We start from the raw sequence: 144,179 nt of genomic DNA on the forward strand, positions 1-144,179 counted from the left end.
CATCTCAACCTTGTCATGGTAAGATCATTTCATACTATGGCTTGATTTCATGGCTCCAATCCTCCACCACAAGGTGACATTTTTCATTTAAAATATCCATACAATGTGAAGAAATGCTAGGAATCCAGCTGGTTCTTTTGAGCAATCTGTGTATGATAGAGAACCATGAAAATTCTACCTATTCAAAAGTCTTGAAAGGGCAGTGATTCATAATTCCAGTGAGATAAATTAGGTCATATTTTACCCAAAGGTGGCTATGTGGTGAAAGATGCTAGAAGTACTAATGCATGAGGGCCAATACGATCTAATTGGTATTACAGAAACATGGTGGGACGAATCACATGACTGGAACACACAGATAAAGGGCTACAATCTCTTCAAGAAAAACAGGTCAAACAAGAAAGGAGATGGAGTTGCACTATACATAAAAGACCACTACACCGCCACTGAGCTATATCAATCCAAAGAAGATAACCCCCTTGAAACAATATGGGTTAACATAAAAGAAAAAAAGGAAAACATTACAATTGGAGTTTACTACAGGCCCCCAAACCAAACAGATACAACGAACAACCTCTTTACAACCCAACTATCAGCAATATGCAACAAGCACAGCACAATAACAATGGGGGACTTTAACTACCCTGACATTAACTGGAAAACAAACTCAGCACCAGATTTCTCACCAGCCTCGCTGATAACTTTCTAAGTCAAAAAGTGGAAACAGCAACCAGAGGGACTGCAATACTAGACCTAATTTTAACAAACAGGGAAGAAATGATTGAGGGAATAGAAGGAGAAGGGACGCTAGGTGAGAGTGATCATACCATCCTAAAATTCAACATTGCGCAATCACTAACTACAACACCCAATTCAAGTACAGTCCCAGACTTCAGAAAAGCGGACTTTAACAAGCTCAGAGTGAACCTGAAGAATAAACCCTGGAAGGAACTTCTAAAGAGTAAATCCACACAGAATGCCTGGGAAGCCCTAAAAAACACTATCAAAACAATTCAATCCCCACAAAAAAGAAAAGCAGAAAAACTAAAATGAAACCAGCATGGCTAAACAAGGACCTCACAGACAACATAAAAGAAAAAAAAAAGCCAAATACAAAAAATGGAAAGAAGGACTCCTAACCAAGATGGAATATCAGCAAACAGCCAGAACCTGCAAGCAAAACATAAGAACAGCAAAAGCTCAACACGAACAGCTTGCAATGAAAATTAACGACAACAAAAAAAGCTTCTTCCACCACATAAACAAAAAAAATCAAAGAAACAGTCACCATACTAAAAAACAAAGATGGTAACGAAATCACCGACAACAGAGACAAAGCACAACTGCTCAATACCTACTTTACATCAGTCTTCACACATAAAGGAACCACCAACCAACCAACCTACAACCTAACTGCAAATAACAGCCCCGGAACCAAACTCAACACAGACAAAGCTACCATTAGAGACTACTTGAGGGAGCTTAACAAGTACAAATCACTGGGACCTGGCAGACTCCACCCCAGAGTCCTAAAAGAACTGGCAGACACCATAGCGGAACCTATTCTCCTCATCTACCAAAAATCTTGGGCCATTGGAGACCTACCAGAAGACTGGAAATGAGCAGACGTAGTTCCCATCCACAAAAAAGGGAAAAAGACAAATCCAAGCAACTACAGACCTATTAGCCTGACATCAATACCTGGAAAAATACTGGAGAAAATAATAAAAAAACAGCTTTGCCACTACCTGGAAACAAAGAAGATAATATCCAACAGCCAACATGGGTTTATCAGAAACAGATCATGTCAAACCAATCTCATTTCCTTTTTCAACACCATTACCAAATCAGTAGACCAGCGCAACCTGGTGGACCTCATATACTTAGACTCCAGCAAAGCTTTCGACAAAGTCGACCAATATCTCCTAATCAACAAATTAGAAAAAAGCGAAGTAGACTACACATGCAGATGGATCAATAGCTGGCTGACCAACCGCACCCAACGAGTTGTCCTCAGTGCGTAAGCAGTGGGGTACCACAGGGTTCAGTCCTGGGCCATGTGCTCTTCAACATTTTCATCAATGACTTGGACGAGGGAATAGAAAGGCAACTGATCAAATTCGCAGACGACATCAAGCTTGTAGGGGTAGCCAATACCCTAGAAGACAGGCTCAAATTACAGAAAGACCTCAACAGACTAACACAGTGGGCCCACACCAACAAAATGATGTTTAACATCGACAAGAGCAAAGTCCTTCACCTAGGCAGAAAAAACCCTGGACACACATACAACCTGGGAGAAACCCCTCTTAGCAGTGGCGACTGCGAAAGAGACCTCGGAGTCTTGGTGGACAATCAACTAAACATGAGCCAACAATGTGCAGCAGCAGCTAAAAAAGCCAACACAATCCTAAGCTGCATCAACAGGGGAATACACTCCAAGACCAGGGAAGTCTTAATACCACTCTTCTACGCCCTGGTCCGACCACACTTGGAGTACTGTATTCAGTTCTGGTCACCACACTTCAAAAGAGACATTGAAATTCTGGAGAAGGTGCAAAAAAGAGCAACCAAGATGATTACAGGATTGGAAACCAAGACTTACGAAGAGAGACTGAGGGAACTGGGCATGGATAGCCTAGAGAAAAGGAGGGCCAGAGTGGCCATGATAGCAGTCTACAAGTATATGAGGGGATGTCACAGAGAGGAGGGGATCACTTTATTCTTCAGGGCACCAGAGGGCCGGACAAGGAACAACGGCTGGAAGCTGACCAAGCAGAGATTCAACATGGAGATAAGGAGGAACTTCCTGACGGTCAGAGCGATCAACCAATCGAACAACCTACCAGCGGACGTTGTGAACTCCAACACTCTGGACATTTTAAAGAGAAGATTGAACTGCCACTTGACTGGTGTACTATAGGGTTCCTGCTTGGGTAGGGGGTTGAACTTGATGGCCTTCATGGTCCCTTTCAACTCACTCAATAAATAAGTAAGTAAGTAAGTAAGTAAGTAAGTAAGTAAGTAAGTAAGTAAGTAAGTAAGAATGAATGAATGAATGAATGAATGAATGAATAAGAACTTGTCCAAACCAGATGAATACTATCTCTGATCTGTGGGTAGGGATATTGGCTTTATTCTTGTACTTTAAGCAGCCTGAATAAATATATTTGGGAAGGCATGCTGACATCTCTACTCCTTCATTATAACAGATTCAACTTATTTTTATCCACAATAATTTTTTCTTTGCAAAATTTAAGTTTTTTTCTGCTTTTAAATAACAATAATTAGGAACAAAGCATAAAATCATTTTTAGTATTGAATTAAAATGATAAAATTGTATTATTGAATAATGAAAAGTTACATACATTATCAATAAAAAAAGCATAACAAGTGCTTTAAAACTGTCAAAAATACAACAGAAAAAAATAAAAGGAAAGAATAATATAACAGTAGACAGTTTCAATTCAATATATACCTAATGCAAATATTATGAAAGCAAGTCTCTGTGTGTTTGTGTGTATATCTATCATGGTTTTCCCTCTTCCATTGTTTTTTGCATAATAAACGAGTCCCATATTTTAAAATAGTTGTCCATACAAAGCCTTCATACAGTATTTGGCCAATCTGATCATCAATGGCATACAAGTGTACAAGTCTTTGAGCCATTGATTAAATGGGGCCATACATTTATTATGAATTTATCATTATAATATAAACAGCATATAAAATTACAGCTTTGTTTGGTGTTGGTCTTCATTAACATTGGGGTTTTCCCAGGAATCAAAGATGTCTGCGCTGGTATAGTATATATGCAGATCAGTATTATGTTGCTACCGGTATGGATAAGGATGGTGCACCGGTAGCAAAAGTTACACTGCATGTGAAGCTTCTGTTCTTCTGCATGCACGTCCCAGCATGTTTTTGCTTCTATGCACAGGAAGCAAAATTTCATGAGGGGATCAGCGCGTGAGAGAGATTCTGGCAATTTTTTGCTTCTGCGCATGCATGGAAGCAAAAATATTGCTGAAATCCGTCTCTCATGTACATCCCCTCTCAAGATTTTGCTTCCTGCGCATGCACAGAAGCAAAAACATGATGTGAAGCATGCACACGCACACAGGAGAAGTGAATCTGCGGGTGCAGCACACTGGTAGCAACAAAAATGTGAATCCGCCCTGATGCTGATCCAAGCAGTGTGACTTATGCAAACAATTTTAATTTTAATTTTGTAATTGATAATCATTTGTGATCATTTTACATGGGGTTTTTTTAGGACAAGAAACCTTTAACATAATTAAAACAATTTAAAAGTTCAGTGTCCAACAAAAAATTAATAAAGTTTCTGGCAACGATTTGATTCAACCCCAATGTTTAAAGACACATTAGAAGTATTTTCAATCCATTAATTCAATTAACAGAAATAAAGATTTTCCAAATAGAATCAACATACTGAAAAGAAAATGTAATTGATAGCTCTTTATATAGAATTTTGATAAAAAATATGTTGATAAATAATAAAAATAGGAAATGTGAATGCTATTTCTTTCTAATGAGCAGATCCTTGCTGTTCAATATAGGCTGAAACAGAATTATATAGCATTTAGGGAAAAAAATACAGCCCAATAATCCAGCACTAGATGCCAAGATGGAAAAGACTTCCACAGCCACCATGTATTTTCCCTTGGTGCTCAAGTACGAGGGAATAAAAGAAAACCACACACTGCAAAATACCAACATGCTGAAGGTGATAAATTTGGCTTCATTGAAAATGTCAGGCAATTTCTTAGCAAAATATGCAACAGTAAAGCTAACAAGGGCTAGAAAACTCAAGTAACCCAGAACACAATAAAACATAACATCTAATCCTTGCTTGCATTCCACCACAATTTCTTCAGCCAGAGCATGAAAGTCAAAATTTAGAATAGGAGGAAATATCCATAACCATACAATACAAATCCCAACTTGAATCAAGGAGCATCCAAGAAGAATGAAGTTGGCCAGTTTTTTTCCTATCCATTTTTTCAATTTGGATCCTGGCTTTGTGGCCATAAAAGCAAGTACCACAGTAACAGTTTTGGCCAATATGCAAGAAATAGCTATTGAAAAAATGATGGAAAAAGTGGCTTGTTGCAAATAGCAGGTGAGGGTCTGTGGTTTGCCAATGAACAAGAATGAGGACTGGAAACACAGCAGAAGGGATATAAGCAGATAGTAGGTTAGATCCCGATTGTTGGCTTTTACAATGGGAGTGTTCCGATGTATTGTGAATATCCAAAGAACCCAAACTGTGATTACAGATAACATCACAGCCAAAAAGACTAGTGTGATCCCCAAAGGTTCAGTGAAAGAGAGGAAGTTAATTCTTTTAGGAAGGCATTTATCTCTGTTTTTGTTTGAATAGTGATCTTCTGGGCATTGGAAACAATCATTCGTGTCTGAAAGATAGGATATGTATTGTGTTAATATCTAGAGAAAAACATATATTGCCCTAATATTGCCACAAAACATGTGCTTGAGAAGACAAGTTTAATCATTTTTTATCTTAAAAATTTTCCTAAACTTAATATAAAATACATGTGTGGGAATATCTCTGAATTTGATCTGAGCCTGAATTTCAGGAAAAAGATGTGAAACTAATTTTTGACTCAGGCTTAAGTGAGACTGAGTTAAGACTGAGTGGCTGGGGATATCCTATTTTTGTACTTAGGTGGAATGACACTTTTCTCTTTGCATCTCCCTCTTCAAAGTTGGTAAATAATCTGGTAATCTTCTTGGATGGATAGTTTTGAACTGTAACCAGGAATGTCTTCGTATAACTTCATCCAGTATGCCCATTGGCCTCTTTCCTAGACTGGGTGCTCTTGGAATGCTCACTTATGCCCTAGTGACCTTATGGCTGAAGTCTGCAAGGTGCTGTACATGAGAGTACTCTTGAAGACCACCTGAAAGCTTCCATTGGTCCAGAATGAAATAGTGCAAATGGTAGTAGTGATGCACATATACACTTCTGTTTCATGGGCTGCAGTAGCTATCATGCAATTCAAAGGGGTTTTTTTAATTGATAAACCCCTATATAGCATATGGAGTTGATTATTTGAGGTCACTTTCTCCCACAACATCTGGCCAACCAATTCAATCTTGCAGATACTTTAGTTTTTTTAATTAAAAAAATCCAGGGTCTATTAAGGATCTTAGAAGCAGTATATACCTCCAGAATGGAATCCTGCCTGAGGTTGAAAGACCCCACTCTGCTATTGCTTAGAAGAGCCAGAGCAGTGTTGGAATTCACTTTTTTTTACTACCGGTTCTGTCAGGGTGGCTTGGTGGGCATGGCTTGGTGGGCATGGCATTGCAAGGATGCTGTAAAATGTCCATTCCCTCCCCACTCCAGAAGAAGGTTACTGCAAAATCCCCATTTCCTCCCGATCAGCTGAGACTTGGAAAGCAGAGAATAGATAGGGATGGGGCAGTCAGAGATGGTATTTACCAGTTCTCCAAACTGCTCAAAATTGCTACTACAGTGGTACCTCGAGATACGAATTTAATTCGTTCTGGACCTGGGCTCTTAAGTCGAGCAGCTCTTATCTCGAACGACTTTTCCCCATAGGAATTAATGTAAATAATTTTAATTGGTTCCAGCCCTCAAAAAACTCATAAAGTTAGTCTAAATTATGCAGAAAGACATGTTTTTAATGAAGAAATGTACATGTACATATAAATGAATAATGAAGTTTCTTTCACTTAACTTGTAAACTTTCTTAAACTTTTAAATTTACATATGTTCAACTTCTCTGCCACCCAATCCTGTAGGACAGAGGTCCCCAACCCTTTTTGCACCAGGGACCGGCTTTAAGCGATCAAGAGAGGAATGGGTGAATGAATGGACGGAGGGTGGGAAGGAAGGAAGGAAAGAGGGAAGGGACAGGAACAGAGGAAGGAAGGAAGGAAACTTATGAAAGGGGAGAGTAAGAGAGGAATGAGTGAAGGGAGGGAGGGAAGAAGGTGGGAAGGAGAAAGAAAAGAAGAAATAGAGGAAGGGAAGGTAAAAGAGAGAAAGAAAAAGAGCAAGAAAGAAAGCAAGAAAGCAAGAAAGAAAGAAAGAAAGAAAGAAAGAAAGGGGGAAGGGACAGGAACAGAGGAAGGAAGCAAGGAAACTTATGAAAGGGGAGAGTAAGAGAGGAATGAGTGAAGGGAGGGAGGGAGGGAAGAAGGTGGGAAGGAGAAAGAAAAGAAGAAATAGAGGAAGGGAAGGTAAAAGAGAGAAAGAAAAAGAGCAAGAAAGAAAGCTGCAAGCACCCCCCCGAGCCCCCCAGGCCGGCTGCAACCTTTTAAAACACGCGCGCCGCTTCGCAGCTGTCTCCTGAAGCCGAACGCGGAAGTTAGCGTTTGGCTTCAGGAGACAGCTCCTTGGCGCTTGTATCTCGAATTTGGGCTTGTAAGTAGAACAAAAATATCTCTCCCCTCCAAGCTCTTATCTCGAGTTGCTCTTAAGTAGAGCAGCTCTTATGTCGGGGTTCCACTGTACTGGTTTTCCAGAACTGTTCAGAATCTGCTGAATCCCATTTCTGGCCATAAGATCCTGACATTTCACCCAGGTCTTAAGTAAAGATTATCACTTTATTATATTTGGCATTTTTATCCTTCATGTTTTATTGATTTCATTGTAATTATTTTGATTGTTTTGAGTGACCTGGAGACAATGAGATTTATGTAAATGATTACCTAGTAATCTTGTTACTAACAGAAAGAATAGTAAGCTATTCTTAATTACATATAATTTAGGTTGTATTAATTTAACTGAATGAGCTTCTGTGAGATTGAAAATATAATTCATCTTAGGCAGAAAAAAGGAGGGAGAGAGGGAGGGAAAAAAGTGAAAAAGGAATAGTTCTCTGAGTGCAATGCTGATTTATAACTCATATATGATTTTTTTAAAACTGGTGATCATCTCAAATCATAATTAGTTAATTATCCACATCCAGTTTCACATAATGAAACACATACTATATACTGAATTTTTTGATAAATTGGGTAGATATTCCAAGGGGCATATTTTCTGGCTTAATTTAATTGTAAACCTCCCCCCTCCCAAGCTATTCATGTAGAGATACACATTTCTATCTTATTCAGTTTCTCTAAATATTCTGGATTCATATTAATAAATATACAATGCCACAAAAGAGAGGAGGGTATCTCTTTAAGGATGATTAAATTGTAAGCTGTTAGCATTATATCTTATCCTACCCATCTGATCTGAAATTTTTCCATCTGCACATGGGACACAATCATAGCAGCAAAATGGCTTCCCCTCTTTTTTTCTTCTGTAATAACCCTGATAGCAGTTCTTATTGCAGAGAGAAAGTGGTTGTACCTGCCCATAAAGCAAAAGAATATAGATCATGCTCCTATTTTGATAAGCACTATGTCATTAACATTGTAATTTTATCTAATGTCATCTGAGGTCATGCCTGAACATTAGATATGTGTGCTTCCTTGAAATACAAGAATAATTAAAATAAAGATAATAAATAATATTATATAAATAAAACAACAGTTAAAATAACCTCAAGATTGGCTCCCACCTTCTAAAGAACCTGAAGACCTGGCTCTACCAATTGGCTTTGGGCCTGATGGGGGAATTTCATATTGAAGAGAGACAATTGACTAGCAGTACTTCCCAAACACCCCTGTATATTCTTCTTTCTTCTCCCCATTTTCACTTATAATTGATGCTTTATTACAATTTTATTGTGCTTTTTCTTATTTATTCATATATTTATGGTTACATTTTAACATTTAAGCTGTCCAAAGTCACCTTGTGGTTAGACTGATTAACTCACTAGCTCACTAACTCAGTCATTAACTAACCAACTAACTAACTAACTAAATATTTTAAAATGAAGAAATTGGACACAAACAGATGAAATATAAATTGGCAGATAAAAAGGGAACATAAAGTCTGGAACATTTTCAAAACAGGTAGACAACTTTTCAAATGATCATCTGGGAATAAAATTATTTTCGTGTGATGTGTTTTAGAGGTGGTAAAGTAAACAGATTGAGATCTGTTAATGTCAGTGATAAATAAATATCAGTGAGAAGATATTGGATGAAATTATTCAAATTAAACATGGAAAATTGTCAAAGACCATTGTAAGAGAATTTCTCAACTAACTTGGCATTTCTGAAGTCAAACTGCATCTTACCTGATTAAATGAACTATGCCATGTGATAGTATCTGTTTTCATGATTAGCTCTTTGTCTTGTGTATCCATCTTTCCTACTCTCACTTTTACAAAGGATTGGTTTGGAAAAACAACCCAGTTTAGAATATCATATCCAGCTTTTAATTCACCATTTTCATTGAAAGATACAATATCCCCAGCACTATTATTAAAAGTGATGCTCCTCAAGAAGGGGTGAATCTATAAAGATAAAGGCACATTTGTTAAATAACTATTATTACATTATTCTTGTTTTTATCTCAGTTTAGGGATTTATTCATGCAAGTTTAATATCTTTAGCTTTGAAGTCCTTGCCTGGGAAAGCAGAGGTAACTGCACACACAGTCAATACTGTCATCTCTACTACCCCATATACAATAGATAATCAATCAAGAAATAGAATATTAATTTTATACAGGTCTTTACTATTCTCTCTCTCTCTCTCTTCCTCCCCTTCACTCTATTTCTTTCTCCCTCCCCCTTTCTCTCCCTTCCTCTTTCTCTCTCTCTTTCTCCATCCCTTTCTTTCTCTTCCTTCCTTCCTCTTTTTTGCTCTCTTTCTCTCTCCCTCCCTACCTCCCTCTCTGTCTTTCTCTCTCTCCTTCCCTCCTTCTCTTTCTCTCGCTCTCTTACTTTCTTTCTCTCTCTTGCTCTCTTTCTTTCTCTTTTTCTCTCTCTCTCTTGTTCTCTTTCTCTCTCTCTCTCTCGCTCTTTCTCTTTCTTTCTTTCTTTCTCTCTCTCTCTTGCTTTCTTTCTCTCTGAGCTTCGCGGCACAGCTGACCATGTCTCGCAGCACACTAGTGTGCCATGGCACACTGGTTGAAAAACACTGGGCTAAACTGAACATCAAAAATATTTCCCATCAAAATTATTTCAACATGCATTCTGAATATAAATTACTTGAAGCTGTTAGATAAAATTACTCTTTATCTAACAGTAGGAATAGTTCAAAGATATCAGATCAGGAATCCATTCTTTTTAAAGGAAAGGGATATTCTATTATGTTATGTTTTTTTTCAAATGTTAAATTAAGGGATGGATACAGAAGGGATATATTCAAGAAACTATTCAATAGCAATAAATAGAGGCTGCAAATAGAAATTGATATGTCTTGGTACAAAAATATATTAACATGTGCTTTTGGTAACGAATATACTAAAATGTGTCATGCAACTCTGAAACAAATACTGGAGATTTTTTAAAAATTCAGCCAAAATGCTCCATCTATAAAGCCATTAGTGCTTTTTGTCCATTATATCAAAACTAAAATAACAAAAATACCCTACCTGCCAAGATTTATGTTCCAGATTATGTCTATTAAATATAGCTCTTTTTTGTGGCCTGGGTTTGTAGATGTCATGCAAAGCATATGCTAAGACAAAAATAGCATTGTAAATTCTGTAGCTCTGGGAAGTCATGCTCATTTCAAAAAGAACTCCTGGCAAATGGTCCAGTTTCTCTTGGCCAGTACATTCTTTTCCATTATGACCAGAAAATGAACAATTAAATGCCTGTTGCCAGAAAACCTGGATAAATCGATCATTGTTATCTGAATGAGGATCTAATCCCTGCAGAAAATGGGTGAATCCCAGAAGCTCATTGGTATGAATTGCAAAAGATAAGGCACCATGGAAGAACATCATATCAAATGTTTTCTGCAATATGTCTGATGAGAAATCCCAATGGGCTGTCATAATCCAGATTTTATGTACTGATTTAGTGTCATTGTCTTCCAGGAGCTTATATATGTACATCAACCATTTAATACATGTTATAGTTCTATGATTTGCATGTAGCACAAACACATTAACTTCAGATGAGGTTAATAACATAGATTCAGGTGATATTTGCATCAATAAGTCATAGTAGTTTAAATAATGAGATAATGTTGGTATATTTACAATGATGGCTGGGCAGATGCCATGCTGAGAGAGCAGTGGTGTTAAGGTCTGTACAAACTTTTCTCCATCATCATCATCTGTTGCAATGATCCCAACCCAAGTCCACTGAAAATGCAAAAGAAGTTGTACGATTCCTGAATATTGGACCATATCACTTGGCATCATTCTATACAAAAAAGGAAGAAATTTGCGAGCATTCACCACTGGAGCAAATACAGAGTAAGCAATCTGTCAAGAAAAAAAAAAAGGCAAATATGATTATTTTCAAATACTTGTCATGCTTTTATGTTTTTGGGGAGATAATTATTGTAACATGATTAGGCACTCCACATAATAAATCATTTGGAATAAACTCTGAAAATCCTTCATCTACTTATAGTGGAGATAGTCATGATATTTCAAAGATACAGCATGTCTATTTCTCAAAGGTTTTTTTTTCAATATTCTCATGAGTTAGCCAATCTTTGCTCTGTGGCAAAAATATAGAATATGGTAAAATGATCAAATATCTTAAATACATTCATATTTAATGACATTGCAAAGAATACTGTTTTTGAGACCACACACACCTTTTTTCATTCAAAAATCGAGGCAGTAACATTTGAGACGAAAATAGAAAAGTAACAATTAAAGGATACACGGATGCATGTGATCCTTAAGACCAGCTAGGAAAATGTTATGTTTATTGTGACTGATTTGAACATTTTTTAAATGTATAAGTATATCATCACAATCATTGTATTTAACATATTTGATTTAAATGTAAAATATATAAATGAAAATTTTAGCTTTATCCTAGCTTTACTAAGAAGTAGAGTGCATCAACCAATGGTCAAATACAGCCATTGATCTGAAAACCCTCTTCCACAAATAAAAAGACATAATATGGAAAAACTTTATAAAGCAGTCGTTGTGTCTACCTGAGGAATTTTATAGATGCCTGTAAGGGTAGCCATGTAGAAGGAGGTGGAAGAGTCTAAACCTCCGATCAGGGATATCATTTTTTTTGCATTATCACAGCTATAATTAGGAATGGTTCTTTTCCAAGTAGAAAGAAGCTTCAAAGTATTGTAATAAGTCATCCTTGGACTGGAATAACTGTCATAGATGTGGAACCCCAGGGTAAGATTTGGTAAGGTTTGGGAATTCTCGTTGATCTCCTTCACTGCAAATGCCATGGTCAGGACATGTTGGTAGTTCTTCAACTTCAAACTAAAAGCAGAATTACATTATGAAAAAATACAATCATTGTTTATAGAACAATTTGTTTGGCTTGATGTCAGTTTATATAGAGAAAACCATAGTCCATATGGATAAGGAAAGATTGACATTTGAACTTTAGCAAGATCTAGAACACCACTTATATGGATAAGTTATTCATACGTTCTTCCTTATTTATTAAAAGGTCAATTTATATGTCTCCCCTCTCCTCTCCTCTTCTCAAAGCCTAATTTTGTTTTAATAACACTGAATATAAAGAAACAACTGCAAATCTCTTTCTTTTCTAAAATATGATTATTTTGTATAATAACTAATTCACATTATCCATGGCCTATAACTCAATTTCTCCAAAGTGTAAATCTGTAAAGATTGCAATTACATTTACTTTTTATATTGTTAATGAATTTCCTTTACATAACATAAACGAGTGTGTTCACGAAGATTCATATACATTTTGAAATTGGAAATGAGTTAAATTTTCAGGTGTCAAAAAATCTCTTTTCACTTCAATAAAATCACATGGGAATTCCAGTTAAGGTGTGCATATAAATCCACAGTGTAAACAAGATAAAGAATAAAATAGATTAAAAGGACTGCTGGGTATGTGAAAGATAAAAAAGAATAAAGTATAAAGCTATGAGAAATTGAACAATAAAAAGTGCAGATTAGTTGCTAGAAAGAGCCAGGACAATACCAGGTGAAATTTGAAACACATGGTAAAAAATGAGTCTAATTAACAGGACAAAATAGAAAGAAATAAATGGGTATAAAGAGAAAATATATTGTACTAAAAGAAACTCTGAGTAGATTTTGTAGCAGATCTCAACTTACAGACCAAACTTAAAATTCATTGACTCAAATCATAACATAGAACAAGACTGAATGCCAAATATTCCATTGCAAGTTGAAAAAATATTTCATTTTTTTCTATTTGTGTTTTGAATTTTTTTTAAAAGAAAAAAATATCCGTACACAAGATCACATAAAGGCTTCATTTTGAAACTTTCATTGAAAGATGGTATGTCAAATACGCAATTATACTGAGTTGTAATTGCTCCTATGATTAAATCCTCTGTCTGACAATATTCATTCAGTATCTGGATGGGCTCAATAATCATACATAAAGCACTCAGAGTTTTGTATTCAGCTGAATGCTGCTGCAACCACAGAATGAGCAGAAGCAACAGAAATATTTTTGCCATCCCAATCAAAAAGTAGTTCAGATTTCATACATCAATAGTGCCATCCATCGTTATTTTGGTTATACCACATTGTCTTGACTGGCTTCAGATACTTTTCATAAAAGTAAATTTTTAGAGGTGGTTTGAAAAGCTTCAAGAGTATCTCAGACCAAATTGGGACCACACAGAGATACAGTAGTCAATATAAGCTTCCACAAAGTGGTAATGTTGTATGTATGACTTGAGAAAAGTATCATGTGGTTTGCCAAGATGGAGATAATTGTTAGGTTATAGTATATGGCACTCTGTGTTACACAAGGGAAAAATAAACAATTGTTCAAACTCTGTCTAATTTAAGATATATGTGGGATGATAAACAATAGGATCTAGGTACAAATAAGAACATTACTATGCTTATGTCAGGATGAATTGGATTCTTGCAGAAAAGGGTCTGAATAACTGGTATTACAGATCACTAAAATTGTCCCTTTCTTATCATACCTGAAGATATCTTAAATAATTTAATAATCAAGTATGATAAACATAGGATTTGGAGTAATGTTTTACAGTCATGTTTGGATTCCTAATCCTATTTCAGAACCTTAAAGATATTGTGTTTTCTTCCTGGTACATAGTATATTAAAGGTAGGCAGGGATTGCTACTACTGCCGCTACCAGTGCACTGCGCGCACAGCTTCGGGTTTCTGGCATGCATGCACATCCCTGCAAGATTTTGCTTCTGCACATGTGCAGGAAACAAAATTTCGCAAGGGAACATGTGCGTGAGAGAGATTTTGGTGGGTTTTTTTGCTTCTGCACATGCACGGAAGCAAAACATCACTGAAATCTTTTGTGTGCATGCATTCCCTCATGAGATTTTGCTTCCTGCATAAGCGCAAAAGCAAAATCTGGCTGGGAAATGTGCATCTGTGGCACAATTAGGACCCACAGAGTTGGCTTTCTCCAGGTCCCATTGACTAAGCAATGCCATCTGGCGAGACCCAGGGGAAGAGCCTTCTCTGTGGCAGCCCTGGCCCTCTGGAATCAACTCCGCCCAGAGATTAGAACTGCCCCCATCCTTCTCACCTTTCGCAAGTAGTTGAAAACCCACCTATGTCACCAGGCATGGGGAAATTGATATATCCCCTAGCTATTACGGTTTATGTATGGTTTCATTGGGTTTTGTGACTATTTTAATGACAAGAGTCTTAAATTGTTTTCTAAGTATTGGATCTGTATACTGTTTATTACTGTTGTGAGCTGCTCCGAGTCTCCGGAGAGGGGCGGTATACAAATCTAATAAATTTATTATTGTTGTTGTTTTTGTTTTTATTGTTATTGTTATTGTTATTGTTGTTATATCATTACAACTCAGCAAATGAGATCACTATGTTGGATTTCATATTTCATCACCAGTCAGACGCTTCCCAAGCACCTAGGACTGCATGATGTAGCGGCGAATTATGTTTGCCGATCCCAGTAAAGTGGCCTTTTGCAATTGACAGATGGAGATTTTTTCAATTCTGATGGTTTTCAAATGTCTGCTGAGATCTTTTGGCACTGCCCCAGCGTGCCAAGTACCACTGGGATAACTTTCACTGGCTTATGCCAGAGTCGTTGCAGCCCGATTTTTAGATCTTCGTATTTCACTAATTTCTCTAGCTGCTTCTCCTCAATTCTGCTGTCCCCTGGGATTGCAATGCCGATGATCCATACTTTCTTTTTCTCCACAATCAGGGTGTCTGGTGTGTTATGCTTCAGAATTCGGTCAGTCTGAAGTCGGAAGTCCCACAGTAGTTTTGCTTGCTCATTTTTGACCACTTTTTCGGGCTTATGATCCCACCAGTTCTTTGCCACTGGTAAATGGTAGTTCTGGCACAAGTTCCAGTGGATCATCTGTGCCACAGCATCATGTCTATGCTTGTAGTAAGTCTGTGTGACCTTTTTGCAACAGCTGAGTATGTGATCGATTGTTTCATCTGTTTCTTTACATTTCATTTCATTTCATTTCATTTATTGGATTTATATGCCGCCCCTCTCCGAAAACTCGGGGCGGCTAACAACAGTCATAAACAATATACAGTAAAAATCCAATACTAAAAACTAACTTAAAACCCCCTAATGTATAAAACCAACATACGTACAAACATACCATACATACAGTTGTATCAGCCTAGGGGGAGAAGAGGTCTTAATTCCCCCATGCCTGGCGGCAGAGGTGGGTTTTGAGTAGCTTACGAAAGGCAAGGAGGGTAGGGGCAATTCTAATCTCTGGGGGGAGTTGGTTCCAGAGGGCCGGGGCCGCCACAGAGAAGGCTCTTCTCCTGGGTCCCGCCAAGTGGCATTGTTTCGTTGACGGGACCCGGAGAAGACCCACTCTGTGGGACCTAACTGGCCGCTGGGATTCGTGCGGCAGAAGGCGGTTCCTGAGATAATCTGGTCCGGTGCCATGAAGGACTTTATAGGTCATAACCAACACTTTGAATTCTGACCGGAAACTGATCGGCAACCAATGCAGACTGCGGAGTGTTGGTGTAACATGGGCATATTTAGGAAAGCCCATGATTGCTCTCGCAGCTGCATTCTGCACGATCTGAAGTTTCCGAACACTTTTCAAAGGTAGCCCCATGTAGAGAGCGTTACAGTAGTCGAGCCTCGAGGTGATAAGGGCATGAGTGACTGTGAGCAGTGACTCCCGGTCCAAATAGGGTCGCAACTGATGCACCAGGCGAACCTGGGCAAACGCCCCCCTCGCCACAGCTGAAAGATGTTTCTCTAATGTGAGCTGTGGATCGAGGAGGACGCCCAAGTTGCGAACCCTCTCTGAGGGGGTCAATGTTTCTCCCCCCAGGGTGATGGACGGACAGATGGAATTGTCCTTGGGAGGCAAGACCCACAGCCACTCCGTCTTGTCTGGATTGAGTTTGAGTTTGTTGACACCCATCCAGGCCCCAACAGCCTCCAGGCACCGGCACATCACTTCCGCTGCTTCGTTGACTGGACATGGGGTGGAGATGTATAACTGGGTATCATCGGCATATTGATGATACCTCACCCCATGCCCTTGGATGATCTCACCCAGCGGTTTCATGTAGATGTTAAATAGCAGGGGGGAGAGGACCGACCCCTGAGGCACCCCACAAGGGAGAAACCTAGAGGTCGACCTCTGACCCCCCACTAACACCGACTGCGACCGACCGGAGAGGTAGGAGGAGAACCACTGGAGAACAGTGCCTCCCACTCCCAACCCCTCCAGCCGGCGCAGAAGGATACCATGGTCGATGGTATCGAAAGCCGCTGAGAGGTCAAGAAGCACTAGGACAGAGGACAAGCCCCTGTCCCGGGCCCACCAGAGATCATCCATCAACGCGACCAAAGCAGTTTCCGTGCTGTATCCGGGCCTGAAACCCGACTGCTGGGGACCTAGATAATCGGCTTCTTCCAAGGACCGCTGGAGCTGGAGTGCCACCACCTTCTCGACAACCTTCCCCATGAAGGGAAGGTTGGAGACTGGACGGTAGTTATTGAGTACGGCTGGGTCCAGGGAGGGCTTCTTGAGGAGGGGGCGCACGAGCGCTTCTTTATAGAGTGTTGGAAAGACTCCCCTCCCCAAGGAAGCGTTGGTAATCTCCTGGGCCCAGCTCCGTGTCACCTCTCGGCTGGCCGAAACCAACCAAGAGGGACACGGATCCAGTGAACAGGTGGCAGAACTCACAGCTCCAATGGCCTTGTCCACTTCATCAGGTGTCTCCAAGTCAAACTCCTCCCAGACAGATGGACAAAGACGTTTAGCCCCAGTCACCTCGACTGACTCGTTGTCAGTCGACTCTGTTTTACAATTGGAGTCGAGATCGGCCCGGATCCGAGCGATTTTATCAGCGAAAAACGTGTTAAAGTCCTCGGCACTACTCTGTAAGGGCTCCCCAACTCCCCCCTGATTAAGAAGGGAGCGGGTCACCCTAAACAGAGCGGCCGGGCGGGATTCCGCTGATGCAATCAAGGCGGAATGATACGCGCATCTTGCCGCCTTGAGCGCCACTTTGTAAGTCTTAATAAAGGCTCTTACAAGTGTTCGATCGGATTCGGACTTACTCTTCCTCCATCGCTTCTCTAGACGTCTCTTCTGGCGCTTCAACTCCCGGAGCTCCTCGTTGAACCATGGAGCTCTACGGGGTCTAGCGCCACGGAGAGGTCGCAACGGCGCAATACGGTCAAGGGCCTCTGCTGCCGCCTTGTTCCAGGCCTCAGCCAGAGACTCTGCCGGACTGCGGACGAGTGTATCTGGAAGAACCCCAAGCGCCTTCTGAAAGCCTTCTGGATCCATCAGGCGTCTGGGGCGGAACATCTTAATTGGTTCCGCCTCCCTGCGGGGGAGGATTGGAGCCAGGAAGTCAAGCCGCAGTAGAAAATGGTCTGACCATGACAAAGGCAACACTTCTAAGCCCCTTAGTCTCAGACCATTACTCAGTTGCTCAGAGAGGAATACCATGTCGGGTGAGTGCCCCCCCTCATGAGTCGGACCCTGAACTACTTGGGTCAGGTCCATGGCTGTCATGGTGGCCATGAACTCCTGTGCCAATCCAGAGGATTCGCCGAGCGACGGCAGGTTGAGGTCTCCCAAGACAATAAGTCTAGGGAACCCCACCGCCAGCCCGGCTACCTCCTCGAGCAGCACAGGCAGGGCTTGTGCCACGCAGCTGGGAGGCAGGTACGTGAGAAACAAGCCCACCTGAACCCCTAAGTCCAACTTCACCAGGAGGGACTCACAACCCGCAATCTCCGGAGCAACGAGTCTACGCAGGCAGAGGCTCTCCCTGGCTATAATAGCCACTCCTCCCCCCCTTCCTTGGGGTCGAGGTTGATGCCATATCTGAAACCCGGCTGGGCAAATTTCAGAGAGAGGAACTCCTCCCTCTGGGCCCAGCCAGGTTTCAGTTACACATGCCAGGTCGGCCTCCTCATCCAGGATCAAATCCCGGATGAGGAGAGCTTTATTTACCACCGACCTGGCATTGAGTAGCAGCAACCTGAGCCCAGGGCCAGATATACACTCATCACCAGTATTCTGGGTTGAGCTCACGGAGCCGGAACAAGGGATCGTTATTAAGCAACGATCTCTCCTTCCCCTGTAACGGCTAGCTCCGTGACTCCCGCCATATCTGCCTCTCCCCAGCAGCACTGAGATATCCTGACCCTCTGTCACCCCAGAGATAGCCGCCCCTCCCCCTCCCGCCTCTCCAGCGCCAGGTTGGCCTAGTGTATTATTTACATCACTCCCATTCATTTCACCCATACTATGATCCCACCCGTCCCATCCGCCCCATCCATACCAATCATTTGCTCCATACACCCTATGCCCATCCCAGTTATCCATCAATAAAACACCCCCCCAATAATTTAGTTAAAATATAAATCAATTAATTAAAATACTACAGTTAAAATACTAATAAAAGAAGTAAATACAAATAGAAATAGAAAATATAGAATATATAAAATATAGGTAATAGTATAACAATTCAGTTGATTAAAATGAACCCAGTCAGCAGCAAATAACAACAGCACCAAGGTCTCAGGTAGTAAAGTCACAAATTGCTCAGAGTCCAGAGTCATTCTATATCTCCCCCACTCCTCAGAGAAGGGGCGGTAGAACGTCCTTATCCCAAGTATGCTGGTTATTAAATTAATTTCCCTGTCTCTCAGAGTCCTTAGTGTCAATGATGATTTCAGATCTTCCTTCTCTCTTGTCCCATCCACTCTTACAGTGCCTCCAAACCGCACTGGTCGGCCCTCCGTTGATTCCCAGTAGTTTTGCAGCAGAGTCTCATTACTATAGATCTCATAAATTGACATGCCCAGTCTGTTGTGTTCCCAGCAGTAGCCAAATTGGCAATCCAGACCTCTATGCAGCCACAGTATGCTCCTTTGGTGGTCATAGTGGTACTCTCCTCCTTGGCCTCTTTGTTTTCCCATAGCCCTCTGTCTCCTCTCTCTCCTCCTCCTGCAGTTCCCCACTTGGCTGGTCTTTTGACACCGAACACCCCCACCATTCGGTGTTCCCGCGTCTCAGGACCGCTTAGTGTATCTGGTGGGTCTGGCTGTTTCAATTTGGCTGGCTCGATAACTCAGCTCAGCCTCTCAGTCTCTGAAGCTCTCAGTCTCTGAGGGTCGTAACTCGGTGAGGAAAAGAGAGAAAAGGGCTGCAGGTAGTTTCGATCTGATTTGCGGCCGCCATTTTCCGCGCCCCAGCTGATTCCTCAGCGAATTCCGCGGCGGTGACAGTCCAAAGCAGGCGGCGCGAAGCCGGGGGCAGCGGGATCCTCCCAGACAAGGCACAGGCTGGGCACAGGGTTCCTTCTACAGCTCTAGCCCCCCTATCCTCGACAACGTTGCTGCAGCCAAGATGTTGCAAAAATAAACGCCGCGGAGCAGGGGGGGGGGTGATGGAAGCGCCACGGAGCAGGGGGGCAGCAAGGACCCCCTGAGCTGGGACGAGCCGACTCCTGAGCCCAAATCCCAAATGCTCACCCTCCGAGCCACCGGGCTGCAAATGAGCTGCAAACGGGCCGTCCGGCGCCTCCGGCTCCCTCCCGACAGCACAACACAGCTCAGCTGCAAACAGCAGCCGCCATTCTGCCACGTCTCTGTCAGTCCGGCTCCAGGCGGGTTCGCGGCCAAGCAGCTCACCAATGCCGCGAACACCGCCGAACCCAAGGTCTCCAGAAGCAGGGACACCTCACCTCCAAAACAGGTTGTTGCCTTGACGTGGGAAGTTTCTATATTTTCTATATTTTCTGATGTTTAACCGTAGTCCGGTGGAGCTGTAATTCCACCCTCCTCCCCCCACCGGAACCGGAAGCACCACGAGTTTACAGAGTCTGCATTTGGATCATCAGTTGATTTTTCAATTCTGGCTTTGACAGCATTTGTTCTACTGGCCTGTTCTTGTGCCACCAGTACTAGTTCTTCTGTCTCCTTTTTGAGTGTTCCATTTGTAATCCATGATCAGGTCTTTTCTTTGTCCACTTTGCCTTCAATCTTCTTCAAGGACTGGCCATGCAATGCTTTGTTCCACCAACTGTCCATACGACATTGAGTTACAGTTTTTCTGTACTGGTCCTTAGTTTGCTTCACCTTGAGAAGCTTCCTATTGTTGACCTCCATCAACGCTGACTCTTTGCTCTCCTTCACATAGTCAGCTAATGCATGCTTCTCTTCTTCCACTGTCTGCTTCACTTGCAAAAGTCCTCTGCCGCCTATTTTCCTTGGTAAATTCAGCCTGTCAACATCACTGAAGGGGTGTAGTGCATGATGGATTATCGGTCGCTGGGATTTGTGCGGTAGCAGGCAGTTCCGGAGGTACTCTGGTCCAATGCCATGTAGGGCTTTGAAGGTCATGACCAACACTTTGAATTGTGACCAGAAACTGATCAGTAGCCAATGCAAGCCACGGAGTGTTGAAGAAATATGGGCCTTCTCTGTGGTGGCCCCGGCCCTCTGGAACCAACTCCCCCCCGGAGATTAGAACTGCCCCCACCCTCCTTGTCTTTCATAAACTACTCAAAACTCACTTATACCGCCAGGCATGGGGGAGTTGAGACACCTTTCCCCCAGGCTTTTTTATACTTTGTTTTATGTTTGGATTGAATGTGCTGTTTGGTTTTTTAAATAATGATAGGGTTTTATATGTTTTTTAATATTAGATTTGTTCCACTACTATATTGTTTTTATTACTGTTGTGAGCCATCCCGAGTCTTCGGAGAGGGGCGGCATACAAATCTAGTAAATAATAATAATAATGTTGATGTCATTGCTGAAGATTCGCACAGTGTTGGTTAGTGACTGTATCTCAGTTTCTGATTTGCCATATAACTTCAGGTCATCCATATGCAGCAGGTGTGAAATTTTTGGTGAATTCTTAGCAGTTTGTTAGCCTAGGTTTGTTTTCTGTAGGATGAGTGACAGTGGGATTATAGCAATGGTGAATAGCAATTGGGACAAAGAGTCCCTCTGGAAGATGCCCCTTCTGATATTGATCAGTCCATAGTTTTCATTCCCCCAAAAAGCTCAGTCTTCCAATATTTCATCACCTTTTCTATGAATTTCCTGATGTTTTCATTGACTCCAATGACTTCCAGGCATTTTATGATCCAGCTGTGTGGCAATGAGTCAAAGGCTTTCTTGTAGTCAATCCAGGTCATGTATAAGTTTCTTTTCCTGTTCTTACAGTTCTCCGAAATCATTTTATCAATTAGGAGCTGGTCTTTTGTATCTCTGCTTCATCCTTAATTGGCCTTTTGCTCCATTGGCATGATGTCATTTTCTTCTAGATAGCCCTGAATTCTGTCAGCTATGATACCTGTCAGCAGTTTGAGCATGGTCGGCAAACATGTTATTGGCCTGTAGTTTCTTGGTATGGCTCCTTTCACTGCATCTTTCTGTATTAAATATGTTCTGCCAGTTGTAAGCCATTCACTGATATTTCCTGTCTGCAGCATTTTGTTGAACAATTTGGCCATTTTTCCATGCAGGCTGGTCAGGTATTTCAGCCAAAAACCATGCACCTGATCAGTGCCAGGGGATGTCCAGTTCTTTACTTTCTTCACTCTTTTTGCAATCATTTCAGGTATTATTTCCAGATGCTGCATATTGCTCTTTGAGAATTTTTTCTCAAATTCCTTTATCCAGCTAGCATTGTTGTTATAGTCTTTTTCGACCTCCCAGAGATCTTTCCAGAACTTTGTTGTTATTTTCACCTCTGGCTTTTCAATTTTCTTATCTGTTTGCTGATGCAGGTTCTGGTAGAACTGCCTCTGGTTGGATTGAAATGTTTGATTCTGCCTGTACTGGGTGATCCTAGCTTCATATCGCTCAATTTTCCTGGCTGTCGCTGTTATCTGCTGCTTTACAATTTCCAGAGCTTTATCGATCTTTCTTGTACTAAGCCAGTACTTTTTTGTCAAGTAGTATTTGATCTTCTGATTGTTCAGTTTCTGCTCTTTAATGTTCTTCAAGTTACTTGCATCTGATCTCAAGCTTTTGATTTTCAGTTCTAGTCAGATTTTCCATTTTGGTTTTCCAGTTGGTTTTCCAATTGGTTTCTGTTGCAGTAATCCTAGTTCTTCAGTTACTATCACAGCTGTACTCTAGGCAAGCTGATTCAATTCTTCAATTGAAGTTACATTGAGAGTTGCAAATGCAGAGTTAATATCTTCCATCAGTAGGACAAGTCGTTTCTTGCTTATGTTTTTTAAGGCTGGCAGTATCTTTCGCTCTGCATTGGACCCTGGATGAGCAAGTATTTGGTCCTTAAGTTATTGCTGACTTTGAGTCATAGTGTCAAGTGTCCCATCTGCAGCTTCTTGCTGTCTTTCCAAGTTTTCATCAGGTTCCAGTTGTGCAATGACTCCAGATCTTATTGGAGCTTCTACTGGTGCCAGATCAGATTTTGGTGTTTTTATTTTGCAAATTTTCTGTATTTCTTCTAATTCGACTTTACTGAACATTTGGTTCCTGATTATGAGTCGTCGCTGATCAGCCAGTCGAAGTTCTGTTATTTTTGAGTCTGCATATTCTTGTTTCCATAATTGATACGTCCCTCTTTGATATCCACGTTTCTCAGGTTCCGAGTTGTAATAACACTTTATGATTGTGCGATTCTCTGACATTGAGAATTTCTGCCACTTTTTGATTTGTAAGCTTTGTTTGTTTTGTTCCTGTAGCTCATTTGTCGATGGCTGCCCAGGTTCCACAGCAGCCACCGCTGCCATGTCCTCATCTGTAAGGAACCCACTACTGATTAAAGGAAAATATTTATAGCTGACAGTTGAAATGTAGGGTCTTTTCTGCTCTCTGAGCTTGGTTGCTTTCTTGCAGATGTTTCCTACCCAAACTAGATAATATCATGCCTTCTAGTTTAAATTACCTAGCTTGGATAATGAAATGTATGCAAGAAAACAATCAACTCAGGAAGCACCAATGACCCCTCACGTAGTATATTTTACAGATCTGTGATCTGTGCATTTATTATCCTTTCCCGTTTCTCATTCACTTGACCAAACTATAGAGGGAAATTCTCATCATTGTTCTCAACATTTCTAAGACCAATGGCTTTTTAACATTTCCTTTCTTTTCATATTTTGCAGAAGTGGAATATATACTTTCTTCTCTTTCTTTAGGCATTAATTCTTTAGGCATTAATCCTAGATTAACTTCTTTCCAACTCTCTGTTATCTTTCCTCCTTGTAAAATAAAATATAAATTTTGTAAAGACTATAAAAGTTCATCCTGAAAGCAATATATTTTAATCATATTTTGATCTACAAAAGCTCTCCAAAATAATTTGAAAATCTCTCTCTCTCTCTCTCTTGTGCCTCTCACACTTTAAGTATTATTTTTAAAGTGAAACAAAATAAATGAATTTTTTATAGCTAAGTATTCCAGGAAATTGTTGAATACAACTACAGAATATCTGAAATAATTTTCTATCTTGGGTGGGAACCCACATTGGAAATGAAATCTGATATTTATATTATTATTATTATTATTATTATTATTATTATTATTATTATTATTATTATTATTATTATTATTATTTAGATGTGTATGCTGCCCCTCTCCGGAGACTCTCATAGCAGCTTACAACAACAATACATAGTACAAATCTAATGGTTAAAAAAGAACAGTTTAAGTGCTTTACAGCCCTCTTTAAGCGGTTTACAGAAAATAAGCATATTGCCTCCAACAATTTATTTATTTATTTATTTATTTATTTATTCATTCATTCATTCATTCGTTCGTTCGTTCGTTCGTTCGTTTGTTTGTTTGTTTGATTTTTATGTCGCCCTTCTCCTTAGACTCAGGGCGGCTTACAGCATGTTGGCAATAGCACTTTTTAAAAACAGAGCTAGGCTATTGCCCACACAATCCGGGTCCTCATTTTACCCACCTCGTAAGGATGGAAGGCTGAATCAACCTTGAGCCGGTGATGAGATTTGTACCGCTGACCTTCAGATCTACAGTCAGCTTCAGTGGTCTGCAGTACAGCACTCTGCCTGCTATGCCACCCTGGCTCATTTTACTGATCTTGGAAGGGTGGAAGTCTCAGTGAACCTTGAGCCTACTGAGATTCAATCTGCCAAGCTGCTGAGTCTGTGGAGAAGGGTGGCCTAGAAATCCAAATAAGAAATTAGCCAAATATTCAAGGCCAAGACTGCAACATTAGGTACAGTGTAGGTACAGTGTCAATGGGATAGTACAGTGGTGAAATGTACATACCTTCCTTATTGGTTCAGAACCATGCGATTTGCGTACCACTGTCACATGTGCTTTTCATTCTCTAAGTATGCATAAAAGGCTTTGCATATGCGCAGAGGGTTAAAAAAGAAAATGGCAGTGCCTGGGTGGGTGGGCGGTGCCTTGCGCTGCTACCTCTACTGGTTCTCTGAACTACCTCAGCTGGCATTACTGGTACTTCTCTTCCGGTTGTGACGTGGGACATAGCAGCTAGAAAGAGCGATCCCCACTCCCCAAAACTGTTTTATTTTCCATCTCTTGGAGACCCCTCGAGGCATAGAGACCATAGGTTGAAGTGGGAAAAGAGGAGCAACCCGGGCGACAGCGGGGGCGAAGGCATTCACCTGCTGGAGCGTAGGGTATCCTTTCTATCCAAGATGGAACATCTGCCAGATTTGATGGCGACCTGAAGCCGTACAGATCCACATAAGAAGGAAGCTTTTATAATCCAGGTGAATCGCATCGGAGAATGTTTTTAAAAGCATTTTAGTCAACTGCTGAGGAGACCGAGTTGTAGCATCAAGAGAAGACTTTGAATTAAAGGTGGCAATCTTGAGGAGGAGGTGAGAAGACGCGACAGAGTAGTGAAAGAATGAGATCGAAAGGAAAAAGGAAAGGTGTGTGAAAGTTACTTTAAAGAACCCGGGAACTCGGATGGAGAAAACACTTTGCGAACGATCTTAATGCTTTAAACTGCTGCAGAAGATATAGAAGATAGAGTTTTGTTCAGATTTGCTTAAATTCATAAATCCAAGACCTCAATAACGTAGTATTTTGAAGAAATACTTTCTTGAGAAAAAGAGGAAGTGACTTAACAAAAAAAAAAGACAGCGAACATCTTAACAAGAGAAGTAAATGCTGAATAATTGGTAATTTTTAAGACGTGAGTAACAGGATCCTTGTTCTTATCTTATAAACTCAAAATTAACTACCAATTGAAATCTCCATTAAATACCATTGTTACGCCATACCTCAGAGCTTTACATAACTTTAAGAGACAGTAAAAGAGGATATTTGACATCTGTCAGATTAAAAAATAATAATAATAACAACTGCAAGAGCTTTTAACTCACATGCCAGTGCAATTCCTATTATATAACAGATTACTTATTTATACAAATATGTAGACACCTATTTAGATACTTGCTTAGATTACTGTCATTAACTTTAACTGAAAATTTTATTGTAAGATATACCAAAACATCACAAATAGACAAGTGTTATTATTACTGTTATAATTACTGTTATAACTATTACTATCAACTTAATTTAAGTTACTATAATATTATAAGTTAATTCAATTTAATTCAAGTTAATATTAATATAGTATGTGATATAGTATTGAAATAGTATTGATATAGTATTGATATTACAAATCTATATGTATTTTTCCCCTTGAATTTCTTTTTCTTCATATAGACTCCATATAGCATTTAGATTTGTATACTACTTCGTAGTTCTTTCGACCATATTGCCCCCAACCATCTGGGTCCTGAATCTACTGCCCTCAGAAGAATGGTAGGCTGTGCCAGTGAGAACATGGAGGCATGGGGCATAGGGGAATTGAGATATTCCCTTCCCCTAGGCTTATAAAAAAAATTATGCATGGTATGTCTGGATGTATGATTGGTCTCTTAAATTGGGGTTCTTTTTAAATTAACTTAAATATTAGATTTGTTTATATTGCTTTATTACTGTTGTTAGCCACCCTGAGTCTGTGGAGAGGGGCAGCATACAAATTTGATTAATAAATAAATAAATAAATAAACTGAACTGCCGGTAGTTGGCAGAATTAGCCTGCAATACTGTATTTTAACCATGCCTCATAATACTTGACACATTGGCGTTAATCGTCAGAATTACATTGGGGATGCATTCTTGGGTGCCAAACAAGTTCCTGGGAGAATTTGTTTGAATAGCTTCATAAGCCTTCATGTTTATATATGGCCTGACTTGCATAATTAAATGTCTTTTATGTGAATGGATTTCCAGACAAATTGCAAACTACAAGAACCATTTGTGCTATGGCTTCAGTTGTATGCCATGTAATAGTTGGACAACTATTTCTGCTGTAAATAATTTAACAAGAGTAGGATGTATTGTTGCCTATGCAATTTAATTATTATTTGAGTGCTCTTTTCAATAGTAGAAAAGACATATAGGTAATCCTCGACTTACAACAGTTCATTTAGTGACAATTTAAAGTTACAATGGCACTGAAAAAAATGATTTATGACCATTTTTCATAAATGTGACTGTTCCAGCATGCCCACGGTCATGTGATCAGAATTCTTACACTTGGCAACTAACTCATATTTGTGACAGTTGCAGTAGTCCTGGATCATATGATCTCCTTTGACCTTCTGATGAGCAAAATCAATAGGGGAGCCAAATTCATTTAACCACCATGTGATTAACTTAACAACTTATGTATTTTTCTGTGTATAAGATGCACCTTTTTACTTTAAAAAACTGCATCAAAAACTGGGTGCGTCTTATACACTGAATGTTGCCAAGGCCGCCCAGCAGCCCTTGGCGGGAGGCCGGCACTTCAGCCCTTGGTGGGAGGCCGGCGCTTCAGCCCTAGGGATGCCCCTGAAAGTGGGAGATTGGAGTGGGGTCTGATGGAGATGAGCCACCTCTCACGGGACTATCAGCACCACACCATGGGCCTCCTCTGCAGGCTGGATGCGCCAAGGGGAATTCTCCTTGTGAGTGGCTCCCGGAGGCTCCCAGCAGCAAAGCGTCACATTCCAGGTGGCTGCAGAGGCCTCCAGGAGGCAGGAACAAGGGAATCATGCTACTGAGTTAGCCAGCCATGGTGGAGACAGTGGCGGCGGCATCAGGGGCCTGGGGCATGGACGTGACAGTCCCACCATTGCTGCTCCTTGTCCATACCCCAGGGCCCTGCCGCCATTGCTGCCACTGTCTCCACCAGGATCGGCTAACTCAGCAGAATGATCCCCTTATTCCCACCACCTGGGAGTTGCTCCCGAGGAGAATTCCCCTTGGCGCATCCAGCCAGCAGAGGAGGCCCATGATGTTGCACTGATCATCCCATGGGAGGGGGCTCAGCTCAATCAGCCCCCATTCTAATCTTCTGCCTTTGGAGGCATCCTCAGGGCCAAGTCACTGGCCTCCTGCCAAGGGCTGCCAGGCGGCCTCGACAACGTTCCTCCAAAATCCTAAGCATTCCTATCAAACAGACAACAAGTTGTTAAAATAGGGAACATCATATCTAATCTTGTACTGGTTAACATTGCCATACCCCAAGGCAGAGTACTTGTGTCAACACTCTATATACTCCATATAAATGACCTTTGCAATCACATTACAAGCAACTGCATTTGCCTCGCCAATGGTGTAAAACTTTTCAGCACCACTAATAACATATCTACTCTCCAAAAAGATCTTGATTTTGTGTCTGAATGGTCAAACATCTGGCAACTCCAAATCTCAACCAATAAATGTTCTGCCTACACATTGGCAAAAAGAATCAGAACACCAAATACAAGCTGAACAAACAAGACCTTACAGGCAATCCTCACTCCATAAAAGACCTTGGCATACTCATATCAAATGACTTAAGTGCCAAAGCCACTGCAACAACATCACCAAAAAGGCTTCAAGAGTTGTTAACCTAATTCTACATAGCTTCTGCTCTGGTAATCTCACACTACTAACCAGAGCATACAAAACTTTTGCCAGATCAATCCTTGAATACAGCTCATCTGCCTGGAACCCACACCGCATTTCGGACATAAACATGCTAGAGAATGTCCAGAGGTACTTTACTAGAAGAGCCCTTCACTCCTCCACTCGCAACAGAATACCTGATTCCTAAGAGGTCAGCATGCCTACCATCCCCTATCCTAATGTTTTTCTCTTATTGTTTATGTATATAAACATTGTTATATATTTGCATACCACCAATACATACATGACAAAACAAAAATAAAATAAAAATAAATAAAACCCTGTTTTATAAATATTCTCCAAATATTTTGTAAACTCTTCAGCTATATGATTCTTACACCATTCCCCATGGACAAGTCTTTGAACATTGTAATTATGTTAGATTATAATGGTTTATTCTTCCTCTGCCAAACCCAGATACATTTTCTCAAGCAAGTGACCTCCTTCAGTAACAACATATGAAAGTTAATATAAAATATTATGGTGCATTTGAAACTAAAAAGTTAGCTTTGAAGATAGGCAGGGTCCAATCAGTCTAATGTTTCACTTTATCAGAAGTGAATAAAGTGAAGAATCCAATAATGTTATTTGTGATGACCTTCAGAATTTGTTTGGATCAAAACATTTGTAATTAATTAATCTAAGTTATCCTTCTCAGCCCAATATATTGAGAAAAAACTGCTTATTTGGATCATATATTCTGATTTATTGCAATTCTGCACTTAAAATGTACTACAAATTTTAAAAAGAATGAATGAAGAGAAAAAATGCATTTGGGAAAATAAATCTAAAAATATATATTTTATTGTAGCTCATATATTCATGGAGAAATCCAAAGAAAAATGCAAACTTATTAAAATTTTGGGTTGATTGAAATATGATTTTATTATCCTTTTAAAATTTATAGTGTTGTGTAGACTGAATATTGACAAAACAAGTAGACTCAAAAAATAGGCAGTACTAGACAGTGTCTTAAAGGAATGCATGCCATGGAAAGGGTCGTTTTGCTACAGCTTTTCCTTTGGCAATTGCCCCATTTGATCCTAACTAATTTCAAGGCACATTATAACATCTGCATTATGAGTGACCTCTTCCAGTTTCCATATGAGTATTCCAAACCAGGGGACATAATAATTGGAGGGATAGCTGCACAATTTGATTCCCTCCTGGAAATAAGCAACTTTGAGGAACATCCTGAAACAAAGGTGGTAGAAGAACCTATGTAAGGAAATTTCATCTTGAGGTAGCAGTAACTGAATGTAGGAAATATTCTGGGTGTGATCTAATTCATTAAAAAGTATTTTTGAAATGTTTGTTATTGTTAGTTTAACAGAAATAAATTTTTAATTCACTTGGTTCTACATTCTATTTCTATATGGTGTCATGTCAAGTTTTGCTTTTTTCTATCCCTTTATAGTTCTTATCCTTCAAGGTAACATCTGTGTTTATTGCTACTTCTTTCGGATTTCATCTTCTTCCTGTAAAACAATTCTAATATTTCTGTTTGTTTTTCAGGTCTTTTAATTCACTTTTATTTTTTAAATGAATCACAGCCTCATATTCTATTATTAACACACACACACAAGCTATATCTGTCTGTCTGTCTGTCTGTCTGTCTGTCTGTCTGTCATCTATCTATCTATCTATCTATCTATCTATCCATCCATCCATCCATCCATCCATCCATCCATCCATCCATCCATCCATCTATCTATCTATCTATCTATCTATCTATCTATCTATCTATCGATCTACCTACTATCTATCTCTCTATCTCTCTATTCAGATACACAGTATATTTAAGTATTCATAAAAATCTCTTCATCTCTCTCTCTCTAGAGAGAGAGAGAGAGAGAGAGAGAGAGAGAGAGAGAGAGAGAGAGAGAAATTGTATCTACTGTATACCTGTTTTATTCTGCAAGAAAAACCCAGCAAGGCATTAGGTCTGTTGAAAGTTTGATCATTATATTAATAGAAATATATTTTTGCCCCTTAATTTAAAAAAATAAAAATAAAATAAAGATCTAGATATAACTTGTTTTTGTGGCTGCAATATCCCAAGCACATACTATCATTGTTGCATTTTAAAAGTTTTCTTTGCACTTTCAGACAATAATCCATACTTTTCATTACTATTGAATAAAACATCTATATATGAAATAAATTAGCTTTGACTGTTGGTTTTACAGTTGATATTTAACCACTTATTTATCCTTAAATGATTGTAATGACTAAGGATTTTCAGGCTTGTTAATTACTAGGAATGGATTCTGTAGGGCTTCTGGATTGGATTGTGGATTAGACTTTAAGTAGAGAAAAATCACTGATGGCAGAAACATGTTTATTCCATAAAGCTTGAAAAAAAGCCACATTTGTATCCTTGAAAACACTGAGACAAGATCAATTTTAGAGCAGCATTTTTCTTTATCCAGCGTGGTTTGGAAAAAGTTATAGCCTAAAATTAAGACTGAAAAACAAAAAAGTTGTTATTTTTCAAACAGTGCTCAAAATATGCCTATGAAAATTCATTTCAATGTAAGCTTCTTTGTGACTTTTCAAACATTTAAATTTGTTTCTAGATGCAGTAATATGCATACAAAATAATGTGGTAGTTATTTCATACGTTATGTACATTTTCCTTAGGGTAGTATTAAAGAATTACCAGCATGTACTTTCATTAATGTTTGCTGTGAAGCAGATTAATGAGAATCTTAAAATATTGCCAAATATCAGCATAGGGCTCCACATTTATGACAGCTACAATAATGCAAAGATGTCTTATCAAAACACACTGAAACTTCTGTCTTCCTGGAAGAAGATTATTCCAAATTACAAATGCAAGATGCAAACTAATTTGATAGCTGTCATTGGAGGTCTTGATGCCAAAGTCTCTCTTCATATGGCTACTGTTTTAAGCATCTATAAGATTCCACAGGTATGTGCAAGCAGGCAAGGAAATTTACAATGCAATTTGGCGTGTTCTGTAAATACAAACTGAAAATAAATTTCTATGTGAATTAAATAAAGGCATGATGATTATGGTCAAGAAATATACCTCTTGTGGGATAAAAATAATGAGAAAAGGGGGAGGGGGAACTAGTATTCTTTGGTAAATCTTTAAGTAATAATCACATTAAGAGTTTAAATAAACCAGGCACAATGTCAAAAAAGACAAAACGATAGTGGTGCACATGCAGTGCTGGAAACTCAGCTTATGTGCATGTGCAGAAGAAAAAAAAATTAAAGTCAATTTAAATATAATAAAATTTATAAAAAGACCAAACAGTTCCATGATGTCACCAGCAGTTTGCTACTGGTTCAAGTGAACTGGTCCAAACTGGGAGGAACCCACTCTGAAACCAGGAATGTAATTTAAGGATAGTTTTATAGAAGGCAATTTTATATTTCCCCTCTAGCTTTATATTTCCCCAATAAGCATTATTTTTTTCAGTTCATTTCCATTATTGTAATGATCAGGGATGTTCAAACTAGTAATCCCACACCATATTTAGTAAAATTGTACGCAGTTTGCAGGCTAAACTATCTATAAATTGAAAAAAAATTCACAAAAATGGGGGAGGCTCTTTTGAGCAAAATAAAAAAATAAGCATAATTTTTTTCATTTCAATTTTCAGTTCATTGTGTACATAAATGTTCAAACTAGTTTCCCAATGAAAAACGTTTTCAAGAAGACCAAAAATAAACCATTTTTTGTCCGGGTCATATTGACCTGGGATCAGTACAAGTGTGAGGTTTTTTGCCCAGCAAAAACTAAGCCCCCCATCCCCCCAAAAAAAATTATTATAGAAAGAACCCATAACATGATGCAAACTCGTGAAATTTCAAGTTTCAGATATGCAGGGAATTTTTTTTTACAGGGTCTCAAACTTCAATTCGGGTGACAGAGACCCGAACAGAACAGCAGGGTTTTTAAGAGAACTTAATAGAATTACACCCTCATCCCATTCTTTTCTTACTTTGTACTCATTTCTGGAAGGAGGAGGAGATTACAGGGATTACAGGAGAATATAACTTTAGTTCAGTCATGAAAAAGGTAAATTATTTTTTTTCAACAAATGTAAAACATTGTGGGATGATCACATTTGAAAATAGTCACAAAAGCAAAAAAGAAAATAGTCGTATTTGAAAATAGTCACTAAAGCAAAATTCCTGCTTTTGATGGTGGTTTCCCAAAAAGTATTATTTCTTGCCTCAAAATGTTTTATCAGGGCAGCTTATTCAGAATTAAATATGCCCATTTTATGGAAAAATTGTGCTTTACAATATTAAAACCAATCATTTTGTTTAGCAAAATTTAGTATCATTTAGTAAAATTTCTTCAGATATGTGTTTACTGCACAGGAAATAATTGTGGTAAATTATGGTCATTTATTATAATTATTTATTTGTTTATTTGTTTGTTTGTTGATTGACTGATTGATTGATTTGATTTTTTTTTATGCCACCCTTCTCCTTAGACTTAGGGTGGCTTACAACATGTTAGCAATAGCACTTTTTAACAGAGCTAGCATATTGCCCTCACAATCTGGGTCCTCATTTTACCCACCTCGGAAGGATGGAAGTTTGAGTCAACCTTGAGCCGGTGATGAGATTTGAACTGCTGATCTGCAGATCTAGCAGTCTGTTTAAGTGGCCTACAGTACTGCACTCTACCCACTGCGCCACCTTGGCTCTATTTAAATTCTACCTGTCATTCTTTTTTTAAACAACTTTTTGTTTCTTTTGCTTTTATTTAGATTGCTTGCTCTGTGTTTGCTCCAGTGACGAACATTAAAACACAGCTCCCTTTTTTCTACCGGATGATCCCTAGTGAAACAAATCAATATATGGGACTTATTCAGTTGCTCCTTTTTTTTCAATGGAAATGGATTGGAATTATTTCACCAGATGATGATCAAGGAGAAAAATTTGTGCAGGCCTTGTTACCCATGCTTTCCCAGCATGCAATCTGTGCAGCAATCATTGAAAGAACGCTAACCCTTTCTGGTGTTTTAGAAAATTTTGAGTCCTTTCAACCTGTTTTTGAAATGGCTGAGTCATTATCCAAATCCAATGTAAAAGTCTATATTGTAAATGCAGAACCGCAAGCTGTCTCATGCTTGAAATGGCTAGTATATATTTATAGGAGCATACAAAAGTCAGTGCAACTAATCAGAGGCAAAGTGTGGCTTATGACAGCCCAGTGGGATTTCTCATCAGAGACATTTCACCGAGATTTTGATATACATTTTTTTCATGGTGCCTTGTCTTTGGCAAGTCACTCAAAAGAAGTGCTGGGATTTACAGAATTTCTGCATTCTCTACAACCTACCTGGTCTAAGGAAGATGGGTTTATCAGAATCTTCTGGGAACAAGCATTCAACTGCCTTTTTCCTAGTTCTAATGAGGATAATAATAATAATTCTTGCACTGGAAAGGAGAAGTTAAAAAATCTTCCTGGAACTCTCTTTGAAATAACAATGACCAGTCAAAGCTATAGCATCTATAATGCAGTCCATGCTATTGCATATGCTTTACATAAGATGTTCTTATATTCCACCTATAGGCTAGATGCCTCAGATCTGTTACATTGGCAGGTAAGGCTTTTCAAAATGTAATTCTCTTTATTATTATTTAGCAGGTACATATTGCTTCTGAAAGGTTATCAAAGTCTATGTTTCTTTACAATATTCTATTTTCAAATTTTGTATCTTGTTCGTGATGAAATATATTTCTTCCCCAGCCATCACAGGTCACATAGAAGCAATGAAACTGCTTCTAGTTTATGGGACCAATTCAATAATTCTTTCCCTTTTCCTATTCTTATCTATCTATCTATCTATCTATCTATCTATCTATCTATCTATCTATCTATCTATCTATCTATCTATATCTATCCATCCATCCATCCATCCATCCATCCATCCATCCATCCATCCAGCTAGTACCTACCTACCTACCTACCTACGTACCTACCTATCTATTTGTTGGTCTGTCTATTTAATTTTCTGTCTGTCTATCTCCCATGGAGCATGGTATACAGCATATATGCAATGAAGATGATGGTGATGATGATTATGATGATGTTCGTCTATCATGTTTGAAAAGGATCTTGACATCTAATGGGTTGTGGGCTTTACTCAAGGTGTCTGCAGGTGGCTTGTGAGGCCTATACAGGCACAGAATGTTCTGTCACATGCTGGGCAGACATGTGTTGGCACCATTGTCGCAGCCATTATTAAAATGAAGGTGGCAGGACATGAATTTCTTCTTTGCTTTAATGACTACCTTAATATATTAATATAAATATATTAGTATTATATTAATAATATAATCCAAAACAAGGACTTCTCTACTAATTGAAGTTTTAATGTTTTTAAGTTGTTTTTCTCTTTCATTTTAGCTTCACCATTTTCTGAAGACCATGACATTTAATCATAATGCTGGAGAAACCATATCTTTTGATGAAAATGGTGAACTGGTAGCTGGGTTTGATGTTATCAACTGGGTCACTTTCCCAAACAAATCTCTTCTTCGTTTGAAAGTGGGATGGCTGGATCCACAAGCTTTAAGTAGTTCTCAATTAACTCTTCACAAAGAGACAATCACATGGCACAGTTCATTTAATCAGGTAAACTACAAATAAAATTTCAAATATAGAAAGCTAAATGAGAAAGTGTTTGTAATTTATAAATGATTTCTGGCCAGTAGAGTTTAGAAGAAAACCAGTGAATATTTTCTTATACTAATATGCTATTTAAAAAAATCTTTTAACTCTTTGTTGTTGTTGTTGTTGTTGTTGTTAGTTGCAAAGTCATGTCTGACCCATCACAACCTCTAGGACAACATTCCTCCAGGCCTTCCTGTTCTCCACCATCCCCTAGAGTCCATTTAAGTTCACATCTACTGCTTCAGTGTCTCCATCCAGCCACCTCATTCTCTGTCATCCCCTTCTTTTTCTTGCAATGTTTCCCAGCATTAGGCTCTTCTCCTTCCTTCTCATTAGATAGTCAAAATATTTGAGTTTCATCTTCAGGATCTGGCCTTTTAAAGAGCAGTCAAGGTTGATCTCCTCTAGGACTGACTGGTTTGATCACCTTGCAGTCCAAGGGACTCGCAAAAGTTTTCTCAAGCACTAGTTCAAAGGCTTCAATTCTTTTAACTGAATGAAAATTAAAAAAATATGTCAGGTGCCAAGAAAATCAGGAGATCCACACAGTTCAAATTAGTATAAAGATTTATTATACAATTAAGCGTTCTATAAAAATCTGAACTACTAGTGGCCAAGGGAAATTAGTAAGAGTTAAGAGTGAATTAGTAAGAGTTAAGAGTAAATTAGTAAGAGTTAAGAAGGAATTCAAGGTGAACTGAATTTAAATCTCTAGTGGGAGGGAAGAGGCTCATGATTTATGATACAATTGACCCTTTCCTCAGGTTCAGTCTGGTAAACTTCTACAAATTATTCTTTTGATTTGTTCCCCCCATCCTATTTTAATACATAAAAATGTTTTAAAATATATAGAATGTACTGCTTTATCATTTTCTTTTATATACGATATAAAATCAGATTCATTTGATGTTGAACTTGTTGATGCCCAAAAGCTCTTTATAAAATTATTATATTCTAATCTAGCAGGCAATTCAAATATTAACAAGGTTGGCAATGGCCAAAAGCAGGAAAATTTGAGAAACAAGGATGCTAATTCTGCCTGCATAAGACCAAGCTTTAAGAACAAATGCATACAAAGCCAGCATTGAGAAGATCCAAAAGATGCAGGCAGTTTGCAAAAGCCATTTCTACAAAGAAGCTGAAGAAATAATGAACTATCTAGTTAGTTGCTGCCATCTTACATAGAGTAACTACAAACAATGACAAAGTAGCAATAATGGTGCATTGGAAGAAGTACTATTGGCCTGCAAGTGGAAACTTGAGGTGGGGGGGTGTATAAAAGAAAATCATAGAAAATGATGAAACTATATTGCTCTGGGACTTTAGAATTCAAACAAACAGGCACTTGCCACAAAACACTCCACACTTAATAATTGCTGATAAAAAAAGGCAAAAGAGTCTGGATAGTGGATGTGGCAGCATCTGAAGACAGCAGAATATAACAGAAAGAACTGGGAATACAAAGAGCAGAAAACAGGAATAGAAGAACTCTGATAAAAGAAAGCAAAGGTAGCACCAATGGATGAAAGCATCACTTGAACACCATTGACAAAATCAACCTAAATCAACTGCAAAAGGTGCTTTATTTGGAACAACTGATGACGATACAAACACCATCAAACATCAACATCTGCCGATGCCCAATCATTCAGAAGGACTTGATAGATGAATAGATTTTTTATATTTTGCTGGCTGTTTGAGAAAGCATAAGAATAAACTTATAATATTTAGTGTGGAGACTGAGGATTACATTATTTATTTGTTTGTTTGTTTGTTTGTTTGTTTATTTATCTATCTATCTATCTATCTATCTATCTATCTATCTATCTATCTATCTATCTATCTATCTATCTATCTATATTTGTATGCCGCCCCTCTCCGAAGACTCTGGGCGGCTCACAGCAATAATAATACAATGTAAACAAATCTAATATTTAAGTTAATTTAAAAAAACCCTCAATTTAGAAACCAATCATAAATACTAGCATACCATGCATAAATTTTATAAGCCTAGGGGGAGGGAAAGTGTCAATTCCCCCATGCCTGACAACAGAGGTGGGTTTCAAGGAGCTCACGAAAGTCTAGGAGGGTGGAGGCAACTCTGATATCTGGGGGGAGTTGGTTCCAAAGGGTCGGGGCCACCACAGAGAAGGCTGTTCCCCTGGGTCCCGCCAAACGACATTGTTTAGTTAATGTGAGCTGTGGATCGAGGAGGATGCCCAAGTTGTGGATCCTCTCTGAGGGGGTCAGTAATCCCCCCCCAGGGTTATGGACAGACAGATGGAATTATCCCTGGGAGGCAAAACCCACAGCCACTCCGTCTTATCAGAGTTGAGTTTGAGTCTGTTGACACCCATCCAGGCCCCAACAGCCTCCAGGCACTGACACATCACTTCCACTGCTTCGTTGACTGGACATATGTATTTGCACATATGGCATATATACATAGAATAAAGTAGTATATTTTGGATGTTCAATAATAGTAAATAGGGAAATTGTATCTCTTTTAGGCAAGGAAAGGCCAGGCACCCTACCCCAATCCAAACCCTTGACGTGAGTGATGTCAAGTTGGCCACCTTTAAGCCAATCACATGACCTTTAAGCCACCCTGATCACATGATTGTCAAGCCATTCACACCTGGTCACATGGCTAGAAAGCCACACCCACAAAATTAGCCACATGCACAGCATGGTTTTAAACTTTTTTACAGTCCTTCATTGGCAGTGAGGGTACCACAAGGCTTGGTATTCTTTAATATCTTCATAAATGACCTAGATGAGGGAATAGAGGAGAAGCTAACCAAATCTGCAGATGATACTAGGCTGCCAGGAATAGCTAACAAAGGGATAGGCAAAGTTGGCTCTTCTATGATTTGTGGACTCCAACTCCCAGAAATCCTGAGTCAATCATGCTAGCTCAGGAATTCTGGGAGTTGAAGTCCACATGTCATAGAAGAACCAATTTTGCCTACCCCTGCTCTAGAGGATAAGCTCAAGATACAAATGTATCTTGACAAATTTGAACATTGGGCCCTATCTAACAAAATGAGATTCAATGCAGAAAAAAGTAAAGTCCTAGAAAAGAAAAACCAAAAATATACATATAAACTGGGTGAAATCAGACTCAAAGGCAGTGACTATGAGAGAGGTCTTGGACTCTTAGTGGACAAGCTAAACATAAGTGAACAGTGTGCAGAGGCTGCTAAAAAATCTAATACAATCCCAAACTGCATTAATAGAGGGATACAATTTAGATCTAGATACTAATATCCAGGGGTGAGTAGCAGGCAGGAGGGGGTGGAATGCAGTTCCACCTGCAGAAATCAAGCTGAATGCATAGCTCCAGTTGACCGGTGGCAATCACTTCCTGGATTACAGGTCTTGGCTCGGCCCTCCTTTTTTTCCTCCTCCTCCTGCTGCTGCATGCTCCTCACTTTTTTCCTCTTTCCTCCTTCCTGGCCTCAGATCAGCTTCCTTTTCTCCTGCCCAGCTCCCCTCCAGCCTCACATGGCCACCTCCCAAGGCCAGGAAGGAGGAAAGAGGAAAAAAGCAAGGAGTGCACAGCAGTAGCAGCAGCAGCAGCAGTGGGAAAAAAAGGAGAGCTGAGTTGCGCCACAGCAGTCTAGGCTGCGGTCTATTTCCCCTCTGCCTGCAGCTGAGATGAAAAGTTATCATGCAGCAATAATAACCTTGTGACTCTCCCTTGGTTTTCTGATATTTTTAAATTCCCCTTTCCCATCTCTTCCTCTTCGGAAAGCGGCAGGGAGACCAACACCAATAGGATTTGTGGGGGGTCCTTTTCCTCCCCCATCTTTTCTCAACAGCTGATTGGCACCTGTTCATCTAGCTACCCAGTCTGTGGCAGAGGGCAACCCATGAAGGAGAGCATGGGAAATGTGAAGCAAATTGTCACCCAGCGAATGACACTGGTGATGTTGTAAGTCGAGGACTTAACAGTTCACTTGAATGATGATGATTGTTCAAGCCACTCCCATCTGGTCACATGGATGCCAAGCCACTCCTACCCAGTCACATGATCATCAAGCCACACCCACAAAATAAGCCACACCCACAGTGTGGCAGTAAAAATTTTGGCTGCCCATTACTGCTAATTCCACTCTATAAAGCCTAAGTTAGACCACACCTAGAGTACTGTATCCAGTTTTGGTCATGACGCTACAAAAAAGATGTCAAGACTTTGGAAAATGTAAAGAGGAGAGCAATGATTAGGGGACTGGAAACTAAAACATTTGAAGAATGGTTGCAAGAATTTGGCATGGCTAATCTAGCAAATAGAAGGACCAGGGGAGACTTGAAAGTATTGTTCCAATATTTTAGACTTGCCACAGAAAGGAGGGGGTAAAGCTATTTTCTAAAGCACCAGAAGAGATTCAACATGGTAATAAAGAGAAACTTTCTGACGGTGAGAACAATCAATCAGTGGAACAGCTTGCCTTCAGAGGTTGTGATGGTCCAGCACTTGAGACTTTCAAGAAGAAATTGAACTGCCATTTGTCATAAACAGTGTGGGATCTCTTGCTTGAGCAGGAGGTTAGATTAGATGATCTACAAGGTCCATTCCAACTCTCTTAATCTGTTAATCTGACTACTATCTGAAACTATTTATTTATTTGTTCTGTTTATAGATTTTGCCTGTTGCTCTATGTAATGAGAAATGCCATCCAGGTTATAGACGAAAAAAGAAGGAAGGACAACCATTCTGCTGCTATGATTGTGTTCCCTGTTCAAATGGGAAGATTTCAGACCAGAAGGGTAGGAAACATAATAATTAATATTACAAATTATAAATTGAATATACACAGGAAAAAGAAAACACAAAAATTTGTTTACTGGTACTAAGGTCAACAGAATAACTTTGAATGTTAAAAGTCTCACACCAACAATGTCTAAAACATTGCTTCATTCTCCAGAATCTGAAAAAAGCAAAATATTTATAGAGTATTTTGTATCACTGTCACATGGACGTTTGATAATATGTATTCTGGAGACAGAGAAAGACACAGAAGATAAATGATAGATAGACAGACAGACAGACAGACAGACAGACAGACAGACAGACAGACAGACAGACAGATAGTTGTTAATAGACGAATAGATATCCCAGGACAAAAAAAGAGCTTTCCCTCTCTCCTACAATATTCTTTTTTTTTTTTTTTGATTTAGAGTTTGGGTCAAAACAATAAATTGTTACAAACTGTAATTAGAAAACATTAATTACACTAGGTTTAGAACACAAAATGCTTATTAGGTATTAGGTGTGAAGAATAATCTCTCAAAGTAATACATATTCAGTCAGCTTTGTAAAATAAATATACAACTTTCTTAGAAATGTATATATTTATAAAGAAGCAGATTTCAAAAATTTGCTCTTGATTTCAGAGTAAAATGTCCTGAATACAATTAAGAGAAAAAAATCAGCTGTAGTTAATATTCTGATACTTCAAACTTAATTTCTGTTGTCAAAAGTTTTTATATAAAACCTGGCAGAAATGGCCATTTAGTTCATTGCATTATATATCTGCTTACATTTATTTTTAGACATGGACAACTGTTTTCAGTGCCCAGAAGAACAATTTCCAAATGAGAACAAAAACCAATGTATTGCCAAGAGATTACATTTTCTCTCTTTCTTGGATCCTTTGGGAATTATTTTAGCATGTTTAGCTTTCTTTTTTGTTCTGCTCACAATTCTGATACTAGGAGTTTTCATCAAGAACCAGAATACTCCCATTGTCAAAGCCAACAACCGGGACCTCACCTACTGCCTGCTCATCTCTTTATTGCTTTGTTTTCTCTGCTCCTTGTTATTTATTGGCCAGCCACAGATAGTGACTTGCTATTTACGACAAATTACTTTTGGTATCATGTTCACAGTGGCTGTTGCTTGTATATTAGCTAAAACAATAACTGTAGTTCTAGCTTTTATGGCCACCAAGCCAGGATCTAGGATAAGGAAATGGATTGGGAGAAGATTGATCATTCTCATCATATTTGGTTGTTCCTTCATTCAGGTTAATATTTGTTCTGTATGGCTATGCACAGCTCCTCCTTTCCCAGAGTTTGATATGTATTCCTTTCCTGGAGAAATTATAGTGCAGTGCAATGAAGGATTGCTTGGTATGTTTTATTATGTCTTGGGCTACTTGGGATTTTTGGCTATAGTTAGCTTCACTGTGGCTTTCCTAGCCAGGAAGTTGCCAGATACTTTCAATGAAGCCAAGTTCATCACTTTCAGCATGCTGCTCTTCTGCAGTGTGTGGCTGTCCTTCATTCCGTCATATCAGGGCACTAATGGAGAATATATGGTGGCTGTGGAAATCTTCTCTATCTTGGCATCTGGTGCTGGATTATTAATCTGTATCTTTTTCCCTAAGTGTTACATCATTATCCTAAAACCTGAATTGAACAACAAGGAACAGTTGATAACGAAAAGCACTTAAGCAGAAATTCTAATGTGTATTAGTTAATGTATATTAAATTACTCAAATATTTCATTACTGATACATTTACCATTTTTTCAAGTTTTGAGGCCTGTTGTTGAGATCTGTAAATTATAAAAATTTGTAAATAAGGTAACAATGACTTGGTAAACTTTTGAGTAATGGTTGAAGAGGTGAAAATAACAACAAAGTTCTGGAAAGATCTCTGGGAGGTCACTGATCAGGTGCATGGTTTTTGGCTGAAATAACTGACCAGCCTGTATGCAAAAATGGTCAAATTGTTCAACAAAATGCTGCAGACAGGAAATATTAGTTAATGGCTTACAACTGGCAGAACAGATGTCTGGTAGGCGGGAGGTATCATCCCGCTTGTTCATATTTTGGGGATGATCGAGATAGAAAAACATCCCCAAAATATGAACAAGCGGGATGATACCTCCCGCCTACCAGACATCTGGAAACCAGCCCTGAAACGTATCCCAGCCATAGAAACCAGACTCAGAACACACATTGCAAAACAATCAAGTAGCCTGCAAGCTCCAACTATTCAGGATATCACGCCTAATCTACAACCATTAACTAATCAGCATACCTCAGCTACATCAACGACCCCAGGCATTACTCCACTGATTCACCAGGAAGTTTCTACACATCAGGCAATTGCTGAGCCATCAAGCCACACCCAGCCACCAGTATTTATAGAAGGAGGGCAGCTCAGGTCTCGCAGTGTTTGCCCTAGAAGAAGGACAGAAACACCAGCCTGAAGATGACGAGTGGGACCTTGTTGAAACGTCGCCAGAAATTTCCAAATCCTACACGGGAAGAAACCCGAATATGCCAAGACCATCATATATAGTTTATCTTTTCTCTGCCAAACTCAGGTACATTTCCTCAAGCCAGTTAACTCTTTCAGTAACAGCATATTAAAATTTATTTAGAATATTGTAGTGCATTTGAAACTAAAAACTAAGATCAACAAGATAGACACGCCCAATCAGTCTGATGCTTCACTTCATCAGAAAAATAAGTAATGGTAATTAGTCCAGGAAGACACACACCACATGATAAAAGGAAAACCCAAAGGTTTTTATAAACAGAAAAACAGAAACAGCTCCCTTTTTAAATGTCAAAGGGATTTTCTGGTACACACAAGGCACAGGTTAAATGCAATCCAATTCTCACCCAATAACTGGGAAATTGAGTCCAATTCTAAAGTCCAGAGAGTCCACACACAATCTTGAAGAGCACAAAAACTACAATTTTGATGAAACAATGAATCAGATAAACTGCCATGAGGCTAAAACAGCAGCCTCACCCAACCACAGGTGGCCTCATTTTCTCTTGTAATAATCCTTCAGTTGTTGTCTCCTATGCATCACTCTATGCATGCGGGGATGTGTCATTCATTCTTGTTCAGAATCCAGGGATGATACAGATGATTGATCTCTTCCTGGGCTGTCTGCCAAACTCCCTTCCTCCCTGTCACTCACGTCTCCTTGGTCAGAGGAGACTTTGTCAGCAGATTCCACTGGGAGCAAAACAGGCCTGCAGCATGTGGATGTCTCCCCCACATCCCCCTCCACATTCCTTGGGGCAGGAGCTGGGCAGGAGCTAACCACAACAGTAATTAAGGATCTTCTGAACTTGTTTGGAATTAAAATTTAGTAATTAACTAATCTAGGTTATTTTTCTCAGCCTAATATATTGAGAATAAGCTACTTATTTAAAGCTTGCACTCTGATTTTTATGATGCAGTGATACACTGAAATAATATTGCAAATTTCAAAAGGAAAGAATGAAGTGAATATATATAGGGTATCTGCATACATTCAGAGAGATATCCAAAGAAAAACCTAATCTTATTAAAATTATGGGTTGATTGAAATATGATTTTATTATCCTTTTTAATTGTACAGCACAATATAGACTGGCAAAATATGTGTTACATATTGAGAATGCCTGGTTACAACCAGGTCCTTCATTTGAGTGGAAGAATGGAAACCGCTGATTGGTCCAGCCATCTGACAGCTCCCTATAAAAGGGCTAGCTGTCAGACTGGCTCTTTGCTGGAGTCTGCACATAGTTGAATAAAGAGCTAGTTGTCTGAAGCCTGTCTCCAGTATCTTCACTCACCAGATCTAACAATATGTAAAGTTGATGAATAGACTGCACTGAAACTAAAGCAATGCATGCCAAGACAAGGATATTTTTGCTGCAGCTTTTCCTTTGGCAACTGCCCCCCCTGGTCCTAACTAATTTCAAGGCACATGATAACATCTGTTCTATGATTGATCCCTTCCAGTTCCCATATGAGTATTCCAAACCGGGGGACATAATAATCGGAGGGATTGCTGCACAATTTGATTCCCTGCTAGAAATAAGCAACTTTGAGGAACATCCCGAAACAAAGGTGGTAGAAGAACTCATGTAAGGAAATATCATCTGGAGATTGGAAATAGGAACTAATATCTCCAAGTCAAAAAATAGGACTATTCTGAATTATCTAGTTTATTAAAGAACTTGGAAAATGAGTTTTGGAAAATAATTATTAAAAATCTGAAAAATAATTTCTATTTACTTTCTTGTGTAATATATTTTATGTTACCAGGTTTTGCTTTTTCAATCTCTTTATCACTAATTATCTCACCACTTCTATTATATTTTTATTACTACTTCTTTTATTTTCTTTCTACAAAATGCCAGTTTCATTTCCATTTTTTTTGTTCACTTTCTTTTTTTCAACAAACAATAGTACCATCTTTTATTCTTCAAATTTATGTACATTTAAAATTTAAATTGAATATTTATAATTTATATGGGTTCAGATAATCTGTTAATCTTTCTAAAGGTATCTGGATCTCAGTACATTTCTTTTGCATATTCTATTGGCATTGCAGAGATTCTATGCTTTCTATTTATGTTTACTCTAGTAAGAATTACAGCTTTACAATAATATATGTAGCTCAATTCCATTAAATCACATGAAAACCAATTCATTTAATTAAAAAAGTTAATTAACTTCTTCAGCATCTTTTCAGGAGTGAAAACAAAATTCATAGGTTGCATCTGATTTTCCCCTCTTGAACCTATAATCTCAGGGGCAAAAGTGAATAATAAATACACCGTACTTCTCAATCTGTTTGCAGTGTGCCATAGCTGAAAGCGCAGTGAGAAAGAAAGAAGAGAGCAAGAAAGAAATCTTAGCTACATCTCTTCCATTCTGCTTTAGAAAAAAAAACCACAGCAAGGCATTACTTTCATTGGAGGTTTTGAAGCAACAAAAACTTTATTTTTCCATTGGATTTTATTTTATTTTGAAAAAGGACCTAGATGATGCCAGTGCAAGTTGTTCCTTTGATTGCAATGCCTAAATTACAGCAGACTGTGATTTGTTGAGATTTAAAACTTCTTTGAGCACTTTTAAGCAGTCCATAATCCATACTTTTATTGCTTTTGAACAAAACAGTTAAATGTAAAATAAATCAAAATGAAACAAATTGATATTTGATTTTACAGTTGATTTTAGGCAACTTTGCATCTTTAGCTGATCCTAATGAAGACTAGGATCTTCATTTTCAGGCATTTTTAGACCTGCTTATTATTAGGATATGAATCTGGAAGTCTTGTGGATTAAACTGGTAAACAGATAAAAAATAATGAAGGGAATGGCAATTCAGTTTCACAATGCTGTCAAGAAAACCATGTTTATGAAAATACTATGAGTTAATCCTAAACCGAGACAGCCTTTTCTCATTCAGCATGGCTTGGAGATACAGTATGTAACTTTTAAATTTATCCACAAAACAAAGAAATAATATTTTTGTGAAAGAGTATTTAAAAGATGTCTATAGAGAATATATAAGAATATGTACATTTTTAGTTTTTGTGAAAATTAATATAATAATTTCAATGAATCCAACAGGTTAGTTTATAGTGAAACAATATAGTTTCACCCTTGCAGCAATCACATTTTCTTCACCTTAACCACCTCATACAAGGAGAATATCTACAAGATGTTCTATAGATGGCATTTCCCTACAAAGTTAGCTAAAATGGGCCCAAATCTCTTGCCATGGTGCTGGAAATGTAAAACAATACCAGGGACATGCTACCACATGTAGTGGGAATGCTCAAAAGCATATGAATTTTGGAATAAAATTAAACAATAGCTAGAAGAAATATTAATGTTAAAAATAGAAGTAAAATATGAACTTTTTCCATTAGGTATTACTATAGATAAATATGATAAAGGAACAATATATTTAATGTTACACATTTAGACTGCTGCTAGACTGGCCTTTGCACAAAAATAGAAAAACAAAGAAATCCCCACAGAAGAGATACTATATAAAATATTGTCTTATGTGAAAATGGACAGACTCATGATGGAACTAAAAGATAAAAAATAAATCCGAGTATTTTGAAATCTGGGACAAATTATATTATTGGTGGGAATTTAAGAGGAATGTTGGGATTATAATTTAGTGATAAATTGGAGATGTGTACATTTTCATATTGTTGAAGAAGAAAAATGGAACTAACACTATACATAAAAGGGAGATGTATAGAGACAAAGACCTATATTTAGGAAAAGAAATAACTCAATGAAAATATGTAAATGGAATATCATGACTTGTCCATGTCTTTGTTTTTTATGTTTGTTTTTTTAATTGTATTATAAATAAACAGTTTTTTTAAAAAAAGGAATATGTACATTTTCAACTTTGATTCTAGAAATAGAAACTGCATACAAAATATATGCCAATTATATAAATCTTTCCTCAGGGCAATGTTAAAAAATTACCAACATGTCATTTCATTAATATTTGCTGTGCAGCAGATCAATGAGAATCCCAATATATTGCCAAATATCAGCATAGGGTTTCATATTTATGACAGTTACAATAATGCAAAGATGTCTTATCAAAACACCCTGAAACTTCTGTCTGCCCGAAGGAAGATTATTCCAAATTATAGCTGCAAGAAGCAAGCTAATCTGATAGCTGTCATTGGAGGACTTGATGCCAAAGTCTCTCTACATATGGCTACTATTTTAGGCATCTATAAGATTCCACAGGTATGTGCAGATAGGGCGTGAATTTTAAAATGCTGATAAATTTATATTTAAGGAATAATCACAATAACATTAGCTCAGGAATGTAATTTAAGGACAGCCTCGTGGAAACCAATTTTCTGTTCTCCTTTCTAGTTTTACATTCTACTTAAGATGATAAGATACAATATAACCTGCTACATTTATTTCTCCCCCTCTTTATTTCTATGGTTTTTAAAAACTAACTTCAGTTTGATGAATTCTTATACCTTGAAAACATTTGTACCATTATATACAAATGTACCATTATATCCATTTGCAAATAGACACCGTATCAAATTCTCTCTTTTGATGGTGGTTTTCTAAAACTATGTGATTCTTGCCTATAAAACTGCTATTAGGGCTCAGAACTAATATTGTGCTCATTGTAGGGACAAAATATGCATCTGCACTTTAGGATCAATGTGATTGCTGCCCAAAAAAGAGGTGACAATCATAGCTAAGAGAGTCTTTGCACAATGTTGGCTTCTGCAACAACCGCATTTCTGGATTGTGATGTTCTGCTTATGCCATCTCATTATTGCAACACATTCATCATGGGCTACCTTTGAAGAATATTTGGAAGTTATACTTGGTCTAGAATACAACAGTACAGACAGTTTTTTGAGATCTCTACAGTGGCATATATTAATATTAATGTTAGGAAAACAGCACCGGCTGTCAGTCTGTTTCTGGGTCCAATTCAAGGTGTTGGTCTTTACATTTAAATTCCTTTATGGCTTAGGCCACCATCTTGTGGTCTATCAACCACTGGTGGTTCATAAGAAAATTTTGGTGGTCCTCAGAAAAATCTTTGTATTTTTCAATGTTTTATATTGCACTTATCGTCAAGGTGACAGGCTGTTGAGGAAAATGGTAGCTGGCACATGTAATAACACAGGTGGACCAGGGGAGGGTGGGGGTTGCTGATGGCTTTTCTGGAGGGGCTTGGCCATCACCATATCTCATGCTTCAGAAGCACCAGAAGAAACAAGATTGTGGGACCTAGTGGGAATTGGGACCATATATATCTGGCCACCTACTGTGGGTAGATGGGTGCCTCTGGAGGCATTTGAGAATGGACAGGATGCACCTAAGTCACTCTGGGGGTGCCTGGAGCTGTTGGCAGCAAACAGGAGGGGGAGAGATGGGGAAGGCACTTCCTTATTCCCAGACCGGCTTTCACACTCCTGAGGAGGGCATACAGTACAAGGCAAGTGGAAGCAGGCTGGATGGGCATTATTGAGTGGACCTTCACCAGGGTTGAAATCCAAATTGTCTCCAAACATGATTCCTTTCCATGGGTGGGGTGCTGCCCAGATGGGTGGGGAACACAGTGGGGTAGCAAAAATGGAGCGCCACCCAGAGCACCCAATTTGCACCAAAAGATGTTGAAATAAAATGCAGGGTGTATTCTTTGGGCACCCTCTACATTCTTCCTGAAAGCTTTTAATAATCCTAAAGTCGGTGATTCTGCTACAAACAAAAGTGTCTAGGAAAAGTATAAGGAGATAAGATCCGGAATTAATTCTATATGATCTGGGTTTCTTCCTCCCCCTCCTTTCTGAATGGCTATAGTATTATCTAGAACAGAGGTCTTCATATATGGCTGGAGAATTCTGGGAGTTAAAATTCACAAGTCTTAAAGTTGCCAAGTTTGGGAATCCCTACTCTAGAAAATAAAATGAATAATGCTTGAAATCTAATATTTTGCCAGAAACCTTGATTTTGTTTGTAGCCTCCAGTAAGGAGGGTTAAGACTGTTATATGGAATGGAGCATATTGGAATGTTGACTTAGGTGGTGAAAGTAGAAAGTAACACTTTAAATTGTTGCCTTTGAGTAAGTGAGTGGCCATTTTAATCATTAAGTCAGCTTTATGACAAAGTTCAAAATGTGCCTTCAAAATTCTAAGTGAGATGTTTCTGTTATTTCACTGTTCTATCGCTGCTCACTTCTAGGATGTGGGTGAATTCGATGACCTGCTTGTTTTGAGTCCATTGATAAGGGTATTGTTTTGAGGTTCTTGGAAAATCCTTGGTCAAGTCACATGATTGTCAAGCCACTCCAGCCTGGTCACATAGCCGGCAAGCCACTCCTACCCAGTCACATAACCATCAAACCACACCCACAAAATAAGCCACACTCACAGTGTGGCAGTAAACATTTTGGTAGCCTTTCACACAGTCTGGAGCCCGTGCAGAACTGGGCTATTGGGGAGGGAGGAGAGTGGCTTGGGGTAGGGATGCTTCATTTGCAAATTCCTCCCCATCCCATCTGCAATCCAGGAGCAAGGAATTTTACTTCTGTTCTGCCCCACTCCCTCCAGATAATCCAGAGGAGGCTTTCACACATATTCCTTTCACAGGCTTTCTGAGCGAGAGGGGCATATAGTGTTTCCCCTCTACCCAGAAAGGCTGCTGTTGAATATACCACATGACCTACAGGACACCTGTGGCCATTTTCCTTGCCCTTTTTGGCCTGCTCCACCCACCCTCATCCTGGGCTTCCTCCTGCATTTTGCTTCCCCTTTGCTTTTTGCACCTGCTTTGTTTTGGTTTTAATGTATCCTGTTGAAATTATTACCTACCTCCATAGGACAAGGATGCTCATAGTCATCAGTGAAATGTGCTGGGTACAGGGTGATGTTACATTAATCTTAAATTGAAGCAACTATTGCCAAGCTATATGCTTCATTATTGTTTTGACCATTACAACAGTCACCCTGCTCTGAGAATACTGATTATCATCCAATTATTTTATTTATTTCTAAGATATTCATTTTAGTTAAGTTTGATCTTAATTATATTTTGAAAACTGTAATATTTAATGGCATCAAATGATATGATAATCTTTGATTTGAATAGTTTCCATGGTGATAATTTTTTTTTAGAATTAAATAACCTTTAAAGATTTTGTTATTAAATAAGCATTTACTTATTTAATAATTATAATTAAATAAGCATTTATGATTGTTATATTAAATAGGTGTATTTCATTTTAATAAAAGAGAAGGTCTCTGGTCATTATTTTAGAAATGTATTTATCTTTTTTAAAAAAAAAATCATATTAGTAATCTGCAAGACTCAGAATGATGAACTAGACTCAGTGGGATTTAAAATTATGAATTTGGTGGTCCGTGGGATTTAAAATTATGACCTTGGTGGTCCCTGAGATCCAAAAGTTTGGGAAACCTTACTTTATGACATAGGTCCAGGAAATTAGAGGAGCTGTTTAACCAATGGACAGACTAATCCCAATCTTGCTAGTAGAATAGGTCTGCTGCAGTCCCAGCTGCTCAAAAAATTGTGGCTGGTGAGGTTCAGGAGAAGAGTCTTTTCTGACATATCTCTTTGGAACATCTTGCTGCAGGAAGTAGGATCTGGCCCAATCATTTTTACTTCAGGAAATGTCTTAAAATTTGGCTATGCTGGTTGGTATAGGGCCCTAAAGCAGAAGTCGTTGGTTGCAGGTTGCTAGTATAGTAACAGAGAAGTCTCTCTGCTCTAAATTTGTACTTTTTAAAAATCTCTTGTAATTTAAATATTATTTTATTGTTGTAATGGTTTATATATCTATATAATTTATTATGTTGTGAGTCATTCAAAGTATGAAATGAATATATATCATTATATGATGCTCATATGGCATTTTGAAGTAACTTTGAATGGCTTACAATATAGGTGTGTGTGTGTGTGTGTGTGTGTGTTTGTTTGTAGATTTTCATGGGAATAATTATGTAGATATTGGTGTATGTGAGTCTCTTGCTGTGTAAGATTGATAGGATCTTGGCAACATTTCGAGGAGCTTTGTTCGCTCTAGCATGAAGTTGAAAGCATCAGCGTGAAGATCATGAGTAAGACCTCATCGAAACGTCACCAAGATTCTATCAATCCTACATGGAAAAAGACCCTAATATGCTAAGACCTCTCTATCTCCCCCCCTCTCTCTGTGTAACATTTTTGCTGATAAGTGACAGAAAACAAACAAACACACACACACACAAAACCATATATGTATGTATATGTATAATATATTTTTGTTGATAATGAAAAGGAAGGGAGACTAGTATAGATCTATTTAAAGCTATTGTGCTCTCATCATCTAGCCATATAAAGAGTCTGGAAGTATAGCTGATAGGGAGGTATATAAAATGAGACAGAAGGAGGCGAAACAGATAATATATGCTGCTAAAGCCTCAAAAGAGGAAGAAATTGCCAAATCTGTAAAGAAGGGGGATAAAACCTTCTTCAGATATATTAATGATAAGAAGAAGAAAAACTGCGGCATCACGAAGCTTAGTACCGGGAATAATACATGCATTAATGGGAATAAGGAGATCGCTGACCATTTCAATAGCTACTTCTGTTCAGTTTTCTCAAAAGACACCTTACAAAATAATACTATAGAGGGATATAGCATTGCTTCCAGCTGTACGGATTCAGCTCCAGTGATCTTAGAAGCCGATGTCTTAGAAGAACTTGAACGATTAAAGATAAATAAGGCAATGGGTCCAGATGGCATCCACCCCAGAGTTCTTAAAGAACTCAGATCTGTCATTGCTACCCCCCTGACTGATTTGTTTAACCAATCCTTGTTAACAGGAGAAGTTCCTGAGGATTGGAGAATGGCCAGTGTTGTGCCTATTCACAAGAAGGGCAGTAGAGAAGAAGCTGGTAACTACAGGCCAGTTAGCTTGACATCAGTTGTAGTTAAAATGATGGAGACTCTACTCAAAAAGAGGATAAATCAGCACCTAAAAAACAATAACTTATTAGACCCAAATCAGCATGGCTTTACTGAAGGCAGATCATGTCAGACTAATCTCATTGATTTCTTTGACTATGTCACAAAGGTGTTGGATGAAGGTGGTGCCGTGGATATTGCCTACCTGGACTTCAGCAAAGCCTTTGATACGGTTCCACATAAAGAGCTGATAGATAAATTAGTGAAGATTGGACTTAATCCCTGGATAGTTCAATGGATTTGCAGCTGGCTGAAGCGTAGACATCAGAGAGTTATTGTTAATGGCGAGTATTCTGAGCAGAGTCAGGTTACAAGCGGTGTGCCACAAGGATCTGTTCTGGGTCCTATTCTTTTTAATATATTTGTGAGTGACATAGGGGAAGGTTTGGTAGGGAAGGTTTGCCTATTTGCCGATGACTCTAAAGTGTGCAATAGGGTTGATATTCCTGGAGGCGTCTGTAATATGGTAAATGATTTAGCTTTACTAGATAAATGGTCTAAGCAATGGAAACTGCAGTTTAATGTTTCCAAATGTAAAATAATGCACTTGGGGAAAAGGAATCCTCAATCTGAGTATTGTATTGGCAGTTCAGTGTTGGCAAATACTTCAAAAGAAAAGGATTTAGGGGTAGTGATTTCTGACAGTCTCAAAATGGGTGAACAGTGCAGTCAGGCGGTAGGGAAAGCAAGTAGGATGCTTGGCTGCATAGCTAGAGGTATAACAAGCAGGAAGAGGGAGATTATGATCCCACTATATAGAATGCTGGTGAGACCACATTTGGAATACTGTGTTCAGTTCTGGAGACCTCACCTACAAAAAGATATTGACAAAATTGAACGGGTCCAAAGACGGGCTACAAGAATGGTGGAAGGTCTTAAGCATAAAACGTATCAGGAAAGACTTAATGAACTCAATCTGTATAGTCTGGAGGACAGAAGGAAAAGGGGGGACATGATCGAAACATTTAAATATATTAAAGGGTTAAATAAGGTCCAGGAGGGAAGTGTTTTTAATAGGAAAGTGAACACAAGAACAAGGGGACACAATCTGAAGTTAGTTGGGGGAAAGATCAAAAGCAACATGAGAAAATATTATTTTACTGAAAGAGTAGTAGATCCTTGGAACAAACTTCCAGCAGATGTGGTAGATAAATCCACAGTAACTGAATTTAAACATGCCTGGGATAAACATATATCCATCCTAAGATAAAATACAGAAAATAGTATAAGGGCAGACTAGATGGACCATGAGGTCTTTTTCTGCCGTCAGACTTCTATGTTTCTATGTTTCTATACCCTTACCAGGATTTGAACTTGGAGATTCTGCTTGCAAGGCTTTAACCTCTAGATCACAGGTTCTTCTCCTCTCAGCTTGTACCAGGGAAGATGTTTTGTTTTGTCAAGTTATGTCGAGTCACTCTGTATACTCAAATATGGGATGGAACATACTGCTTCCTTTTTGCCTTTCAGTCCCTCCAGGCAATTATCCAAGGCAATTAAATTTTTATAGCTTACAAACTATATGATTTGACAGGAAAAAATATGGTTTTTGACAGAATACACACACACACCATATGTGTGTGTGTGTGTGTGTGTGTGTATAATTAGAACATACACATAGTCTAATTATACATAAATGTGTATAGGGTATGTATAGAGAAAGAGAGAGAGAGAGAGATACTGTACATGCATACACACAAACACACACACACATCCTATGAAACCATAGTTTCAGGGATACTTGTAACCTATGAAGTGCGGCAGAATGACCACACCTAGGCAAATAAGCAGTGGAAACAGGAATGACTTCCTGTTGACTTCTCCATTGACTTAGAAAGTTGTCAGATAGCACTGAAAATTATGATTTTATAATTGTACCTGATTACCATAGTGTGCCAATGTGACACACAAGTGTGGCAGCAATTGTGAAATACCCACAATTTTCTAAAATTTGTATTCCAATGAAGTAATAAATCACAGTTATTTGATGTATATTGATTTTTTAAAAGCTCATATGTTCTATGTTTTGAAGATTACAAACAAAGAAACAGACATGAAAATGTTGATAGTATATGAAAAATTCAGAATAAACTGTTATCATTTATCTTTCTTTTATTCTTTTAATATATATTTTGTTTAGATTGCTTGCTGTGTGTTTGCTCCAGTAATGAACATTAAAACACAGCTCCCTTTTTTCTACCGGATGATCCCTAGTGAAACAAATCAATACATGGGACTTATTAAGCTGCTCCTTTTTTTCCAATGGAAATGGATTGGAATTATTTCACCAGATGATGATCAAGGAGAAAAATTTGTGCAGGACTTGTTACCCATGCTTTCCCAGTATGCAATTTGTGCAGCAATCATTGAAAGAACACTAACCCTTTCTGGTGTTTTAGAGAATTTTGAGTCATTTGAACCCCTTGTTGCTATGGCTGCTTCATTAGCCAAACCCAATGTCAAAGTCTATATTGTAAATGCAGATTCTCAAGCTGTGGCATGCTTGAAATGGCTGCTATATCTTTATGGAAGCTTGGGAAGTTCAACACAAGTAACCATAGGCAAAGTGTGGCTTATGACAGCTCAGTGGGATTTCTCATCAGAGACATTTCACCGACATTTTGATATACATTTTTTTCATGGTGCCTTGTCTTTGGCAAGTCATTCAAAAGAAGTGCTTGGATTTACAAAATTTCTGCATTCTCTACACCCTATCTGGTCAAAAGAAGATGGGTTTATCAAGATCTTCTGGGAACAAGCATTCGATTGCCTCTTTCCTAATTCTTATGAGGGTAAAGAGAACAACAATTCTTGCACCGGAGAAGAGAACTTGGAAAGTCTTCCTGGGACACTCTTTGAAATGACTATGACTAGCCACAGTTACAGCATTTACAATGCAGTCCATGCCGTAGTACACGCTTTGCATAAAATGTTCTTATCTTCCACCCAAATTAAATCTTATCTTTCATTTAGGTTAAATCCTCCAAAACTACTACATTGGCAGGTAAAATAGCAAAAATAGTATCAGTGATTATAGCCACCTTGGGTGCCATCCTAAACACCCTAAGTAAAATTTAGCAAAAATAGTATCAATGGTAACAGTCCTTTTCAACCTCTCAGAGACCTTTCCAAAACTTCATTGTTGTTTTCGCCTCTGACTTTTCAATTATCTGACACAGTTTAGAAAAAACAATTTCTATGCAAATTGGTAACTGTTTTATATTCTTAATTAATATATAATATATATTTAACAATATCATACTTAGAGAAAGTTCTTATTACAATGAGGTGTTGAGCATACATCTTGCTTTTCCCTTTTGTAAATTATATAAATGATATCAACCAAGAGACATTTTTCTCTTGTTACAATGTTTTAAAATTGTTTGCTTCTTTCACTTTAGCTTCACCATTTCCTAAGGACCATTTCATTTAACAATAGTGTTGGAGACACCATATCATTTGATGAAAATGGGGAATTGGTAGCTGGATTTGATGTTATCAACTGGATCACTTTCCCAAACAAATCTTTTATTTCTATGAAAGTTGGATATCTGGATCCACAAGCTTTAAGTGATCATCAATTAACTATTTATGAAGATGCTATCACATGGCATAGTTCATTTAATCAAGTAAACTACAAATACAAATAAAATTTCAGATGTGGAAAGCTAAATAGGAAAGAGCCATAATAATTTCTACTCAATAGTAGCAATTATGGAAAAGGAATGATAAAATAATGATGTCAGCAGCATTTAAAGAGAATATGTATAAGATGTTTTATAGATGGCATGTGACTCCAAAGAGGCTAGCAAAAATGTTTAAGAATAAATTGATGAAATGCTGGAAATGGAACTATGTACCTGACTCTTTTATCATATGTGGTGGACCTGCATGGAATATTGGATGGAAATCCAAACATGGATTGAGAAATTATTTTAAAAGATTATTGAGCTAAAATCTAAAATATTTTGTTAGGTATTTTGCAAGAAAAAATTAATAAGGAAGAAATATACTTAATTATCCATATAGTGACTGCTGCTAGAATTATATATGCACAAAATTGGAAGCTAAATAGAATACCAACAGAAAGAGAGGTGTTAAGGAAGATTATGGACTATGCTGAAATGAATAGACTTACACTGAAAATTAAAGATAAAAAGATTTGGAATATTATAAAATTTGGGGAAAATTTTATGAATGGATTGAAATTAAAAATAGTTAAAATAGATAATTATCTTGAAAGTAATGTAAGAGAATTAGAAATTGGATGGTAGAAACCTGGATGACCAAAAGAGAAATGGTGGCAACATTAATTAATTATGAAACACAAATGTAAAGTAGTTTAAGATTGATATTATTTCAAATATAAAATTTTTATTATTATCTTTAGTTGTTTAGATGATAGAATTATGATTAATGAAACAAAAATAGAATTTTAGGATGTTTTGTTAAGTCTTTAAGATAAGAAAATTTTATATATATATTGTTAGGCATTGACATGTTTTCATTTATGTATGGTTGTTTAAGGGAGAGAAAAAAAATTATACCCAATGATTTCTACTCAATAGACTTTAGAGGTAAATCAGTGAATATATTTTATACTACAAGCTATCATTTAGAACAAACAGCCTTTATTTTTATATCAAAGTCAGCTGCAGACTGACAAGGAAACAGAAAAATATTCATTATTCCCTTTATATGTTTAAAATAACCCCTTCCAAAAACATGAAACTGTTTTTTCTCACTTTTTTGACATACAAAATAAGATTCATTTGGACAAGAATGTTTAATCTTTTCATAGTCAAATATGACCTGTTATAATTACTCTATGACCTAAGGGTTATATCATTTATGGTCAGGACTCAATTAAAGGAGAACTTTGAACGTTTTCTTTATTTTTTAATAGTTATATCTCTAGTTCAAGATTAAATATTTTGGGGAGTTAAATATGGAATCCTGAAACAATTACCTGTTATTACTTATCTGGCTAGGGAGCTGTAGTCTTTGACCTAATGATGAATTTCCAAACTCATCTAGATGCCTATCTTTTCCACTCAGTTATAAAATGCTCCCCAGATTTAAAAAAAATCTATAGGAAATAGACTGCTATGTTTTCAAGGACATGTTTATTTATTTATTTGCCATATTGATAGATACTTCCTGTTGCTCTGTGTAATGAGAAATGCCATCCAGGTTACAGACAAAAGAAGAAGGAAGGACAACCATTCTGCTGCTACAATTGTGTTCCTTGTCCAGTTGGGAAGATTTCAGACCAGAAAGGTAGTAGACACAATAACCAATTATGAATTACAAAATGGACACTGGTATTAAAAAATGTTGGTACTAAAGTGAATACAATAATCTCTCATGTAAACAATGTATACCAACCATTAAAACATGTATCCAATACCAAAATGTACAAAAAAGAAAAGAAAAGAAAATGTTTATCAGAGTATGAGAATAAATTTACAAAATTAGGCACCATCATCAATCAGAATTTAGGTTGGTAAATAGATGATAGATGAGATAAATAATAGATAATTGATAGATAGATAGATAGATAGATAGATAGATAGATAGATAGACAGGCAGGCAGGCAGGCAGGCAGGCAGGCAGGCAGGCAGGCAGGCAGAAAGACAGACAGACAGACAGACAGACAGACAGACGGATGATAGATATAGAGTAGATGGCTAGATAGCTAAATTATAGATGATTGTTGAAGGGAGAAGTAATGAGAGAAGCAGGCAATGGGAAGATTGCTTAGCTAGCAAAGCATGGAAGTTCACATTAGCACTTCATTAGGGTTAAAAATAGCTGAGTAAAGATACATTTGGAGTATAAGACACAACCAAATTTTCAGCATTTTTATGGGGAAAATGGTGCGTCTTATACTCTGAAAAATATGATTTATATATGGGCTGTATTGTGCGAAAGGAAGTTTGATTTTTTATGCAAGAATCTTTCTATTTGATTTAGAGTTTTGGTCAATGCAATTAATTATTACAAATTGTAATTAATAATCAACAAAGATGCTAGTGAAACACTGATTGAAGTAAGCTTAGTTTTTAGTTTTTTAGTTTTTCTCATCATTCCTATCACCCATCTCCTCCCACTTATGACTGTAACTTGTTGACTGTATCCTTACGATTTATATTAATATTGTTTCCTGATTGCATATTTGAACCTTATGACAATAATTCAGTGTTGTACCTCATGATTCTTGACTAGTATATATTTTCTTTAATGTACACTGAGAGCACATGCACCAAAGACATTTTCCTTGTGTGTCCAATTACACTTGGCCAATAAAGAATTCTACTCTATTCTGTCCTGTCCTTAGAATACAGAATACTTATTAAAGTTTGATGTCCACTCTACTCTATAGGCAGAAGTGAAGAAGAATAACATGTAATGATATCAGTTACCCTATTCTGTCATAGATAGAAGTATATTACTCTTTTCTGTCCTGTCCTGTCCTTAGAATACAGAATACTTATTAAAGTTTGATGTCCACTATACTCTATAGGTAGAGGTGAAGAAGAATAACATGTAATGATATCAGTTACCCATTAGGTCAATTCTATGCAGTTATATACATACATACATACATACATACATACATACATACATACATACATACATACATACAGTATATACATACATACATATTGTATATATTTGTAAACTTAATTCATACTTAATTTTTGTTTCTATCAATGTTTATTCATATTTGAAATAAAGTTTCTATGCAAAATTTGGCATAAAAGGTTATTCATTTCATTAAAATTTGTCTCCTCTTATATTTATTTTTAGACATGGACAACTGTTATCAGTGCCCAGAAGAACAATTTCCAAATGAGAACAAAAACCAATGCATTGTCAAGAAATTACATTTTCTCTCTTTCCTGGATCCTTTGGGGATTATTTTAGCATTTTTAGCTCTCTCTTTTGTTCTGCTCACAATTCTGATACTAGGAGTTTTCATCAAGAACCAGAACACTCCCATTGTCAAAGCCAACAACCGGGACCTCACCTACTGCCTGCTCATCTCCTTACTGCTTTGTTTTCTCTGCTCCTTGTTATTTATTGGCCAGCCACAAATAGTGACTTGCTATTTACGACAAATTACTTTTGGTATCATCTTCACTGTGGCTGTTGCTTGTATATTAGCTAAAACAATAACTGTAGTTCTAGCTTTTATGGCCACAAAGCCAGGATCTAGGATAAGGAAATGGGTTGGGAAAAGGTTGATCATTCTTATCCTGTTTGGTTGTTCCTCCATTCAGGCTAGTATTTGTGCTGCATGGTTGCGCACAGCTCCTCCTTTCCCAGAGTTTGATATGCATTCCCTTCCTGGAGAAATTATAGTGCAATGCAATGAAGGATCGCTTGGTATGTTTTATTATGTCTTGGGCTACTTGGGATTTTTGGCTATAGTCAGCTTCACTGTGGCTTTCCTAGCCAGGAAGTTGCCAGATACTTTCAATGAAGCCAAGTTCATCACTTTTAGCATGCTGCTCTTCTGCAGTGTGTGGCTGTCCTTCATTCCTTCATATCAGGGCACTAATGGGAAATATATGGTGGCTGTGGAGATCTTCTCTATCTTGGCATCTGGTGCTGGATTATTAAGCTGTATCTTTTTCCCTAAGTGTTACATCATTATCCTAAAACCTGAACTGAACATCAAGGAACAGTTGATAAAGAAAAGCACTTAAGCAGAAATTTCAGTGTGTAATAACCTAAAATATTATTAAATTATTCAAATATTCCATTACAAATACCACTGCTTTTTCACATTTTAGGTATTCTTAATAACATAATCCTTAACCAACTTCTGTAAGGGATAGTATAATTTGAAATTAATGTAAGAATGTCTTGGTGAACTTTTGAAGTAATAGCTGAAGCTTTTACTTTCATTTTTGCCCAATGGTTTTATGTAGATGTTAAAAGAAACTGAAACATACTAAAAAGGGAGGGGGATTAGTTGAACCTCATACTCCTAACAATACTGATTGAGACTGATTGAGGAAGAAGAAGTAAACAGAACAAAATTTGCCGCTCATCCCAAACTGCCTATGAAAGCTTTAAAGTATATCATGGTTTATAGCAGAAGTATCAAACTGGTGGCCCACAAGTTGGATGCATCACATGCAGGCCAAGCCAATCCCAGCTCCATGAATGGGAAAAAATATCAGAAAACCTCATGTGATGGCAACATGAGGCCATGAGTTTGACAACTGTGTTCTGTAATATCAAAAGCTGCCAGTAAGTAAGGAAGACAAGGACGGATACACAATTTCCTTCCTACTCTCACCAGAATTCACCAATTTACAAATGCTATTTCTGCCTCATACCATAGCCTGAAACATGATTGAAAAGGGTCCAGCTAATTTATTTCCTTCATGAAGCTATGGAGGTACACCATTGCCTTCTCAGCCCACTTCCTGAAACAATGGTGGCATTTTCCTTCTGGAAGTTCCTGTCAACTTCCACAGGTTCAGCTGAATCAAACCAATCCCATGTTGATGGTGTTGATAATATGACTTATGCTGATACCATTTCGGTGGCTAGAAATATAAAGCACTTAGATAATTTTTCATTGAAGATGAAAGAAAAGAGTACAAATTAGTCTTTTGGAAAATATTAAAGAGCAGGCATAGTCAATCTATTTGAAGAGTTTGAAGTGACCACAAACCTAATCTTTCTAGGTTCTGAATCTCATGGGAATAAAGATTGTACTCAAGATGATGCACAATGTCTACGCATCTGTCTACGGTTGTACATAGAGTTGCTAAACTCTGAGAATATATTAACTAATATAAAATGATGCCTTTGAAGTGCAGTGCTGGAGAAATATTCTTTAGAATACCTTTAAGCACACAAAATACTAAAGTACTAGTTAAAGGAAACCTAATCAGTTACTTGAAGCATTAATAGCAAAAGTAAAACTTCAATATATTAGTTACATTATGTGAAAACACAGAAAAACAGGCAAAAACTGAAAAACTGAAGGCAAAAAATCTGAATGAAAGTGAGATAGAAAATACTGGAAGAAATCCTCTTGGAATGGACTTATTGGAACAGTAAGTTAGAAATGATTGAATGATTGAACAATAAAGTAAAATAAAAGTCCTCTTGACTAAAGAATCATATTTGGCCATAACTGGTGCCTGGTGCACCAGTTGCAGCCCTATTTGGACAGGGAGTCTCTGCTCACAGTCACTCATGCCCTTATTACCTCAAGGTTCGGCTACTGCAATGCTCTCTACATGGGGCTGCCTCTGAAGAGTGTTCAGAAACTTCAGATCATGCAGAATGAGGCCGTGCGAGTTATCATGGGTCTTCCCATATATACCCATGTTTCTCCAACACTCCGCAGACTGCATTGGTTGCCGATTGGTGTCCGGACACAATTCAAAGTGTTATGCCCTACATGGTATAAAACCAGATTAATTGTGGGACCGACATATGTTGCATGAATCCCAATGACCGGTTAGGTCCCACAAAATTGGCCTTCTCCAGGTCCCGTCGGCCAGACAATGTCATCTGGTGAGGCCCAGGGGAAGAGCCTTCTCTGTGATGGCCCCGGCCCTCTGAAATCAGCTCCCTCCAGAGATTTGCACTGCCTCCACCTTCCTCACCTTTCGCAAGAATCTCAAGACTCATTTAGGTCACCAGGGATGGGGCAATTGATCAAGCCCCCTTCCCCTGTCTATGAGTTAATGTATGGTTGTAAATGAGTTGGTTGACTCATTTTAATATATATGGGATTTGTAGTAGCTATTTTTAATTAATTAGATTTGTTGTCATGGTGTTTTTTGTACTCTATGAGCTACTCCAAGTCTTTAAAGAAAGGCGGCATATAAATCTAAATAATAATAATAATAATAATAATAATAATAATAATAATAATAATCCACTGGAACTTGTGCCGGAACTACCATTTACCAGTGGCAAAAAACTGGTGGGATCCTAAGCCTGAAAAAGTGGTCAAAAATGAGCAAGCAAAACTACTGTGGGACTTCTGACTCCAGACTGACCGAATTCTGAAGCATAACACACCAGACATCCTGATTGTGGAGAAAAAGAAAGTATGGATCATCAACATTGCAATCCCGGGGAACAGCAGAATTGAGGAGAAGCAGCTAGAGAAATTAGTGAAATACGAAGATCTAAAAATCGAGCTGCAACGACTCTGGCATAAGCCAGTGAAAGTGATCCCAGTGGTACTTGGCATGCTGGGCACAGTGCCAAAAGATCTCAGCGGACATTTGAAAACCATCGGAATTGACAAAATCTCCATCTTTCAATTGCAAAAGGCCGCTTTACTGGGATTGGCAAACATAATTTGCCACTACATCACGCAGTCCTAGGTGCTTGGGAAGCACCCGACTGGTGATGGAATACGAAATCCAGCATAGTGATCTCGTTTGCTGTGTTGTACTGACATAATAATAATAATAATAATAATAATAATAATAATAATAATAATAATAATAATAATAATAATAATAATTTACTGGGATCGGCAAACATAATTCGCCGCTACATTACACAGTCCTAGGTGCTTGGGAAGCACCCGACTGGTGATGGAATACAAAATCCAGCATAGTGATCTCGTTTGCTGTGTTGTACTATAATAATAATAATAATAATAATAATAATAATAATAATAATAATAATAATAATAATAATAATAATAATAATAATAATAATAATAATAATATTTACCCATGAACATTTATAGATTCTCGAGAATAGTAGCCATGTGAAATGAAATATCAGGATTAACTCATTTTATATAATTTGGATTATTTAGTTCAGGGCTGTCAAACTCCCAGCCCATGGGCCAGATATATCATATGCTGGCCAGTTTAGCAAAGGATGAAAAAGTCCTGATATAGCACATGAAGCCATGCAGTGGTGGGCTCTTGCCAGTACAGCTAATTGTGTGCAGCTCCACAGTTCTGGCACACAAGTGCAGGATTGAGCACAGTTTTGCTTCCCGCACCTGTGCTGGACACAAATTCTCGCAAGGGGATGCATTTTTTTTATTTAGTCCAATACATAATGCACTTTGAAGAGAATAGATATGTAGCGATATAAATAAAGAAAAGAATAGAAGAAAAGATATAAAAGTATAGGTGAACATATTTGAAAGGAAGAAAAGATAAATGAGATAAGGAGAGACAATTGGACAGGGGACGGAAGGCACACTGGTGCACTTATGCACGCCCCTTACTGACCTCTAAGGAACCTGGAGAGGTCAATCATGGATAGTCTAAGGGAAAAATGTTGGGGGTTAGGGGTAGACACTACTGAGTCAGGTAATGAGTTCCACACTTCTGCGAATTATTTTTTGTTTCCATGCATGTGGGGAAGCAAAAATCCTCACCGAAATGCACACGCAAATGCATTCCCACGTGAGATTTTGCATCCTGCACAAGTATGGGAAGCAAAATTGCACTCGATCCCACACTTGCGCACCAGAGCCATGGAGCTGCACGCAATTAGCTTTATCAGCAGGAGCCCACCACGGACACCATGGTGACGTGAGTTTTACATTCTTGGTTTTGTTTATTACAATTGAAGTTGGCACAATCATAGTCCATCTGGATAGAAATTTTAAAACTTCTGAAAAGTCATGTTTTCATTGTAACAAAGGAGATAAAGAGCAGGAAAGTCTCATAAACAATGCAAGAATGTTCAAGTCTGTTGCAGTTCACTTCAGCCTAAAAAGAAACCTACCTGCATAGTGGTATTTAGTAGCAAATCTGCAAGTGTTGCCATTTATGAGGTCAAGTCTGCAAAGGGCTTGTGCTTTTTAAAAAGAGTAAAGTTAGTATAATATAATTTTCAAACAAGTATGTCCTAAACACTAAGGTAATAAATGATAAAATAAAATCATATCATTCTTAGAAAAAATGTTTCATTCATTTTTTAAAAACAATATCTTTTAAATAAATATAAACTGGTTAAGAACTGCTCATGCTGTCTATCCTTAAGACTTGACTTCCAGACATATGGTTGAAAATGAAACTAGTTTTACAGACTTTAGTATCTTCCTTTACTTTAGTTATACAGCTCTTAATTTATTCTGGTTATCCCTGGATTTTATCTTCTATTGATTTCAATTAAGGCAATGCCTTAATAGAATTCTAATTTGCACCCCTCTTTACCCTGTGAATGTATTGCCAACTGTGTTTTCTTATGTATTGCATTTTATTTATCAGAGATCTTTTTAAGGTTTCATACTGAATACCTTATGAATAAATATTTTTATTGCTTATAAGACAAGCAGGAGACTCCACAATTTGTACTCTATAACCACAGGAACAATTTACATCCTCGCAAATTTATGGCATGAATGGCACTCTATTGCTGCTTAAACTTCAAATGGACTTATTTAGGCAAGCTTTCTTTGCTCAGATTATTTATTTATTTATTTATTATTTATTTATTAGATTTGTATGCCGCCCCTCTCCATAGACTCGGGGCGGCTAACAACAGTAGTAAACAGCATATAACAAATCTAATGTTTAAAATAATTTAAAAACCCTTATTTAAAACCAAACATACACACAAACATACCATGCATAAATTGTATAGGCCTAGGGGGAAAAGGGTAGTTCAGTTCCCCCAAGCTTGACGACAGAGGTGGGTTTTAAGGAGCTTACGAAAGGCAAGGAGGGTGGGGGCAATTCTGATCTCAGGGGGGAACTGGTTCTAGAGGGTCGGGGCCGCCACAGAGAAGGCTCTTCCCCTGGGTCCTGCCAGATGACATTGTTTAGTTGACGGGACCCGAAGAAGACCGACTCTGTGGGACCTAACCGGTTGCTGGGATTCGTGCGGCAGAAGGCGGACCCAGATGTATTCTGGTCCGATGCCATGAAGGGCTTTATAGTTCATAACCAACACTTTGAATTGTGACCAGAAACTGATTATGATTTAGCAGTTGTTGGCCAGCGGTTTCTCCTAGACAGAAGCCTGCCCAGGATCAAACTGTTTCCGTTCTCTTCTCAGGCAAGCCTCTAGATAGATGGATAAATGGATGGATGGATGGATAGTTAGGTAGGTAGGTAGGTAGATAGATGATGGATAGATGGGTAGGTAGGTAGGTAGATGATGGATAGATAGATAGGTAGGTAGATAGATAGATAGATAGGTAGATGATGGATAGATGGATGGATAGATAGATAGATAAATAGGTAGGTAGATAAATAGATAGGTAGGTAGTTAGTTAGATTATGGATAGATAGATGGATAGATAGGTAGGTAGGTAGATAGATTGATAGATAGATAGATGTAGGAAGGTAGTTAGGTAGATAGGTAGATGATGGATAGATGGATAGATGGATAAGTAGGTAGATGGATAGATAGATAGGTAGGTAGGTGGATAGATGGATAGATAGATAGGTAGGTAGGTAGGTAGATGATGGATAGATAGATAGATAGATAGATAGATAGATAAATAGATAGATGCAGAAATGTAGGCAGGTAGATAGGTAGATGATGGGTAGATGGATAGATAAATAGGTAGGTAGGTAGGTGGATAGATTAGATAGGTAGGTAGGTGGGTAGATAGGTGGATAGATAGGTAGATAGGTAGGTGGATAGATAGATAGATAGATAGGTAGGTAGGTAGGTAGGTAGGTAGGTAGAGATAGATAGAGGGTGGGGTTGGGGGTGGGGAAGGAGACAAAGCAAGCACCTGAAAAACACAGCTTCTCTCCTCCTGCTGCCCATGCCAAATCTTTGCTGGCTGACCAGTAGCTCTAAGTGGCTTTTGGTGTGGAGAGGTGATTAACTTCCTCCCCGCTCAGCTTTAGGCAGCACCATCCTCTTCTCCTTCTCCTCCTCTGTTGGCAAACAGCTCCTCCGCCCCAAACAGCCAGCCCCTCCCCTCCAGTCCCTTGCATGGGCAGCTGGAATCCTGGGGCAAGCTGGGGAAAGGAGTCGTGTACCCACCTCCCCCAACCAAATCAGCCCCACCATATCTCTGCCCATTTCCTTCCTTGCCTGAGAAAGTAACTGACTTCATTTTGCTTTTATTCTAGACTTTATTTTTTTTACTTTAAGTGCACCATAGGATTTTACATTAACATAAATTTTCATAAATATTTATATTTCTCAATATATATTTTTACATTTTATATTGTTGTTTTTACTTTGGTGTTCTGTTGTATGTTACCCAGTTATTTTTGGTGAGATGGCTGGCTATATATTATTTATTTATTTATCAAATTTATATTAATAAAACTTCATCTAACATACTGTAGATAATATGTCAATTAGATCAATCAATAATTCAATAAATATTGCAACTGAAAGTATTTGCTGACTTGATAAAATGCCCAGGCAGAGGATAAAAGGCAGAAGGGTAAAATAGATTAATTTGACATAACCACAATGTTCCAAGACCTCTTCTCAGGGAATGGTGCAGTGCGTTGTGATGTATAATCTGCAACAAATACCTTTAATTAAGGAAAGTCCATAAGTAGCTTATTTTATCTTTTTCGTTTTATTATTTCATCTCTTTTGTTTAGTTCTGGCCTCAGCAAAATAATGTAGCATTTGGGGAAAAAGATGCAAAACAGCAGTCCGGCAGTGGAAGCCAACATAGAGAAGATTTCCACCACCACCATGTATTTTCCTTTCGTGCTCAAGTAGGTGGGAACAAAGGATATCCAAACACTGCAAAAGGCTAACATGCTGAAGGTGATGAACTTGGCTTCGTTGAAACTGTCAGGTAGCTTCCTTGCAAAGAAAGCCACAAGGAAGCTCACAAAAGCCAGGAAGCCCATGTAACCCAGGACACAGTAAAACATGGCAGCTGACCCTTCATTACACTCTAAGACAATTTCTTCAGCCATTGAGTGCATATCAACATCAGGAAAAGGGGGAGCAGTAGCCAACCAGATCAGACATATACCTGCTTGAATAGAAGAACAGAAAAGAATTATAGCATTGGCTACTTTTTTCCCCATCCACTTTCTCATTCCAGATCCTGGTTGGGTAGCAAGGAAAGCCACAATCACAGTAACGTTTTTTGATAACACACATGAAACAGCCACTGAAAAGATGATTCCAAAAGCCATTTGGCGGAAGAGACAAGTCAATTTATGAGGTTGGCCAATAAAGAGCGATGAAGACAGGAAGCAGAGGAGAAGGAAAACAAGGAGAATGTAAGTGAGGCTCCTGTTGTTGGCTTTGACAATAGGAGTGTTGCGATATTTTATAAAAATCCATAATATCCAAACTGTGATGAAAAAAAAGAAATATGCAGAAATGGCTAACCCCATTCCCAAGGATTCCTCATAAGACAAGAATGAAAACATCTTAGGAAAGCATTGATTTTGTTCCTTGTTAGGATAACGATTTTCTTGACAAGTGATGCAGGCATCCATGTCTAAAAGAAATACAATTTAAACTGTAAATGATATAGTTTTAACCATTCAGTCATGTCTAACTCTTAGCGACTTTATAGGCATGTACTCTCTTTGCTGCCCTGTCAAACACAACTTCTTTCAGTTGTTGGATGTTCATCTTTGCATCAGTTTTGATATCAAATCAAATTGCCCAAGAAGCTGCTGATATAGTCGTACAGATGAATCGTTAAGTTTGTCATCTGCACCTCTATAACTGTCTGGTTTGGTTCCGCAACTCAGCAAGACAGACACAGACTTCAGAGGATAATCAGAACTGCAGAAAAAACAATTACTGCCAATCTGCCAATACATGAGGACATGTATATTGCACGAGTCAAAAAGAGGGCTGTGAAAATATTTATGGACCCCTCGCATCCTGGACACAAATGGTTTCAACTCTTACCCTCTAAATGTAGCCATAGAGCAATGCACACCAAGATAACTAGACACAAAAACAGTTTTTTCCCCGAACACCATCACTCTGCTAAAACAATAATTCCCTCAACACTGTCAAACTATTTACGAAGGCTGCATTACTATAACTACTAGGTTTTCTCATGATTCCTATCCCCCATCTCCTCCCACTTATGACTGTATGACTGTTGATTGTTTCCTGATTGCTTATTTGAACCCTATGTCAATAATTAAGTGTTGAACCTCATGATTTTTGACAAATGCATATTTACTTTTATGTACACTGAGAGCATATGCATCAAAGACAAATTCCTTGTGTGTCCAATCACACTTGACCAATAAAGAATTCTATTCTATTCTATTCTATTCTATTCATATGTGAATAAGGGTTTATATGTTCTGCTTTCAGGTACAGAATTTATGTTAAGGTATGTTCCTGATATCCATTATGGAATCAGAATCCAAATTGAATTCAACAGAATCCAACCCTATAGGCTGATGCCATAACAAATTGAATAATATTTTCCCCATAAATGTTGTTCATAGGAGTATTCTGCCCACAGAATTTGGAGGAATAGGATTATTTGAAAAGCACTTAGATATCTGGTGATACCATCAACTGAGAAATGAAGGCTTAAGATAAGAATTCTAAGATATCCAAACAAAACAAAGAAAAATTCCAGAGCAAGGTCAATCATTGTCAGAACATTGCAATATGATAGCCCCCCAAAATTTACTAGGTATTATTTTTAGATATATCAGCTGAAAAAAAATTAAGAGTGTAGGAAACTGTCACTTTTATCTCATTTATTTTTAATTAGAACTGATCTACTCTTAACAATATCATGGACTTAACAATATCATGGACTAGAAATATTATACCTGCTTTAGGAGAAACCTTTCCTTTTGGACACCGAACACAATCATAGCAGCAAAATGGCTTCCCTTCCTTCTTTTTCTTGTGACAACCAGGAGGGCAGATGCAATTGCAGAGAGAAACAGGTATTACCTGTTTGAACAGAATGGAGATGATATCACCAAGAAATAAATCCTATTTAGAATCTTTGGTTTCAAACTTATTACATAACTCATGAGATAAAAGCATCACTTTTCTGAGTGTTGTTTCTTCGGATTTGAGAAGAATAGAATGCCTCATTTGGAGGCATTATGTTTTCTGATATGTTTTCCATGAGTTTATATAACCAAAATAGCCACAGCTATATATAGTAATTTACAATACATTCAGTGAATTTTTAGGGCAATCAATTTAAATTGCCAATGGCTCCACTATTTATATGGCCGCTATATATCTTATTTCATTCCTATGATGTTCCATTCATTGGGTAGGATTAGTTAGCAAAGAATTGTATACTAAGGTCACTTTTAAATTTTTTAAAATAATGAATGTTTGATCCTAGAAATAGTAAGAAATTCCCACCTGATTAAAGTTTCTAGGCCAGATGATAGAATCCTCATTGACACTGAACTCTATACCTTGACCTGTCCAGGGATTCATTTTTCCAACTTTCATTCTAACAAAGGATTTATTAGGAAAAGTTATGACATTTGTAATATCAAACCCAACAGTAAATTCTCCATGCTCATTCAAGTGAATTATTTCTCCAGCTGTGTTGTTAAATGAGAACTTCTTCAGTATATGATGGAGCTAGGAGAATAAAATTCATAACTAGTTTAGAACAATAATTCTAATTTAAAGAGCTGATTTATTTTACTTATGGCTCAGTTATTGCAGAAGAGACGGAGTAACGACTCGGACACCAGAGCTGGATTTAAACTTGGGTCATTTTTATTATAATAAATTTGCATAATTTATTAATTAAATTAGCATGAATTAGCATAAATTTGCATAATCAACATATTCAACTATGACCCGGAAACAGTGGACCTGCAGGGTCAAACAAACACTTCCGGGGCGGAAATGACGTAAAAGGTCAACATTCCTGGGCAACTAAGGGCGTAGTCGATGCTGGTCCAGGTGAGGGACCTCTCCCTCACCTGAGACCCTGCCATGCACTCGCATGAGGGGGGTCCCGCCGGCTCACCCCTACCCTGGGACTTCAATAGCGGGACCCAAAGACAGGTTCCCCCCAAGTGCGCAGGTAGCACCCACCATGGGCTTGGGGAGAACCTGTCAATCATCCCCAAAGATGCCCAAGGGAGAACGCGCAGTTGCTGAACCACCACCCAGATTTCCGCCCCTAACCTGCCTACCCAATGACCAGAGGTAAGCCAATTAACCTAATTAAATGCAAACACCCCTTAACCGCACGTCCATCACCCCAGTGTGGAATGGGCGAAAAAACAGCCTGGCCTAATGGGCGAGGCTGCAAAAAATTCCCATTCGGCCCCCGAGGGCGACCCACTAGGCACACTGTAAAATAGGGAAGGGCGGGTGGGTGTCTGCTCTTCGGCACAGGTCCGGGCGAAAAGGCTTTCTTCCCGGCCTGCTGTCCCTTAAATAGGGCCAGCAGGCCCCGCCCGGACCCGACGTCATGCCCAGCCATGTGGGCTGGGCATTCTCGGCCGAAATCTCGCCTCGCGAGATTTCGGCCGAAAACAAGATGGCGGCCGCCATCAGAAGGGTCCGAGTCTGCCCGGCCCTTCAGCAACAGCGCCGTGGGGCCGGTAAGTCAGCCGGCGATATTTACAGAATAATTCTAGGCATGCTTACTTAAATGTTTCAATCCTTTCTGCTCCATAATGTTTAAACCAAGATATATTAATCCAATATTATTAGATTACAAGATTAACTAGTTGTTTAAAGATATGATATAGATTCTCTTGAGCTGAGTGCAAGTCCTAGTGACTAAATAGACATATTTATTGCATGCTCTTGGGAATAATATGGACATTGCTTAGAAAAGGGGAGTTTGGAAAATTTGGTATATCTGCTGGTATCTTCTGCATATTAATTATTCAAGTTAGAGCTTCAAAGTAGAATACTAAATATCCCACTAATTTACTTAATATATTGTCTATTGGATTGTCCATGGTCATAGTATATTTCAATGGGTATCATCCATGGACATATGCACATTGTCCCTGGATATATTTTCCATGGGTACATTGTTCACGGGTACATATACATTTTGTCCATAAGTATATGGACAATGCATGTTGTCACCACAAATCTTTTTAAGCAGGTGTGTAAACATAACAGTGCTCTTGAAGAATGTAAATTCTTCTGTAAATAAATCTGGTGAAATGTTTCTTGGCCATTTACCTAAGATCAAGTGTATGTTTATGCAAAATATCAGGCCAAATATCCCTCATTCTTCTGCTCAAAATTATCTACAGTAATTTTTCATCATTTGTAAAATAAAGTTATTTTCACAAAAGTTCTAGATAAAAAAATACTGAATGATATTGAAGATTACTGTGGAGGAATTGCATATCAATATGTTATTCAGAATATTAAGAGAGGATAATATATATTTTTTGCAAATATGAAATCTTTACAAACTCATTTGAGCAATAACCTATAATGACGTCTTAATTTAGAACTTGCCATAGATATTAAGAGCTATTTACCTGCCATGGCTGCAGAATCCCATTTTCTATTCCCCTTCTGGCAAACCTTCTTTTGAATGCTGAAATACTTGAATCAATGATACATATAGAATTTGCCAAGGCATAGACTGCATTGTAAATACTGTAACTGTGCCCAGTCATGCTCATTTCGAAGAAAGGCCCAGGTAAGTGTTCTAGCCTCTCTTCCCCAGTACAGCTGTTGTCAATATTCTCTTGAAAATCAGTGTTTAGATAGGTACAACCAAATGCCTGTTCCCAAAATGTCTGAATGAAGCCATCTCTCTTAGCCAGATAGGGATTTAGTCTCCGAAGAAAAAGCTGGAACTTTGGTATCTCGTGGGTGTGAGGTGTAAGGGCTAAAGCACCATGGAAGATTTCTAGATTCAAATCCTTATGTAAGACCAGTGCTGCAAAATCCAATTGCACTGCCATAATCCATACTTTACCAAATAATTTCTCATCATTGGTGTGTCTTGAATTTAGCACAATCATCAAAGATAACATGGTCCTAGTTTCTCCATGGACAAAAATAACATTGGCCTCACTCTTTATAATATCTAATAATATTGTGTGCCATTTTATCTGTGCACCTCCATAGTCCTCGAAAAAAACTAATACAGAAATCCTTGCAATGAAAGCAGGACAGATGCCATTTTCAAAAAGTATTGGAAGCATGTTCTTCAAAAAAAGCTCTCCACCATCATCATTGAAGGTCATTAAGCATATCCATTTCCATCTGAAATGCAGAAGTAATTGGACAATTCCCTTGTATTGATGAATTTCATTTGGTACCAGCTGATAGAGAGAAACAAAACGGGACTGATCTCTCATCATGGGAGCAAAATCACCATAACTAAACTGGGATTGAGGGGGAAAATGAAATCATTATTCTATGAACAAACTAGAGTGTCAGATAATATGTCTATATTCTTGTATTTTGAAATGTTAATATTTGTTTTTTAAGTTATCCATGTTTCCATCTGAATATAAGTTGCAAAATAATTTAAGAACTCCTTATTGTAGTATCCAAAAGATTTTGAAAGATGTTTGTTAAGTTTTTACAATTTATTTACTCACATGAATCATAAATGATATAAATAACTAAGCACTCCTGTACACCATAGACAGATTTGTAATGATGTCTCAACAAGCTAGGATGATGGATAATGACCAGCAAAATCTCTCTGGGAAAAGGAAAGCAAGGAAAAGGAAACCTTCAGAGACTAAAAGTCAAAGGATGCCATATTAACACAGTCATAATGCAGCCTTTATAGACAAAAGGTTAAACTAAGCATCATTTCTTAATCATATTTGGAATTATTTTTTGTTCCTTTTGAAATAATAAGAAACTGGAATAATTAGGTTTTTAACACGTTCACATCAAAATAGTATTTATAGTGTTGCTTTTGGAATATCAAAACCAGACCAGTATCTGGATGGATTTAATATAAGAATTTGAAATTATATAATTATAAGAATCCTTGCTTTTAAGAAAATGTAATTTTGGTTTTGGGGAAAAGTATATGAGATGGGACTATGAATGTCAAACATTGCGGGAATCGGGAAAAAAAGCTAAAGATTACAATTAAAGAGAAAAAAATTAAAATGTTACTACAGAATGGATATTTCTATGGAGACTTGTCAACAAAAGACTCAAAAATTAATTTTAAATATATCTAATATCATAGATCAATGGTATACAAAAGATATTATAGTAGAGCAGTGTTTCTCAAGTAGTGGGGCGTGTCCCCTGAGGGCATGGAGCAGTGGGAGGGGGGCGCCTGGTCACTGGGCACCACCATTTTGGAAGGGGGAATTTTGGGATAATTGTTCTGTGTTCGGATGGCTTCTTCTCTTACCAGTTTGGAAAAAAACTCCTCAGCTGTATTTCAGCTGAATCCTGCTACTGAACGTGTGCGGAAGTGAAATTGTAGGGTGAGGAATGGGGAAAACTTTGCAATGTTTTAATGACTGGAGTTGAATGTCCAGAACCTGCAACATAAAAAAGGTAGGAGCCGAGAACTTTTTTCCTCTATTGCAGGAGTTAATGTTTGGCTTTGTTTTTGGATTTGCATAGAAAAGTGTCTGCCTCCCTCCCTCCTCCCTTCTCTCCTCAGCCATTCAGAAAATCCCCAGTGCTAATTGAGTCTACAAAGAAGGGCTGCATAGAAATCCAAATACAGTGGTACCTCAAGATACGAACCCCTCGTCTTACGAACAACTCAAGATACGAACCCGGGGTTCAGAAAAAATTTGCCTCTTCTTACGAACTTTTTTCGTGTTACAAACGCCAAACCCGAACTTCCGGGTTTGGCGTTCGGAGGCTGCTGGGAAGCTGCGCGGCTGTTTTAAAAGGTGACAGGCGGGCTGGGGGGCTTCCCAGCAGCCTCCGAACGCCAAACGCGGAAGTTCGGGTTTGGCGTTCGGCTTCGGGAGGCTGCTGGGAAGCCCCCCCAGCCCGGCTGTCACCTTTTAAAACAGCCGCGCGGTTTCCCAGCAGCCTCCGAACGCCAAACCCAGAAGTTCGGGTTTGGCGTTCGTAACACGAAAAAAGTTCGTAAGAAGAGGCAAATTTTTTCTGAACCATTCGGAGGCTGCTGGGAAGCCGCGCGGCTATTTTAAAAGGTGACAGCTGGGCGGCGGAGCTTCCCAGCAGCCTCCGAACGCCGAACGCCAAACCCGAACTTCCGCGGGGAGGTTCGTAAGACGAAAGGTTCGTAAGATGAAACATTGTTTCCCATAGGAAACAATGTAAAGTCAATTAATCCGTGCAACCAAAAAAAACCCCGCAAAAAAAACCGCTGCTGCCTGGCTGTGACCTTTTAAAACAGCCGCGTGGCTTCCCAGCCGTCTCCCGAAGCCGAACGCCAAACCCAAACTTCCGCTTTTGGCATTTGGAGGCTGCTGGGAAGCCCCCCAGCCCGGCTCTCACCTTTTAAAACAGCTTTCCAGCAGCCTCCGAACGCCAAATGTGGAAGTTTGGGTTTGGCGTTCGGCTTCGGGAGACGGCTGGGAAGCCCCGCGGCTGTTTTAAAAGGTCACAGCCGGGCGGCAGCGGTTTTTTTTGCGGGGTTTTTTTTGGTTGCACGGATTAATTGACTTTACATTGTTTCCTATGGGAAACAATGTTTCATCTTACGAACCTTTCGTCTTACGAACCTCCCCCTGGAACCAATTAGGTTCGTAAGACGAGGTATGACTGCAATAAATAAACAATTGGCTCCCCAGAAAAGCTGGCCTGGATTTTCCCAGCACAAGGAGATCTGCATTCAGGCATCTGATTAAAGATTCTGATTGGTTGATGAATGAGTGAATGAGTGATTGAATGATTGAAATTATATTCTTGACCTTTCAGACTTTTCTTGGCTTTGTTTTAGGATTTGCATAGAAAAGAGTCTGCCTCCCTCCCCACTCCCTTCTCCCAGTTCAAAAAGTCTTCAGTGCTAATTGGCTCCCCAGAAAAGCTGGCCTGGATTTTCCCAGCACAAGGAGACCTGCATTCAGGCAGCTGATAAAAGGCACATGTCCAAAAGAAGACACAAAGTGTTTTATTCATTTTTGTGTTATAGGTCAAACTGTTTTATATATTGTGCTCTGGAGTTAATGTTGCAGATCCATTTGAATTTATTTTTATATATTGATCATATTTAATGTTATTTTTCAGTATCAAATGGTCAAAAATGTTTATGGTTTAAAAATAAAGATTGGTGGATTTTTTTTTTTAGTTTTAGTTTTTTAAGTCTTTCTGTTACAGACTAAAAAGCAATGTTAATAAATGTATTCTTTGTTGTAAGTTTATCTATATTTTTCTTTTTTTATTTCTTTAATGTTAATAAGCATAGAATGTTATGCAGAGGTCTATTTATAATAATTTTATAAAGAAATACTATTTACAGTTGTGGTGGAGAGTTTGGGGGGTGCAAAATGTTTTCTTCTCCCTGGAGGGGGGTGCATAACAGAAAATAATTGAGAAACACTGTAGTAGAGGAACATGCTATATTGGATAAGACTGGAATTGATTTGAATGTAGATTAAAGCATGACAAGACTGATATGAAAAAAGATGATATATTAGGTACATAAATGAAACTGGTTCACATTTTAGAATTTAAAAGGGGCATGCAAATAAAAAAATTAGAGGGCTCACTTAGATAACATTTTTTACTGAATTTATAAAAGAAATCTGGCAAATATAAAAGTGAAAAACAAACGGCGGATATTATTTGAAGGAAATAAAAATCAATTTTTATTCCCTTCAAATACAGTAATAATTTACTGATAAATTAGTAAATTGTTTTTGTGATGAAGCGGAAGTTGCTTCTTTATTTTTCTTTTGTTTTTTCATTTTTATGGACTTTCTTTTTTTCCCCTTTACCCAAGAATGCATGTTGTATTTTTCTTCTTTTTAAATATTTTAAAATTTTCCACTTTTAAAAAATAAAATACAATGTTGCATTTTTGTTGATGTGCATTAGATTTTATTTTTCTAATTGTAATCTGTAATAAAATTTCTTTAAAAAGAAACCCTTGCAATAAATTATTTAAATAATTAAGAATCATTCATTCAGCCCTTTTATGCTCTGTGAGTATTTAAATGTCCACTTGCACTACATTGTTTTGAGTAAATATTTATTAGGTTCTGCTGATAAATATTTAAATACTGTCTATCTATTTTGGCAACCCTAACCAAAAACAACTTTTTCCCAATTTTCTTTCACCAAAGTTATTAAAAAGGAATAGAATATAAGTTTAAACAATTTTCAGCAACTTCATTACTTTCTTCTTTAGAATCCAATTTATCTATCAGCTTAATAAATTAGGAACCTCATTAATTCAGCAATTTGATTAAAAGTTTCTCTATGAAGCAGTGAAGAGATTCAATTCCAGAAAACCTGGGTAATATGAAGATAGATAAGGTATACATCTATTCCAGGCTCTGAACTTGCCACTACAGTTTACAAAGAAATGATTAAGAAAAGTAAGATAATTAATTAGACTATTAGCCTAATACTAATCACAGTCAATCAGATGTTTAGTTGGGATTGGTGTTTTTATTCAGCCACTGACTGCTTCCCATGAAATTGGGATAGGCAGATGTTTGATAGTATTAAAGATACTGTCATAAAATATATGCTGATTATTGTTATTGCTAAGTATGAGTGCTTTTTAACATATCTATGAAGAAACCTTCATTCAGTTCCCTTTCTGACAGAAAAGTAAAACATTGTGATAAATTGTGATAAAACTTAAAATTCTACTTTCTTTTTATACCTGAGGTAACTTATAGGTGTTCAAAATGGCAGCCAAATGCCGGGAAGTATCTGTGCCCAATCCCCCGATAACTGCAATCAGACTGTTCTTATTATTACACTTGTAATTAGGAATTAGTGTATGCATTGCTGACAAAAAATCTAGGGCCATGTGATAGTATCTCCTGGCACTGAAATAGCTTTCCGAGATGTGGAAACCCAAGGAGATATTAGGCAAGAAATGTTGATTTTCATTTATTTCAGTTACTGCAAATACCAAGGCTAGCACATATTGGTAATTCTTTGTCACAACTCTGTAAAGAAGAAGGGAGGAAAGAAATTCCCAGTGTTAGCAATTAAAATAATGGGATAGTTTTATGAACTGCCTTCTTTCTAATTCTTATTACATAATGTTATTGATTATGTATAGAATTTCAAATAAAGCAAATAGTAAAATATTTTACCAGTGACTCTACAAAGAGACATTATTATTAATATACTGGAACTAGAGTATACTACCTAAAGTACTCCTGTGAAGCATTGAAGTGAATAAATAAGATTGCAATAAGCAGTATGATTTTGATGGAAAGATTATATAGCAGTAATTTATACTGAAAGGAAAGTCATGCACTAAAAACATGACAGGACAAAAAAATGCTACCCATAAATAAATTTTAAAAATGACAAAGGAATCAAGAGCATATGAATGAAGAAGTGTTTTAAAAGAGATAATATTTACCAAAAAAATCAAGAACATTTAAAATGTACTTTTAATGTTTATTATCTAAATCAGTGTTTCCCAACCTTGGCAACTTGAAGATATTTGGACTTCAACTCCCAGAATTCCTGATCTAGCATGACTGGCTCAGGAATTCTGGGAGTTGAAGTCCACAAGTCATAGAAGAGCCAACTTTGCCTACCCTGGGGGTGATGTCTAAATCAGAATCCTGGTCAAGGAAGAAGGAGAAGACCAAATTACAGGATGTTCAATGAAATATTGCTCATCTCCATTTGAAAGTATCCAATGAAGCCCATTATCTATCTAAGAGACCAGCTACATGTTAAACAATATAATAAAAAATGATTTTATCATTTATAGGTTTACCAATGAATTTACTATCTTAAATATGGAGATTCTCAGTTATTCAAGTCATGGTTGTCCCAAATATGCTTTTTCAAGAGGCAACTAACTGGACTCTTTAAAAAGATAAATTATTCTTTAAGAGTCCAGTTAGTTGCCTCTTGAAAAAGCATATTTATTATATAAATCTGGTGGAATATAACCTTTTTGAAATGTCAAATTTTATACTCTAAAAAGATAAATTATTCTTTGAGTATAAAATTTGACATTTCAAAAAGGTTATATTCCACCAGATTTATATAATAAATAGATCCATGAATGAATGAATGAACACACACACACACACACACACACTTACCAATGGAGAGTGAGAGCAAAAGAAACTTCAATGTATCTTATTGTATACATTATTAAATGGATAGAAATAAAAAATTAAACTTTTAAATCAATCCAGCAATATTTGGAATTAGTAATATAATACAATCAAACAGAAATTGTTGACAGTGTATGAGAAAGACTGCAGAAATAATATTTAAAAGAACGGATTCATTTTAAACAATGTTCTGCTGCAGGTAAAAGCAGAAAGAAAAATATACAGATTCTTGCTGCACGGGTGAAAGCCAAAGTTTTTGAGGTTTTTTTATTTAACAGAGAGACAGAGAGAGATTTATAAGATGTTTTATTGGTATACAGTACAGTATATATATGTGCTAAAGGGGAAGAATTTTCTGCCCAAATATCCTAAAAAAAAAAGAAATGCATAGAGAGAAGCTTTTCTGGGTTTTTTTTTAAACTTGTACATAGACTTCTATTCTGTATTCCTTTGCTTTCTCAACCAATGTTCTGGAGCTGGGGACTGAGATCATAGCAAAGGATAAACATTTTTATGATTCTAGATCCATGTAATAAGATGAAATTCAGTGGCTCTTCCATGTTGAGGAGCCCAGCCAAGCCTTATTACTTCAGGGAACCAGGATGGATATGTCTGCTCTTAAAAAGGCAAAGCACTGGTGAATTTGGTATAAAATTTGGCAAGGCTCACCTAACTCCCTAGGGCTACAACACCAGTGGAGGAATTCAAGAGACCACTGCTTCTATGAAAGTAACATTGGTTAGGCTGAATTCCAATTGAGTAAGGATTGTGGCTTCAAATGGGATAAAGAGATTTTTCTCTGATATGAGTAAAAAAGATGACAAGTGAGGAACAAATCTTAAGCTTGATTCAGGCAGGGGTTGCCACTCCTGCCGCTCACAGTGCACTGCACATGCAGCTCTGCATCTCAAGCATGATTTCAGCAATTTTTTTCTTCCGTGCTTGCACAGAAGCAAAACAAATTGCCAAATTTTCTCTTGCACATGCTTTCCTCTCTGAGATTTTGCTTCCTGCACATGTGCAGAAGCAAAATCTCACTCGGACACATGTGGGTGCAACGGCGTCGACCATATCGGTAGGAACCCGCTATTGGCTTGGTTGCCAAGGTCTGATTTTTTTATGAGTGACAACAGCTATTGACAACAAGTCAATATAAAAAGTGGACAATAGCAGAACCAGAGAAAAATCAAGCTAATAAAATGGGATTTTCTTTTTCATTTAAAAAGATTTGTCTGTTCTAAAGCAAAACTAATTCTAGTTCTGGTAGTCTTATTATCTGATAAACCAAGGAGAATGAATGAGAAACAAGTAATCAAAACAATTTACAGAGTATGGAAGAAAAAAGAAGAAAAACAGATATGTCTCTGATAAGCACACAACTTTTGCCCAACTTAACAAATAAACGCTTTAACAGATATAAATGTATGGGTATATAGATGCAGATATATAGAACTATAGATATAAGTATCTCAATTATATCTATAGCACTATATATCTACATCTATACATCATACATTTATATCTATTTATATCTAAAACTGATATATACTTACAATGGAGAGTCAACATCAGGGGCAGGATACTCCTTAAAAGAAAACTGATCTATAAATACTATCATTTGAGAACTGGCACCACCAATCACAAAGTCACCACTTGTGAAATATTTATGAGGAATATAGACCCTGTTCTGAGTAGCACAAATAGTATTAGTATGTTCCTGGAATTCAAGGCATGGCATCTGCAGGAGAGAAAAAAACAATATTTTCAGCCACTCCATCTTGCTTTTCAGGTCCTCCTAGGTGTAGCACTCTGACATTGTTGTTCTATTATATCAGGGGTATTGTTCTCCTTGTCCATCTTGAAAGGCATCTGAGTTAGGTATTGAAATAGTTGAAGCTCTTGACATGTTTTCTCTCCTTTAAAAATATAATTAAAATAAAATCATGAAAAAACAACACTAGAATGAATGAATCTTGGATGAATTCTAGTTTTCAGTATTGAGAAAAGCTTTTAAATACATTTTTGGCAACTTTAATGTATTATAATGTTGCAATCTCAGCAAAGCCTCATGAGGGTTTTATAAAATTTGATGTGGGGAGCATATAGAGTCATTCATATGCTCCAGAGATTTTTGTGGCAATTATGGGATATAATTGGAATAAAAAAGATATATGATTATTACCTCCCTAGAAATTTCATCTAAATGCCATTTTCCATATAACACATTACAGTGAAGAATACTACTAATAATAAAAGTTATTACCCTGAAGGAAATGTGTCCTGATTTTAAGTTGTAAAGTTAATGAAAAATATCCTTTAAAGAAACTATAGAAAATTTTGTTTGTTATGGAACTACTTATTGCATGTGTGCTAGTTTGCTAAATAATTCAATTTTTAATACTGGAAATTCTTTTTATTTTTATCATCCATCATGAAGATGTAGCAAAAAATATCTTTATTTATTGTTAGGACAATATTTTAAATTATGTGTGCATATGTTTACTTGATAGTTATATTTGGCTTAATCTAATCTTATAGAACACCAGATGCAGAACATAAGAAACCTAGCATCATTAAAGCTATCTGGTAGTTTTCTAGCAAAGTTAGCTACAAAAAGCTCTCCAAAACTAGGACAATCAGATGTGATACAAGAAAATATGCTCAAAGTTTCCTCAGCTTAATTTCCTCCTCTGAGTACATGAAAACATCTGAGCATTAACAATACCATATCTGGGATTGGTTCCTCCCAGTTTGGACTGGTTCACCCAAATTGGTATTGACCCGCTGATGATGTCATTGAACCAGATCGGCTGGTGCCAATCAGTGGATGCTGCCATCTCTTTTTTTGTTTTTTGTTTTATTTTTCTGGATTTTTCTTCTGTGCATGAGCAGAAGCTGAATTTCCTGGCACTACACATGCATTTAGATCTTTTTCTCAGCTTTATTTTTTAAATTTTTTTGTCCCACCCACTCATTTACACATTACTACCTAAGCTGTCCTCCCAGTTCCTGTGTGAGGCCTGCCCTATGACCCAACTGTGCTACCTCCTTCTGCCTACAGGTAAGTCATTACACTAGCCCTCCACTTCATCCCCAGAGCTTGTTGTGTCCCCCCTCCACCATCCCCACCAAGCTCATGTGGCTGGCTAAGCCACTAAGCTCCATTCCAGGTTGTGCTGTCTACAGCTTAGCTTTTCATGCCACCCCCTCCCCCTCCCCCAGTGTCCACCAGACTCCCAACTTTATCTTCCTCCCACACCTGGTGGTAGAGGGGAATATGTGCCAGCCTCCATGAGGAACTCACACTTGGAACTGTTTTGGAACCATGTTTTTTCAGGCTAGGACTATTGCCACCCTGCCTGTTGCTGCCTGGAGCCCCGGCTCTCTCAGTAACTGAAGTAACTGAATCCTGAATTTAAACATGCCTGGGATAAACATATATGCACCCTAAGATAAAATATAGAAAATAGTACAAGGGCAGACTAGATGGACTATGAGGTCTATGGGTCTACGTTAAAAAATCTCTTGTCCAGAGAATTGCCTGCTGGGACCTGCCATTGCTTCACGAAGGCATCCACAAAAACATTTGGCATGGATATTACCTCAGTCTGAGAGGCGGCCTCCTAAAATACCAAGTCTGGGTGGTATCAGCCAGGGGTGCAGATGAGGGGAAGGGCAAATTTTCAATGGCCTTTGCCTTATGGACAAGGCAATGGCAGAGGCCGGGATGAAAAAGCCCAGTGGATATGGGTGGTTTGGGGCCCAGGTCCTTGTCATCCAACATCTGGAGAGTCCCCAGCCCTGCTTTTGGTCTGTCCTCAGCTAACTGGCCCTCCTCCAGTTCCTCAAGTGACCCTAGGGTTCCCTGCAGAGAATAAGCCTCCCTACCAATATTCCGATAGTGTGGGAAGTTAAGCCCTTGCTGAATATGGCCTGATGAAGAGAGTGGCAGGCCAGAGTGTGTGTGAGAGGATCTGTCTATGGCTCTGCTGCCAGCTTCTATGCCCATGCAAATGGTGGTGTTGATTTTATCTTGGGCCTTCCTGCTTTCAGAGTTCCTGAACGGGGGTGCTTGACTCATGCCTAGACACTGTCTCTGCCCAGCATCTGAGGAGCCCAAACATCCACTTTTGGGAGGCATAGGTTTACATTGTCCAGAGACACTACATCTCTGGAGTGACCTGATGCATGCTTGTGGTGCTGTTCTGTGTCCCCAGCAGCAACCTTCTGTTTGAAGGTATGCCCAGAATGAGTTGATGTCTCTTAGGAGGGTATATCTCTGGATCTGGAATCAGTTTCATGCCTATGAGAGCCTCCCCCCTGTGGTGTGGGCCCTTCTGACACTTTATTTGTTGACTTGGGCTGAGTGGGGAGGGAGGCGGCAGGGACTGACTGTCATAGGGGGACTGATCCCTAATAGCCATGGGTTTGAAAGGAGAGGAACCCCTATTTGGGTCCCTCTCCTTTGCCAGATTGTGCAGGCTTTGTCTTTGCCATCCCCTTGCTGCTTCATTCAGCCATGGTACCCAAAATGAATGGAGCTCAGGAAAACGGCTGACTGACAGATCGACTTTGCTGATTGTGGTGAGGGGCAGGGAGGGCTGTTGTGTGGGCATGATGGATCATCACATGGGCCTGACAGCCAACTCAGCATCCAGCAACACAGGCAAGCTTTGCTTGGTGATCACATCGGACTCGCCTGACAGGTGTTGGAACCTACCAATGGGAGCAGCTGGTGATATCAGTGACTGAGAAGGTGGCTAACGGCTTTTGCATCAAGTGCTGAAGCTAGCCTGCCTGAAATTCAATTGCCTCATTTGGCTATATCTTTTTACAGTGTCCAAAGACTGTTGTTTCTGGCTAGAAGTACATACATTAATTTCATTGTGATGCTATCAATATGTCATAAATCACTATTTGAAAGTGGCCTATAACTATGGAGCTATAATTGATTATCATGCTGTAAAGGTACTCTGTGTGAGATGTTTTGCAAATTATGGCTAGCATGAAGATCTGAACTTAACCAAAACTCTTAATAATACAATTTGCACAAACACTTAAAATTCTTCAAAGTATTGTCCTTGGGCTGCTACACATTTTTTTCCAGCGACCCCGGAAGGCGTCTTCAGGAACCTCTCGCAAGGTCTTTGTCATGGCTGATTGGATCTCTTCTATGGATGAAAAACGCGCCTTGCCACAACACACTACAAGTCCGCGAGTTCCTGGCCAAACACCAAGTGCCAACACTGCCCCACCCACCCCCGTAGTCCTGATATCACGCCAGCAGACTTCTTTTTGTTTCCAGCCTTGAAAGGAACCCATTTTTCATCCATAGAAGAGATCCGCTGTGATGTAGACCTTGCGAGAAGTTCCCGAAGACTCCTTCCAGGGTGCGTACTGGTCATGGCAGAGTCGCTGGAAAAAATGTGTAGAGGCCCAAGGATAGAACTTTGGGGAATTTTAAGTGTTTGTGCAAATCTGTTTAATAAATTACTTTAAAAAATAATTGCATTACTTTTGGACCACACCCTGTAACTATATCTTTCCAAATGCAGAGTCTCATTTTGCTGCTAAATCTGTCTTGCTTCAACATAACAAACACCTATTCAAATCCCAATGTTCAAAAACTTTGGTACCAAATGTAATAAGCATGTTTCTGTGTAGCAGTTTTGCAGAAACCTCATTAACCGATTAGCAGTTATTTCTCCTATATTTATCAAGTACAATGATTATGATTTTCAGTTTTTGCCAAATCCCTGCAGAGCTCTAACATCTGTCTAACATTTAGACTACTGAAATTCTAACTCTAACCCTTGTATTATTCTGAGTTATAAATATTATTATATACCTGCCAGCTAGGTCTATACCCTAAAAAAAAAAAATCTTTTTCTTAAAAGTAATATGTTCTTTCAGGCAATTAATTATAATCAGGTATTATCAGTAATGCCTATCCATGCAAATGTTGGAATATTTGCAAAAAAGATGATGATTTTAGTGCTTCTGCCTCATACAGTATGCAAAGCAAATGCAGAGAGCTGCACTGTAGTTGAACCAATTCCTATTCTACACAAATATTATCAGTCAGGTAATTTCATCATTGGTGGCATTATTCCTCAAATCCTTAGGCCATATAATCCAATAAACTTCAGTGACTCTCCCCATCATGCAATGATTGATGAGCTAATGTAAGTAATCCCCCCCTCCATAATATATCCTATTTAAGGTCACAGTCTAATCTACACCTAATAGAATTATTACAAATCATATATTTATTTATTTATAGTAAACCATTCAGCATCCTTTCCTCCTCATTTCATAGGTGTTTGGCATAAAGATAAAATGTTACTATAACAATCCTGAAGCGTGGTTTAAATTTAGTATAAAAATCCAACACAATATTAGATTACTATCAGTAATTAACTTTATGAATTTAAAAGAACAAAACTATAAAGTTTTCATGTCCTGCAATTGAAGATTTTATACAAGAATAATTACTCCAGTATAATATATTGATATGGCTTTATGAGGTTATCATCAACAGAATAATGTTTACAGTATTTTTCTTATTATTTTATAAATTAATAAACTATTTTTCTTATAAATTAATTTTATCTATTTGAAAAGTTGTCATGTTAATACATTTATCAAATTATCCCTTCTGTCTGTTAATATTTTGTTAACTTTCTTATTTTGCTTGTGTTGCACACTTATCTCAGTAGTATAGATGAACATGTCATGATATTGTCTTCTTCCTTTAAAGCTAACTCATAAGACTAAATTTATTGTACAAGAAAGCAAAAGCTTTATAATTATTTTTGTGTACTGTAAATTGAATCCATGCTTTTTGCTAAAGCTTCTTGGCATGGTCATTCTTCAAAATTCCCAGTAATACTTTGTAATTATAATTGTTGCAAAATATGGATTTCATTTTTTTTTACTTTAAACCATCACTCACTGTCCATTTATTTTATTTTTGTGTTGGTTGCAGGGAGGATTTTTTTAATTGAATTCGATTGTTGTTAAGTGTACTGATTTACATCCAATTAAACATTTTTCTAGAAATGGACATTTTTACTGTCTAGGGATGATTTTAGTATACACACTTAGATGTACAATATTTTGTTAAATCACTTTAGTTATTAAATCTTCTACCAATGCAAAGCTGTTCTTTTTAGATTCTAAAATGTCATTAATGCAATAGAAAATGTTACATGATATTCTTTGAATACTGCTAAGAATAAAGATTAGTTATGATTGCCTTTGTCTTTGAGTCAGCAAATAAAAGTTTTTCACTTTCTCGGGTTTTGTACAGTTTAGATCAAATTTTAATCAAGAAACCCCCCCCCCCCAAGTCAATGGTGTCCCACTTTACCAATGTTAAAATCTGGTCACCTTATTTTAGCTTGAATTCATAGCTGTATCTAATTAACTTTAGCAATGTCTGCTTGTGAAAGAGGCATATGTTATATTTGAATATTTAGAATAAATCAAGAACTTTTGTCCATACTTCACACATGATAGGTAGCCAAAATCATTCTTATGCAATGCAATGCAATGCAATGCAATGAATTAATGTTTAATTCGAAATAATGGTTTACTGTTCTGTGCTGCTTGCTCAAACATTTTCTTTATTACCTGTCTGTCAAAAGTGTTCACATTTCTCTTGCATTGTTTTGACTATAATATTTATTATATTATATTATATTATATTATATTATATTATATTATATTATATTATATTATATTATATTATATTATATTATATTATATTATATTATATTATATTATATTATATTATATTATATTATATTATATTATATTATATTATATTATATTATATTATATTATATTATATTATATTATATTATATTATATTATATTATATTATATTATATTATATTATATTATATTATATTATATTATATTATATTATATTATATTATATTATATTATATTATATTATATTATATTATATTATATTATATTATATTATATTATATTATATTATATTATATTATATTATATTATATTATATTATATTATATTATATTATATTATATTATATTATATTATATTATATTATATTATATTATATTATATTATATTATATTATATTATATTATATTTATATTTATACATATACATATACATATACATATATATATATATATATAATGGTACATTATTGGTAATAAAAACTCTGTGCTTAGTTAATATTTGTATAGCACTAAATTCTGAATAAGTATATTTTTGAGGTTGCCATCATTGTTTGGCAATTGCCTAATTAAAATCCAATTGCCCAATTAAACCTATGTTAATTTATTTGAGAAAGGGGTTTCTATTCATACTATAACTGTATAAAGAGTTACGTTTTAAGGATTCAGCTATATAATACAAAAATGTTATTATTATTTTTGATATGTTAGCATTTCTGAACATCGACTTGCTGTTTCTTTCTTTTTCTTTTTATCTGTCTTTTTGCCATTCTAATAAAAAACAGGGGAGATAAATTTGTTCATATTAAAATAGTTTTCTCTTCCAGTTGAACACCAGTGTCCATCTTTCTCCCCCCTCCAATTTTCCATTTGTAAATTAATATATTTTAAAATATTTTTAGAGCAAACATCCTCAGGGTATTCTCAGAAGGAGAAGGTAAGTTTCCAAGTAAGTAAGCAATTTATAGAATAGAATAGAATTCTTTATTGTCCAAGTGTGATTGGATTGCTCTCAGTGTACATAAAACAAAATATACATTTATGAAAGAATCATGTTGGTTATAAACATTGCTATATCACACTTTGCCTGCATATCTTATTAGGGAAAAAACCAATAGTTGATTTAGCGTAAGAAAAGATTTACCTTTGATCATAATAGTTATTATCTTGCTTTGTTTTCTGGGAGCTGTAGAAGACAGCAGTTTGAACAAAGATAAGTTGTTTCTAAGTTGTATATAACTCTAAATACTCCTAATTTTTATTCTCTTCTTTGATAATATGCCTTTTTTCTAGTATTTTCAGAATATCTTATTGTTGTGTGACCTTGGCAATGTCTGCTAGTTTTTGCCTCCCTCCTTTCTCTATATCTTTTATTCATCCATTCACAGATTTAACACTTACAGTATTCTATATCTGCATTTTATTGAAGGCTACACTCTGAAAAGGTAACTTCTGACCAGAGCAAACCCAACCCAATCAAATCCACTGTGTAGAATTTCTATGTGATAAGATATATCTCTGTTATTTGCAGTGTACTGACTAAAAATTATCAGCATATGCTGGCCTTAATATTTGCTGTAAAGGAGATCAATGAACACCCACAGATCTTGCCTAATTTTACATTAGGTTTCAACATTTATGATAGCTATTATGAAGCAAAATGGACCTATCACAGTGCAATGGAACTTCTCTCCACACAGAAAAGATTTATTCCCAACTACAGGTGTGGCATCCAGGATAATTTGATAGTTATCATTGAGGGGCTTGATATTGATGTTTCACTTCCAATAGCAAATATTCTGAGTATCTACAAGGTTCCACAGGTTGGTTGAATGCTTGTTATTATTTATTTTAGTTTTTTATGTTATATCATTAGAATTCCAAAAAAGGGTGAGATAAAGAGGGAATTTAATTACTTTTTAAAATAATATAAAAATAATTGAACCAGTTCATTCTTGAATCTTCTTGAATCAGTTCAGAGCCTTAGGGGAGACACATTCTTATCTGTATGAATATCTTTCTAGGAGTCAGATGAGGTTCTGATAAATTGATTTCTTGCCATAAGTTTTTCAGTTTTTCAATGTCTAAGATGTATATGCCAAATATATAAATATATTTTTTTAAAAACCACTTTATTTAAAAAATGTAGTGAGGCTTTTTTTTTTAACTGGATAAACATTATTTAGAAAACTATACTGTTCAATATATCTTATTTTCAGTGTAAATATTAAAGTATCATCTCTGACAGTGACAATGGTGTAATATTTACACTGATTGTAAATATTGTCCTTCTGACTACCTTTTTCTTTCCTTCATTTTATTTCTTTGATTAAGACTATACATATTTTTCAGCTACCTCCTTGGGAATCAAACTATACAACTATACAATATGGTATTAGAGGTTTGCTTTAGATTTATGAATTTGTTGTAACATTTTAGTAAAATGTAGCTTGTGCAATATAATGATCATAAAAGCTACATTATGAATAAATAGGCTACAAGCTGAATCCAAATACTTGTCAGGATATATTTCCCCAGATATCAGAATATTAAATTGTCTCAGCAGTTAATCAAAAATCAAACAAAAGTACTATGTGAATAAATACCTTACTCTTCAAATGTATTTATGTTATTCATGATGAATAATAAATTATTTAAATATCCTAGTCCATAATAAGCACAGCCATATAATAAGCAATTAATATATAAGTTCTAGAAAGGGTCAACTGAATTATTTTTAAAAAATAGGGAAACTTTTTTCATAATCCAGATATAGCCAGCAAGAGGTTTCCTCATCCCAACTAATTACTTTCACTTGAAGAAACATGATATCAATATTTTTTCAATTTTAACAACCTTGTGTGGACTTCAGTCCCTAGAATTCCCCAACATCCTTTTTCTATCTAATATTTATTATTTCCATTGAATTTATAATGTGCAAACATTAATTCTCTTCAGATTGTCTGGCTGAATGCAAATTCAAACCAATTAATTATTAATTTTATTTAATTTTATTTATTATATTTTTATGCCGCCCTTCTCTGGAGACTTGGAGCGGCATACAAATTTACTGTTGGATGTATGTTTTTTTCTATTTTTTATTTCTATTTTGTATTTTATTCCTATTGAATATCTATCTCTATCTCTGTCTCTATCTCTATCTCTACCAACTATCTATCTATCTATCTATCTATCTATCTATCTATCTATCTATCTATCTATCTATCTATCTATCTATCTACACATACACACACACATATACATACACACACACATCAATATATTAGATACATATCTTCTATAATTTCTTTTTGTTTCATATATGTAAGTGTATGAGTGTGTACATAATATATATTTGCTGATAATGAATATATATATAATATTATATATTATATATATTATACATTATATATGTATATACATACATACATATATATACACATACATACATGCATGCATGCACGCACGCACACACACACACATACACACACACACACACACAAAGCTCACATTGGGTGATTGGCAGAAGAGAACTAGCATGTGATTTAAATTAAATCTGTTCCTGTTAATGGACAGCCTTAAAATTTAAGGTTATATTTTAGCAAAATATATTTGCTAAAATTAGCAAATATGTATTCTAAAACCATCTCTCCTTCTCTCTCTTTATCTTCCCTCTTCTCATCTTAATATATGGTTGTGTAGTTCACATATGGGTCTACTTCAGTGATGAATAATCTAAGAGAAGCACTCCCTTTCTTTCGGATGATTCCAAATGAAATTTTGCAGTATGAAGGAATTCTACAGTTACTTCTGCATTTCAAATGGATATGGGTTGGAATCTTGGCAATAAATGATGACAATGGAGATAGGTTTCTGCAGAGAATTCTTGCAGAATTTCCTATGCATGGTATCTGTTTTGCCTTCATAAAGAGAATCAATATTCCTTTCCTTGATGATTATATTAATTCAATTAGTGAAATGGTTGAAATTATTGACAAAATTAAGAGGAGTGAAACCAATGTGTTGGTTCTCTATGGAGAAACTCGAACAATGATATTTTGGAGATGGATGTTTCGACTATTTGAGGTAAAAGGCAAGGTATGGATTATGTCAGCCCAGATCGATCTCTTCTCCTTATCTTATCAAAGAGAATGGGACATTGGAATCATCAATGGAGCACTATCTTTCACTGTTAAATCATGCAACCTTATAGATTTCCAACATTTTTTTCAAAACAGAAAACCTTTCAATTCAAAGGGAGACAATTTTCTCCTAGCATTTTGGGAAGAAGCGTTTTCCTGTAAATTTTCCAATTCCCATGCAACTGAGGGCATCTGCATGGGAGAAGAGAAGCTTGAAGATCTTCCTGGCACAGTTTCTGAAATGTTCATAATGGGACCTAGTTACAGCATCTACAATGCTGTTTATGCCATGGCTCATGCACTTGATGTGCTGCAGAAATCAAAATGCAGATATGGATTAATGGCAATTGGGCAAAAGTGGAAGCTTGAAAATCAGCCATGGCAGGTGACTGCTGATAAATGAAATTAAATGTGATATGCAACAGTAGAATTCAACAATTCAGAAGCCACATGTGGTCTCTATATTAGATTATAGATCTGCACCTGTAACTTTTAGACCCATTAGAAAAAGTTCATGAATATATAGGGATGGGTTCTAACCAGTGGCATGCTACCATTCCCGGCCCTACCGGAAAAGGTGAGGAGTGGGCGCACACACTCTCTGCAAGATTTGGCTTCTGTGCATATGCAGAAGCTGAATGTTGCACGAAAACACGCACACAATTTCTGGGGGTTTTGCTTCTGCACATGCACAGAAGAGCTGCTGACGTGACCAGTAAAACAAGGTAAGAATTGCCGGTCTGCTCCCATCCACTCACCTGTATGGTGCAGTGGAGGGGGGAGCCAACAGAGCAGCCACTCGTAGCAGAGCAGGCAGGCCGCTTGTGGTGGTGCTGGGGGAAGCAGCGGCTCATGGCACAGTGGGGGCTCATGGCACGTTGAAGGGGTGAGCAGCTGCTCTGGCGGCTCACCCCTCCAACACACCATGAGCCTTCACCATGCTGCAAGATCACACCACTGCCACGAAAGGCTTGCCTGCTGTGCTGTGACCGGCAGATCTGTCAGCTCGCTCCCCCACTGTGCCACGAGCCCTGCCATGCCATAAATTAACACTCCCCGGTGCCACCACAAGCAGCCTGCCAACCCTGCCATGAGCAACTGCTCCGTCAGTTCACCCCTCCACCATGCCACAACCTTCCGTCATTCTGTGAGCCCCCACCATGCTGTCCCCACCGCACCACCCCCTGGCACCACTGTGAGCAGCAGCTCTGTCCACTCACCCCTCCACTGTGCCACAGCCCTTATCTTGCTCTCGATCTCCTGCAGGTAGATGAGCCATGGTGCAGGGAGCATGCAGGGTGGCCCCAAGCTCCAGCAATGTGGCCTGCTCTGTGCTGTCCCATGTACATATGCAGCAGCTGAAATCTTGTGTGGACATCCTTACGGCAGCAAGATTTGGGGGAAAATTGCCAATTTCTTTGCTTCCGCTCATGCATGGAAGCAAAAAGCCTAGTATTTTTACCGAAATCATGCCAGTTGCGCATGCACAGTGCATGCACACATGTTGGCAATGGAGCGAGGCTACATGCTCCATTTCCACCAATGGAATGGCGTTCTTGCCATTCCAGTTAGTAGCTTGTCCCTGATTCTAACTTAACTTGCTGCTGGTTCATTTCCTCCTGCACTGCATGGGTGTGCCTCATAGTGATGCATGCACAGTGCATAGAATTATTTAATTATTTTTTTTTAAAAAAAAGATGGTGGCACCTATGGACCAGCACTAATGAAATCGGTTCAGTGAGATAATTGTGATGTTATCAGTGGGTCATTCCCACTCCAGACAAACCAGACCAAACCAAACCAGGAGGGCCCCTTCCCTGGATATATAATTAATAATGCCATTCATTTTTCTACTGAAGTATGTACCATTTAATATTGCCATCTTTATTTTTATGTACACTGCTAATAAATGAATGAATGAATGAATGAATGAATGAATGAATGGAACACTTAAACAACACAATATAACTGCAAGTAAATTTCTGTGAAATCCAACTCTCCACTTAGGAAGCAACACTGATTGACAATCAATTTCACATGCTGTTTTGCACATTCAACTTTGTCCAGAACAAAGTATTCAATGAGAATACAGTGGTACCTTAAGATACGAACCCCTCGTCTTACGAACAACTCGTGATACGAACCCGGGGTTCAGAAAAATTTTGCCTCTTCTTACGAACTTTTTTCGAGTTACGAACCTGCGTTCGGAGACTGCTGGGAAGCCCCGCGGCTGTTTTAAAAGGTAACAGCCGGGCGGCGGGGCTTCCCAGAAGCCTCCCGAACGCCGAGGCAAAATTTTGCTGAACCCCAGGTTCGGTTCAGGAGGTTGCTGGGAAGCCCCCCAGGCAGACTGCGACCTTTTAAAACACCCGCGCCGCTTCGCAGCTGTCTCCCGGAGCCGAACAGCAAAGCCTGAAGCTGAACAGCAAAGCCGAACTTCCGCATTCGGCTCCAGGAGACACATGGGAAGCGGCGCGGGTGTTTTAAAAGGTCGCAGCTGGCCTGGGGGGCTTGCCAGCAACCCCCGCACCCCGAACCCGGGTGTGGGGGGGTGCTGGCAAGCCCCCCAGGCCGGCTGCGACCTTTTAAAACACCCACGCTCTTCCCTCACCCCCGCCCCGGCAAGGCATCGCAGCGACAAGCGGGTTTTTCCGACGCGGGTCTTATGCGCCCGAGCCGGGTTTCCCCCCACATCTGGGCCCACGCACCTGTTCCAGCGGGCTATTTTCCGCCGGTAGTAACGCAGCGCCTCCTGCCCGTTGAGCAGCTTCTCGGCCGGTCTCTCGGGGGTGCTGTAGAGCGGGTGCGCGAATAGCCTCCTCAGCTTGGAGTGGGGGGGCCTGGCTGCTCAGGTTGGCGGGCGGCCGAGTCCGGAGCTTTGGACCGGCGGCGACGGCGGCTTCTTCGGCGGGGCAGGAGCAGCGGGGCTCAGCTGTCTCCGTGGCCGGACCGAGGCGCCGCCTCATTTGGGGCCAGAGGTGGAAGTAGAAATCGGCGCTGAGCAGCGCCCCGAGAAGCAGCAGAATGAGCAGCCGGTCGCGCCGGGTCCCCAGCATGGTCAGCGCCGGCGGCTGGGCGAGAAGCAGGCCGGGCGCGAAGGCAGCGGCGCACGGGCGATGCCGGGCCGTGGGTGGGAAAGGAAGGCGAGCCACGCGCCTGTTTGGCCGCGAGAGCCCGGGCGAGTCCCGGCAGGGCCTCTGCCCCGCTGCCGCCGCAGGAGCAGGTGGGGGAAGCCGAGGCAAGGGAAGCAGCAGGCAGCGCCCCGCTTGTGGCCGAGAGGCGACCGGCTGCATCTTTGCCCGGTGGCCTCTCCCGAGTAGGCAGACCGTGCCGCCTCTGGAAGGATGGACGCGTTGGGCGTTTGTTTGCATCACGTGATTGACCGGGTGAAATAAAAGATCTAAAAATCCCTTGTCTCCCCAACCCGGATTTTTAGATCTTTTATTTCACCCGGTCAATCACGAGATGCAAACAAACGCCCAACGTGTCCGAAAGCCAGAGACTTTGGCTAGAGGTCTCTCCGACGAGCTCCGGTTCTCGTCGGAGAGACCTCTAGCCAAAGTCTCTGGCTTTCGGACACGTTGGGCGTTTGTTTGCATCTCGTGATTGACCGGGTGAAATAAAAGATCTAAAAATCCCTTGTCTCCCCAACCCGGATTGAATACGGGTTGGGGAGACAAGGGATTTTTAGATCTTTTATTTCACCCGGTCAATCACGAGATGCAAACAAACGCCCAACGTGTCCGAAAGCCAGAGACTTTGGCTAGAGGTCTCTCCGACGAGCTCCGGTTCTCGTCGGAGAGACCTCTAGCCAAAGTCTCTGGCTTTCGGACACGTTGGGCGTTTGTTTGCATCTCGTGATTGACCGGGTGAAATAAAAGATCTAAAAATCCCTTGTCTCCCCAACCCGGAGGGAGACAAGGGATTTTTAGATCTTTTATTTCACCCGGTCAATCACGAGATGCAAACAAACGCCCAACGTGTCCGAAAGCCAGAGACTTTGGCTAGAGGTCTCTCCGACGAGAACCGGAGCTCGTCGGAGAGACCTCTAGCCAAAGTCTCTGGCTTTCGGACACGTTGGGCGTTTGTTTGCATCTCGTGATTGACCGGGTGAAATAAAAGATCTAAAAATCCCTTGTCTCCCCAACCCGTATTCAATCCGGGTTGGGGAGACAAGGGATTTTTAGATCTTTTATTTCACCCGGTCAATCACGAGATGCAAACAAACGCCCAACGTGTCCGAAAGCCAGAGACTTTGGCAAGCGGTCTCTCCGACGAGAACCGGAGCTCGTCGGAGAGACCTCTAGCCAAAGTCTCTGGCTTTCGGACACGTTGGGCGTTTGTTTGCATCTCGTGATTGACCGGGTGAAATAAAAGATCTAAAAATCCCTTGTCTCCCCAACCCGGAGGGAGACAAGGGATTTTTAGATCTTTTATTTCACCCGGTCAATCACGAGATGCAAACAAACGCCCAACGTGTCCGAAAGCCAGAGACTTTGGCTAGAGGTCTCTCCGACGAGAACCGGAGCTCGTCGGAGAGACCTCTAGCCAAAGTCTCTGGCTTTCGGACACGTTGGGCGTTTGTTTGCATCTCGTGATTGACCGGGTGAAATAAAAGATCTAAAAATCCGGGTTGGGGAGACAAGGGATTTTTAGATCTTTTATTTCACCCGGTCAATCACGTGATGCAAACAAACGCCCAACGCGTCCATCCTTCCAGAGGCGGCACGGTCTGCCTACTCGGGAGAGGCCACCGGGCAAAGATGCAGCCGGTCGCCTCTCGGCCACAAGCGGGGCGCTGCCTGCTGCTTCCCTTGCCTCGGCTTCCCCCACCTGCTCCTGCGGCGGCAGCGGGGCAGAGGCCCTGCCGGGACTCGCCCGGGCTCTCGCGGCCAAACAGGCGCGTGGCTCGCCTTCCTTTCCCACCCACGGCCCGGCATCGCCCGTGCGCCGCTGCCTTCGCGCCCGGCCTGCTTCTCGCCCAGCCGCCGGCGCTGACCATGCTGGGGACCCGGCGCGACCGGCTGCTCATTCTGCTGCTTCTCGGGGTGCTGCTCAGCGTCGATTTCTACTTCCACCTCTGGCCCCAAATGAGGCGGCGCCTCGGTCCGGCCACGGAGACGGCTGAGCCCCGCTGCTCCTGCCCCGCCGAAGAAGCCGCCGTCGCCGCCGGCCAAAGCTCCGGACTCGGCCACCCGCCAACCTGAGCAGCCAGGCCCCCCCACTCCAAGCTGAGGAGGCTATTCGCGCACCCGCTCTACAGCACCCCCGAGAGGCCGGCCGAGCCCGCTGGAACAGGTGCGTGGGCCCGGACGTGGGGGGAAACGCGGCTCGGGCGCATAAGACCCGCGTTGGAAAAACCTGCTTGTCGCTGCGATGCCTTGCGGCGGCGGGGGTGAGGGAAGAGCGTGGGTGTTTTAAAAGGTCGCAGCCGGCCTGGGGGGCTTGCCAGCACCCCCCCGCACCCCGAACCCGGGTGCGGGGGGTGCTGGCAAGCCCCCCAGGCCGGCTGCGACCTTTTAAAACAGCCGGAAAGCCGTTTTTGGGGGGGGGGGGTTTGGTTGCACGGATTAATTGACTTTACATTGTTTCCTATGGGAAACAATGTTTCGTCTTACGAACCTTTCGTCTTACGAACCTCCTCCTTGCACCAATTAAGTTCGTATCATGAGGTATTACTGTATTTCATTGATTCGGATGTAGGATGTTACTTGAGTGTTCCCTTTATTTTTTTGAGAAGTGTATATAAATACATGCATATTCAAATAATGTCATTCCCATGTGTCAGGATTCTGAAAAGGACATACCGGGTATTTTATAAAATAATTTTTAGTTTTAGCGGCACAGACAATATGACATTTATCTAAATGACCTAAACAGAGTAATCTAACGATGTATGCCTATGCATGCACCATAATGGAGATTGAGGTTGTAATCAAAAAGGGTATTTTATTCTATGATTCAATAAATAACACAGCTGATCTTCCTTTTCTTTAAGTTTCATCGATTGCTCAGGGGCTTTTCATTCAACAGCAGCTGTGGGGAAAAAATTTCATTTGATCACAATGGAGAATTAATAGTTGGGTTTGACATTATGAATTGGGTCACATTTTCAAATCAAACATTTCTTAAAGTGAAGGTTGGAGTAATGAATCCTAGGTCAATGTCAGAACAAGAGTTCAGCATTAATAACCATGTAATCATTTGGCATGATATTTTCAACCAGGTAAGTAAGGATAATATCCAATTTAACATTGAAATTAGTTGCAGAAATTACTGCTTTGTATGCTTGTATTCTATTATTTGTATTCTATTATTATAGTAGCTATAATAATAGAATATAAACTAAAAATACATAATCTGAAAGTAATACAGTCATACCTCGTCTTACGAACCTAATTGGTTCCAGGGGGAGGTTCGTAAGACGAAAGGTTCGTAAGACGAAAGGTTCGTAAGACGAAACATTGTTTCCCATAGGAAACAATGTAAAGTCAATTAATCCGTGCAACCAACCCCCCCCCCCCGCAAAAAAAATGCTGCCGCCTGGCTGTCACCTTTTACAACAGCCTGGGGGCTTCTCAGCGATCTCCCAAATGCCGAACGCCAAACCTGAACTTCCGGGTTTGGCGTTCGGGAGGCCGCCGAGAAGCCCCCAGGCTGTTTTAAAAGATGACAGCCGGGCGGCGGGGTTTCCCAGCAGTCTCCGAACGCCGAACACAGAAGTTCAGGTTTGGCGTTCGGCTTCGGGAAGCTGCTGGGAAGCCGCCTGGCTGTTTTAAAAGGTCGCAGCCGGGCTGGGGGGCTTTCCAGCAACCTCTCGAACCCCGAACTTTTGCTGAACGTCCGGGTTCGGGGTTCGGGAGGTTGCTGGGAAGCGCCCCAGCCCGGCTGTCACCTTTTAAAACAGCCACGCAGCTCCCCAGCAGCTTCCCGAAGCTGAACGCCAAACCTGAACTTACGCGTTCGGTGTTCGGAGACTGCCGGGAAGCCGCATGGCTGTTTTAAAAGGTGACATCTGGGCTGTGGGGCTTCCTAGCAACCTCCTGAACCCCAAACCCAGAAGTTCGGCAAAAGTTCAGGGTTCGGGAGGTTGCTGGGAAGCCCCCCAGTCTGGCTGTCACCTTTTAAAACAGCTGGGCGGCTTCCCAGCAGCTTCCCGAAGTTGAACGCCAAACCCGAACTTCCGCATTCGGCATTCGGAGACTGCTGGGAAGCCGCACAGCTGTTTTAAAAGGTGACAGCCGGGCTGGGGGTCTTCCCAGCAACCTCCCGAACCGAACCCGGGGTTCAGAAAAATTTTGCCTCTTCTTACGAACTTTTTTCGAGTTACGAACCGGCGTTCGGGAGGCTGCTGGGAAGCCCCGCCGCCCGGCTGTCACCTTTTAAAACAGCCGTGCGGCTTCCCAGCACTCTCCGAACGCCGGTTCGTAACTCGAAAAAAGTTCGTAAGAAGAGGCAAAATTTTTCTGAACCCCGGGTTCATATCACGAGTTGTTCGTAAGACGAGGAGTTCATATCTTGAGGTACCACTGTATTCTAATATTATATGGCTATTTAAAATTTCACAATTATCAAATTTTAAAATGCTTTTAAAAAGGATGCCATTTTTGAAAAATAGCATTTAAACTTTGGACAGTCTCTTTTTCCTTGTTTACATGGTAATCATTGAATTTAAAAAGTAAATCATAAAAAAATCATTTAAAAATAGCTCAAGGACAAAAACATTACTAGCAGATCTGGTAATAATCTAACAGTAGGTTAACTCCAAAATAAGTTATATAATTTTCCCTGAATTGGATTGACTCCTGTTCAAGCCATCAACAATTCAGTTTAAAATTCTCCAAACCAAATATAAGAAATCTGTAACCTTCCTGATATTGCAGAACTATATCCACCTGGTAGAAAAAGCTACCATAAGTTAAAGAGAATGGTATTGAAATTGTAATTTGGCAATATATGCATGGACATGGACAGTCCATTATATTTTTCATTCTTTCTACCTAATATCCTAAAGCATTTGTCCTTCTTTTCTACTATATTATGCCTTTGGCTTGGGTTAGATCTGATTAAGCCCTACTGTTGTTTGGGTTGATGTAATGTGACATCTCAGAATATAGTGGGTTAGTTCTGTAATAAAACAAACAAAGAAAAACATATATTATGCATTTAGGATGAAGAAACAGAATTGCTGTACTATCTGGGATTATCAAGATTAGGAAATAGTGATATAACATCACTTTTCCTCATTTTTCTCTCTCTCATACTTTTCTCAACCATACTTATGACTAAATATATTTTATAATCTTAGTCTAAATATTTATTGTAACTTGTATGAAGTTAGGGGTAGACATCTTTCCTTCTTCCAGAATCCATATATAAATAATGATAAAGTAGGAGTTCCATCTACTCATGGAAAAATGAAATCTGATGCAAAGCATCATCCTTGTGCTCCCCTCCCCCCCGAATAATAGAATAGAATAGAATTCTTTATTGGTCATGTGACACACAAGGAATTTGTCTTGATGCATATGCTCTCAGTGTACATAAACGAAAATATACGTTTGTCAAGAATCATGTGGTACAACACTTAATGAATGTCATAGGGGTCAAATAAGCAATAAGAAGGATAATAATACTACAATTAAATGTACATACATAGTATTGTGATAATTAGACATCTTTATGTCTAGTTGTTTTAACATGCAGTTCCCATATAGCTCTTCTCAAGAGGAGTTGAAACAGTTTATGTCCAAGATATCAGGGTCAGTAGAGGCAGTAATTGCTGCAAAAGGAGCATGCAGTGCTTCGTTTGGGCTCCTTTTGCAGCAATTACTGCCTCAATGTGGCGTGGCATGGACGCTATCAGCCTGTGCCACTTGCTCAGGTGTTTTGGCAGACTATGATGCTTCAATAGCAGCCTTCAGCTCTTCTGCATTGTTCGATCTTATTTCTCGCATCTGTCTCTTGGCAATGCCTCATAGATTTTCTATGACGTTCAGGTCAGGTGAGTTTGCTGGGCAATCAAGGACAGTAATCACACAGTTATTAAAGCAGGTTTTGGTGCTTTGGGCAGTGTGGACTGGTACCAACACCAGCAGATGACATGGCTCCCCAAGTCAATCCATACTGTGGAAACTTTATACTGGACCTATTTTGCAGTGTGTGCCTCTCTGTTCTTCCTCAATACTCTGGGTCCTTGGTTTCCAAATGAGATGCAAAAGTTTCCACAGTCTGTGTTGATTTGGGGAGCCATATCATCTGCTGGTGTTGGTCCACTGTGCTTCATTAGGTCCAATGCAGCCATCTACCAGGAGATTTTGGAGCAGTCTATAGTTTCACCTGCATACAAGCTTTATGGAGAGGGTGACTTACATTTTCCAGCAGGATTTGGCACCTCCAGATTTGCTGTAAGAAAAATTGAGATAATAACCATCTTGAAATCCTGGAAGAAAATGCAAACATAAGTCTACTGATTTATTTCACTATTCTATATAAATTATTTTATATTATTATTAGTAAATGAACTGCAAAAACACCTCTACCCTCCTCTATCATTGGGAAATAGTCAATATCCTGGTATTTCATTTCTATAGACATTGCCTCTCTCAGTTTGCAATAACAATTGTCAAATGGGCTATAGACGAAAAAGTCTTGAAGGAAAGCCATTTTGCTGCTATCATTGCAATCGATGTCCTGAAGGGAAAATTTCCAACAGGAAAGGTATGACCCATAGTATTATGCTGAATGCAGATAAAATAATGTTTATAGAATCCTACTTTCTTCACAGAATTTTATGAGTGAGTTTAGGTATTTTTTATTCTATTGTAACAATTGCTATACATAATTTATTCAATAATAATGTCCTATAACCTTTATTGCTATGCCAGAAAATATTATGAATCGTATTTTTTTAAATAACTTTGAATATCCTTCCAAATACAGTAAGAACATTGTTATATATCAAAATAACTATTTCACAAAAATTACTGTCAGAAAGCACATAAGGCATTGTCAGTAAGTTGGTACATCCAGAAATAAATGCAAAATTTATTTCAGGCCAACTTCAGAAAAAGAAAATAGCCAAATGCAGTCAAGAAATAATAATTATAGTCAGACAAACAAATTTTAAAATGCAAGAATAACCCATCACTTAGATTCATGCAAAATGGACATTACTGTACTTTCAACAATGGGCTATTCTTAATAAATTAGCTAGGCAAAATCTTTTATGCTTATACAGTGGTACCTCTACTTATAAACTTAATTTGTCCCGTGACAAGGTTCTTAAGTAGAAGAGTTTGTAAGAAGCAATTTTTCCCAAAGGAAAGCAAATAATGTGTGCAACTGCGGAAACCACAGGGAAGGTGGAGGCTCTGCTTCCTCCCAGGAGAATCCTAGAGAGGCCCCACAGAGGTTTCTCCCCGCCTTTTCCGGCCCTGTTTCCTCCCTGGAGATTCCTAGAGAGGCCCCATGGAGGCTTCTCCCTTCCTTTTCTGGTTACAGTTTTGGAGGCTCTGGTTTGTAAATGGAAAATAGTTCTTGAGAAGAGGCAAAAAAATCGTGAACACCCGGTTCTTATCTAGAAAGGTTCATAAATAGAGGCGTTCTTAGGTAGAGGTACCAATGTATAAGGATACCAGTCATGGACTGAAAAAATCTGGATATTTATTAAATAGCATCATCAAGATTTAGAGAACTAATTTTTGCATTTAATTTAGAAAGAGAGTTCTCTAAATTTTGATGCTGCTATTTAATAATCACCCAGATTTTTTTCAGTCCATGCCTGGTATCCTCATACAAACATAAAAGATTTTATGCTTTAGGGAATGAAGGGAGGGAGGGAGGGAGGGAGGGAGGGAGGGAGGGAGGAAGGAAGGAAGGAAGGAAGGAATTTCTTTGAAAAACTATCCTCATAGGAAAACATGAAAAATGCCCCTGTCTTGTCTGATAATATATTTAAAATGTCAAAAAACAAAAAATGGAAGAATTCTATGCTTGAATTATGTAGCAAATTATGTAAAGCCAAGCAAATCTGCTTCCACCATCCATACAGCAGAGCTTTACATAGGTTTTTCAAAATCTAAAAAGATTTTTTTTTTTAATGGACATCAACATTCTAAAGCAAGAAATAAACCCCAGCGGATATTACTTGGGTAAAGACCCAACAGAAGGGAGAAAGGGGAAAACAATGCTTTAATGCTTTATTAAGTAGTTGGAAAATATTATATTCTCTATGTCAGTGTTTCCCAACCTTGGCAACTTGAAAATATTTGGACTTCAGCTCCCAGAACTCCCCAGCCAGCGAATACTGGCTGGGGAATTCTGGGAGTTGAAGTCCAGATATCTTCAATTTGCCAAGGTTGGGAAACACCGCTCTATGTTATACAATATGGATAATTTGTTTGGGTTATTGTACACTGTCTAGAGTAATTTGCCCTGGCAGTACAGTCATAGAAATTAGACACAAACACACACACACACACACAAACAAACAAACAAACAAACAAACAAACAAACAAACAAACAAACAAACATATTCTGTCTTTTTCAGACATGGACGACTGCTTTAAATGCAAAGAAGACCAATATGCAAACAAAGATCAGTATTTATGTCTTCCTAAAACCAGTACTTATCTATCTTATGGAGACCCTTTGGGAATGAGTCTAGTTTTGACTATTACTGCTTTTGCTGTCATTACAACTGTGGTGCTTGGAATTTTTATGAAGCATCACAATACTATTATTGTCAAAGCCAACAATCGAGATCTCACTTATATTCTCCTCATCTCTCTCCTTCTTTGCTTTCTTTGTTGTTTGTTGTTTATTGGCCAACCAACAAAAGTAACATGTCCTCTAAGACAAATGAGTTTTGGAATCATCTTCTCAGTGGCTGTTTCTTGCATGTTAGCAAAAACCATCATAGTGGTTCTGGCTTTCATGGCCACCAAGCCAGGAAGCAGCATAAGAAAATGGATGAAGAAAAGTCTGGGGAGTTCCATTGTACTTTCCTGCTCCTTGGTCCAAACATGTATTTGTACCATATGGCTTGCAACCTCCCCTCCTTTCTCAGATGTTGACATGCATTCAGAAGTTGAATATATAGTACTGGAATGCAATGAAGGCTCTTTGATTATGTTCTATTGTGTCCTAGGCTATATGGGTTTCTTAGCTATTGTAAGTTTCACTATAGCTTTCTTTGCCAGAAACTTACCAGATACTTTCAATGAAGCCAAATTCATCACTTTCAGCATGTTGGTCTTTTGTAGTGTATGGTTATCCTTTATTCCAGCTTATTTAAGTTCCAAGGGGAAATACACAGTAGCTGTAGAGATCTTTTCAATCTTAGCCTCTACCATTGGGTTGTTGGGTTGTATTTTTTCCCCCAAATGCTACATAATTTTATTGAAACCTCAATTAAATAACAAAGATCAGTTAATAAGAAGAATAACCTAATTTGTATGTACAGTGATACCTCGTCTTACAAATGCCTCATCATACAAACTTTTCAAGATACAAACTCGGGGTTTAAGATTTTTTTTGCCTCTTCTTACAAACTATTTTCACCTTACAAACCCACCACCGCCACTGGGATGCCCCACCTCCGGACTTCCATTGCTAGCGAAGCACCCGTTTTTATGCTGCTGGGATTCCCCCGAGGCTCCCCTCCATGGGAAACCCCACCTCCAGACTCCCGTGTTTTTGCAATGCTGCAGGGGACTCCCAGCAGGGGAATCGCAGCAGTGCAAAAACGGGCGCTTCGCTGGCAACGGAAGTCCAGAGGTGGGGTTTCCCAGTGAGGGGAGCCTCAGTGAAATTGCAGCATAACAAAAACACAGAGGTCCTGAGGTGGGGTTTTGAGGACTTTGGTGTTTTTGCGATGCTGCGATTTCACTGATGCTCCCTTCACTGGGAAACCCCACCTCTGGACTTCCGTTGCCAGCAAAGCGCTCATTTTTGTGATGTTGCAATTCCCCTGCTGGGATTCCCCTGCAGCATCGCAAAAACACATAAGTCCGGAGGTGGGGTTTTCCATGAAGGGGAGCCTCAGGGGAATCCCAGCAGCACAAAAACAGGCGCTTCGGCTGGAAAAGGGGTGAATTTTGGGCTTGCACACATTAATCGCTTTTCCATTGATTCCTATGGGAAACATTGTTTCATCTTACAAAATTTTCACCTTAAGAACCTCGTCCCAGAACCAATTAAGTTTGTAAGACAAGGTATCACTGTATTTGTATATTTTACTATTTTGATTTTTATTAGGGATATATGGATTAATTCTAATCCAATTTCTAGTTTGTCAATTAAAAGTTTCTATTTGGTTTTTAAAAATGAATATGCTTCTGAGGCCACAAGGCAGATGAAAAAAAATCTATGAATGAAGAGTGAGATTCAAATGACTACAAATGACAGAGCAGCCTAAATGAATTTAAACTTGGTATATTATTTAATTATTTATTAAATTGACTTGGCACTTCTGTTTGAGCTCATTCATTGCATGTTACACAGATGACACTATCTGGCAGTAAAAATGCAAAGGATCTGCAAGTATTGAAAATCAGATGATACAATAAAATGATGGGACTAAAATTAAGTATAATATTAATGACAACAATGGAACAACTGGTCTTAGAATTGACAGTGAAAATATGAAAAAAAGTTGGGTAACTTCTGTCTTTCAGCTTTCAATAGTGAAGAAGCAAATAATCAAGAAATATTCTACAGACTAGTATTTATTTATTTATTGGATTTGTATGCCACTCCTCTCCGTGGTACTAGATCAGAATTATGTAAGCTATGATATTACCTTGACATTATATGGAACTAGAAGTTGGGATTTAAAGAAACAGAATAGAAATATATTGGTGTCTTGAAACTTTGATGTTGGAGGAGATTCCTGAGAATATCATGGATACCCAAAAATAGATTTTAATGGTCCATTTAATGATAACCACCCAAAAGTTTGACTTGAGGCACAAATAACTAAGTTCAAATTATCCTACTTCAAACACATTATGTTGAGCCCCACTTGTTGGAATAGGCTCTAATGCTGGGAAAGATGGAAGGGAAAAAAAGAATAACCAACAACAAGGTGAATGGTATACCATTCAATTATAACAGTGATGATTGTACCATTTTGAGACTTGAAGGAACAGATTAGGATAGGTCAACATAGAGAAAACCTATATGATTGCTAGGAATAAAAATGAATTAATCAATCAATATTCTAGAAAAAAACAATTTCTAGCATGTTTTTGGCACCCAAGGAAAAAAAGGTTTGCCATCACTGTAATAGGCATACATCTCAAGCCAAAGAATGCATTTCCTAGGACAGTGTTGGATAACTTTTTTGGCTCTAAGTGCTGAAAAGGGAGGCATGCATATCAGAAACTGGAAGAGCAGATGATCTGGTTTCTGTCACATGCATGTACACTGGCCACCAGGTCTTCCGGTTTCTGGTGTGCATATGATGGTGAAAACCAGATATCCAATGTGCCTTCACTGACTCCATCTGGCCTTTGCGGGGAGGGTTGTGTCTCCTTCTCTCCCTGCTCACCCACTGGTCCCTGTCAGTATAGCAGTCCCTATTGGCGCCTTCATCATATTGAAGTCTCCAGTCTGTCATCTAGTCCGATTCCCGCCCCCCCCTAATCTATCTGGTCTTAGCAATTGTTTTCAGTCAATTGTAGTCTATTATATTTCAGTACAGTTCTTTTCTTTTCAGTTATTAAATTATTTAACGTTGTAAGGATCCCAGAAATAGAAACCCAGTTAATAGCTTACAGTGATGGGCTGATCTGTCAATCTGAATGGCTTCCTCCTTTCGTGGCTGTCAAAGCTTCAGGCCCGCCATGCTGAACATCAAGGATGAACGTTTTTGAGTCCCAATAGGGAGGGTGCCCTTCACATCTGGAGGCAAATACAGTGGTACCTCAAGATACGAACCCCTCATCTTACGAACAACTCGTGATACGAACCCGGGGTTCAGAAAAATTTTGCCTCTTCTTATGAACTTTTTTCAAGTTACGAACCGGCGTTCGGAGACTGCTGGGAAGCCGCGCAGCTGTTTTAAAAGGTGACAGCCGGGCGGCGGGGCTTCCCAGAAGCCTCCCGAATGCCGGTTCGTAACTCGAACAAAGTTCGTAAGAAGAGGTAATATTTTGCTGAACCCCGGGTTCGGTTCAGGAGGTTGCTGGGAAGCCCCCCAGGCCGGCTGCGACCTTTTAAAACACCTGCACCGCTTTGCAGCTGTCTCCCGAAGCCGAATGCGGAAGTTCGACTTTAGCGTTCGGCTTCGGGAGACAGCTGCGAAGCGGCGCGGGTGTTTTAAAAGGTCGCAGCCGGCCTGGGGGGCTTGCCAGCACCCCCCCGAACCCCGAACCCGGGTTTGGGGGGGTGCTGGCAAGCCCCACAGGCCGGCTGCGACCTTTTAAAAGACCCGCGCCGCTTCGCAGCTGTCTCCCGAAGCCGGCGCGGGTGTTTTAAAAGGTCGCAGCCGGTCTGGGGGGCTTGCCAGCACCTCCCGAACCCGACAGCCCCCCCACCCCAGCACTTTTGAATCCCGCCGCTTCTGCTGGATACGTGCGATGGGTGGGACGAGCTGTCACAGCCACCGGCTTCCGCGCCGCTCGTCCCACCCATCGCACGTATCCAGCAGAAGCGGCGGGATTCAAAAGTGCTGGGGTGGGGCTGTCGGGACACCCCCCCACCCTAGCACTTTGAATCCAGCAGCTTCTGCTGGATACGTGCGGTGGGTGGGACGAGCGGTGCGGAAGCCGGAGCCTGGCCCCGTGGGCTCGGTTACATCTTCCGCTGCCAGCCAGGCAGCGCAACGAAGAGAAGCATTCACTTTCCTCCCGCTGGCCCCTCAATCGGGCCGGCAGGGAACAGAATGGAGCCTTCCGCGGCGGTTGCCTGCTGGGCTGGTAAGGGGGGGAGCCGAGCCCAGCCCCGTGGCATTCGCTTTCCTCCAGCCCGCAGCCAACTGATCGTGGGCGGCTTCCCGATCTCGGAGAGCTTCCTGGGCATGAAAGCTCGCGAATGCAACAAGGACGAAAGCCAGGAAGCTCTCCGAGATCGGGAAGGAGCCCACAGTCAGACGGCTGTGTGCGGGAGGAAAGCGAATGCCTCTTTTTGTTGCGCTTCCGCCAGCATGGCCTGGCTGGCAGCGGAAGATGTAACCGAGCCCACAGGGCTGGGCTCGGCTCCCCCTCTTACCAGCCCAGCAGCTGCCATGGAAGGCTCCGTTCTGTTCCCTGCCGGTCACGGAGCCCGGCCCCGTGGGCTCGGTTACATCTTCCGCTGCCAGCCAGGCAGCGCAACGAAGAGAGGCATTCGCTTTCCTCCCGCCGGCCCCTCAATCGGGCTGGCAGGGAACAGAATGGAGCCAGCCCAGCAGCAAGAGACGCAGGATCAGGACAGCGGCAGGCGAGGCAGCAGGTCTGCATCCTGGGCGGGCGGCGGGCGAGGAGGCGCGGGCGAGTGGTGACAGCGGCGGTTCTCCTCACTTCGGAGAGCTTCCTGGGCATGAAAGCTCCCGAATCCAACAAGAACGAAAGCCAGGAAGCTCTCCCTGGCGGAGACAGTCGGCCCCTCAATCGGGCCGGCAGGCAACAGAGCGGAGCCCACATGGCTGTGCTCCGTGACGGGGACCACTGGCTTGCCTAGCGGGCTGGGAGGGAGGCGGAATACACGAGGAGGAGGAAGAGGAGGAGGAGGGAGGAAGGAGAGAGAGAGAGAGGGAAGCCGCCCAGCTGTTTTAAAAGGTGACTGCCGGGCGGCAGCGTTTTTTTGCGGGTTTTTTTGTTGTTGCATGGATTAATTGACTTTACATTGTTTCCTATGGGAAACAATGTTTCGTCTTACAAACCTTTCGTTTTACGAACCTCCCCCTGGAACCAATTAAGTTCGTATCTTGAGGTTCCACTGTACCTTTAACCCCCCCCCAACCCCCATGCCTGGATATCCCCTCTTCACCCACGTCACCCTCAAGACAATCTGTGTCTTGAAGGATCTTGGAAAACAAAGGAAAAAAGCAGCCTCGGGGGAGAGGTCTCCCTCCTACAGCTGCTGTGCCACCATTGGGAGATATATAGTAAATTGTAAAAAAGATAAATAAATAAATAATAACAAATTCTTTATTATTTTGTATACTATACACAGTATATACATACAATGAAAGTCACATGACATAGAGACCAGTCCCAACACACATAACAATCCAAAAATAAAATAAAATAAATTTAAAATTAAAAATGCCCCACCCACTACAAATTCCCTAAATTCATAAAGGTTGGAGAATAACAAATGTGTATGATTTGACTTCAATATAGAAAAATAGAGATATGTGGAATATCATCAAATCATTCCTTTATGAAACAGAAAATATTTTTGTTATAATTAAAAATAATTAACTGGATTATATTTTTTGATATGTAATTTTTGAATATTATGCTTTTTCTAATGTATGGATTAGTTATTACCATTATCATTATGTAGTATATTGTATCTACAAAGGAAGATTTAAGACAAAATTGATAACAAGAAATATTTTGTTCTTATGTAATTTCTTGTGGGCCAAGCTCCTTGACTCACAGCTGAACCTAGAACAACATCTCTCAGCTGTGGCAAGCAGGCATTTTCACAGGTCTGCCTGATGCACCAGTTGTAGCCCCATTTGGACAGGGAGTCTCTTCTCACAGTCACTCATGCCCTCATCACCTTGCAGCTTGATTATTGTAATGCTCTCTACATGGGGCTACCTTTAAAGTACGTTCAGAGACTGCGTTTAGTCCAAAATGCAACCGTTTGAGCCATCATGGGCCTACCAAGGTATGTCCATGTTTCACCATCATTCCATGAGCTGCATTGACTACCATTTGGTTTCTGAATGCAATTTAAAGGGTTGGTTATTACCTATAAAGCCCTACATGCCTTAGGACCAGATTATTTACAGGACCGTCTACTGCCTCATATATCCCAGTGGCTGGTTAGAGCCCACAAAGTTGGCCTTCTTCATATCCTGTCAGCCAAGCAATGTCGCCTGGTGAAGCCTAGGGGAAGGGCCTTCTCGGTGGCAGCTCAGGCCCTTAGGAATCAATTCCCCTCAGAGATTCGCACTGCCCCACCCTTCTGGCCTTTTGTAATGCTCTAAAAACTTTCTTTCTTTCTTTCTTTCTTTCTTTCTTTCTTTCTTTCTTTATTTATTTATTTATTTATTCATTCATTCATTCATTCATTCATTCATTTATTTATTTATTTATTTGTGTGTTTGTTTGCTTGCTTGCTTGCTTGCTTGCTTGCTTGCTTGCTTGCTTATTTTGACTTCTATGCTGCCCAATCCTGAAGGACTCAGGGTGGGCAACAGGTTGGGGCCATTGAGCGTTGCCATCCTGCTCCGGGTGACAGTATAAGTCAATGATTGTGATTGGATTTTAGATGAATGGTTTTAATTGTTTGTGGTTTTTAGATTAGATTTTATATTGGGTTTCTTACAATTTATACTTTTGTATTGATTTTATTGTGTAAGCCACCCTGAGTCCTCTGAAGAAGGGTGGCCTAGAAATCCAATAAATAAATAAAATAAATAATAAATAAATGTATCTCAACAGAGATTATTCCCGGTCAATATATTTTATATTTTTTAAAGCAATGATCTTGAAAATTGTCAGGTAGGAGTCATTTTTGGTGCAACCCAAAAATGGTGATCTTATGGTGATTTAGGATCAACATGTCTTCTTAGTTATTTTCCCTAGTTTATAAAACAAAATAACAGAATTTTGATTTGACCTTAAAAAAAACAGAGTTCTTATTTTCTCACTTTTCAATAATACTTAATTTTCCTAGATAATTTTAATGTTCATTATAATTAATGTTATTTCAATCTGTTTGTTTTATTTGAATGTGCTGAAGTGCTGAAAATTTATATACAAGCTGTCCTGAGACACTTCTGAATCATTCTCTATAGCAACTTAAAAACAGATATTGTACTTAAGTGACACCACTAGGTCCAGATATGAGCCATTATTTTTTATTAAATCATAGTCTTATGTTGATAAGGAACATACAAATGTTTCCATAATTTAAAAGAAAGTAGCTTTTAACTCAAGGATTATTGGATATCTCAATTTATCTTTACTGCTTTAAAATGTATTAACAACAGTTTGAATTTTCATTTTTTGGTAAACCTCATTAAGTCAATGAAATTTTTTTTCTACAATCTGACCTCAGCTATGAAGACAAAATACACATGGTTGGAAAGAGTTGCTATGTTTATGCCTTCATTCTTTCTCTCTCTTTCTCTTTTGCTAAAGAACCTGGCTTTGGAATACAGAATGTATTTTTACATCTTTGCCATGTCTAACTTCTCATAATTATATGATTATGAGCCACCCCGAGTCTTTGTAGAAAGGCGGCATTATAAGTCAAACAAACAAATAAACAAATTAATTTTTAAAAATCTAAAATACTGTACTTACACAGAACAGTGATCATTGACTCATTCTGCCCTTACTATTTCATTAATTGGGTGGAAATTTAAATTTAAAGGATGCCATTTGCTGCTGCCCCTTATAATTAGCAAAAGAGTACTATTAACTCTGCTGTTCCTAAAGTCTCAATTGCCAAATTATTATTCTTGGAAGAATGAGTAATATGTGTCTGACAATAACATATTTAGGATATTTAGGGACAGGTAAAATAATTTAATGCACTCTCAAAGTCATTTTCATTCTAAGAGTCAGAACAGAATGGAAGTACATGTAATTTGAGAAATAAAGGTTTGATTCAAGGAAGTCCAATCTTTGAACTCTGAGGCATTATGTGGAATGATGGAAACTTTCTTAATCTTGGATTAGTGTTTCTTATGAGAATTTTGATCTGTTTCTTACTATTGCTGCCACATATGGATTGCAAAACTCAACCAATAAAATGTAACAATCAAGATCCTATCCCGATTGAACACAAGTATTTCCAACCAGGTGATCTAATTATTGGTGGCATTACATCTTTTAACTTAATAACTAGAGATTTAGGAAACTTTGAGGATGATCCCCATCATTCTGCTGTTGGTGAATCTCTGTAAGTCATTATTTTCTTCCTGTAGTCTATATCAATCTAGTAAATTTATTTAGTACATCTATGTATCTTAACCATCTACTAATTAAAGTTTAAATATGATAATTCCCAATTAGATCCTTTGTAAAAGTCAATATATTGAAACTACTGTATATACCTAAAATCATAAAAAAACAAAAACAAATTAATCTTTCAATACCAGATTTTGTTTTTTGACAAAACAGGAATACCACCCCTTCTCCCATTTGTATCCTGTAGGATAGGAATTATAGCATCAGCCTCTAAAAGTAACTGCAGAAGCTGTGAAATTCATTGAACCAGAGGAATAATGATGCTCACCAAGATATACAACATGTTTTATCTCAGTAAATGAGACAGCTTTCTCCCAGGAATAATTTTTTATAACCTAAAAGTATTTTTTTGTTTTGGAGTTTGTTTGTTTGTTTGAAAGGGGCAGAGGTGAAAAAGTAGATAGCAGAAGCATGTACTCTCAATCTTCTGTTATTGGTAAAATTTCTACTTTAACTTTTCTTAATTTCTTAGTTCTCTTAATTTTCCTCCCATTTTTTCTCTTACCTGTTTCTTATAACATAATTTCATAAATACAACAGTAGCACCAATTTTTATAGAAATCTGAAAGAAAAATTCTGTGATTGATGATCCAGTTGTGGTAGTTTTCCTAGTATACATAGAGATTGAGTTGCCTTGGAATACAATAGGAAATATATACAATATGCTTTCTTTAAGAAGTATTTGAGGTGCTATGGAAGCATTGTTGCTTGTGTTCCAACAAAATATAGTTTTTTACAAATATCTTGTAGAAGCCAGACAATTATTTTAAAAAAACATTATTCTTGTAATTTAAAATAAAATTAAACCACGTTTAGTAAGAGAAAATTGATTTATCCAATTTCAAGTACCAAATGTACAATGTTATTTTCTTGGTAACAATTCTGGTCAGCTTAATAAAGTTTTTTTTAAAAAATTATTTATTTGTTTGTTTGTTTATTTGTTTGTTTGTTTGTTTATTTTCCTTCCTTCCTTCCTTCCTTCCTTCCTTCCTTCCTTCCTTCCTTCCTTCATTCATTCATTTGAGTTGGAAGGGACCTTGAAGATCATCTAGTCCAAATCCCTGCTAATGCAGGAGTTCTTATACCATTTGAGACAGATGGCAGTCCAATATCTCCTTGAAGGTCGCAAGTGTTGGGGCTCTCGCAAGCTGTTCACTGGTTGATTGCTCTCACCATTAGAAAGTTAGAATAGCTTAAAAAGAATAAAGCGGAAAGAAATTTCCTGTGATTATTGCCTTCAAAATTAATTCCACAATATCTATGCAGATATTGCTTAACATGAATCACTTACTATTATTGTCTAAATTGCTATTTTGATGGCCCTTAATTTATTAATTGGTTGAGGGTTTATGAGACTTTTTTCATGGTTTATTGTCTTTTTTAGAGGCAGGAATTTATTTGATATACCATTTAATTCTATTTACAGAGTCCTAACTAAATACTATCAGCATATCTTGAGCATGATATTTGCTGTGAAGAACATCAATGAAGCCATCCACATCTTACCTAATATCACTTTGGGCTTCAGAATCTATGACAACTATGCTGGGGCCCGGACATATTATGCTACAATGGAACTTTTCTCAAATCAGATAAAATTTTCCCCCAATTACAAATGTGACATCTTGAACAAACTCATATCAGTTGTTGGGGACCTTGATCCTGCAATTTCAAAAGAAATGGAATATATTTTAAGCACTTACAAGGTCCCACAGGTAAGATACAACATTAATAATCACATATGCATACTTTGCTTTGTATTTTCAGATACAATTGGTTGTTTCTGATCATTGGAAAATATATTCAAGACTTAGAATAAAGTAATTAAGAGAGGCAATTTCTTAATATGTACTTCCATGTACATATATACACTTCTAAAGAAGATTAGCACTTGTGTATTTACCCAGGAAATATGCTATCCAGAATCATTTCAATCTCATGCAAGGTAATAGAATGGTACTCAAAAAGGAAATCATTCTATGGAGAGGGGCGGCATACAAATCTAATAGATAGATAGATAGATAGATAGATAGATAGATAGATAGATAGATAGATAGATAGGAAATCAATTCAGATACACTGCTCAAAAAAATAAAGGGAACCCTCAAAGGACACATCGTAGATCTGAATGAGTGAAATATTCTTATTGAATACTTTGTTCTGTACAAAGTTGAATGCGCTGACAATGTAAAATTGATTGCCAATCAGTGTTGCTTCCTAAGTGGACAGTTTGAGTTCACAGAAGTTTGATTTACTTGGAGTTATATTGTGTTGTTTATTCCCTTTATTTTTTTGAGCAGTATATAAATAATCACCCAAAGCAGGGATTCAGAAAGAAATTTTATGGAAGCCCATTCAGAGGACATGAGATAATCAATATTGTAGATTTAGAAGGGAACACAAAGATCATTTAATAAAGCCATATTATCATTAGTACCATGTGCAAAGGAACTTGACATATTTCAGAGCTTAAATTTAAAGTTTTATTTTGTTGATAATTTATTTTGTCTAGTTTTTTTAAAATTCACCTAACTTTTATTTGGACAGTTTCCAATTGGTTCTTCTTCAAATGAAAGCCCTATCTACTACCGCATGATTCCAGATGAAGCACTTCATTACAGGGGGATTATTCAACTACTTTTGCACTTCAGATGGATTTGGGTTGGGATACTTGTCAAAGGAGATAGAAAAAAATTTGAGCATCTAATTATTTCAGAGTTTCCTCTTCATGGCATTTGCATTGCATTCTTGGAACAATTAAGACCAATTTACTTCAACACTATTTTTGATAATTTGAAATGGCTTGTCAAAAGCTTTCACACGATTGTTAACAGCAAAGCCAATGCCATCATAGTCAATGATAATTATCTTTTAAATTTAAGATGGTTGTTACGTCTACCTGAAATGGAAATAGTTTCTATCAAGCCAAAAGGAAAAGTGTGGATTGTGGCTTCAAAAGTGGGTCTCGCCTCATTATTTTATCAGAAAAGCTGGGATATCCAAGACCTACATGGTGCTCTTACCTTTACAGCTCACTCAGATGAAGTTGTAGGTTTCCAACCTTTTCTCCAGACAAGAAACCATTTCTCAGCCAAAGAGGATGGTTTCGTCAAAAATGTGTGGGAGCAAGCATTTGGTTGTGTATTTCCAAATCCATCTGAGAATAAGGAAATTGGCGAATTGTGTACAGGAAAGGAGAAACTGGAGAGCCTTCCTGGGCCTTTTTTTGAAATGAAGATGACCAGTCATAGTTATGGTATATACAATGCAGTATATGCTGTGGCACATGCTTTGCATATGATGAACCTGAGCCAACAACACGGGGAAAAGCTAAGTGGTAGAAAACTCAATCTTCAATGTGCACAGCCATGGAAGGTAATTTAATGCATAATCAAATCTGCTGGAATTGGAATTTGAATAGCACTGATTCTCCAGCCTCTAGAGAAATGATCAATAGATGGAAAGTTAGTAATGTCTGATATTTTTAAAAGGTTTTCTTGACCTCTTTCCCTTTTTTATGGAATTGGTCCTTCCTTTTACCAAAAATAAAATGGACCCAATAACATCAGGCACTGCAGATGATAGGACAATTGGAATTATTGTCTGGGTGGTGTATGATTTGATTTTTATTTATGAAATTCAGATCACTACTGCTGTGTTACAATGTAAGGGAGAAAAGGATCATACTTTTTTAAAAAATACCTTTTTATAAGACTGTGATAAAAAAGCCTAAATGAATTTAATTGGAATATATTTGAATGAAGGAAATAAGAAAGCATATTTCTGCCAACTGGAGATATTTATAAGAATAGTAAAAAGGAAAAATAAATATAAATATAGAAAAACAAAAATAAACAGAGTGTTCAGTTTTCAGAATCATTTAAGCAGTTTTCAGAATCATTTAGGCAGATTGTACATGGGATTCAGAAGCTGTTCACAAAAAAGGCAATTTAGTCAAATAAGACAACAATATGCAACCCAATCAAATGACTCTTGATTTTTTAAAAAATAATTTTTATTTCAAGTATATACATAGACAAAATGAAGACAAAACTCTACATAGCCCACCCTGCCCCTGCTGTCTCTTTGATAGCTTGATTTAGATCTATTATATGGTATATATTACCAATGGTTTATCGATGATGTCAAGTAGAAATATTTCTGGTTTCCTTTCTAATTTTATTTGTGTTATTTCTGTTATCCAATTTTGTATTTTATGCCAAATTTATTTTTATTCGAGGACATGTCAACCACATGTGGAAGTATGTTTCATTTTTATGACTGCATCTCCAGCAATTTGGTTTAAGGTTTACATACATTTTTGCTAATCTAGCTGGTGGTAAATATCATCTATAAAAAAAATTAATTATATTTTCTTTGTATATAGTGGCTTTAGTTATTTGTCAATTTTTTCCCCACTAGTCTATTGTGGCCAATGTTCTTGCCCAGCCAATCATATCCCCTTTGACTATTTTCTGTTCTATTAATAATTTATATATGTTTGTGATTGCTTTTTTTCCTTGGCCCAAAAGAATTTTATCCAATGTTGAATTTTGACTCTGTATTCCACATTTCTTCTTATCATATTGTAATCTGGATTTATACATGGGTGTTGGGTTGCAGTTTGGGCACTCGGTCTAAAAAAGATTCTCCATCACTGTTTTAGAACATAATTTAGATCATTTTATAGGGTAGTAGAATTGTCATTCAGCAAAGAGGACACAACTGCTTACTATATGATCACAAAGTTCATTTATATAAAGAAATAGTGCCAGTTCTAGATTGCTATTAACTGATGCTGGGTTTGATATAGAATTTCCAATTTTAACTATTTGTTGCCTGTTTGATAGGAATGCAGCTACCGACTTGTGCAAGAATCCAGAAATGCCATAAGAACGTAGTTTTAACAGTCGTTTGTCTACCATAGAACCAAAGACTGCAGAAATCTATGTAGATCATAATGCAAGCATAATTATATTTATATGTTAAATAAAACATTTCCCCAATAAGTTATATTTTTGTCTATTAAAATAGACATGATTTTCTTGGGTGATTTTTTTTTTAATTTTTAAAACTCTAGAGTTTAACTCTGGTGTGCTGCTCAATAACACACCCTAATCTTCTGTTCCCGGGTCCATTTGACCCGGATCGCAAATTGTTCATTTTAGGTACTTATATTTGGTCTTTTTGAAAGCTTTTTTCACTTGGAAACAAGTTTGAACATTTCTGCACATATTGAAATGAAAATTGAAATGAAAACATTAATGCCTATTGGTTTATTTTGCTGATAAAATGCATTACACACACACCCGTTTTTGTGAATTTTTTTTCAATTTATAGATAGTTTTGCTTTCAAAATGCATTCTATTTTACTAAAGTTGATGTGGGATTGTTAGCCTGAACATTTCTGAACATAATGATATGAAAATTGAACTGAAAAAAATGATGCTTATTTGTTTATTTTGCACATAAAAGTCCCCCCCCCACTGTTTCCAATTAATTCAATTTATATAAAAATTATGCTGTTAATTTCAAAATTACATATTTGCTTTTAGTAAAATGGATTTCTTTCATACAATTAGTTGTCTGGCTATCATGTGCTTGCTTTTCAAAAGGATATTCCAAATATTTCTAGCCATATATATATAAAAAGTGAAAATAATGGCACACAGCAAGGTGAGTGGGGTGGCCCTTTTGTGAGCAAAATAAACAAATAAGCACCATTTTTTTCAGTTCATTTCTATTTTTCTTATGATCAGGATTGCTCAATTTAGTATATCAAAACTTTTGGGGGGAAATTCCTTAGAGATTTGTAGCCTAAAAAAAAATATAAACTGACACGAAATGCTGAAAAAATGGGGGAGGGGCCATTTGTGACCAAAATAAGTAAGCATCATTATGATCAGGAATGTTCAATTTAGTATATCAAAACTTTTGGGGTGAAATTCCTTAGAGATTTGTAGCCTAAAAAAATATAAAATGACACGAAATTCTGAAAAAATGGAGGAATGGGCTTTTTGATCAAAATAAAAATATAAGCATCAATTATTTCAGTTCAATTTTCATATCATTATGTTCAGAAATATTCAAACTAGTTTCCCAGTGAAAAAAAGTTTTCAAAAAGACCAAATTCAAGTACCTAAAAAAAATATTTTTGGTCCAGGTCGTATACGACCAGAAACAGACTCAATGTGAGGGTTCTTTTGCCCAGAAAAAAGTTACCCTCCCACCCCCCAAAAAATATTTTTATGATGATCAGCAATGTTAAATTGAGTAAATGAATGCCTAAGATATTAAAAATATTTCGGATTTGGACCCTAAAATTTTTTAAAGTGTTAATGGTTGCAAGCAGCCGGAGGGGGGGAGGCCTTATTTCTGATTTTAAAAAACCAATAACCATCATTTTTTTCAGTTCATTTGTATTTTTCCTATGTTCAGAAATGTTCAAACTACCAAACCCACAGCAACTTTAGTAAAATTGAACGCATTTTGCAAGCTAAACTATCTATAAATTGAAAAAAAAATCACAAAAAAGGGGGCATGCATTTTATCAGCAAAATAAACCAATAAGCATTATTTTTTTCAGTTCAATTTTCATATCATTGTTCGCAGAAATGTTCAGACTACTTTCCAAGTGAAAAAAGTTTTCAAATTGAACAAACATAAGCACTTCAAATGAAGAATTTTCGGTCTGGGTCAGGGTGACCCGGGAACAGAACTCTTGGGACTTTTTTTTTCAGCAAGAAATAACCCCCCCCCCAACAAAAAAAATTCTCATAGAGAGAACCCCTGAAATGATGCAAAGTCATGAAATTTCAAGTTTCAGATATGCAGGGAAAATTTTTTACAGGGTCTCAAACTTTGATTTTGGGTCTCACAGACCCGAACAGCACAGCAGGGAGTGATTTTTTGATCAGCAGTCATTCTTGGGATAAACCCAAGCACATCAAAGTCAGGATAGGGTGCCACTATTCAAATGGTTCAAATAAAAAGAATGATAAAGTACAGTATCATGTATATATTAAGCATGCTTGGTTTTTCCATCCCCCCCCCCCATTCAGCTACATTTCTTCTTGAAAAGAGTTTCATTTAACAACAGTGTTGGAGATGAAATTTCCTTTGATAAGAATAGAGAACTGATTACAGGACTGGATATGGAAAACTGGGTCACATTCCCAAACCAGTCCTTCCATCGAGTAAAAGTTGGGAAGCTGGATCCCTGGGCTGCTAAAGACAAAATGTTCACTGTTCACGAGGAAACCATCGACTGGCCAAGCATTTTCAATCAAGTAAGTTCTGAGAGTCCATGATTTTGTCTAAATGGCTAGGTTGAATGGCTCAATATCATTTAACACAGAAATAATATCAAATATTATGATACTATGCATTCATTCATTCATTCATTCATTCATTCATTCATTCATTCGTTCAATTAATCAATCAACCAATCATTCGATCTCTATGGTCACTCATTTCAGTGAATGACTCTGGGTGGATTACAATTGAAAAAATATAAAACAGTTGAGACTACTAAAACTTTTTAAAAATAAAAACAATAGTACCAAGAACACTAAAATTCTCCAAATTAAAGTGCATAGGAGATTATCAATATAGCCAGGAAATGAGGCCCTTGAAATATTCAGTACCCTCGACTTGAGAACAAAACCAGATTTTTAGGGTTTATGAAAGGCTAATATGGTTGGTGTGGAAATTTTCAGGAGGGGGTAAGAATTCAAAATGTCTGAAAGGCAGAAATATCTAACCAATTACCTAAATTGATATAGATTTTTAAAGCATATCTTCCTGTCAAGTTTAAAAATACTAGGAAGATATATTAATTACACCAAATATTATTTTAATGAATGAATGACAGTTTCATACAATAGCTAGTCCTGACATAAGTATAAAGCAATGGGTCTAGACTATTAGGCACTGACCCTTAGCTGCACACACAGTTCTCCCAGTACCACATCTCATCCATTCCTCCTCCACTGGACCTCTGCTGGTTATTTTCCAATGCTAATTGCACTCTGGCCCTCTATCTCCTTGTCCTGGCCCATTCCACCAAGGAATATTTTTAAATGGACAATTCATTGCATGGAACAAAATGCAACTTCTACTAGCAGCCAACTTTTCCTTTCTTCTTTCTGTTCCCTTCTCTCTTCTGTCCTGCTTTTTTCATTTCTTTTCTCCTCCCTCCCTCTCCCTCCCCTCTCTCTTCTTTCCTCTCTCTCTTTTCCTTCCTTCTTCCCTCTATTTTCCTTTTTTCTTATTTTTCCTTTCCTCCCTCCCTCCTTCCTTCCCTCCATGAATGAATGAATGCATGCATGCATACATGAATAGATGAAAATGAATACAGCAACTTCACTTGGTAATTGGAACCAAGAACAGTTAGTACTGTTGAGCAATGTACCACATATACCCATTAAACATTTCTAAAATTATTTGGGACTTTAATGATATCAAAAGTTTTTCCCATTCTTTAAATTCATGAAAAATAATTAAGTTTATATTAAAGTTAATATAATATATATATTGTAAATCATTTTAGTATTAGTTAATTATGTATATAATTGGTAGAACTGAAAAAGGAATACAATCTTGATAGTTTTCATGATGAAAAAAGGCTAGATGCTTACCATAAGCATTCTTTGTTTGCATACTATTGCTCAACTCTGATTTTACATTTTTTCCTCCAAAATATGTTCTTTATGTTAGCCTTTTCCTTCTTACATTTATTGAGTAGACTTTACCTGTTTCAGTCTGTACTGAGAGCTGCATCCCTGGATATTTCAAGAGAAAGCAAGAGACAAAACCTTTTTGCTGCTATGATTGCCTTCCATGTCCCAAAGAGAAAATGTCAAGCCAGAAAGGTAAAAGATATTGCCAATTAAGTTAACAAGATAATTTAGTTGAATTTTAAAATTATAGCCTTGTTATCCCTGCACAAAGAGGTAGGTCTCAACATACAATGACAAATGGATCAGAATTTACATTGCAAGTCATTGCAATCATAAACCAATTCATCACATGATTGGATCTGATTTATCCTTTTTATGATGATTGTAATTTAAATCATGTAATCATTAAGTGTGACTCAACTTTAACCGAATATGTTTACCAGCAAAATGTACAAATCAAGATTATGTAACCATAGGATGCTGCAACATCATAAATATGAGCTTATTGCCAATCACCATAGCTGATAGTTTTAGAATCTGTAATTAATTCAAACTCTTGTTAATTGAATGATAATAAGCCAAGGACTATCTATATCATTTTAGCACTCAGTGACTTATTTTTCAATTTATTTAAAACTTTTGTATATCTCCCATCTCCTATTAAAAATTAACAAAGGTGATTTTAAAAAAAGAATACAGGTAGTGAACACTTAGTCATTAACTGAAGCAGTTGATAAATAAAACTATAACTTTACTTATGATGTAGGCACAATTTTCAATATTTATATTTATGTATTTATAGATGTTATAATTAATTTTTCTTTTATCAAACATGTATTTGTATTTACTAAATTTTATCTATATCCTTGCTATTGCTATTTATTATATTTAGCGAGGTATTTTTTAAAGGGTGAATGATTGGAACTGGAGGGTGACATGTATGTTATGAGTGAATACATTACTACAAATGATGAGGTCAGCTTGCCTGGTGGTATGGACATGGGAGGGCTGAGGGAGCCTATCTCTGGGGTGGTAGAGAGCCAGAATATCCCGGTGCTGTTGGGGAGAGGCAGATATGGCGGGAACCATGGGGCATGCCATTCCTGGGGAATGAGGAAACGCTGCTTGAAAGCAACTCATTGTTCTGGCCCCAATAGTTCTATTTGAGGTCCTGGTGATGAGTGTAACCTGGTCCCTGGACTCAGGCTGCTGCTACTCAATGCCAGGCCAGCAGTTAATAAGGCTCTCCTCATCCGGGACTTGATCCTGGAGGAGGAGGCCGACCTGGTATGTGTGATTAAAACCTGGCTGGGCCCAGAGGGAGGAGTTCCCCTCTCTGAAATATTTCCAGCCGTGTTTTGGGTACAGCACCAGCTGCGACTCCAGGGAAGGAGGGGGAGGAGTGGCTATTATGGCCAAGGAGACTATTAGCCTGCACAGACTCACTGCTCATGAGATTGCAGGTTGCAAGTGCCTCTTTGTGAAGTTAGACCTAGGGGTTCAGGTAGGCTTGTTGCTCACATACCTGCCTCCCAGCTGTGTGTCAAGCGCCCTGCCTGTTCTGCTCGAGGAGGTAGCCGGGCTGGCTGTGGAATTCCCAGGACTTATTGTCCTGGGGGACTTGAATCTACCGTCGCTCAGCGAATCCTCTGGGCTAACACAGGAGTTCATGGCCACCATGACAGCCATGGACCTGACTCAAGTGAGTCAAGTAGTTCAGGGTCTGACTCATGAGGGGGGACATGCACCCGACATGATATTTCTCTCGGAACAGTTGAGTAATGGTCTGACACTAAAGGGCTTAGAAGCTGTGCCTTTGTCATGGTCAGACCATTTTCTGCTACGGCTTGACTTCAAGGCTCCAATCCTCCCCCGCAGGGAGCTGGAACCAACTAGATGGTTCTGCCCCAGGTGTCTGATGGACCCAGAGGGCTCAGCGGGGTATCTTGCTGTAACCTGGAACAGGGCTGCGATGGAGGCTCTTGACCAAATTGCGCCATTGTGACCTCTCTGTGGCACTAGACCCTGGAGTGCTCTTGGTTTACTGAGGAGCTCCAGGTGTTGAAATGCCAGAAGAGACGTCTGGAGAAGCAATGAAGGAAGAGTAAGTCTGAATCTGATCGAACACTTGTAAGAGCTCATATTAAGACTTACAAAATGGCGCTCAAGGCAGCAAGATGCCGCCTTGATAGCATCAGCGGAATCCTGCCTGGCTGCTCTGTTCAGGGTGACCCGCTCCTTTTTTAACCAGAGGGGGGTTGGGGAGCCGTTGCAGAGCAGCACTGCCGAGGATTTTAACTCATTTTAACTCATTTTTCGCTGATAAAGTTGCTCAGATCTGGGCGGACCTCGACTCTGATTGGATAGCAGTGTTGGCTGATAATGAGTCAGTCGAGGTGACTGGGGCCCTTCCTTGTCCATCTGTCTGGGAGGAGTTTGACCTGGTGACACCTGATGAAGTGGACAAGGCCATTGGAGCTGTGAGTTTCGGCCAGCAGGGAGGTGACACAGAGCTGCTTCTCTGAGGGAGAGGTCCTTCCTGGCTCCCTACAAGGAGGCACACCCTAAAAGGAGGCACCCTCCTGAAGAAGCCTTCCCTGGACCCAGCCGTTCTTGATAACTATCATCCAGTCTCCTACCTTCCCTTCATGGGGAAGGTTGTTGAGAAGATGGTGTCGCTCCAGCGGTCCTTGGAAGAAGCCAATTATCTAGGCCCTCAGCAGTCAGGATTCAGGCCCGGCTACAGCATAGAAGCTGCTTTTGTCGCACTGATGGATGATCTCTGGCAGGCCCAGGACAGGGGTTTATCCTGACCTCTCAGCAGCTTTCAGTACCATTAACCATGGTATCCTTCTGCGCCGGCTGGAGGGGCTGGGAGTGGAAGGCACTGTTTTACACTAGTTCTCCTCCTACCTCTCCATTCGGTCGTAGTTGATGTTAGTGGAGAGGGTGTCAGAGGTTGACCTCTAGGTCTCTCTCTTGTGGGGTACCTCAGCGATTGGTTTTCTCCCCCCTGCTATTTAATATCTACACGAAACTTCTGGGTGAAATAATCCAGGGGCATGGGGTGAGGTATCATCAGTATGCTGATGATACCCAGTTATATATCGCCACCCATTGCCCAGTCAGCGAAGCAGTGGAAATGATGTGCTGGTCCCTGGAGGCTTTTGGGGGTGGGTGGATGGGTGTTAACAGGTTCAAACTCAACCCTGACAAGATGGAGTGGCTGTAAATTTTGCCTCCCAAGGATAATTCTATTTGTCCATCCATTACCCGGTGGAGGAATTATTGACCCCCCTTGGAGAGGGTCCACAACGTGGGCATCCTCATCGATCCACAGCTAACAATAGAATAACATCTTTCAGATGTGGCGAGGAGGATGTTTGCCCAGGTTCGCCTGGTGCACCAATTGCGGCCCTATTTGGCCAGGGAGTCTCTGCTCACAGTCACTCATGCCTTCATCACTTTGAGGTTTGACTACTGCAATGCTCTCTACATGGGGCTACCTCTAAAAAGTGTTCGGAAACTTCAGATCATGCAGAATGTAGCCGCGAGAGCTATCATGGGCTTTCCCAGATAGACCCATGTGTCATCAACACTCTGCGGCCTGCACTGGCTGCCAATCAGTTTCTGGTTGCAATTCAAAGTATTGGTAATGATCTATAAAGCTGTACATGGCATCGGACCAGAGTACCTACGAGACCGCCTTCTGCCACACAAATTCCAGTGGCCGATTAGGTACCACAGAGTTGGCCTTCTCCAGGTCCTGTCGACAAAACAATGCTGTCTGGCGGGACCTGGGGAAGAGCCTTCTCTGTGGCAGCCCCAGCCCTCTGGAATCAACTCCCCCTGGAGCTTCGAACTGCCCCTACCCTCCTCGCTTTTCGCAAAATGTTGAAGACTCACCTCTGCCACCAAGCGCAAGGGGATTAATCTCCCCCCTCCTTTTTTCTCTTGACCTTAACTATGTCATGTCTAGTTAGACTGAGTATGTATGATTGTGCAGCAGATAAGTTTTTTATAGTAATGTATTTTAAATTAGTTTTTAAATTTTTAATATTAGATTTGTATTTATATTGTATTGCTGTTATATTGTGGGCTGCTTCAAGTCTTCGGAGAGGGGCAGCATACAAATCTAATAAATTATTATTATTAATTATTGTTATTATTTGTATTATTTTCAATTATATATGCTAAACGATATTGTTTACAAACACAATATCTTTTAGCAAACACAAGTAATGTTCACAACATTACTTGTGAAGCACAAGTAATAAATAAGCAACTTGAAGTCATGAACATATAACATTCCCACTTAGCATAAAGTTTTCATGTTCTTTTGTATTCTTTTGTATTCCCTTATGTGCTAAATAAAAGGTCAGCTGGATAACATCAGAGCCAGTGCCTAGAAAAACAATAATGTAATGATACTAATAATAGCATGACTACAGGACAAACTTAAATAATATACAAACTTAAATTCTAGATATGGATGACTGTCTGAAATGCCCAGAAGATCAATATCCAAATAAGGATCAAGATTCATGTATTCCCAAGAAAACATCTTTCTTGTCATATAAAGAACCAATGGGACTTTGTTTAATCACTCTGGTATGTTTCTTTTCTCTCTGCACAATTGTGGTACTAGCAACATTTTTGAAACACCACAGTACTCCTATTGTAAAAGCCAACAACCGAAACCTCACTTACATTCTGCTCATCTCTCTCCTCCTCTGCTTCCTTTGCTCACTGCAATTCCTTGTTGCACCTGGCAATATAATATGTCTTCTCCGACAAATTAGCTTTGGCATCATCTTCTCAGTGGCTGTATCCTCTGTGCTGGCAAAAACCATCACTGTGGTTATAGCTTTCATGGCCACCAAGCCGGGATCTCAGATAAGGAAATGGGTGGGAAGAAGACTGGCACTCTCCATTGTTCTTTCTGGTTCTATGATTCAAATAGGTATCTGTATGGTGTGGCTATTCACATTTCCTCCTTTTCCTGACATGGACACCCAGTCAGAAATAGAGGAAATCATACTACAGTGCAATGAAGGCTCACCTACCATGTTCTACTGTGTCCTGGGATACATGGGCTTTCTGGCAGCTGCCAGTTTCACTGTAGCTTTTTTCTCTAGGAATCTCCCTAGCAGTTTCAACGAGGCCAAATGTCTCACATTCAGTATGCTGATCTTCTGCAGTGTGTGGATCTCCTTTGTTCCATCCTACCTGAGCACCAAAGGCAAATACATGGTGGCTGTGGAGATCTTTTCCATTTTGGCCTCTAGTGCTGGATTGCTAGGCTGCATATATCTCCCAAAATGTTACATAATCATTGTAAGGCCAGAATTAAATAACAGGGAACAACTAATAAAGAGACAATAAAAAAAACACCAATAATCCTATTATCATTATTTTTTCCTTTTGATTTCTCTATTTTTAATTTTTCTATACTTCATATTATTGACTGGTGGAGGGTAAAAATTATTACTGGTTGTTTTTGGCATGAACAAAGCTTTGTCAAACTAGTGCTTTCTATTAAAATTCAGAATCTCAGAAATGAAGAGGGATTGGTATTTTTAAAAATGTAGCTTATGGTTTGATTAAATCAAGTTGCTTAGAGAATCAGGATTTAGTATATCAAAAATGTTTAAAAATTCATCTCTACTCTGCTGTATATATATATATATATATATATATATATATATATATATATATATATATATATATGTTTTCGTAAATTTTCACGGGTATATGTATGTAGATTGTTCTGAGTTCGGGTTTTGCCCTGTGTAATGTTTTGCATGTCTATGCGACGTTTCGGCGAAATCACATTCACCATCATCAGGCTGGAGTTCCAATCTTTGTGTTTTTGCAAATTTGCAAAAACACAAAGATTGGAACTCCAGCCTGATGATGGTGAATGTGATTTCGCCGAAACGTCGCATAGACATGCAAAACATTACACAGGGCAAAACCCGAACTCAGAACAATCTACATATATATATATATATATATATATATATATATATATATATATATATATATATAGGCACATATTACCACTTCTAGTGGCCTTGTACAAAGGCAAAGACTTATTGGAATAAGATAGGTAACTGGCTAAAAGAAAGAACAAAGGATTTAGGGGGAAAAATGGAATTTTTTAGGTATTTTCAATAAGGAATACAAGAAATAAATAGAATATGTTATCATTCATATTCTCAGCAAACAGCAAGAATTACATATGCACAGCTCTAGAAAAATATGGAGATATTCAAAGAAGAAGATATAATTAAAAAGGTAATGGATTGCATGGAAAAAGATATGTTAACTAGAAAATTAAAAGAAAAGAGGAGTGTGATTTTTATAAAGTATGGAATAAATGTTATCATTGGTTAAAAGAGAGAAGTAACAAATAAAACAAAACCATAAAGATGTACTCTGAAAGAACTGTTCCTGGCTAAGAGAAATAACAAAGAAGGATATTGGAAAAAACCCTTTAATTGATTTTTAAGAAATTTTCAATAAGGAATACAAAAAATAAATAGAATATCTTATAATTCACATTCTCACGGCAGCAAGAATTACATATGCACAGCTTTGGAAAAATATGGAGATATTTTTAAAAGATATAATTAAAAAAGTAGTGGATTGCATTGAAATAGACAAGTTAACTAGAGAAATAAAAGGAAAAGAGGAGTCTGATTTTTATAAAGTGTTGAATAAATCTTATGATTGGTTAAAAGAGAGAAGTAACAAATAACACCCCCCCCATAAAGATGTACTCTGAAGTAACTGTGTAAAACATCTCTAATGTTTTATGTATAATAAAAATAGAAGTACAGTATTTGAAATAGGATGACCACTTAGAGAACAATACAAATATTTAAGGAACTGGTGTATATTATGATTATATCGGATAACAGTTTTTTGTTGATAGGGGGCTACAAGTGCCCCACTTGTTTGTTATATGTTTTGTCCTTTGAATATTTATTGTTGATTTTGTTATATTTGTTTAATAAAAAAGAATCAGGATTCAATTTCAGGGAATAAAGTTTATTCCTATTCACAGTGGGGAGGCATGATTATACTTGAATATTAATTATGTTTGAGAAAGTTTTTTTCAGCCAGAGCTAAACAGACAGAAAACTCTATTATTTCTTTCATTAGCATCCCTTATTTTAAATTTCCACTACTTCCATCTTTAATATTTATATCTTAGGGATTCCTTTATGAAGTATGTGTTGAACATAAAATTATTGGAAGGATTGCAGCTTAAATTAATTGTTTTAAGTCTTCATTAATAACAACCTCTTCAGATTGTTTTGAAGATGATTGTGATTTTATTTAAAACTTTTGATATATAAATACATCAATGCATAATAAAGAAATATACCATAACCTGTATTGTGCAAAAATCAACATGCCGACATTCTTCGTGTTTTAGCTTCATTAAATAACAAAATATTGTCAATTACAATGGGGTCTTCATTCAGAGAAATGAATGTACCCATTTTAAACATAAATAGCATGGATGGTACAAGATTTCAGACTGATCAGAAGAAAACTTGAAATACAGTGATCTCATAAAATAAAGCACATATTGCATTCTAGTTATGTAGGGACATAGCACCAATCCTTGAAGAACAAGAACATTTGTAATCTGGTCCAAACACTTGGTTACTAGCTGTAGCCTTTGGAATAGGAAAGCATAGGTATAATTGGGTCTTGATTCAGTTGTTACTGTATTCTGCAGGGTATTCATGGGACAAAGCCTCTCTGGGGGTGTAAGATTTGTACATTTTATACACAATTAAGGGCAGTCATTAATTTTAAAATCTCGGATGGAGGGGCGGAATCAATGGCGCTGGCAGCACAAAGTTTCACTTCACCAGTGGGGTAACTCTGAATCCCTGCCACCTGGGGGGCTTTCGTTCCAATGGATCTAAACCAGATCCTCCCTGAAAAGGACGTGATGCTGGGGATGCTGCCAGGGGTCTGGTTTGGGGTCAGCATACCCCACCAGATGAACCAGCCTGTCTTGCACCAGTGGAAGTATGAAATCAGCTAGGCTGCTGTGCCTAAGCCAATGAAGCTTAGCTGACACTGCAACTAAAGGATTTAGAAGTAAGCTGGATGCCACCTGGAGAGAGGAATTATAAACATGCTATTTTAATAATTAGATTTAAGGCATAATATGAACCAATATTTTTTTTTCTTGTTGTATGAAGAGAAGTAAATTAGGAATTTTCCTCTTAAATGGCAGTTATATTAAAATGAGGGTTAAAAAACATGAATAAGTAAGAGTATAAGAAATGGACTGAAGCACTATGGCATAGTTTTAGTAGAAAAAAGCAAATAGCCAAATAGCAAATAGCCAAGAGAAATTTTGATAGCTAATAGCATCTTGAGCCCAAATAAGAACATAAAACAATTTTTAAAATCCGGATGACAAAATTAGAAAAGGAGGTAGCTACCTCCTTTTCTAATTATGCATACTGAATTATGCATACTGAAACAAAATAGATAAACAATTAAGTATTTTGATAAAGAATTTGGTAATTGATATTATATTGTGTTGTATTGCAATTGAAAGGTATGTGAATTTGTATTTCTATAAGGTGTGGAGGAAAAAATTAAAACAAATTATACCCCCCAATATTTTTTTTAAAAAATCTCAGGGTTAAGGCTAAGAACCTTCCCCTGCACCCACATGTCCATCGTCAGGTCACCATCCTAACTGGAGTTGTTTCCCAGTCATGCCTCTCCATGTTCAGGCTGAATGTCCTTGACTCTCAGTGAAAGAATATTGTTCTTGTTATGGCTATACATTTTCCCTCATCACCATCCAGCCCCCTCCCAGTCCTTATAGCATGCCATCCATCAAGTATGGCATTCTTGAAGATCCAAAGAAAAAGATGGCCTCGGGGCTGACAGGCTGCCCCACCTCAATCAATGAGCATGTCCTGAAACAAGATAAATGCAGAAGGTTAGTCACTAATCACCTCTGAAAGACCCTTTGGCTTTTAGGGAATTTAGCATAGAACTGTTTTACTAGCCTATTTGCTCTCACATCTCAGCTCTTAACCCAGGTTAAGAGAAACACTGCAACCGAACCCCTCTGTAATTTAGAATTCAAAATTTTCGTAACTTCATAATGGGTTTCTCCCTGCACTACCATCGGTTTAGGTTCTGGGTGGTCTCAGTCTTGAACTAACAGAAGGCTTCAGCAAGCTGCTGTGAAAAACTGGTTAACTTTCTCTAGCAGACATGAAAGGCTAAGTTGAACTGTTACTGGGTTAATTATTTTCACCATCACTTCAATGGAAGGCCTAGATTGACATACAACTGCTTCTGAACACAAAGGGAAGCTTCAATCAACTAATGGCAATGGCTTTGACAAAATAAGAAAATGAGAGTTCCTATGGTGCAGTAAAACTTTGAATGCAGAGTTTGGATCCTCCTGGTGGCCCTTAGCTAGTAGGTGTCTCACAATGGCCAAAGAAGGCATTTTACGGCCATGATTTACTCAAAAACTTTTTTGACATTATATGATGACTCAATGGTTCATTCCAAACTTACTATTTCATTAATAATTTGAAGGCTGCAATTTTCTCTTCTTATAATTATCAAAAAGACTATTATTAAATTTGCTATACCTCCAAGCCCTATCTGGCATACTTGGAAGAATGAGGACTAAGTGCTATTGGATAAATAAATAATCAGAATGCTTTTTTAGAGCCATTTGCATTCTAAGATCCATCATATGAACACTTAGTCCTCATTCTTGCAAGTATGTCATGTGAGGAACAGAGATTAAATTCAACCTCATCTAATTTTGGAGATTCTTAAGAATTTTATGGCAATGAGAGAATTTTTGTCAAATTGGGTTAAATACTTATGATGATGATATTGAATCTTCTCCAACTGCTGTTGGCACATATGGTTTGCAATACTCAACCAATAAAATGCGGTATCCAGGATCCTATCCCGATTGACCACAAATATTTTCAACCAGGTGAACTAATCATTGGTGGGATGACTTCTTTTGTCTTCATAACTAGAGATATTGGAAACTTTGACAAGGATCCCCATCATTCCATTGTGGGTGAATCTCTGTAAGTCATTATTTTCTTCCTACAAACTATATTAATCTAGATAAAATTAATAAGTACTTGTTCTATGTAATAAAATTCACTACAGTGTTTAAAAACAATCCTTTAGATCCAATTTTTAATTGGATTATATTTTTCAGTTGATACATTTTTCTTGTACTTAAAGAAGATCAAGAACCTAGGTTCCTTAAATCATTTTTTAAATTCAGATTTAAATCTTCCAGATTTCATAGCTACTCAATTCAGAGAAGAACAGAATCCCTCTACTCACCTACCAGTCTCTTTTCATGGAATGTGAATTACAAGAACAGATTTTAAAACTGACTATGCAGAAGACTTGAAATTGCACTGAGCCACAGGAATAACAATGCAGCATATTTTATTTCAATAAATGAGACCTTTCTTTCAGGAATAATATTCTGATAAATTGAAAAAAAATTCTGGGGAGTAGAAGAGTACAGACAGAAGACCCATTGTTCTTTCCCCATTTACTGAGAAAATTCTTATTCTGTCATTCTTAGGCCACTTTATTATTTTATTTCCAATTTCTCTCCATTTTGGCAGAGGTCACTATGGGTATAAATACCAGATCACTATGACTTATTTTTACAGAAATTTTAGGTAAGAAAAACTCTTTGATTTGTAATTAAATTACACTATTCTTACATTCAAAAGTTCTGAATCTATCTATCTATCTATCTATCTGTCTGTCTGTCTGTCTGTCTGTCTGTCTGTCTGTCTGTCTGTCTGTCTGTCTGTCTGTCTGTCTATCTATCTATCTATCTATCATCTATCTATCTATCTATCAATCATCTATCTATCTATCTATCTATCTATCTATCTATCTATCTATCTATCAGTGAAAACCACTCATACATTAATCATGAAATCTCCAGAACCATAAAGCCTACAAACTTGAAATTTGCCACCTATTTGTTCTTCTTGGATTCTAGCTGCTCACTAAGACAGTATTTTTCAAAATGACCATCAGAGCCTGAGTTTTTCTTATATTATTATTAGCAAGCTCTGATGCTAAGGAGTTCTATTCCTACCATTCCACTTGAAAAGAAATTTGATCCAAATGCAAAACACAAGCAGAGGATTTTGCTTTCACAGCAGCAAGCAGCTTTACTACAGAACAGTTGAGCCAAACTATGTACAGACTCCTTCTTGTCTCCTTGCTCACACAGAAAATACTGTTTGCATTTCCAAATACTCCTCAACTCTCTCACACACTAACAGGATGGTAGCCACATGGATGGTTACCATATGGTAGCCTATGGATGCAGGTAGGCAGAGAGATTTTCCCCCTTTATTTTTCTCCTCAGTTCAGATGAATCTGTTCCTCCTACTATAACACCAGTTAAAAGGAAAAGAAGCAAAAGGAAAAGATTTATAGATAATTAGGGGCTCTAAAGAGAAAGACAGAGGCAGCAGAGAGGCAGAACTGCTCCTTTCGAAATAGGGAAAAGACATATCCAAAGTACCTAAAACAATGAAAAAATACTAAAACAACTACTGAAGAAGTGCCCATGGACTCCTACTTTGAAGGATGTCTAGCAGAAAGCTTCCACAAAGCTCAGCTGGAAGAAAACTGAAGAACTTCTAGCGGAAAGCATCCACAAAGCTCAGCTAAGACGAAAACCTTCTGATCCTTTAGCTATCCTGATCAAAGGGTAAGCAGGGACTATTGAGACGTTCATGCGGGATGGGTAGAGACCATTTGGGCTAATAAAACAAGTGTAAACTACCAAGTACAACTTTGCCTTCAGCCTCAAAAGTGACTTATGTAAAAGTATTGCTCTAATCTGCTTAAAATTTCAAAGTGCTAACTATAAAGGAAAGGGGGGTACTTTACATTTGAAAACCATTGTTCTTGCCTGTACCAGCTATTTGCCTCTCTCAAAAAGTATCACCATGACAACTAGGTTGTAAAGAGGCCCACAGAGCAGGAAGCCATAAACCCAGTCAGGGTATTGTTTAAAAGCCAATATTTTTCCTTCGTTAAGTGCAAGCTATGCCTAAAGTTGATGCTGCTTTAATCTTCAAATAACTTAATAACTGGGATTCTCACAGTAATCCTCAAAGTCAGCAAGCCCAGTCTCAGCTGAACCCAGAAATAAGGAAATAGCTTAATTAACCTACTCCATTCCATGGCCTCTCCCTTCATGCACTGAATCTCAAAGCAGACATGCCAGTCAAAAAGAATATACAGCAACAAGCAACAATTGATAATCACAACTATCAATGCTTTAAATGCAATGACATTATCAATGATCATGATGGTTTCATAAAATGCCAAACCTGCAACCAGTCTGCGCACCACAACTGCATCAATATTTCTAAACATATTGCCACCTTTCTAAAAGCTAACACTTCATTTCTTTATATGTGCTCATCCTGCACCCCCAAGCTAAATATACTCAGCAGTGTGTCTGATAAGATTAACACCTTAAAAGAAGCCATCAAAACCCAACAAGCATTAACAGAAAGTATTGAATCAAGACTTTCATCCATGGAGAAAAATATCCAAACACTGATTAATCCAAATCCACCCAACAAAATACCACTCACCACTTCACCACCACCTGTTTACACTCCATCAGGACTACCCCAACCTCAACCACTTCCAATATTCCAAAAACCCACTAAATCTACCATTGATATCTCTACCCTAGTCAAGGATGCCATGGGACGTGAACAAAAACACTAGAATGCTATCCTCTTTGGTCTTGAAGAAAGCCATGAATCAGATATAACAAAAATAAGAAACATCATCCACCTCCATCACTAACATGCACAAACAATCGCCCCTGAACTACGGGTAAAACTCTTCAACACACCGATAATACAACTACTCTCCAAAAAGACCTGAACTCTGTTTCTGAGTAGTCTAACACATGGCAACTCCAAATCTCAACTAACAAATGCTCTGTCCTACAAATTGGGAAAAAGAATCTGAACTCCAAATACGAACTGAATAATCAAATTATCACAGATAACCCCCACTAGGTTAAAGACCTTGGTATCCTAATAACAAAAGATTTAAGTACCAAAGCCCACTGCAACAACATACATACCCAAGAAGGCTTCAAGAGTTGTAAACCTAATCCTACGTAGCTTCTGCTCTGGCAATCTCGCACTACTCACCAGAGCTTACAAAACTTTTGCCAGACCCATCCTCGAATACAGTTCATCCATTTGGAACCCATATCACATATCAGACATTAACACCCTTGAAAATATCCAAAGATACTTCACCAGAAGAGCCCTTCACTCCTCCACTCAAAACAGAATGCCCTACGAGACTAGACTTTCAATCCTGGGCCTAGAAAGCCTAGAACTAAGATGCCTTAAACAAGATCTAAGTATTGCCCACAAGATCATATGCTGCAACGTCCTGCCTGTTGGCGACTACTTCAGCTTCAACCACAACAACAAAAGAGCACACAACAGATTTAAACTTAATATTAACCGCTCCAAACTTGACTGTAAACAATATGACTTCAGTAACCAAGTTGTCTAAGCGTAGAACTCATTACTGGACTCCATAGTGTCATCCCCAAACCCCCAACACTTTACCCTTGGATTATCCACAGTTGACCTATCCAGATTCCTAAGAGGTCAGTAAGGGGCAAGTACAAGTGCACTAGAGTGCCTTCTGTCCCCTGTCCTATTGCTCTCCTATATCTCCTATACCTTTCTTCTATTCCTATATCTCTTCTTCTATTCTTTCATTGATATGTTCTATTCCTATAACTTCTCTTCTTTCTTAGATATATTTTACTATTATATCCTCTAAAACCTTCATCATGTATTTTACTATGTGTATACCCACTAAAACCCTAATTGTGTATTGGATAAAATCAATCAATAAATAAAAATGTGCTTAGGAAAACACAAGTAAGGGAAGCTGCCTATTTCTCCCATGGCCAGTTCTTTGTGGCATGCTTCACAGTCAGTCATCTTCCAGGAATATTTATAGGGAGGTCCTGAGCAATTCATCTGAGGGATGAATTGAAAGTCTATGCTATGCAAATAATGTTTTCATCTGTCCCTTTTTTAACTACTGCAGTCCCTTTTTTAACTACTCATCAATTTTCAAGTTTTGTGTAAAATTATCAAGCTCAACCACATAGTTTTGTAGCGAACTGCGGTTATCAGCTAGTTACAAATAAAGAAATAAAAAGTTAGTTTTACATAAATTAAGAAGTGTTTATGCTTCCATGAAGTTCATTGTTGCTTCCAGCCTTTTACACATATTTTGTTGAAGTCAGACTAAATTCTAAATATAGGCCATTTTTTGTCATTTTTGAAGTTATCTAAATTAAAATGAAACCATTTCTAATATAAGAAGGGTAGTGTAAGAAAAAGTGACTAATTAAATTCTTTTCTCAGGTGCATGAAGCTAATGACCATATTACATTCTTGGTAAATAATTAGAAGTGCTTAAAAATAGTAGAGAGAGAAAAGATGTATTATTCCCCTTAAAAATAATTCTACAATATTTATACTTGGTAAGAGTACATACTGTCTATCAATTAACCTGAAAGAGTGGGTATTACCTGCTAAATGATTATTTAGAAGGAGTTTAGGTTTTTTTCTATTGAATTAGTTTCATTGCTCTTTATAGATGCAGAATTCCATCTGTTACAGCATATAATTCTTGTTGCAGAGTCCTGACTAAATATTATCAGCATATCTTAACCATGGTATTTTCCATAAAGAAAATTAATGAAGACATCCAGCTCTTACCTAATATCACCTTGGGCTTCATAATCCATGATAGGTATTTTGGTTATCATGCCAAAATGGAACTTTTCTCTAGTGAAAACAGATATGTTCCCAATTACAAGTGTGGCATCCTGAACAAACTCATATCAGTTGTTGGTCCAGGAATCTATAGTGATATAGCAACTATTTTAGACGCTTACAAGATTCCACAGGTAAGATGAGTGACTTTGTCTTTCTACTTGTATGGGATTGTAAAATTACCTTTCATGTATATTCCTCCAATGAGCATATTTAAAGAAGTGCATTTAATATAGCAATTTTTTTTAAAAAAAATCAGAATTGGATGTTGCTATTGAGTTTCAAATATTAATTATTAATTATCATTAAATGATACCTATTGTCTTTTCATGTAAATTGCCAACATGATAGGAAAAAAACTATATACTGTTTCTGCTTTTGATTATTTATATTTTATTTCATTATTATATTTGTATTCTATCTTTCGCTTACTAACCACAAATGGGACTGGTAATACCATTGCTAAGCACCATGATCACTAACTGAAATATCATATTACTTTGTTAGATTTACAACCCCATCTCTACTACAATCATTAAGCAAATTATCATGGTTATTAAGCAAGACAGCACATTGCCTTGACTTATGATTTCAGTTCTGTGTGCTGCATTAATTCTGTTTGTTGGAAGCCACTCATGTAGCCCATGATATTCACATCACCTTGGGATGAAGTACTGATCCTAAATGTATGTAAATAATGGCAATCATAAAAGTATGTGTTGCAGCAACATTTACAAGTGCAAACATTTGCAGCAAAGTTGTTTCTTTTTCAGTAATTATAACTTAGACTGGTTACTAAATGAAGGAGGAGATAAACAAGAATCACCAGAATATTTCTCTAAGCCCACCATATGGATAGGTTGGAATAAAAAATTGACATTGGTGCAATTATTCCTGGATGAAGTTTGAAAGGTATTTGTAGAGTAAATCTTCATGAAACATATACTTTAGTAAAAGAAAAACATACTCTTGCATTTAGAGTCACACTGAATCATTAAAGCAGATCAGAATCAAAAGCTGCATTACCATTTACAATGTGGAAGAAAAATACTTCCAGTCCATAGATGTTCTCCTGGATGTTTTATCACTTTCCCCCAATGTCTCATCTTTTTATTTTTTTATTTAATTTATTTATTTTGTCCAATACACAATACATATTGAGGAGAATAGACATGAAGTATTATATATAAAAGAAGATATAAAAATAGAGGAGAAGATATACGAAGGAAGAAAAGATATATGATATATGAGATAAGGAGAGACAGTTGGACAGGGGATGAAAGGCAGGCTAGTGCACTTATGTACACCCCTTACTGACCTCTTAGGAACCTGGAGAGGTCAATCGTGGATAGTCTAAGGGAGAAATGTTGGGGGTTAGGGGTGACACTACTGAGTCTGGTAATGAGTTCCACGCTTCGACAACTCGATTGCTAAAGTCATATTTTTACAGTCAAGCTTGGAGCGATTAATATTAAGTTTGAATTTGTTGCATGCTCTTGTGTTGTTGCGGTTGAAGCTGAAGTAGTCATTGACAGGCAGGACGTTGCAGCATATGATTTTGTGGGCAATACTTAGATTGTGTTTTAGGCATCATAGTTCTAAGCTTTCTAGACCTAGGATTGATAGTCTGCTTTTGTAGGGCATTCTGTTTCGAGTGGAGGAGTGAAGGGCTCTTCTGGTGAAGTATCTTTGGACATTTTACAAGTTATACAAGTTATGCATGGTATGTTTGTGTGTATGTTTGGTTTTACTATAAAGGTTTTCAGTTGTTTTATTAATTGGATTGTTACATGCTGTTTTTTTAATCATTGTTGTTAGCCGCCCCGAGTCTGCGTAGAGGGGCGGCATACAAATCTAATAAATACTACTACTACTACTACTACTACTACTACTACTACTACTACTACTAATAAGTTTCTAGGGTGTTGATGTCCGAGATGTGGTATGGGTTCCAGACAGATGAACTGTATTCAAGGATGGGTCTGGCAAAAGTTTTATAGACTCTGGTGAGTAGTGTGAGATTGCCGGAGCAGAAGCTGCGTAGGATCAGGTTAAAAACTCTAGAAGCCTTTTTGGCGATATTGTTGTAGTGGGCTTTAACACTTTGGTCATTTGATATTAGTATTCCAAGGTCTTTTACTGAGTGGAGGTTGGCTGTGAGATTTTCTTCATTCAGTTTATATATGAGGTTTGGATTCTTTTTGCCGATGTGGAGGGTAGAGCATTTGTTGGTTGATATTTGAAGTTGCCAGGTGTTAGACCAATATCAGACAAAGTCGAGGTCTTTTTGGAGAGTAGATGTGTTGTCCGTGGTTTTGAATAGTTTTACATCATCGGCGAAAAGAACACAGTTGTTTGTGATAGGATCGCAGAGGTCGTTGATGAAGAGAATGAAAAGAGTAGGACCTAGTGCGCTGCTCTGGGGAACGCCACTTTTGACAGGGAGGGAGGTGGAAATGGCGCTTCCAATTTTGACACCTTTTTGCCTATTTGTCAGGAATGCAGTAATCCAGCTAAGGAGGAATCCTGAGATGCCATAGGATTTGAGTTTTAGGAGTAATTTGTCGTGAACCACTGACTCAAAGCTTTGCAAAAGTCAATATAAATTGCATCAATGGATTTCCCTTGATCTAGGTAGGTAGTCCATATGTTTTTGCAGTGAAGTAGTTGTAGGTTGCAGGATAATTTCTTTCTGAATCCAAATTGTTTGTTAGAGAGTAGGTTATTAGATTCTAAGTAAAGGGTGATTGATTGATTGATTTATAATTGATTCCATGATTTTACAAGGGACGCAGCATAGTGATATTGGTCTGTAATTTTCAACGAGTGAAGGGTCTCCTTTCTTGAAGATGGGGATGACTACTGCTTTTGACCACAGCTTGTGGAGTGTGCTGGTCCTGAAGGATTTTTGGAAGATAATACTTAGAGGTTCGGCTATAGCAGAAGAAAGCTTTTTTAGGAAGTATGCACAAAGACCGTCTGGTCCAACTGACAGGGGAGGTTTGAGGTCATGGATTGCTTTTTCAATGCGGTCTATAGTGAAGACGATTTGGGTTAGGTTGTTGAGAGAGTTTGAGGTGCGATTTGCAAAGATAGGGGATGAGCCATTACTGTTAACAAAGACAGAGCCAAAGAAAGAGTTGAAGAGGTTAGCTTTGGATGGATCATCATGGTATTCTTTGTTGTTGGGTCCTACAAGAGGTGGAATAGGTCTATAGTCATTGAGTTTGTTGTTGACAAAGTTGTGGAAGGCTTGGTTAGATTTGGTGCAAAGGAGGTTTTCCTCCTGTTTGCTGTGATAGTTGAGACATTCTGCTTTTATTTGTTGGCATATGCTTTTGTAGCGGCTTTTGAAGTTGGTTACTTGGCCTTTTTTGCTTTTACACCAGAGAGATCTTTATTTGGTTTGTAATTTCTTTATCAAGACAGGTAAGTTATTTTTTCGTTTACCTCTGGATGAAGTGAGTGGTACATGTAGTCCAATAAGTCTTTTAATTCGGAGTAAGAACGTGTTGTAGAGATTATCAGTGGTGATGCAGTTAGAGAACAAAGATTGCCAGTTAAGAATTGAGAGATTGGCATCCATGAGTTCATAGTTGGCTTTCCTAAAATTGTACTTAGGTGTCACGTTATTCAGGTGAGTGTTAGGATGGTGTAGATTGAGGTTGAAGTTAATCATACTATGATTTTGTTACATGATTAATTTGGAGTTCTGTAGCAAAGTAGGAAGTGGAGTGTAGTATTGAGGGAAAGATCGCATATTAAAGTTTCAGGAAGGATAAAATCATGTGCAACTTGGATGTTTTTTAGATTGAGTGAACTTTTATAGAATATAGCTACACCACCTCCTCTGCGGGATTCACGGTCCGACCGGAAAACAAGGTAGTTACTTGGTGTGATGATGGAGTCAGGATAGGATGTATTCAGCCATGTTTTACAAACAAAGATTATGTCAAATATGTTGGTGTCAAGTAGGAGGAGGAATTCATCTTAACAGACGCTTGAAGAGGAATTGACAAGCTATCAGCTGAGATGCAGTGTAACAGCTGGTGAATTTAATATTCTGAACCAAGAAGCATATAATAGAATAACAGAGTTAGAAAGTAACTTTGGACATCTTCTAATCTAAATCCCTGCTCAAACAGGAAGTCCTATACCATTTCAGATAAATAGTTGTCCAATTCTTAAAAACTTCCAGTATTGGAAAATTCACAACTTCACGATTTTTACTTAGTTCTATATTGCTTCTCTCCTTGATTGGTTTCTATCCATTGTTTCTTGTCCTACTTTCAAGTGCTTTGGAGAATAGGTTGGATCCTTCTTTGTGACAAACCCTTAGATATAGGAACACTACTATTATGTCACCCCTATTCCTTCTATACACCCAATTCCAATTGCTGTGAGCAAAGCTGGATGCATATTCCAAAAATGATCTTATCAAGACATTATAAAATGATATTAGCAGTTCATCTGTTAATGCAGTCTAGAACTGTGTTGGCTTTTATGGTACTGCAGAACACTGCTGACTCATATGTAAGTGATTGTCCAGTAGGACTCCAAGATCTATCCCACAGTTACTATTACTATTGAGCCAGGTGCCATCTATACTATACTTGAACATGAATTTCATTTTGTTAGATAGCACCCAATGTTCAAATTGTCAAAATCTTTTTGTATTTTCTATCTGTCATCTACTGTATATTGTTGGCTATTGTGTCAGCTTAATGTCATCTGAAATTTTTTTTCTCCAACATAAAACATACATGATTCCAGAGGGCTGGATCCCCCCACAGAGAAGACTCTTCCCTTAGGTCCCACCAAATGATATTGTCTAGTTGACAAAACCTGGAGAAGGCTGACTCTATGGGATCTAACCAGTCACTGGGACTCATGTAGCAGAAGGTGGTCCTGCAAGTATTCTGGTACGATGCGATGCAGGGCTTTGTAGGTCATAACCAACACTTTGAATTGTGCAGTCTGCAGAATATTGGAGAAACATGGGCATGCCTAGACAGGCCCATGACATCTTGTGCAGCTGAATTCTGCACAATTTGTAGTTTCCAAACACTCTTCAAAGGTAGCCCCATATAGAGAGCATTGCAGTACTTGAACCTCAATGTGATAAGGGCATGAGTAATTATGAATAGAGACTCCCTGTCCAAATAGAGCTGCAACTGGTGCACCAGGTGAACCTGGGCAAATGCCCCCCTAACCACAGCCGAAATATGATGTTCCAAGGTCAGCTGTGAATTGAGGAGAATGCCCAAGTATAAATGCCCTCATCACCTCGAGGTTCGACTACTGTAACACTCTCTACATGGGGCTACCTTTGAAAAGTGTTTGGAAACTTCAGATCGTGCAGAATGCAGCTGTGAGAGCAATCATGGGCTTCCCTGTGTTATGCTCATGTTACACCAACACTCCGCAGTCTGGTTGCCAATCAGTTTCCGGTCACAATTCAAAGTGTTGGTTATAAAGCCCTTCATGGCATCGGACCAGAATATCTTTGGGACCGCCTTCTGCTGCACAAATCCCAGTGACCAGTTAGGTCCCACAGAGTTGGCCTTCTCCAGGTCCCATCAACTAAACAATGTCATCTGGCAGGACCCAGTGGAAGAGCCTTCTCTGTGGCAGCCCGACCCTTTGGAACCAGCTTCCCCCGGAGATTAGGATTGCCCCCATCCTCCTTGCCTTTCATAAACTTCTTAAAACCCACCTCTGCCATCAGGCATGGGGGAATTGAGAAATTTCCCCTGGCCTATATAGTTTATGCATGGTATGTTTGTATGTATGTCTTACTTTTAAATAAGGGTTTTTTAGATTTTTAAATTATTAGATTTGTTATTGTATATTGTTTTTTACTATTGTTGTTAGCCGCCCCGAGTCTACGCCCCGAGTCTATAAATAATAATAATAATAATAATAATAATAATAATAATAATAATAATAATAATAATAATAGGAAGTGTAAAAACCCCTCTTGATCTTGCATCTTGCATCATTTTTAAACTAATCCTTGATCTTTTCCCTTGCCAAATAAACCTAGTTGTTATCTTATTCAAATCATTAAAAAATCTTCTTCAGTTAATTGGTATTATTGAGAGTATTCGTGGCAAGATGTTCATCTTAATACGATCCTACCCATCAACGATAATTGTAAATTTTCCCATTTTTGTAAGTCTTTTTCAATTTGTTTCTTCAATGTTCTATAATTCTCTTCCATTATAGTCAATGTTTTGGAGATAGTTGGACACCCAAATTTATTTTATTTATTTATTTATTATTTAGATTTGTATGCCGCCCCTCCCCACAGACTCTTTACTTTACTTTCTTCACATTCTGTACATTCATGTCTTTTAAAGCCATTTTTTTGTTGTCATGTTTTTTACAATCAAGTTTGTTTTCTCTTTATTAATTTTCAATCCAGCTACTTCTCCATATTCCCAAATTTGATTTAAGAGCTTAGGTCCCGAAACAATTGGCTCGTCATGTACAAAAACTAAGTCATCTGCAAATGCTTGCAACTTGTATTGCTCCTCTTGAATTTTGGGCATGAAGAAATCTCGCTCCAAAGTTCATATCCTGTAATTGTCTATTCAAGAATTGCCAATTTAAATTATCAAAAATGTTTTGTGCTTCCACAAATATCAGTGCCATTTGTTTGTAATATTCTAAAGTATTTAAAATTATATGCAAGTTATCCTTTATTTGTCTTTTAGGCAAAAATCCATTTTGATCGCACCGGTAGGATTGATTGCACCGGTAGGAACCCACCTGTGGTGTGAGTGTTTGTGAGGGTTGTTTTTGTTGTTGTTGTTGTTGTCTTTTCTTGCATCTCTTGGCACAAAGACTATTTCCGAACCATCTTCCTTTAAGTAGCCTCTCCACAGCCTCTCCTGTTCGACTAAGAAGGCCAACTCTGTGGGACCATTGTCACTGGGATATCTTAAATATCTTTTAATTATATTTGCCATAACCAATGCAAAAATCTTGTAGTCCATATTTATTGGTCTATAGTTCTTTATTTTTTGTATGTCCATCCATTCTTTCAGTATCAGGTTGCTGCTGCTCAATGCTGGGCCGGTGGTAAATAAATCTCTCCTCATCCGGGATTTAATCCTGGATGAGGAGGCCGACCTGGCATGTGTAATTGAAACCTGGTTGGGCCCGGAGGGAGGAGTCCCTCTCTCTGAAATCTGCCCAGCCGGGTTTCAGATATGGCATCAACCCGACCCCAGGGAAGGGGGGGAGAGGAGTGGCTATTATAGCCAGGGAGAGCCTTTGCCTGCGCAGACTCGTTGCTCCAGAGATTGCAGGTTGTGAGTCCCTCCTGGTGAAGTTGGACTTAGGGGTTCAGATGGGCTTGCTTCTCACGTACCTGCCTCCCAGCTGAATGGCACAAGCCCTGCCTGTGCTACTCGAGGAGGTGGCCGGGCTGGCGGTGGGGTTCCCTAGACTTATTGTCTTGGGAGACCTTAACCTGCCATCACTCGGCGGGTCCTCTGGACTGCCACAGGAGTTCATGGCCACCATGGCAGCCATGGACCTGACCCAAGTAGTACAGGGTCTGACTCACGAGGGGGGGCACGCACCCGACATGGTATTCCTCTCTGAGCAACTGAGTAATGGTCTGAGATAAAGGGACTTAGAAGTATTACCTTTGTCATGGTCAGACCATTTTCTGCTGCGGCTTGACTTTCTGGCTCCAATATTCCCTCGCAGGGAGGCGGAACCGATTAAGTTGTGACCCTACATGGACCGGGAGTCACTGCTCACACTCACTCATGCCCTCATCACCTCGAAACTCGACTACTGTAACGCTCTCTACATGGGGCTACCTTTGAAAAAATGTTCGGAAACTTCAGATCGTACAGAATGCAGCTGCGAGAGCAATCATGGGCTTTCCCAAATATGCCCATGTTACACCAACACTCCGCAGTCTGCACTGGTTGCCGATCAGTTTCCGATCGCAATTCAAAGTGTTGGTTATGACCTATAAAGCCCTTCATGCCACCGGACCAGATTATCTCAGGGACCGCCTTCTGCTGCACGAATCCCAGCGACCAGTTAGGTCCCACAGAGTGGATCTTCTCCGGGTCCCGTCAACTAAAGAATGTTGCTTGGCGGGACCCAGGGGAAGAGCCTTCTCTGTGGCGGCCCCGGCCCTCTGGAACCAACTCCCCCCAAAGATTAGAATTGCCCCCACCCTCCTTGCCTTTCATAAGCTGCTTAAAACCCACCTCTACCGTCAAGCATGGGGGAATTGAGACCCTCTTCCCCCTAGGCCTTTACAATTCTATGCATGGTATGTATGTATGTATGTTTGGTTTTTTTATATTAATGGGGTTTTTAATTGTTTCTAACATCAGACTACTATTGTACACTGCTTTATTGTTGCTGTTAGCCACCCCGAGTCTCCGGAGAGGGGCTGCATACAAATCCAATAAATAAATAAATAAATAAATAAATAAATAAATAAATAAATAAATAAATAAATAAATAAATAAATAAATAAATAAATAAATAAATAAATAAATAAATAAATAAATAAATAAATAAATAAATAAATAAATAAATAAATAAATAAATAAATAAATAAATAAATAAATAAATAAATAAATAAATAAATAAATAAATAAATAAATAAATAAATAAATAAATAAATAAATAAATAAATAAATAAATAAATAAATAAATAAATAAATAAATAAATAAATAAATAAATAAATAAATAAATAAATAAATAAAAATATATAAGTCTTGGTCCAAGTCTCTAGAATTTTCTCTTTTGTGAATATTTCATTTAATAAGTTTAACATAGTAAGTCCAAATACATCTTCAAACACCTTATAAACCTCCGCTGGTAAGCCATCAGGTCCTGGTGATTTTCCATTTTTTTTGTTTCTTAATAGCTTCTGATAGTTCCATCATTGTGATTCTTACATTCACCATCTCCCTATCAATTTCTGGAATTTTAGGAAGATTTGCCTCTTCCAAGTAATGGCATATTTTCACATCATTGGTAGGATCGTGTCATCTGAAAATTTGATGAGTTTCCCTTATATGTCCTCATCCAAATCATTGATGAAGATATTGAAGACAATTGGGCCCAAGACAGAGCCTTGGGGTACCCACCCTCGCCAATTTTCCTCCAGTATTGGACAGCCAATTACCATGTTACCTAGACAGTCCTGGATGGCCAGCATGGGCATGTGCGCTCCTGACACATGCATATGCATGCCCCACGTGAGATTTGGCTTCTGCACATTTTCACCAATAATTTTGCTTTCACACGTGTGTGGAAGCAAAAACCAGCAAAAATAGCCAAAATCTTGTGAGTACAAGTGAGATTTTGGCTATTTTCACCAGTATTTTTGCTTCTGCACATGTGTGGGAGCAAAAATCCTGGAGATTTTCACTGGGAATCGATTCATCATGCCATTCCCAGGCCCAAATCTATTGTCCCTACCATTACCGGGCCATTTCCACTGGCCAGATGGCATTTGCCCCATGTGGGGAGGAGGAGACTATGACTGTTTCCCTCCATGTAGAAGCAGTCCCATTGATGATGTTCATCCATTGTATTGAAAGAGACCTTGACATCTAATAGATTGCGGGCTGTCCACAATGTGTCTGCAGGTGGCTAGTAAGGCCTATATGGGCACTAAATGTTCTGCCATATATTGGGCACCATTGTTGCAGTATTTGCAGCTCTGGCTTTGTGGATTTTTTGCTTCTCTTCTGCTATGATTGTTTTTTCTGTCCTCAGATATCTGGTAGCCTTGGTGGATCAACATGCACCATGCTGATCAGTCTTGTGTCAGGGTTTCCCAGGAGGTAGTGTTGATATCAAGAAACTTGAAGGAGGCTTTCAATGTTTCTTTGTATCACTTCATTTGCCCCCCATGTGATTGTGTTCCTTTAGACAACTTACCATAGAGCAGCTATTTAAGGATGCAGTGGTCTGGCATCCTTGCAACATGGTCTGAAAAGCATGTCTAGGATTTCATCAGCAGGGTGCGAATTGATGGCAGGCCTGTTCTGAAGTGGACTTCTGTGTTTGGCACCTTATCTTGCCATCGGAGGCTCAAAATTCTATGGAGGCAGGTCATGTGCAAATGATTCAATTGCTTATCATGTCTCCTGTATACAGTCCAAGTCTCACTGTCATACATCAGGGTAGTTAGCATACTCCTCAGTAGATTTTGAGCTTTGTAGCAAGGCTTATTGCACTACAGTCTCACACATTGGCCAATAAGGTGCCAAATGCAGAGCTTGTCTAGGCAATTCTCAAGACTTCAATTTCGAGACCATCTCCTATCATATACCTCCCAGTGACCAATAAGAGCCCACAGGGTCAATCTTCTCTGGATCCTATCAACTAAACAGTGTTGGCTGGTGGGCCCATGGGAAAGGGCCTTCCTTATGACTGCTCTGGCTCTTTGAAACCAGCTACCTCCTGAGATCTGGACTACCCCCACCCTACTGGCCTTCCAAAAAGCCATAAAGACCTGACTTTTACAGGAGGCCTAGGGTCGATGATTAGAGGTTATTTATTTGTTTGTTTGTTTGTTTGTTTGTTTATTCAATTTTTTAATGCCGCCCTTCTCCTTAGACTCAGGGTGGCTTACAACATGTTAGCAATAGCACTTTTTAACAGGGCCAGCCTATTGCCCCCACAATCTGGATCCTCATTTTACCCAGGATGGAAGGCTGACTCAACCTTGAGCCGGTGATGAGATTTGAACCGCTGACCTACAGATCTACAGTCAGCTTCAGTGGCCTGCAGTACAGCACTCTGTCTACTGTGCCATCCCGGACCATTTGATCCGGCCATTAGAGACATGCATGATTTTTCTTAACTGTTTTAACTGCTTGATTGTTGGTTTTAGATTTTTTGAACTGTTTTTAGAAGGTTTCATGTTATATTTTATTTGTATTTGGCTGTGAGCCATCCAGAGTCCTTTGGGAGTTGGGCGACATATGTC

General features: G+C 38.4%; 3 protein-coding genes and 3 pseudogenes across 3 annotated transcripts; 4 read left to right on the forward strand and 2 right to left on the reverse strand.

Moving 5' to 3' along the window:
* Positions 1 to 4,410: 4,410 nt before the first annotated feature.
* LOC139154086 (vomeronasal type-2 receptor 26-like) lies at positions 4,411 to 23,297 on the reverse strand (annotated as a pseudogene).
* Positions 23,298 to 29,597: 6,300 nt separating this feature from the next.
* Positions 29,598 to 41,649, forward strand: LOC139154087 (vomeronasal type-2 receptor 26-like). The gene is made up of 6 exons (XM_070728517.1): positions 29,598 to 29,740; positions 31,162 to 31,453; positions 33,276 to 34,115; positions 34,922 to 35,149; positions 39,835 to 39,961; positions 40,748 to 41,649. The coding sequence occupies exons 1-6, from the start codon at positions 29,598 to 29,600 to the stop codon at positions 41,647 to 41,649; spliced, it is 2,532 nt and encodes an 843-aa protein (XP_070584618.1).
* A 161-nt stretch (positions 41,650 to 41,810) lies between these two features.
* Positions 41,811 to 59,201, forward strand: LOC139154088 (vomeronasal type-2 receptor 26-like). Its single transcript, XM_070728519.1, has 7 exons — positions 41,811 to 41,873; positions 43,952 to 44,076; positions 46,435 to 46,726; positions 53,627 to 54,490; positions 54,888 to 55,115; positions 56,640 to 56,766; positions 58,300 to 59,201. The coding sequence occupies exons 1-7, from the start codon at positions 41,811 to 41,813 to the stop codon at positions 59,199 to 59,201; spliced, it is 2,601 nt and encodes an 866-aa protein (XP_070584620.1).
* Positions 59,202 to 65,966: 6,765 nt separating this feature from the next.
* On the reverse strand, positions 65,967 to 81,723 carry LOC139154089 (vomeronasal type-2 receptor 26-like; annotated as a pseudogene).
* Positions 81,724 to 83,525: 1,802 nt separating this feature from the next.
* Positions 83,526 to 101,892, forward strand: LOC139154090 (vomeronasal type-2 receptor 26-like; annotated as a pseudogene).
* A 7,447-nt stretch (positions 101,893 to 109,339) lies between these two features.
* LOC139154091 (vomeronasal type-2 receptor 26-like) lies at positions 109,340 to 123,649 on the forward strand. Its single transcript, XM_070728520.1, has 6 exons — positions 109,340 to 109,515; positions 110,968 to 111,298; positions 112,131 to 112,958; positions 116,645 to 116,872; positions 118,330 to 118,456; positions 122,751 to 123,649. The coding sequence occupies exons 1-6, from the start codon at positions 109,340 to 109,342 to the stop codon at positions 123,647 to 123,649; spliced, it is 2,589 nt and encodes an 862-aa protein (XP_070584621.1).
* The last annotated feature ends 20,530 nt before the right edge of the window (positions 123,650 to 144,179 follow it).

Source organism: Erythrolamprus reginae, chromosome Z (assembly GCF_031021105.1).
Source record: "Erythrolamprus reginae isolate rEryReg1 chromosome Z, rEryReg1.hap1, whole genome shotgun sequence".
NCBI classification, from domain to species: Eukaryota; Metazoa; Chordata; class Lepidosauria; order Squamata; family Dipsadidae; genus Erythrolamprus; species Erythrolamprus reginae.

Excerpts from the sequence above, each read along its gene's own strand:
- LOC139154091 (XM_070728520.1), top strand. The coding sequence starts at position 109,340 with ATGGATTGCAAAACTCAACCAATAAAATGTAACAATCAAGATCCTATC. Across the intron at positions 111,299-112,130 it reads GCACTTACAAGGTCCCACAG|TTTCCAATTGGTTCTTCTTC; the intron begins GTAAGATACAAC and ends TTATTTGGACAG. Across the intron at positions 118,457-122,750 it reads GAAAATGTCAAGCCAGAAAG|ATATGGATGACTGTCTGAAA; the intron begins GTAAAAGATATT and ends CTTAAATTCTAG.
- LOC139154088 (XM_070728519.1), top strand. The coding sequence starts at position 41,811 with ATGGTTGAAGAGGTGAAAATAACAACAAAGTTCTGGAAAGATCTCTGG. Across the intron at positions 41,874-43,951 it reads TCTGGGAGGTCACTGATCAG|TTCCCATATGAGTATTCCAA; the intron begins GTGCATGGTTTT and ends GATCCCTTCCAG. Across the intron at positions 54,491-54,887 it reads CAAAACTACTACATTGGCAG|CTTCACCATTTCCTAAGGAC; the intron begins GTAAAATAGCAA and ends CTTTCACTTTAG.
- LOC139154087 (XM_070728517.1), top strand. The coding sequence starts at position 29,598 with ATGAGTGACCTCTTCCAGTTTCCATATGAGTATTCCAAACCAGGGGAC. Across the intron at positions 35,150-39,834 it reads GGCACAGTTCATTTAATCAG|ATTTTGCCTGTTGCTCTATG; the intron begins GTAAACTACAAA and ends TTCTGTTTATAG. Across the intron at positions 39,962-40,747 it reads GAAGATTTCAGACCAGAAGG|ACATGGACAACTGTTTTCAG; the intron begins GTAGGAAACATA and ends ATTTATTTTTAG.